This window comes from Juglans regia, chromosome 13 (assembly GCF_001411555.2).
Source record: "Juglans regia cultivar Chandler chromosome 13, Walnut 2.0, whole genome shotgun sequence".
Taxonomy (NCBI): Eukaryota; Viridiplantae; Streptophyta; class Magnoliopsida; order Fagales; family Juglandaceae; genus Juglans; species Juglans regia.
Genome location: NC_049913.1, coordinates 1,424,650 through 1,561,376, shown reverse-complemented (window position 1 = coordinate 1,561,376; position 136,727 = coordinate 1,424,650). Strand labels below are relative to the sequence as shown.

Here is a 136,727-nt window from a genome sequence, read left to right as displayed (position 1 = left end):
TCCATTGTCGACGCACATGCATTCTGGTTGGTTCATCTCTCGTGCCGGCATTAAAGATATTCTGTAATTATCCCTCTCTAGACTCCATCTTTGTGGTGTGGCCATCGCCGTTAACTTTCAGTCCGTTGTCATTGTCACCAACAACGAAAGAGATAAAAATGAACTAATAGAAGACAGAGGTCAAATAGAATTGCAGGCGCGCATACAAGTAAGTTTGAGCTAGATGCAAATGGCTAAAATATCTTCCGCTTTAATGGCAAATAGTATACATATACGTTGTGTGAGAGCAGATGCTCGAGAGAATGTGAAAAGATTTGCGAACTACAGTGTGTTGGGAACTTGGAACATATTTTGTAGTCCAGAGAGTATAACTTCACATCATTCCTATATGAGACTTGTGACAGCAAATACTGTATTGAATCCACAAAATGCAGACAATTACTACCAAATCCATTTTAAATAAAATAAAATAAAAAACCAATATTCAACAACTCTCATGACCTTAGAAAAATCCGGTTTTAAACAAATCGAATGAAATTGAAGATGGCCAGGATTGTTAGCGAGAAGAGAACTCCCTCACCTGAAATGATTTTGGTTACATCAAAGATGAAGATCTTCTATGTCAGTTAAGAGACTTGATTTTTCAATTGACCTCTTATCAGGTTGGTTAACCACCAGCTGGCCACATGCACCACTTATATCCTGACCCATTTGCTTGCGAACTGTTGTCCGGATGCCATAGGTACCCCTAAGAATTTTCTGAAATCTTGACACCCGATGTTCATTACTGGTTCTGAATTGACTCGCACTCCCAATTGGATTGAAAGGTATTAAGTTAACAACCTGCAAAGCAAGAAACACAGCTATATGAAGCTATATAAGTGGATATTTAGCAACACTTATTTGCATAAATGATACCATTTACAACTTAGCATTGACAAGAAGGTCAACTACATATAAAAAAAATTGGCCAAGGCATGCCAAAAATCAGCTTTAAGAAAATTATCGAACATGTTTTTTTAATATCTTCTGTAATCCCAGGTGCTTAGTTGTAATACAAGCATTTATGTTTCTATTTTGACTTTTAAGCCATAACTTATAAGAAGACTATCAACCTGAGTGTCCAAACTAATTATAGAGGTATTGGCTCTGCGATAGCTCTTGGATATGATACGCTAAAAATTGATCTAATAACTAATTGAATAAATGTTTTAACTTTATACTGTTACTCTAATTCTAACACCACTTATGTCAGTAGTCAATGTAAATCAAAGGCTTCTGGGATGAGATTTTCAACTCTATCACAAGCAGGTAAGAATTGAATGGACATTATAACCTTTTAGGGGTTATAGTACAGATGTACGAAGCGCTTTCCCTGGGTCCTTAAGGAAGTTGTTTTGAGTTCAAACCAATCATACACAAATAAAGCATGATAAGAAAAGGCAATCAATTGAACATCTGCAATTGTATTAGAAGCATGACTAAAGCTCAGACATAACTTAAGTGCTCACCGCTTGGAATGTATCTAGCAGCTTGCCAAGCTGGTGGGCATGCTGCTCTTCATCATTCACCCCATCAAGCATAATGTACTCGATCATAATATTTTGCTGACTGAAAAATTAAGATTAAAAAAAGAGAGATTATCAGACCTTGAGATTGATCCGCGATTGTGAAGTCTAAAGAAATAAAAATTCACATCTTTCAGCAGCTGATATTGAAAGAGAAAAAAAAACCTGCATTCACTTGTCCAAAAGTAATCCCACCTGTTCTTTTGATAGTCTTGAAGCGCATCCATAAGCTTTTCCAGAGGAAAAGCCCGAGCTGCAGGCATTATTTGACAACGGATATCTTGAACTGGTGCGTGCAGCGAAACTGCCAAGTTCAAACCCGGCACATCATTGTGAAGCTTGTTGATAGCAGGAATGATGCCAACCTACACAAGATTAAACGCAAAGAAAGAAAATATATCATGAGTACGGAAGTTCTTGCATACATGCCCTCTGATCTTTTTAATGTCTAATGTAAATTGCATTTCCCCATGATTGCCGGCCTTGAATACAAGATTCCACTCCTACAAGGAAAAATCTTCCGGACAACTTCACACTCCTAAAACCTCTATACAAAAATTTTATGAACAAATCAACATGAAACAAACAAATACATACGGTTGAGACGGTAATCCTCTTCGGCGACAACTGAAACGGTGGCCCTGTCATGACACGAACAGCTTCCACTAACGAAGCGTAGTTATTCAATGGTTCCCCCATTCCCTGAACACAACCAAAATGAATTAGTGAAGCTATACCACGAACTAAATTCTTTGAATTTCTGCATTACAGGAAAAAAAAAAAAAAAAACAGAATAAGAAGGTAGTTACCATGAAAACGATATTGCGTATAGACGATATACAAGAGGCGTGAACCAACTGTTCCACAATCTCTCCAGACGAGAGATTGTTCTTGAAACCCATCGTCCCCGTGGCACAGAATTTGCATCCCATTTTGCAACCGACCTGGGAGGAAACGCACAGGGTGGACCTGGGACCTCCGGGGCGGGGCTTGCCGTTGTATTTCCCCAAACGCGTGTCGTACCTCATGACCACGGCCTCAACAAGAGCCCCGTTCTTGTACAGGAATAATAAATCAGTTTACTTTCTTCGATTTACGGGATAAAAATACAGAGAGAGAGAGAGAGAGAGAGAGAGAGAGAGAGAGAGAGAGAGAGAGACCTGGAGCTTTATGAGGAGCTTGGAGGTGACTTGGTCGGAGGAGTGGAGGAGGGAGTGAAGGGACGAAGTGAGGGGCTTGAATTTGGAGTAAAGGATAGGGTAGGCAGCGGAGGGCAAGGATGGGATGTGATTCCATTCGAAGTTGTCGTTGTTGTTGGAGATGATCGCATGCTTCCATATGATGGGGATGAAGCTAGGGTTTATGCCCGCCGCCTTGAATTCCGCTCTGATTTCTTTGGCGTCGAAGATTGATTTCAACGTCATCGTCCCGTCCCTGCCCCTCCGCAAAAGTTCCCCCAACTTCGGTTCCGACTTCCGATGGTGCAGTAATGTTGCAGAGTAAAAAACGACGCCGTCTCTTCTCTTTGCTTGCAACTGAGGGACCTCACATTCGTGTCAGCCAACGACCCGTTATTTACATCAGTGAGCGACGTGTAGTCGTTCCCTCCGGCCTCCGCAATACCGAGGATGCATCATTACAAAAATGTTTTATTTATTATTGAAAAATTTTAGACATAAACCTCACACTCTACGTATCTATTTAAAAATATATTATTTTATATTTTTACTCATGTAATAAAAATGATTCTAGATATATTTATAAGTAAAATAAGATAAAAAAATAAAATGATATGTTTTTAAATGGATGTGCATGATGCGAGGCTTATGGGTAGCACCGCTCTTTATTATTTATTATTTAATTATTAAGAAAATATTTTTAAATCAATTTATGATTTTTTAAAACAAATATTTAAGAGTATAAAATATTTTTGAAAAAAAAATAAAAAAACTAATTAGTTTTATCGATCATCAGTCTCGTAGCACGACTCAAGAAAAAAATCTCACCGTTTTTGGTAGGGGTGGGCAGCGGGGCCCGCACTCCCCGCCTCGCCCCTGCTCGACAATGCAAGACACTGGTGAGGGTGGGGGGCGATATAGCCCTAGCAGGCCCGTCTCTTCCCGTCCCATGCCTCACACCCAAATTTTTTTTATATAAATATATATTAAGTAGAACTTTTACTTAATATTTTGTATAAATTATAGTGTAATAAGGTGATCATTTTATAGATTGTCTTGACAATACAAGTCTTGCACTTAAGTAATGTGGAACTCTTGTATTACATTACAACTTATACAAAATATGCACTAGTAAATTTAAAAACTACATAATTTTTAAATTATAGTCATATTTACAAATTTAAATTTATAATTTGAGTCCAAAAATATGTTTTTGATGACTTATAGACCTAAAAATAATTTTTTGATCTAATAGACTGTAGTCCATTATTGAAGTGGGTTGGCCTGGGGAGGAGGGGCAGGGAGGGTCCTACCCCATAGTGTATGGTGTGGGTAGCACCCCTATTTTTTAGTTTGTATGACTAGCTTCTTGTACTAAACGATTATTAATTATACTTTTCGGTTTGAAAAATGCTGCTCTCATCGATAATTGGGTCTCGATAATTTGTTTTTACCTAATAATTAAATTAGTATTTTTTAATGATGTTATGATTTAAAAAATATATATATTTAAAGGTATAAATAAATAAATAAATAAAAATTGTCTCCGTCTTGTGCTACACCCTCTGTAGGTGTAGTGCACTGCTCTTTTGGATTTTACTCTCGGCCTCCTCTAATTTTATTTGTGCAGTGGAATTTTTAGACCTACGTGAGAAATCATGAGATGAGATTAAAATTGTAAATTGAATAAAATATTATTAAAATATAATTTTTTAATATTATTTATATTTTAAAATTTGAAAATTTTGAATTATTTTACATATTTTATTCGAAAGTTTATGAAAATTATAATAATTAGATGAGAAAAGATGAAATTAGATAGTTTGTGAAAACATATAAAATGTTTATTTTGAGTCGTAGTAATTAATTAGGTCACATTATCACCAATCGATTGGTTTAGTATTGTAATATGAATCAACAAATTAAACAATTATATATGTGTAAGAAACATGAGCTCTTATTAATTTGCTGTTCGATCGATCTCTTCTTTGCAATTCAAATCTTCCAATTCGGTGCTCACAAAAATGACAAAATGGTTTTTATTATTTATATCCAACAATTTGATACAGTCTTGGGCTAGGGAAAAGTACCATCACAAAACTAGAATTTAAAAGCGAAAAATACTGATCAAATTAAGGACCACGTAAATGATGATAATCCCATTCACATTAACATATACAATTAATTTCCATTACAACAAGTCATTCATGAAAAGGAATACTGAAAACACATGCAATGACGCAACGGAATGGTGTGACCCCATCGTTTTGATGAAGCTCCACCGGACCCTTAATTTTCACGCCTGAACACAACATTAAAGAGCAGCTTGAAAGAATGGGACATACAATCGACAAAAGTTAAAAAATTCAATAACAATAGAAAAAATCAAACTTGTTCATCGACGTCGATGAATATTATTAGCTTCACTGTGGACATGGAATGGATAGGAATCGATCTTTGGAGCACCACCCACCGAAGAATTACTTGAGGAGGAGAATTTGTGAACGCTGTGCGAGCGGATAAGGTCGACACCGGAATATCTTTGCTCAGTGAACTCGATGGCTGGTGGCTGGAACTCCGACCGGGTTCGCCGGTGAGACGATCCATTGGCCGAGTCCTGTGCATTTAACAACAAATGGTAGCTACGGGTGGAGCCCTCGGAGAAGGACCTGTAGCTGTTGTAACCCTTCGGCTTCTTGATTGCACGGAGAAGATAAGGAATCAGACCTTCCATGGCTTCTTCTTCTTCTTCCTTCTAAGATGATGGCTAATTGGCTATGTATGAAGCTTTTCTTGGAACGTAGTTTTTGATATGAAAAATCGATGGAAGGAAGGTCTACATATATAGGAGGAAGGTTGGATAGACAATACCAACAAAACGGTCAAAGGGCACGTTAATTTTAATTATTTTAAGGAACCTACCATGAAGAACCATGCATCTCATAGAATTAATAAGCTCATTTTTTATATGCCTCTATGATAAAAAAGATTTACCAAACATGCCATCGGAATTGAGACAAAAATGAGCGATTTTAATTATAATGTCAGAGATATATGGTGTGATAAATAAAGAAGGAATAAAAAAATAGAGGAAAAATATATAAAATTATTTGTTGGGAGTTGCTGGAGTGAACAATTTTGACTTTGATAATAAGTAGCGTGTCGTAGAGCACATAAGTTGGTGCGATCCTGCGCTGTTTGCTGACCATTCCATCTCTATCTTCTGTGGTTGCCTTGGCGGCTCCACGCGTTAAGTCTTTAGTAAGTAAAAGACAACCAAAATATTGTCAAGAACCTAAAAACCTTGCGAGATACATGACGTCATAGATCTCTATCTCGCCGGAGATCACGTACGTGGCAATTGGTCGGACTAGATGTGAACGAGATCAGAGATGGATGGGTTGGTTTTGGGTCAACGGGATTGGTAATTTTTGTCTCCCTGATCAATTGTTATTTGAATTCTTTACTGTGGAATACCATGAGCTAGCTAGCTAGCTCAAAATTGTGGGCTAGCTAGCGCCGGAAAGGCCCAGTACTTGACAAAATCACCTCCAAATTCTAGAATGACATAAAATAAGAGAATATATATAATAGGTGTTTTTCTTTTGTTTCGAGACCTTGCAACAAAAGGGAGGACAGTCACTCCAATACATCGTATTATCGATAGGAAATCTACTTAAAAAACCAAGTAATTAAGGGGAGAATACAAAGTGGCGGCACATACATTTCCAAACCAGAGGATAGTATTCGTTGTCTTCCAATGCCAATGCTCGGACGGAGACTTGAACAGGCACGCAAGGCTTACATTGGTTGCACTTGGAGTGACATTTAGCCGGAAATGACCCACCTCTCATTCTCTTTCCCCCACTCCTCATATGTCCAATTGGCACTCCACTTCCCTACACATACTTCGGAACGTTAACTTTGTAAAAACATAAAGCATATTGTATATATGTAGCAAAAGATAATGAAAACAAGTTGTATGGGAAATTAATGAACTCACAGGTACTGCAGGTGAAGGAGAAATTTGGAGGTAGCGGGAGTGAGCCTTGCAAGGATGAAAGATCGTCAGGACCATCAACAGGAGGGCGAATATCGTTACTAGTGATTTGAGTTGTGATTTTTGTTCCATTTTTTTGCCAGAAACTAGTTGGGTGTGTATAAGCATTAGGTGTGCTAGTTCTTCTGTTTTTGTTTTGGAATGAATTGCATTGAATTGTTCTTTGTACGGGAAGAAGCTGGCAAGTATTGGAGGTTGTGGGGGTGGTTGAATCTGTGCAATAGAAATGGTCAAGATTTAACGGGAAGATGCCCCTCACCTCACGTGCAAGTTGTGAAGTTGAGACACAGAGACAGAGAAATCGTCATCCTCTCTATGGGCTCTTGGCTGCATGGTCTCTGTCTTTTGCTGGGTTTTTTGTTGTCATTTATTTGTTGAAATATGCCCACTCTTACATTTTCTTTTTCATTTTCAAGTTATTTGTTGAACTCCCAGGACAATAAGAGAACAAGAATTAGAAAGGAGACATAGAATCTAGCATTAATTAATATGATTACTTAACATAAAAAGCTAATAGAATTTCATAAATAAAAAACCTGCATCTTCTCTTATGCTACTATTCAAAATAATGCCTCAAAAGGGGCAAAGTACAGACAGGTTCCCCTACTATCACTAGATATTACCAAGTAAGCTTCTTAATAGTAGCTGCCGCCACCGCCACCGCTGCCGCTGCCGCTTTAGTACATAGTTAGAAAGCCTGTATGGCTACATCTCCACTCCCAGCCAGGCGAACATTGAACTGGTGCCTCACCTGGTGGTCACTAGAGGAACCAACAAAAATGGTATGCTGTCCAATGATCAACTTCCTCTTCCCTTCACTGTCTACAAGACTCAGTCCTTTGCACACATCCACACTAACTGTAACAGACTCTGTCTTCCCTCTCTTAACCGTCACCCTCTCAAACCCCACCAATTGTACATTTGGTGATCCCATCACCTCCTCCGAGCTGGCTGGCTTCCAGAACACCAATACCACGTGGGAACCATCACTTGTTCCATTGTTCTTCACTCCAACAACAACATCAAATGTTGAATTCTGGCAGTTTATGGTTGAAATGTCGATTGCCGAGCCATTGGAAATGGTATTTGGGGTGTACTTGGAATAAAGACTAATATGTGGGTTGGAAGGGGGGGTTGCTTGGACAATTACGGTGGAGGGGGCCGATATTATGAATTTGGAAAAGGTTGAGTAGCTTAGGCCATGACCAAATTCATAGATAGGTTTCCCTGTATAAAATCGGTATGTTCTTCCGGAGAAGTTACTTGTCGTGTTGGCTCTCATGTTCATGTCTGTCATCGGCACTTGATCTGCATATGCTTGTGGGTACCATGTAAAAGGGGACCTTCCACCTAACAACAAACACGATTTTGGTACTTCGCATTTAGTTGCGATCACTATACATATCAAAGAACTACACAACTTTTAAAAGATAGTGTTAAACTTGAGTGTCATTAATCTGAATATAAAGGAAAAAGGAAAAGCCTTGTGAGAACAGAGAAAAATAAAGTGTTAGACATGGAAGGACTTGAGAAATGTCCAGAGGGACAGAGAGAGAGCGAGAGAATCTGGAGAGGGATAGAACCTGGATTGTAGTCTCCAAAAATCACTTGCGCTATGGCATCCCCTCCTGCTTGACCTGGATATCCTACCCAAAGAATCCCCCCAATCCTACTCACATTATTGGCAAAAGAAACGTCAACTGGACCAGCCGACATGACAACGAGAATCACTGTTCCAACAGTGGCTTTAGCCACTTCAGTCACAAGCTTTTCTTGGAATCCTGGCAATGTCAAGTTGTCTCTGTCCAGCCCCTCTGCCTCAATAGATTGATCAAGCCCCACCACCACCACAACCACATCAGCGGCGGCTGCAGCCTTAGCTGCCGCCTCAATAAGGCTCTCATCACCACATTTCACATTGCTGCAGCCTGGCTCATAACTCACAGCTGAGACATATTTTTGTAGCCCCTGTAAAGGGCTAGTATAGCTGCAAGGTTCACCGGCATAGTTGCTTATCATAACCCTCGTGGCATTGGCATTGGGTCCTATAGCAGTCAGTTTCTTAATTTTATTTTTGGACAGAGGAAGAGCTCCATTATTGTCTAGCAATACTATCCCCTGTTTTGCAGCATCAAGTGCCAATTGCTGATTGTCGCTTGTACATACATCCGATGGCCCAAGACTGCCAAATGGTAGAGATTTTGGGTTCCCATCGAAGAAGCCAAGTCTCATCAAGACTATGTAGTTGTATATCAAGGCCTGGTCTACAACAGATTCATTCACTTTTTTCAAGTTAACCGCGTTCTCTGTGTACTTTCCTAGATAAGACCCACAATTCATGTTTAAACCTGCGTAATCGCATAGCGGCATTTAGGAGTGGTTTGGATTTAGAGATGAGTTGAGATAATTTGTAAATAGTAGAATAAAAGTTGAATTATTTATTATATTTTGTGTGGAAATTTAGAAAAATTATTTTGAAATTTGAAAAAATTGAATTGTTTATTAGATTTTGTGTGGAAATTTGAGAAAATTGTAATGATGAGATGAGATGAATTGAGGTGGGTTGAGATGGATTACAGATACAAACGAGCCCTTAATGCATGACCAATTAAGTTATATATATATATTTCAAAGAATTGTGAGAAGTATCGGTGCAACTGTGATGACTACCTGCTTTCAAGGCAAGGGCCACTGCATCCTCAGGTGTTGCAGTGTAATGGATGGAATTGTAATAAACCTCGATAGAGTCGCAGTCTGAAACAATGTATCTGCTCATAAGGCCATAAATATTTAAGTCGGGCTCAGAAAACCATAACCACTTGCATTTTTAGTCATATACCCAAGTAGTATTAACACCAAAGAAAAGACCAACGTCTCATAGACATAGGGTTAAAAGATTTAGCTAGATTATGTATTGGTTCTGGGAGAAAAATAAGTAAAAAGCAAGGAAACGATCAAAATGGCATAAATTTTTAACTTTTCTTACTGCTCTCTATCCTTCTCCGAGGGAATCAAATTTAGTTGCATAAGCTTGAAAACTAGTAAGAATGGATCAGTAACTTGGTGCATGTGTTTAATAGTCGAGGAAGATAATGACTAACCCATCTAGACCCCATTGGCCTCTGACAATCCCTCTGAGGAGGTCTGGATCAGCACAGGTAGGAATCCCATTCACCCTGTTATAGGAACACATTACGCTGCTTACATGTCCCTCCTCTACACAGCTCTTGAATGGTGGCTGGTAGGTGTCTTCAAGATCCTGCTTTGTGACCTGCAACAACCCCGGTTTTTTCTTTCCTTGGAACGAGTCTTAATTCATAAAGAAAACAGTAATAAAGTATCTAATATTTGAGCTTTGCTACTCATTATCCTACACGCTATATTTATTTTTATTCTTCTTAAATTAATTAAATATTTTTATTCATCATCTACATACCACACATTTAATAAGAGAAAATAAAATAAAAATAAATGTGATGTGTAGTGTGTAGATATGATAAATAAAATTTTTTCTTGGCATATTTATCTTAGATGGTGTGAGGCCTCCAGAGTCATTCACTTCTTTTATTTTTTTTATAATAATATAAGAAAAAAACCAATAAGAGTAATATAGCACCTTTGCATCAAAGTGAAACCTATCAACGTCTTTCCATTTATCCACATCATAAGCAGTGTAATGCTTGCAACAACTTGAGACCTTGAGCCTATCCCTACCAGAAGTACTTCCTTCCTCACCCACTTCTTGTAAACCTCGTACATAATTCACAGCATATCTTGACACCACCAAAGGGTCCTCACCAGGGGTTTCTTGGCCACGCCCCCATCTTGGGTCACGGAACACATTTACATTAGGACTCCAATATGTCAACCCGGCTAGACCCACGTTGTACATGGCTCGAGCCTCGGTTGACACGGTTTGCCCCATCTTATACCACAATGTTGCATTAAAGCTCGCTGCAGAGAGAATGACTGCTGGAAAGCTGGTGGCACCTGGGACGGTTGCATTAAAACGAGTCCCAGGCCCGACGTTTGAGACACCATGAAGGGCCTCGGACCACCATTCATACGGTGGCACGCCAAGCCGAGGAATGCCAGTGGCACTGTTTACTAATTGCTGCACCTTTTCTCGGATGGTTAAGCGCGACACAAGGTCCTTGGCCCGGTCCTCGTAAGACAGGGAAGTGCTACAAAAGGGAAATTGGCTGGTTTTAGAGTCGCTCTTGTTGCAAGCATATCGTTGACTAGCACTAGGGATTACTAGGACGAGGAGAAGTGAGAGGCAAAGCGGCAAGAAAATGGGGTTCTTCATGGCTTCCATTTATCTATATTGATGTTCTTTGGGTACATGCAAGATTTAAGCTGCAACGAGGTTTGCTTTTTTAGGACGAGGTATGCAGGAGTAAACCTTGGTTTCTCTATATATGCTTTTTATCTTTAAGTATGCTGAAGGGGCCGGGTGGTTGCTTGTGGATTGAGATATAATTCATAGATTGTCTATTTTTCTGCGCCAAGTAGTACAAATTGATGCTAGGATATTGCTTTACACAAAGGCTTCTTTTTGTTTTGCTCTCAATTGCAATGTACACATATCACGCGCGTTCATGGTCCCAAAGAATTATTCATGTTTACTGTTCATATTATGGTCCCAACTCCCAAGCCTACGTGAGTACGTGGGAAGCAGCGATTAGCGTTTTGGGTTACCGATCATTTTGCCTGACGCTTGCATGGGCAGTAACCGTGATCGGGCTGCTGTATAGAACTAGGCCGTACACATCAAACTTCCGAGTTTGCACTCATAATTTTCATTTTACAAGCAAGCTAGCTAAGCATGATATGAGAGACAGTGAGGTACTGCCGCCATGGAAGGGTGCCTTCAAAGAAATAGCGAACATAAAAACTAAAAAGCACGCTTTTGAAGCGCACTAAGGCATGTTCTTATGCCATCAACACGCATCAAGCTAGCTGGACTTTAATTGGTATCTGTCTATTTTTTGTAAGTTTGAGAAATATCAATTTTTATCTTAAATTTTGTTATTTATAATGTTACTTGTTAAATGTGACACATTTTAATTGGATAGATATGTTTCGCGTTAAAATCTATAATAAATAATATAATTGCACTTTCTACTTAATTACGTTTAATTGAAAAATTCGAAAGATAAAGAACACTCATTTTCTTGTTAGTCGTCTTTATTTTTTTTAATTTACCCATGAAACGCCTTTAATACTTCACTCATGAAACTCGTTCTAAGGCCTCATTCGGATGTTAAGATAAATTTGTGAATGATATTGAGATAATATGTAAATAGTAATAAAATTATTTAAATTAAGATTTTTTTTGGATTTTTAAGAAATGAGAAAAAAATATTGAATAAAAAAAATATAAAATTAAAATATTGTTACAATATAATTTTTTAATATTATTTCTATTTTAAGAATTTGAAATTTTTAATTGTTTTTTACATTTTGTTTAGAAGTTTAAAAAATTTATAATGAATATGTAATGATTAGATGAAAATGTTAAAAAATTAAAATAAAAAATTATTTATGTTTAAATTTTGTTTGGATGTTAAAATGAGATTGGTTAAGACCACCTCAACATCTCAACTGGGCCTAAGACCAGCCTGGCCCAATAATCCAACCCAGATTCGGCCCCTTCGAACACAGCCCATTACAATCTCCAATCCCCAAACGGTTTTTAACTACATCGTCCATATCCCGCTTTCCATGGCCATTTTTTAGAATTTGAAGAACCTTGACTTGGAGAAATCTCTTCTTCAACACCACCGCAATCTTCGTTCCAGAGAAAATAGCGGAGTTGTGCAAATTATTTGCATACAAATCCTATTAAGAACCACACAATTTCCTCTTAACCATCCTTCTTTCTAGTCCTCGCTGTTCCACAGGCTTAGACCACCCTCCTCTTTGAATTTCCAGCGCCATTGAGTTCCATTTTCTTTGAATTCCTTTCCCGTGCCATCGAGACCCATTTTCTTTGACCCATTTCACATTTTTCAGTTATCCAATCAGGCCGATGGTTTCTTCCTAATGATCGTCAAAAAATCCATTATTTTCACAACTACAGTACCTAATCGCGTAAAGAAAGTTTTGGGTTCCTTTGTTTCTTTATTTTTCTTCTTTAGGATATTCAAGGAGATGGCAAATTTGATCTCTGGGGTTCTTGTGAAGCTTCTTGAAGAAATGGCAGTTGATGAAAAGGTGCCAGAGGATTGTAAACCTGTTATGTTACAAATTCGAAGCATAATTCCTATATTGGCAGAGGATGATATTTGGCCTAACCAAGGGTTCTACTTGAAGGTTTCTGATGCTTCGCATTCTATGTATGTATCTCTGCCTCACGAGAATGATGACATGGTTCTTTGTAATAAATTGCGACTTGGGCAGTTAATATACGTCGAAAAGTTGGAGGGAGCGTATCCAGTTCCAATGCTTAAAGGCGTGAAGCTTGTCCCAGGCCGGCGTTCCTGCATTGGAAATCCCAAAGATCTTGTTGCCATAGAAAATTTGGCGAATGTTTCTCGGGCTTCTGATTCTTTGTTTTCGATGGAAATGGATAAGAAGCCGCAAGAAAGGTTTCGTTCTCAAAGATTTTCAAGGGTCAGATCAAATGAAGATCCACATAGACAAGCCCGCAGGTCTAGAACTTTCGATATCGTGAGCGAATCATCTGATGTAATGAAGTCGTATCGGAAAATTAGCTCAGGTTCAGTCGACAAAGATAGCGATACAGAAAGTACAATATCTTCGTCCTCATCTGTGACGGCATTCAAGAGAAGAAGCTGGAATGGGGGAGACATTTCAGACTCCCAGATTATCAAGCATGGGAGGAAACCAACTGGTCGTAGTCGAAGTGTACGTGTGAGTGGAAAAATATATATATATGTCATAGAGCTAAACTGAACCAATAATCATGCCGATTTTAGCTGGATTGGAGAAATATATATATGGTGGTTGACTTGCACAAGTTTTATACAAAAATTTTTCTACTTATTCGTGCCCATCCAAATTTTTCTTGAAAGAGTTGTATATATAACTATACTTGGGCCAAGTTGGCTAGAAGTGCGTCATTTGTGGAAGTCAGACTCTGGTGTTAAATTCATTTGGCTGATAGATCTGTGAATCAAAATTGTGAACATTCTTTATATGCATGTTTTTCAATTAGATAAAAAATAAACAACATGCAGCTTCTTCCACTCAGAGTCTTGGCAGATTGTACCAGGTCCAACCTCCAACATCGATTGCTTTCTACAGTTTGCTCACTAATACATATAAAGATAGATTTTGTCTTTGATAAATTCATTTGTACGAGTCCATCTGGATTTTTTTTCTTGGCTTGTTTTTTGCTTGTGTTATTGTATTCTTAAGTTGCATATTTGTTATCTAATTTATGTCCTCACACTTGTGCATTCACAGGTTTCTCCAGTCTTTTGTGCTGGGTATGATAGCTTAGATGACAATTCAAGCCCTAAATCAAGAAGAAAAGATATTGGGATAGATATGAAATCGGTCAAAAGTTCCAACAAGTGTAGAATCCCTATGTCAGCAAAATGTTGCGAGTCTTTGGATCCTGCGGTGGTGTTTAGTTTGGTTGATGATAAAAAATTGACAGAAACAACAATATTATGGAGTTCCCTCCCCTCAACATTAGTGAAGCTTGGCAAGGTACGGTGCTTTACTTTCCCTCTATATGTCACAGAGATTAAAAAGAAACATAAATTAGTAGTCATTGAAAACCCCTTTCGAATGATGCAGGAGGTTTTAAGGCACAGAGATGTGGCTCTGCTTGCTGCTGTGGAGGCATTGCAAGAGGCTGCTGCTGGCGAAAGATTGCTCAAATGCCTAAGGTGTGCAAATGTCTGCTTGTGGACAACTTTGCAGATAAACATTCCAAACCAGTACAAAAATTTTTAGGATTTTACTTGCCATTGTTTGCCTTATGGCGTCATCTAGATTTTAAAAGAAAGGAATGGAAATTAATTCCAATATTCCAATCACATGATGATCCAAAAAACCTAAAGCATGTTGCATCACACTTCTATTGGAAATGTTATGCATTAAAGGATGAAACCGAGCTATTTTGGACCATGTTCATAAACTTGTGCACTTTAGTTCAGTACCAAAAGTTCTCATTCATTGTGCTTAATCAAGTCCATGATGCCCCATATCAAATGTTATGCATATTTGTCTTGTATATATTATGTTATTGGCTCTGGGTCAGAGCTTTCACAGCTTCTTCATAGTATGTTTTCTTGATTGGTGCTGAGTATATGTTAAGGCTTGGAGCTGCCCTGAAATCAGAGGAGTACAAGCTTATAAGGAAATGATGCACACAGAATGCACCTTTTCTCTCCAGTGACAAAATAATGAGTTGGTCACACACACTGGAGTCGCAATTCCTTTCTATCACTCCTCCCATAAGTTGAATTCAAAACTTCCTCCTTTTAAGGGAGAGTTGTTATAATGCCCCCATGGAAGGCCAAGCCACATGACCTATACTCCAAAAAGACTAGTCAATGATACAATTGGAGCCCCCATCGGAACATTATAAAGAGCAAGAACTTTTCATTCCCAAGCAATATGGGATCATGATACCCCATTCTGATAAGTGATAAGGGTAGGTGGTGTATGGGATCCCCATATTGCTTGGGAATGAGAAGTTATTGCTCTTTATAACGTTTTAATGAGATTCCAATTATATCATTGACTAGTCCTTTTGGAGTATAGGTTATCTGGCTTGGGCTTTCCATGGGGGGCATTATAGTTGCCAATTGGCTTAGGGGCCCATGCATACACCCTAGTTGAGTTGAGGAGAAAAAAAGAATGTGAGAAACTTGGAAGACACTACCCACCTGCAGAATGTGAGTTCTTCCCTTGGCATAAAAAGAATGGGAGGTTTTCAGCTCACTAGTAGAGTTGTACTTGTGAAAGAGGATAAGATGGAGAGGGAAAGAGGGTGGGGGGCTTTCCATGTGCAATGAAGCCAAAGGCAGCACCTTTACGAAGTGACCAAGCAATATGGATCACTTCGAAAGTGCTTTTAGGATGAGTGTATTGTCGTCAGCCCACCAAACTGTCAATATGGTACTTTGACCACCTTATAAGTTTAGAGAATATATTTTAAATGATCAAGTTCACCATTTCCTAGTAGCTTAGGCTTTCAGGATAATTGAAGCTTTAAACATATCCACACCTTTATGCTTGATAATAGATACAAAATACAAGTAGGACTGACCTGAGTGCCAACCTACTGTCCCTAACTTTTCTTCGTCTTTCCAGGACATATTCAGAGCTTCAGGCAGCCAAGGGGGCTGATCGGCAGCCATTAGTTGATAACTTTTTTAGTCTTCAAGATGACTTGGGGCACACTCAACAAATTATTGAGCTATATGCAAACAGTAATCTACTGAGAGCAAAGGACAGTAATCCCAAGGGCCCTGGTTCCATCAGAGAATGTCTGAAACTTGCTTTGGACAGAAAGAAAAATGCAACTACATGGATTAGAGCTGCTTTGGTATCCGACCTCACACTATTTTCTGCCACTGGCATCCCCAAGAGGACTACCAACGTGGGGAAAAAAACAAGCATAACTTATGGCAGTAAAACAAAGGGCACGTGTATGGCGAGAAAACATGTTAATAGTGGCGAAATCCAGGTTGGATTGGCAGCTGAGACGAACAGTTCACCGCAATGGTTTAAGGGAAGTGCTCTGCATGCAGCAGTGGACCTGAAAAATTCCCTTCATGATGAATGTAGAAGATGGTTCTTGGCTTTCGTTGAGGATTACTTAGATGAAGTGAAGGAAAAAACCATTTCGATGGAATCAGATAGCCAGGTAGCTGAGATGATGTGTCAGATCAAGAGAGTGAGTGACTGGTTGGATGTGATGGTTAGCGAAAAGGCTAAATCTCTGAAAATGAGATCCAAAGACGGTGCCCCAGTGGAGGATTCTGAGTTAGAAGCTTTTGGAAGGGTGAGGGACAAAATATATATGGTCCTCTTGAAGCATGTTGAGAGAACATGCCATGGATTGGAAAATATGAATGCAATAGCTGAAGGTTGAAAACTTTCCAGTAATGAAATACTGTACTTCCAGGAAGGAGTTCTGACGATTGACGAACATTAACTATCCAAAACTGCATGTTGATCCATCTCAGTCTCCTTATAATTCTTAGTAGACGCAGTTTGTATGGAAAAAATGCCATTCACTTCCAAATATGTAAATAGATTTTTTTCCCCTTTAGAAATTCAGATGTAATTCGTTATGATTCTTTCATCCAATGAAATGCACCGTTTCACTAGTTTTCTTTTGAGCTCTTCTTTATTTTTTTTCCTGTTTGGTTTGGTTCAATAAATTCATTGAGCAGCATTTCAAAGATAAATCATAAATCCCATTTCATGCATTGGTTTTTGTTCAAACAAGTTGATTCAAGTTCATGCGATTAATTGACAACTAAAGTCCATTCAACTTGACCGACTTTCATAGGGTCCCCATGTCTGTCAATTGGAAGTTTGGTACTCCCTGATTTTCCTCTTCTCATCGTTACTTCACCCTCCATGGTAATGGATGACAGCCGTATATTAGACGTAGCAAGCTTTCTTCCACACTTTAATGTCTACCTCGTTTCTGAGATCTAAGTAATATCCAATGATTTCTCATACGTATGTGTAGTAGAAAACAGCCAAACAAAATGAACTTGCAACCAAATCTAAACCTTTTTAGGGTAATTTTGAGTATATGACACGTCGGAAAAGTCTTTCACCGTGCAAACAAAAACTGCATATACATCTTATTCTAGTGCTTGGCTGTAGATAAGTATACAAGGATGCCTAAGAACAGTTTGTATGAGGTATTTTAGTTTAGAAACTGGCTGGAGGAATATTAAATAAACAAAAAACAAAAACAAAAAATACTTATAAAAAAAGACAAAAACAAAAACAAAAAATGGAGCTAGAAACGTGGAAGTATACAAACATACCAAATTTATACATGTTAGAAAGTTCTTGTTCTGGGACCAGATAAGCTGTTTTAGCCACGAGTTTATTGAATGAAAAATAAGAGGAAAAAAAGTGAAGAAACATTAGAATTTTAGAGATATGGCAATAGCATGCAAAGCCATTTCCCATAGATATTTAAAGCGAAGAACGAAAAAACAAAACAACAAAATGAGAGAGAGAGAGAGAGAGAGAGAGAGGCACTGTGTTGAGCAAAAATGTTGACAATCCAGATATTTAGGTTGTGAAGTCAGATATTTTATAAATAATAGTAATAAAATAATAATAAATAATAAATAAATAAATAATAATAACCCTAATATTACTTTATATTTTTAGGTGTAGAAAGTTAGAATTTTAACCCTAATATTCTACCCAGCTATTATTCTCTACCAAAAAGAGAAAAATCTATTTCAAAAAAAAAAAAAAAAAGGAGACAACATCATATGGTTTTCGAGAAGTAATACCGCATCAGAATGATTCCCTAAGCTCTGTATTTTTACTCTCATCCATTATTGCTCTTAATCTTTTACTCCCTTATCCATTTTTTAAGGATGAATATTAAAAAATAATGTTAAGATAGAAAATAATATTGTAGCGCATCAGTCCGAACTACAGACGTCGATGCTTGATTTCTTCCAAGACTCGGACATCTTTTGTGGGTTTCCCAAGTTCTTTCCTACACACGCACACAAATCCAACAAATCAACAACAGCGACGACGACGACAAAAGCCACCACTTTGTTTGTTTTTGGAAAACAAAAGCAAAAACTACCCCAACTTTTCCATTTTCCCGGAACAAAAATTCCACAACCTCCAAATTACATGTTTCAAAGGCACAATCTTTTATTCTCTGTTGTCAACCAACTGATCTAAATACCAAAACCCAATTTCTCGTTATCTTAATTAGACCTGAAAATGGAGCTTCAGAGATCAGCACTGAGACTCCTCCTAGGGTTTCTGGTGGTCTCTTTGATACCCGTATCCCTGGCGAGATTTGTGGTGGAGAAGAATAGCTTGAGGGTGACATCCCCGGAGAGCATCAAAGGCACGCATGACAGTGCCATTGGGAACTTTGGGATACCTCAATATGGTGGCAGCATGGCTGGAGTTGTTATGTACCCGAGGGAGAACCAAAAGGGTTGCAGAGGCTTCGACGAGTTCGGGATTTCGTTCAAGTCTAAGCCCGGTGCTCTCCCGACCTTCGTTTTGGTCGATCGTGGAGGTACCCTTTTTGCGGGTTTGAATAATTTGGTTGTTATTCTGAGGTTTGAGGTTCAACTTTTTTTCTTTTGGCGATTGAGGTGTTACCCATTTGGCCATTTGGCCATTTGGATCAATTTGTACATTTTGAACTCTTTTTGGTAGATTGCGTGGAGACCTTTTGGATGGTTTTGGTTAATTTTCTTGTCCGATAAGGTCAGATTCAATTTGATCAGTTTTTGGTTAATTGAGGAGATACGCGTCGGTAATTTGGATAAAATTTCTCCTTTAGCTCTTTTTGGTTGATTGAAGAGGCAACATTTTGGTAGTTTTGACTAATTTGCTTGTTATTGTGAGGCTTGAGGTTCAATTACTTCGGTGCGATTTAATTTAGGACGTATCCTATTGGTTATTTGGATCAATTTTCTCTTTGGAGCTCCTTTTGGTTGTCTCAATTTGTTGAGACGATGCCCTTTTGTAAATTGGAAATCATTGCTTTTACGTCGTTCAAATTGATCATGGATCCAGCGCTTCCTTTTTATTTTTTGGTCAATGCTTTGAATCTCAGCATGCAGTGTTGCGGCTTGAGGTTTAAATTTGTTGTGAACAAATTTAAAATTTAAAATTTTTCTTGAGATTTGATAAAGATGTCATGAGTTATCACACATGCTGATAGAAAAACTACCATGGTTTGGATTGTAGCTATTGATAAGTTATGATATTGGTAAAAGACCAATGTTTTCCAAATTTTGATTAAAATTTCTTATTTTCATTAGGTTTGAGGGATAGTTAGTTTGTATTGGTTGACCAAGCTTTGATGTTTAGCTAGTTTGTCCAGGTTCATTGACGAGGTAACTTTTTAGAACTTGGATTATTGTGCTTTGTGAGGGGACACTTTTCTAAGTAAGACAATGCTTGATCTTTAAGTTATTGTGTCTTGTCAGTTGAGGAAGTAGCATTTGTATAAATTTGATTCATTTTCTTGTTTGATAGTCGTTTTCATTGATGTCCTAAATCTTGAGTTCTGTTATTTTGCATTCAGTTAATCTCGGATGTTCTCTTCATAAAACCATTCTTAACTTTTTTTTATGTTATTTTTCAGATTGCTTCTTCGCTTTGAAGGTGTGGAACGCCCAAAAAGCTGGGGCTTCTGCAGTTCTTGTTGCAGATGACATTGAAGAAGCATTGATTACCATGGACTCTCCAGAAGAGGATGGTTCCTCGGCTAAATACATCGAGAACATAACAATACCTTCTGCACTCATTGATAAAAGTTTTGGTCAAGCATTAAAGAAAGCATATAGTGGTGGGGACATGATAAATGTGAATCTTGACTGGAGAGAAGCTGTTCCGCATCCAGATGACCGTGTGGAATATGAACTATGGACCAACAGTAATGATGAATGTGGAGTTAAATGTGACATGTTGATGGAATTTGTGAAGGATTTCAAGGGTGCAGCACAGATACTTGAGAAAGGTGGTTACACTCAATTCACACCCCATTATATAACTTGGTACTGCCCCCAGGCATTCACCTTAAGTAAACAGTGCAAGTCCCAGTGCATCAATCATGGAAGATATTGTGCTCCTGATCCTGAACAGGACTTCAGCACAGGTTATGAAGGGAAACACGTGGTTCTTGAGAACCTAAGGCAGCTATGTGTTTTTAGAGTGGCAAATGAGACCAAAAAGCCTTGGGTGTGGTGGGACTATGTAACTGATTTTCAAATTAGATGTCCTATGAAAGAAAAAAGATACAACAAGGATTGTGCCGATGGTGTTATTAAATCTCTTGGTAATGGAATTTTTTCTTATCATCTTACATAACAAATATTGGTAATTGATGATGAATGTTTTCTTAACTGTTCATGTGATTTATGCACAGATCTTGATATAAAAAACATTGAGAAGTGTATGGGGGACCCAAATGCTGATTCTGAAAATCATGTTCTAAAAGAAGAGCAAGACGCTCAAGTATTATTTCCTATCAATTCATTTTGTTTAATATTTTGTATTCTCTATCTATTATCTCCTATCTATTCTCTTGTATAGACCCTGTGTACTTGATTAAAAAAAATTTACTTGTAAGAAATTTTTTTTTAACTTCCCAAGGAAGTTTTTAACTGTGTTTGGGCATTTGCACCGACTTTAGGCAAATTTTGAAATTGGCAATCTTAGTTCAGTTATGTGTATCTGCTTGACGAATATTTTTTGAAAGGTTGGGAAAGGATCGAGAGGTGATGTTACCATATTGCCCACCCTTGTTGTCAATAACCGACAGTATCGAGGTTTGTCTGGGTACATTTGTTTCTTAGTTAGTAACCTGCATGTTCCCTTTCTAAAATATGTTCTTGCAGGGAAATTGGCAAAAAGTGCAGTCCTGAAGGCCATCTGTTCTGGTTTTGAGGAAACTACTGAACCAGCTGTTTGTTTGAGTAGTGGTAAGTATTTCCCATAAGTTTGGTGCTTTATTAAGAGCAAGTGCATCTCTTAGGTGATGTTTATTCTGGATGGACTAAATTGTGCCAGATGTGGAGACAAATGAGTGCTTGGACAATAATGGTGGTTGCTGGCAAGACAAATCAGCCAATCTCACAGCCTGCAAGGTAGGAAACAAAACCTTCAGGCTAGTCGGGTGTCTACTTGTTATTTATGAAAAATATATAAAAATTACTAAATGTTCTATTTCATTTAGGTCCAGTTTTCCTTTTTTTTTTTTATTGCCTATGTTCTGGTTGGAGTTTAAGTTGAGTTGGTTGGAATTTTAAATTCTAAATTTCGCTTATCAGTTGCAGTTTATCTTTCAACTGACAGTAGTGTTTATCTGCCCAGGACACATTTCGTGGGAGGGTATGTGAATGCCCCTTGGTGGATGGTGTGCAGTTCAAAGGGGATGGTTATACCACTTGTGAAGGTAAAATTATATGCTTTAGCTTCTATTTGCATCAAGCTTAACCAAGCTGGTGAAGTGGTAATTGTAATCTAAGGAATGCTATTTGCGAAAATTGCGGGGTATAATCTAGTGACTGATCAAGCATGTGGAGCGTGGATGCTAGTATATGATGCTTTTGCAAGTTTCATGGAACTTATTTTTTAATGAAAACTTGGTTTTTATTGGTGCTAATGTTTTAAAACTTTTGTCTTTATTGTTGTAGACCTATATATTTGTTTGTGTAGATTCTGCAATACATCCTTACAAAAAAAGGCAATACATCCTTACAAAAAAAGTATATTCTTTGATATATCGGTGAAATGAATTATCTGCCTATCATTTTATAAATAATGATCTGCCTATCGGTGGGTCAGGAGTAGACGTTGATGGTGGTGGGTTCGTCGGAGGTGGTGGTGTGTTCGCCGGTGAGGTCTGGGGTGCTGGAGTTGGTGTCGGTAGGGATTAGAGTTGTTGAGCTGATTCTGAGTAGTGTCGTGAGCTGTTTTTTATTGTCGAAATCTGCACAGAATTAGCCGTGCACCCCAGAGGGGTCGATGGGCGTGGGTTTATCGTCGAGTTCTAGGGTCGTTGGGAGTGCGTCGGCAGAGGCTAGAGAAACAAACCCGAGCCTGTGTAGGTTCATTTCGACGCCGGAGTTGGTACAAAAACAGACGGCTTCCCTTGTGTTGGCAACCCAAGCGACGATACCCACATCGACAGAAACCCCCGATGAAGCCATTTGTCTTGCGCAAGCTTTGTTGGAGCACATGAAGCTTATGGGTGGGCCGCCAGGTGGCACAGACTTGGTCCCCGGCAAGCTCTGGCTTATCTCCCGACGCTCTGGCGGTGAAATCACTACTGACATTGTCACAGAGTGGGGTGATGGCGTCGAATGCTGTTTTAGCTGAGCTCTCAGGCTTGGTGGTGACACAGACAGTGCCGCCGACATCTTCTAAGTTGCTTCCTGTCCCCTTGCCGGCGAAGGAATGGGTCTAGGTGTCGGATCATTGGTTGGAGTTGGCAGAAGAGCCCAATGTTTTTGAAAATTCTGGCTCTTTGGTTCTGTTTACGGCTAACAGGAATGGGGAGGTTGAACCTACTCCACTCAACTCCTTTCATCCCAATGTGTCAGATTGGGTTATCCAGAGAACGATGAACATTAAGCATATGGTAGGAATTTCTTACTGGGATTTTGAAGCTGAATTTATGGCCCTACTTATAGTTGTAGAGGTTGTGAATGCTCATTCCAAGTCCGATCAATCCTTGGCTTCGGGCAAAAAAAAGAAAAGAGAATTCAAAAGGCTAATATGGGCAATGAAAGAGGATGGGGGTGAGAAGAGCTCTACTCGGGAGCGTTGTAAGGGGAGGGGTAAAATGGTTGTCCCATGAAGTCAAAAATATTATCTTGGAATGTGAGGGGGTTGCATGATCTTAATAAGCGGCTCCGAGTCAGAAATTTACTTCGTCAATGGAAAAAGGACATCATATGCTTACAAGAGACTAAGTTGGAAGCTATTACAAGACAAATAGTTCGTAGCCTATGGAGAGGACAACATGTCGGATGGTCTTACCTACCATCAAAAGGAGCTTCTGGGGGGAGTTCTAATTGTGTTTGACACAAGGGTGGTGGAAAGGGTGGATGAGTGTATGAGTGATTTCATGGTTGCATGCTCTTTTGTTAATCTAGAAGATGGCTTCAAATGAGCATTCGCTGGTATTTACGGCCCAAATATTGATTCGGAGAGAAGGTTTTTATGGGAAGAACTTACGGGAGTCATTAGTTGGTGGGAGCTACCAAGTTGCATTGGGGTGGGGGAACTTTAACACATCTTGCTTTCCAAGCGAAAGGTTGGGTGCATCTCACATCACTCCAGCTATGAGAGATTTTTCTGATTTCATTTCAGAATAGGAGCGACATTCCACTATCAGGAGGCACGTTTACCTGGTCCAACAACCATGATTGTCCATCTTGGTCGAGGATCGATAGATTTTTGCTAACTCTCGATTGGGAGTCACACTTCCCGAATGTTGCTCAAAGAAGATTACACTGTTTATGCTCTGATCACTTCTCCATCATTTTAGATTATGGAGGCATCCAAGGGGGTAGAATGTATTTTAAATTTGAGCATATGTGGCTTAAAACTGATGGTTTTGTAGACAGGGTCAGACAATGGTGAACTTCCTATAGTTTCCAAGGCTCTCCAAGTTTCATTATGGCAAAAAAGTTGAAAGCGCTGAAACAGGACCTGAACCAATGGAATGAACACGTTTTTGGCAATGTGTTTCAGCAGAAGCGCTCCCTTATGGAGGAACTATAGGGTCTAAAAGGCGAGGAGGAGGCTAGAACCCTTTCAGAACCTGATAAAATTCGCAAGAATCAAGTAGTTGTTAATCTTGAAAGGGTTACTTTGATGGAGGAGATTTCCTGGAGATAGAAATCAAGGGTACTCTGGCTTAAGGAGGGAGACAAATGCACGAAATTCTTCCCTAGGATGGCTAACTCTCATAGGAGAAACAATGCTATTGATATACTGATGGTAGATGGTGCAGCTTCTTCGGATCAGATGGTGATCAAAAATCACATTGAACAATACTATCAACAACTCTTAACTGAAGAGCACAGTTGGAGACCGAGAGTGGATGGTTTGTCTTTTTCCACATTAGACCAGCAAGAGTGCAGGGTGGTTTGAAAGGTCATTTACAGAAGAGGAAGTAAGCAATGTTATCAGAGGTATGACAAGTGATAAGACTCTCGGTCCGGATGGGTTTACTTTGAGTTTCTTTCAAGATTGTTGGGAGGTGGTCAAGGAAGATATTATGCAAGTCTTTCATGAATTTCATTCTAATACTAGATTTGAAAAGAGTCAATACCACATTTTTAGCCCTCATTCCTAAAAAGGTAGGGTCTAGGGATGTGAGAGACTATCGCCCCATTAGTCTTGTGAATGAGATATACAAGATTCTTTCCAAAGTGTTAGCAAACAGATTAAGTTCGATAGTGGAAAAACTAATCTCGAAGCCGCAAAATGCTTTTGTCAAAGGTAGACAAATCCTTGACTTGGTACTTATCGCGAATGAAGTCTTGAATGGTCGATTGAAGTCTAGAGAACCCAAGCTACTTTGCAAGTTAGACATGGAGAAAGCATATGATCATGTCAACTGGAGTTTCCTTCTTTACTTACTTGGTAGATGTGGTTTTGGGGGGAAATGGCAGAAATGGCAACAATGGGTAGAATTTTGCATCTCTTTAGCTCGTTTCCCTATCTTGGTAAATGAATCACCGATGGTTTCTTCAACTCCTCTTGTGGTCTGAGACAGGGATATCCGCTTACTCCTCTACTTTTCGTATTTGTCATGGAAGCTCTTAGCAAGATGATTGAGGGCCTGGTGGACGGTGGGTTACTCCATGGTTTTTTGGTGGGGAATGGCGATCTCATCATTTCTCACTTGTTATTTGCTAATGACACGCTTATCTTTTGTGGTGCACACCTTGGACAAGTCCAAACCTTAAGGGCGCTACTCCTTTGTTTTGCTATTGTGTCAGGTTTGAGCATCAACCTTGCAAAGTCGGAAATAGTGCCAGTGGGGGTTGTTCCCGATGTGGAGATTTTAGCTACTACCTTGGGATGCTAGATATCTTCGCTTCCTATGAAGTATCTTGACTTACCGTTGGGTGCTTCATTTAATATGAAAGGATTTGGAATGATGTAGTCGAAATGGTGGAGCACAGATTGGCAGCTTGGAAGAGGTTTTACTTGTCGAAAGGCGGTAGGTTGACTTTGATTAAAAGCACTCTTTCAAACTTACCCACTTATTTTCTATCTTTGTTCCCGCTTCCCACAAAGGTGGCTAACCGCATTGAGAAGCTACAAAGGGATTTCTTATGGAGTGGATTGGGGGATGAGTTCAAATTTCATCTGGTTAATTGGTCAACAGTTTGTACCCCAATTTCTGGGGGAGGGTTGGGGATTCGTCACTTGATGAAATTCAATCAAGCTATTTTAGGTAAGTGGTTGTGGTGGTACCAAAATAAAAGGGAGGCCTTATGGAAGACTGTTATAGACTCACAGTTTGGGGAAGCTTGGGGAGGATGGTGCTCGAATGAGGTACGAGGCACTCATGGAGTAGGTTTGTGGAAAAACATTAGAAGCCTTTGGGGGACCTTCCAAGGACATGAACATTTTATTATAGGCGATGGTTCGCGTGTCCCTTTTTGATTTGATATATGGTGTGGTAACCTTTGTCTATGAGATACCTTCCCTGCCATCTTTGCGCTTGCTAGAGTAAAGGAGGCATTGATTGGCAAACTTCTGGTCTTTTCAAATGGCACCCCTAAATGGAATATTGACTTCATTAGGGCAGCTCATGATTGAGAGTTGGAGTCTATTACGGAGTTCTTTGCAACATTATATTCCACAAGTATTCCAGGGGGCACCAGAGACAAGATGCTTTGGAATCATTCTAAGGAAGGTATTTGCTATGTCAGTTCTTTTTATCAAAAGCTCACGAACTCCGAATTGTCTATGTTCTCGTGGAAGAGCATATGGAAGACGAAAGCTCCCTCAAAATCAGCTTTCTTTGTCTGGACAGCATCTTTGGACAAGATTCTCACTACAGATAATTTGAGGAAACGATAGGTTATTGTCCTAGATTGGTGTTGTATGTGTAAGAAGCATGGGGAGTCAGTTGATCATTTGTTTTTACACTGCGAGGGGGCCAAGGTTATATGGGATGATTTTTTCTGAAGAGTCGGATTCTCTTGGGTTATGCCTTGTAGATTGGTGGATTTCCTCGCAAGCTGGAGAGGACTATATGATGATTCTCAGGTAGCGGCAATTTGAAGATTGGTACCAATATGCTTGTGTTGGTGTATTTGGAGGGAGAGAAATGCTCGATGTTTCGATGATCAAGAGAGAACAATGGATGAGCTTAAAGTTTTCTTTTTTAAGTCATTGTTCTTAGGGGCAGGGCTATAGTTTGTAACAGACTTAGTGTTCATGACTTTCTTCTTTCTATTGTAACCTCTAGTTAGGCGTTTTTCATCTATATTTTCTGTGAACCTGGGCTTTGCCTATTTCTATGAATACAATATCTTTGATTACCTATAAAAATAAAAAAATAAAAAAAATAAAATTTTATAAATAAGTGGCTGTATATTTGTGTTCTATAAAGCAACGGTCAGTCCATATTAATATATGCACCCACATGCACAAAAGATTATGCATGCAAGGTATTCAGTCGTGAAATACAGAGTATTGGAGCTGTACAAGAATTTTGTTTTGTTTTGTTTTTTTTTTTTTGGGGGGTGGGGATGGGGAGTGCTTAGGGTTGGGGTGGGTACTTGTTATCAAGAAATTAGTTTTTAGTCGAGAGAATGTCTTGAGACTCTTTTCTCAGTTCTCATCATTAAATTATCTTATTTTTGGCTTTCAGCAAGTGGGCCTGGGAGGTGCAAGATAAAGAATGGAGGTTGTTGGCATGAATCTCGAGATGGCCACACATTCTCTGCTTGTTTGGTTAGTAACTGCAAGTCTCTCTCTCTCAGGCTTTGTGGTTCACATTCTAATTATTTACATGAACAGGATAATGGGGAGCTAAAATGCCAATGTCCTCCTGGATTTAAAGGTGATGGCATCAAAAGTTGTGAAGGTAAGAAACAGACACATTGTCATTTGTAGTTTCATCATCTTCTACAAACTAAAGTCATATGAGAAGGAATTCCAATATCTTTTTTTTTTTTTTTATCGGTGCTAAAAGCCATAGTTGTTGATTGCTCAGTAAATTCCATAACTAGAACCATAGTTATCATTCTTTTGTCATGAGGGGCTGTAACATGACTAGATGGATTATTATGTCTAATTATGGTCAATATGGCCACACGAGTTAAAGATAGGCAGGACTTGTATAAAGTGTACTAACACTTTGAAACTGAGAACTTCTAAGTTGCAAACGATTGACCCAAAGTTCTTCTTGTAAGGTTTTTTATTTTTTATAAGTAAACAAATTCTATTGATCAATGAATGGGCATAGCCCGGTTCAATACACAAGAAGAAACCAACTGTATACCCTAACTAAGAAGGTGCAATAGAGACAAGAAAATCATGTAGGTCCATGCCATTGAAGTCAACAGCAATGGCCCAAGTACATAAAGTTCTATAAAATAAAGCTTTAAGCTCCTCCAACAATCTCCCCTTGTCTTCAAACGTCCGCTCATTGCGCTCCTGCCACAAACACCACATGATACATATAGAGGTCATCTTCCTAACTGCTTTAATCCGTTGCAAGCCTCTTATATTTGTCCAGCTGGCCAGCACTGCCACCACTGTCTCGAGCATAACCCAATCTTCTTGTAAGGTTGAAACCATGTGACTAAAACCAGAATGGTTTCTGCAAAGTGTGCAATAATGGTGGAAGGGTTTTATGCTTTTCTTGGTCTATCCGGTTAAATATTTAATACGGAGGTTGAAAGCAGAAAGATTTGAAACATGGAATAAGGAGCATTCTGTTGTAAAGTGTGGTTTGGGGTTTTATTGGGTGATTCCCAGATGAACTGCACTTCTAACAATGTTGAGATTTCTACTCTTGGAATTAACTCTTTGAGATCTTTGTATGAGTGAATGCTGGCTCATGGTGGTGTGCATGTCTCTTCTTTTCTAGATCTTTTAAATCTCCTGAATTTTCTTTGTAATATTAATTGTACCTTTTCTGTTCTTCCTGTACAAAAGAGAGAGATATGTTGATTCAGATAAAGGGCATTTCTAGGTCAAGCATATTGGACAGATTTTTTCGTAATGAATTTGTTTTCTCTAACTTCTTTCTTCTCACAGATATTGATGAATGTAAAGAGAAAAAAGCCTGTCAGTGCCCTGAGTGTGGCTGCAAGAATACCTGGGGGAGCTATGACTGCAGTTGCAGTGGAGATCTTTTATACATCAGGGACCATGATACATGCATTAGTGAGTCCAGCTACCCATCTTTTATGACTCTAGTCTTTACACCCGAAATGTGATGCGTATTATTTGCTCAGATAAATACGTCTCTTTGGTCGTTCTGCAGGTAAGAGTGCTAGGGAAACAAAATCTGCATGGACTGCAGTTTGGATCATATTGATAGGCTTGGCAATGGCCGCTGGTGGGGCATATCTTGTGTACAAATACAGACTGCGGGTAAGCATGTTGCATTATATTCATGTTTCCTGACTTCATGTGTTGGATTTCATAGATGAGTGGGTTCTGTTCTATTGGCCCCTTGATAAACGTTACTTATATTGATACTTCAAAAAAATTAAGTCAATACTTTACTTCAAAATTCTCATCATCAAAATTATACTCCCTGTGCACATTGATGATGCCTACGCTTACAATGCAAGTCACAGGGTGTATATGATAGAAAGCACCCAAACAATAACTAGGACAGCCAAAGTTACTCTGAGCTGACATCTGGGCACAATGTTTTTAGAGCTAAAGAATTAAGCTCATAATCTTCAAGTTCCACATATTTTGTTCCCATCCATAAGCACTAAAGCAGACATGAAGGAACAAGCCTCCAAGCTTCTACACTGCCGTGGCCAACATCCCGACTCCTCCAAACAGCCAAGAACTCTATGACCCTTTGGGACATAACCCAAGCAACATTGAAAATCTTGAACATCAGGGCCCAAATTCTTCTAGATACTTTGCAGTGCAGCAATAAGTGATTGAATGTTTCTCCATTTTTACACATGCAACACCAATCCATTACTAAAGTTCTCCGCAAATTGTCCATAGTAATGATTCTCCCCAATGCAGCTACCCATACAAAGAATGCCTCCTGCAAAGTTGCTTTGTTCCTCCAAACTCCTACAAGGAAAAAGAGTACTTGCTGGCCATATTGAATGAAAAGTGCCGATCTTGAACCTACTTGGGTTCGATGGAATCCACTTTATCTTATTCTTGCCAACACCTCCCCTTCTGGCAAAGTACAATAGATTGAAGAATGTCTAAAGAACTCCAATTCTCAACTTGTTTGCAGCTCAAATAAAGTTGATATTCTATTGGCTAGTATCATTAATGCATTGCCAAGGGTTTGACACTGATGCATCCTTGTCACTAGAAATTCTGAACAGCTCCGGGAACATACCTTCAATGGTCTATCGCCACACCAAACATTATTATGAGCTTATTTAATGAAGTTCGTAATACTTGTGTTTGTTTACTTAGCATTTACTTCAACATGAGCATTGCGAAATAATGAGAAGTTTACTGTTCATAAGGTGGCTTAAAAGGGAATTGGATATTTGGCATGGTTTTGAATTCCATTTTGTTTTTGGTTTATAAAAAACTATTAGAAGGCGTTTAGTGAGCGTGACATTGCTATAATTTGAGATGGTTCTAGGAGATTAGGACATATTTGGATGCTGAAAATTTTCAAAATTCTCAAAACTTCTCATAATTTCATTCTCAAACATCACTCAAATACAAAACACTTTTTAATTTCAAATTTTCAACTTTTTAATCTAATTATTACCTAATCATTATTCAAACACAAAAATCAATACAACTTTTACAAACTTCAAAACAAAAATAATATTAAAAAATTATATGCAAACAGTTTTTTAATTTTATTATATTTTTATTCAACTTTTTCTCTCTCATTTTCTAAAATTCAAACAAAACATATTCACTCAAACAATTTCACTACTATTAACAAAATTCTAAATACTCAAGTGTCCAAACATGCCTTTAAATTTCAGAGTATAAAGCTTTACTTTCTGTCGGGTTAAATATTCAAATTGTTGATGTTTCCATTGTTGTTTCTGCAGTCGTACATGGATTCAGAAATCAGAGCTATCATGGCACAATATATGCCTCTAGATAGTCAAGCTGAAGTACCAAACCATGTCAACGAGGAACATCCTTGAAAGAGGAAAACTCCATCCTTCATTTTTCTTGAGGATTTCTGGCAAACCTGCATAGGTAGATTCGATACACCCATCTTTATATGTCACGAGTTTTGAGAGTGGATTATATATTCTTGTATAATATGCTATACAATAAAAGAATGCAGAGGAGAGAATTTGTCATGTTGTTTGTTAGCAGTGTATCGTGCTGAACAACAAAACAAGGGTAGGAAGCAAATTGCAAAGCCTCAAGGAAGTCCGTTTCCCGACCTGGAAAGTCTCACTCCCTAATTTAAACAGGAATCTGTAATTTATTTATATATTTTTAACATTTAAGACGGGATGACTTCAATGTCCTATACTTGATTGTTTTTAGGATAATGGTAATTTCTGTTGGCACGGTAGGACAAAGATTATCTCAGTTTTGCTTGTAGTTCATATTCATTGAAAGTGACATTTTACATAAGACAAACTGTTCATTGACACTTCAAAAAACAAAAAAGATTCCAAGTAGTTTCTGATTTTGTCTTCTCAGTTTGACCGCTTGTGTGATTAAGAAATTGACTACTAGTGAATGGGTATATTTTGTTTAGATTTTTTATGCTGTAACAAGTCGTGATGAAATGGATTATAAAGATGATTGATGCCATTACTTATTCTCGTATTTGCTTGGATAATTCCACAGCACTAGAGGTAATTGAAGCTACGAAAGTATCCCGTAAGTCCTCCAGATTTTGGCTTAATGCGTTTAGTGGACATCCATCCATCAGGAGCATCTGATAACCCTAGTTACTTGAGGGAGTAAAACGTCAGTTCTTTAAAATTTGAGGGTGCAAATATGAGAGACAGACACTTTGCATGCACCTAGGTTGACGATATATTTAGCTATTCATGTTTCGAAGCGTCATGCATCCTCCATATGAATGCCCCTCAATTTCAATTTTCATGAATTTCAAAGACCTTGACAAACGAAAACAAACAGAAAATTTCTGGCTGGATGAAGAGAATGAACGGAACTTGACACCGTCTTCTCACCCTATGGCTGTGATGGCAAATGTTGGCAAAGTTCAAGAAGCCCTTGCTTTGTCTCGAATTTATGTACAAACGAGCCAAGCCGTCACTTTCATGAAGCTTTAAAAGAACCCACCCTAATTTATGCTTAGGCGGCGAAAATTCTGCTTGTCATGGCCAAGAGAGTCGACAGCACAATCTTCTTGGTTACTTACAATATGTCCCTATTTGTAACTTTTCATATTCGGCTCTTAATGAAAATTGCGTATCAAACATTTGTGTTTGCTCCGAAAAGTATGTTAAAGCAGAATATCCACAACTGAGATAACCAGTTCTTGTCATATTAATCATTTTAATGTACATGGTGTTACATTGGGCCGCCAATCTGAATCAGTGGATCTCAAAACTGTGATCATAAGAAGAAATTCTGCTCAAATTATAATGTCTGTCATACTCAGAAGGAAACTCATTGAAGCGGACTTAGTTTTAGGAAATCTGTGACAGTTTCGCTCATAGACCTTGATAATAGGACTTTGAGAGTTTTCTTGCTGACGCAAATAAGCCCCCACTTGTAGCTGCCATGGCTGTTTCACATATGCGGTGCTGTGCTGAATCCTGATCTATGGACGGCTGTCTTATCCTTTTATCTTCTATGGTTTTCTAAGCGGTGTAATTTTCAGACAAGTCCAATGTTGATTCCGTTGTAAGCGATGGGAGTATACATCCACAGATCATCGGAGCTTAAGAGCTACAGAACCCCAACAAGAAAGAACAAGAAAGGGGATTAGATAATGAGCATGGATAGATAAAGGTAGCACCATTTTGTCAAGCTGATCTTTCAATGTGTACTACACGGATTCCCTTGTCTAATACCTTAATCTGGTGCTGTAAAAATTTTACATAATGGACAGCTTCCTCAAGCATTGTGCTAATATCAACCTGCAGCATCAAAGAACCAATTTTGGGAATTTCAGGTACACCTCAGACTGGGAGAACAATATTTTCAGATGGAGGATACTGCTTACCTTTGTTCCATTAGGAACAAGGTTCTGTAGGATCCTCAGCCTCTCATTTATCCTCTCTCTCCTTTTCTGCAAGATACAAATGAAAAGACCAATTAATCAGATTCATGGACAGGAAAATTTCCACAAAGTTGGGTCAATGTGCAAGCGTTTGTGGGGACTTACCCTTGCATAAAGGCTCTGGGGATCAGTGGCTGACCCCCTCCTGGCTCTTGTTTTGCCTTTCAAGTTTAAAGCTGCAGGCCCTATTGAGTTTGAGTCCAATTTTGAGGTCACTCCTCCATTCAGTTCTTGAGAAGCTTTGGGGTCATCCTCTGAGGAGCAGCTGCTCAAGCTTTGCCCAACAAGACCATTATTCCCATCTTCTTCCTCGTTGCTGGGCCAAGAAAGCTGACGATTCTTCTTTGGTTGTAGATTTCTTATGTTCTTTAGGACGGCCTTCATTATTGAAATTAAGATTTCATCGTGAATAGGAAATAACTTCTTTCACTTGAAAAAATAGTAACGCATTGGTGTGAAGGTAATATTGGCTGCATACTCACATTTGAACTCCGAGATCTTTTCTTGGATTTCCCAGATGAGTTGTTACATTTGTCTTCCACGATTGAATCAGGAGCTGACATCTTGGATCCCCTTATGGGGTGTGAATCCATGTCAAGAGAAACAGCTTCGGTCACATATCCAGCAGACTCTTCTGCATTCTCTTCACTCGTTTCTTTGTCCAAGCAATCATTTCGTTCAATGAGAAAGGAGCTGCTGTTTTTCATGCCAGCCAAACAAAAATCCATGGACATGGAGCTACCATTGGAATTTTGAATTAGATGAGACTCATTCATGTAGTAGCTACTGCCACTAAAATGTGAGGCAGTGTAAAAATTAGAACTAGACATATCAGAAGAATTGCCCGAAACTTCACCTAGCGTTGCCATGTTCACAGCTGAATCATGGCAAGGCCAAAAAGTAGACGGGACTTCAAAGCTTAAGCCCTCATTATGGGTCATAAATATAGCTTCCCCAGATATAGCTCTGATATACTCCATTTCTCGGGAAATCTCTGTTTTTCAAGACGAAACTACTATGGAAGTATTTATATTCGACAGCTATAATTAGAAAAAGGTTGACTTCTTTGGTGATCTCATGATTGCCAATAATTATTAGATGCAAAGCCCAAATTATCAATATCAGATCTTTAAGGACAACTCAGAGCGGGACCAAGTTCAAGCATATTAGAATGATGCAACCTTTCAGTGGCCTGTAGCGCCATGTTACTAAAAACTTAAAAAAAAAATGCAAAAATAAATAAAAGAGTCAATGAATATTTCTGGAAAGGTTAACTGCTATTGGTTAGTATCAAAACTGGAAATTAAAGAGGTGCCCTATAGCATAAAAGGGAAGAATATAAGAGTCGGATTTGGTGAGGAGACTTTATGGAGAGAACGTGGGGCTGATGATAAACCATTAATAATTGTATTTGACATAATGATAATGACATCTCCCCCAATTCGAATGATTTTAAAATTGAATTAAGTTGGTTCATCATTTCAACTCCAAAATTTTCGCTATTGTTTCAATGTTCTACACACACGCACTAAAGAAAGTATGCTTTCAATAATTAGGCTTGCCCAATGAGATATGGTAGTACCAAAGAAGTTTTCATTCAGGAATTCACCAAAACTGGAAAACAGAAAAAAGAAATGAAATGATAGTTACAGTTGTGAACATGTAAGAGCCATGCAATCACTTTAAAAAAAAAGTGAATAAATACGGGACCTACATGTAGCATTACTCAAAAAAAAAAAGATAAGAAAAAGGTGAAGTGACATTAAACAGAATAGGGAAATATTGAATAATATGGAGCTTGTGAATCAGCATTTGATGGTCAAGACTTGAAATGTGAACGTGTAAACTCGTCTAGGCATATTTTTAGTCTGATATTTCGGCTCATAATTAGTGGTGTATTCCAGTACTTTAGCTGCAACTGTACGTAAACCATTTTAACTATGGGCTACCTCTCACATTTGTTAATTTCATCTTTCGTTTTTGTATTTGTTTTTACGTTGATTTTGTTGTATCAGCACTTTTCTATGCAATAAACAGTATAAAAACACATATATATATCGAAGCCCGGTAACGTGTTATCAAAGTCTTGCTTGAATACTCTCAAAGGTACTGTTCATCAGTTCATCTTCCAAACAAACCTGCCTGCCTTCTGCGACTGATTCAAAGTAAACTCCGGCCTACTAATAATCTTTGGAGTAGCACTACATGTGATAGCTTCGTGATTCTAATTCATCTCTTTGAATCTCTCAGACATGAATACATAAAACCCCCTGCTAAGACAGCTGGAGCAGTCTTTTGCGATCTCTATATTAATTTATCCAATCTAATCATTCATTGCAGGATGATTGTCATTGATTCTGTGTGTGTGCTCTCACATGATGAATAGCAACCGCTGCGTTTTTTTTTTTTTCTGGGTCAATCACTGTTGAGTTGAGTAAATGTGCCAACTTAAGTGAATTATTAATCTTACATATTGCATAATGTGCCATCAACTGATCTGATGATGTATATTAATCAAGTTCTTGTAGTTAGACAAATAACTGAAATAAGGGGGCATTTCCCAATTAATTATAGTACTCTGGAACCAAAATAAACAGTTGCTTCATGAGACACCTGCAACAATCTAAAACTAGATACAATGATCACTACGTTTGGTGACAGATTCCTAGACCTAGTTGGTTACTTCCAGTTTGGAGCAGGCTCAGTTCCATGCCTCCGTTTATCCCTCCAAGTTACCATGTAATGTCAAATAAAGAACTCAGCTCAAATCACGTCTGTTACTCTAAAACGGGCACAAGATAGAACAGATCGGACTTTATGAGATGTTCATGATACCATTTATTTCCTCGTGAAACTTGACTAAAAGGATTTGATAATAGCTCATCCAAACAAGCTGATGAAATGACTTCTTCAGGTATCATGTAGAAAGCTGTTCCACCTTTCTTTTATCTTATCTGTTGTTTGGGCAGGTTGATCTTCAGATCAAGTCCAATGTCCACTCCATTATAAGCGAAGGGAGCATACATCCATAGATCATCGGAGCTCAAGAGCTACAAGCAAGAAAATGAAAAAGTAGACCAGTAAGTTTAAATTTAGAAATAGCGATATGTCAAGTACCTAAAGGACGTGGAATAAGATGGATTTTGTTTTGCTATTACCTTAATTTGGAGCTGTAAAAACTTAACATATTCAACACCTTCCTCAAGCATTGTGCTAATATCAACCTGCATTACCATTGAATAAGTTCCGAGAACTCCATTCACCATTGATGCTACATATAGAAAAGTGCCTACCTTTGTTCCATTAGGGACAAGGTTCTGTAGGATTCTTAGCCTCCCATTTATTCTCTCTCTTCTTTTCTGCAAAATGGGAAGGAATAATTTCTTACCTATTAATTATATTGATTGGCAGCAGTTTTTTTTTTTTTAATGATGTTTGGTGAAGTGGTAGCATTTGTAGTGAACTTACCCTTGCGTAGACGCTCTGGGGATCACTGGCCGATCCTCTTGTGGCTCTTGCTTTGCCTTTTTTGTTGAGAGCAGGAAGCTCTTTGCTGCTCAAGCTTGGAGTCACTCCATTTAGCTCCTGAGAAGTGTTGGAATCATCCTCCGAGGAGCAGCTGCTCGAGCTCTGTCCATCAAGGCAAAGACAACCACCTTTTTCTCTGTTGCTTGTCAAAGAAAGCATGTGACTTTTCTTGGACTGCGCAATCCTCTTGTTCCTATTAACCTATATTATATGAGAAAATGCCATACAAGTCATTCCTATCATAGTCCACAGGCAAAACAACAAACTTTCATCACTTGGCAAAATGTAACATAATGGTAATAAGAGGGAAAGCTCATTATTTCCAATTTTACTTACATATCCTGAACTCAGATCTTTTCATAGAATTCTTAGATGGCTTGTCAGTTTTGACTTCCGAGATCAAGTCTGGTTTTGGAACATCTGTTTTCCTTTTTTGCTGTAAATCCTTGTGAAGGAGAACAGTTTCAGGCATGTTTCCAGCAGACTCCTCTGCATCTCCCTTGACCATTTCTTGGTTCGAGCAGTCATCCCCATCAATGAGATAAGGAACTGAATCCATGGACATGAAGTTATAAGTGGATGTCAAAATTGGTTGGGGATCACTCAAGTAGTCGCTTTTTTGGCTCAGACTACCACCACTATAACTACTCTCCAATGGAAGACTGTAAAATCTAGTACTAGGGAATTCCAAAGAAATGCATGAACTTTCAGTGAGCCCTGCCATGTTCATGGTTGAATCATAAAAAGGCCAAAAAGTAAATGGGACTCCTAAGCTTGAACAGGTATTTATCTCATTGGGTATTGAAGGTTTATCAAGCCACTGGACCATAAAATCGGCCTCCTCCGCTGTATGCATTGCACTAAGAGAGACCCATTCTCCCTCAGAAATGACTCCTATCTGCTCCATAGAGAAAATGGTCTTCTGTTTTGTAGTGTGAAATATTAGGAGAAGCTTGAGTTGCTTGGTGCTTGGTGAGGAAGGGGAGTAGCATCTATTTATACCCAACCAGTTTGCAGGGGTTTTGACTTCATTTTATTAAGAAGATATGAACTCATCATTGGCAATATAATTATCAGCCGGAAAAGTCTAAATTCTTACTAAAGAATTTTCATGATGGGGCCAAGTACAACTCATGAGAGATTACAAAATCCTACCTTTCAGTTGCTTAAGCACCTTTTTTTCCATTGGAAATACTAAAAAATGAATATATTAAAATGGAATTAGTAGAAAAGCCAGGATGAAGTCTCTTATGGAGGTGCAAGGGATACTGTAGTACCTGGATTCCAGAGAACATGGGGTTGCGTTGAATATAACAAACATATAAAATTGTCTAACAGAATGAAAATGGCATTCCTTCCAAGAAACCGCTTTTCTTATCAAAACAAAAAAACTCTGCATTTCACTATGATGAGATAGGTATACCAGAAAGAATCACGATTAGCTTTTTTATTATGGACAGGACGAGAGTTTTACCTGATTCTGTTAGCAAAACTATAAATTTTAATGTCTGGTTAGACAATAGGTTGTTGTCTTGCATCTGCTACAACAAAGCTTTCCTGCAAGAGACACTGGAACCATTCTGTTTTCATTCTTCTGCACATTCTTAACGAAAAACCAAGAATCAAATCACCCCGGCGCACACAAAATACAGGGACAAAAAGCAAAGAAAAACACGTAACATTGTTAAAATATAAAATAAATAATAAAATTTATTTTTGTTAACGATGGAATGCGTGGTGACTCTACGTAAATCTCTTGAATTCGAATCTTAATTTTATATTTTATTTTATTTTATTAAAATATTCTAAATGTTGGGCTAAAATATTTTTAATGTTAGACCATCCATTGAGAAAAAATTTAACTTATACGTGAACGAAAATATTAAAATATAAAATAAATAATAAAATTTTATTTTTTTTTTAATTTTTGGTACAAGTGAAGTGATGATAGAAAAGAAAATGCCCGTATTCCGACCCCGTTGAGCTTTCTCCATGTGGGACGAGGTAGCGGGATGCGTGCCCCCATTATTCACTCCTAATAAAATTTTATAAACTAAAAAAAAAAAATTAATTTAGTGTAGTTTAGTTTCTTGCAAAAGTGGTAGAATCATGAGCTTTTAGGCTGTGTTTGGGTGACCAAGTGTCCTCAACACTTTTCAAGTATTCTCGTACTTTTGAAAATACTTCACATACCAAACAACTTAAAATACTCTCAATGGGACCCACAAACTCACTTCAATCTTTACTCATAACTATTTACAAACATTCGATAATACTTATCACTATTATATATAAATAAAAAATAAAATCACTATAATATTTATAACTATTAAATATAAATAAAAAAATCGTTATAATATATAAATAAATAAAATCACTATAATATATAAATAAAAAATAAAATCACTATAATATATAAATAAAAAATATTTATCACTATTATATATAAATAAAAAATAAAATCACTATAATATTTATCACTATTAAATATAAATAAAAAAATCATTATAATATATAAATAATAAAAAATCACTATAATATATAAATAAAAAATATTTATCACTATTATATATAAATAAAAAATAAAATCTCTATAATATATAAATAAAAAATAAAATCACTATAATATATAAATAAAAAATAAAATCACTATAATATATAAATAAAAAATATTTATCACTATAATATATAAATAAAAAATAAAATCACTATAATATATAAATAAAAAATATTTATCACTATTATATATAAATAAAAAATAAAATCACTATAATATTTATCACTTTCAAATATAAATAAAAAAATCATTATAATATATAAATAATAAAAAATACTATAATATATAAATAAAAAATATTTATCACTATTATATATAAATAAAAAATAAAATCACTATATTATATAAATAAAAAATAAAATCACTATAATATCTAAATAAAAATTAAAATCACTATAATATATAAATAAAAAATAAAATCACTATAATATATAAATAAAAAATAAAATCACTATAATATATAAATAAAAAATATTTATAACTATTATATATAAATAAAAAATAAAATCGCTATAATATATAAATAAAAAATAAAATCACTATAATATATAAATAAAAAATAAAATCACTATAATATTTATCACTATTAAATATAAAAAAATCATTATAATATATAAATAAATAAAAATCACTATAATATATAAATAAAAAATATTTATCACTATTATATATAAATAAAAAATAAAATCGCTATAATATATAAATAAAAAATAAAATCACTATAATATATAAATAAAAAATAAAATCACTATAATATTTATCACTCATATATATATAAATAAAAAATAAAATCACTATAATATATAAATAAAAAATAACATTACTATAATATTTATAACTATTATATATATATAAATAAAATCATTATAATATTTATCACAATTATATATAAATTAAAAATAAAATCATTATACTATTTATCATTATTATATATAAAAGTAAAATAAAATTACTACAATATTTATTAATATTAAAAAATCACTATAATAAAATCATTATAATATTTATTACTAAAAATAAAATCACTATAATATTTATGGGACCCACACATTTATCAACTACTTACTCAAAAGTCAACAACTCAACATACTTCACACATCCAAACAACTCAAAATACTCTCAATGGGACCCACAAACTCACTCCAATCTCTATTCATAACTATTCACAAACATTCTCAACACTTCTCAACACTTTTTAACACCCAAACGTACCCTTAGTGTGCGATTGGAGTGTAGCTAGGTTTTGATACAAAATATATTTCATCTCATTTTATTTAATTATTATAATTTTTTAAAATTTTTAAACAGTATAATAGCAATTCAACTTTTTTAAATATCAAAATAATAATAATATTTAATTTAATTTTTATCTCAATTCACTATTTAAACCTCCATTTGAAAGCTGGACTATATCTAAAGATGAAAATTGATTTTTTCCCCTAATATAGGTAACGCCCTCGATCGTTTTCATATAATGTTATATCAGTTTATGATAACTTCGGTAAACGACCCAAATCCACTTACAAGATAAGGCAAAAACTGGGTAAGTCCCACGTGGCAGCGCAAGTATTACTTCTGATTACACGAGTTCATGTACAGCGATCGATATATTGTAAAATGCGAACCAAACGGGCCATTATGTGCATCAAGAAACCAAAACAGATCTAAAATCTTTCTTGTTGGATTGAGAAAACAATATCAGAATTATTTTACATCTTAACTCGATCGAAATGTCTGACTGAGACTTGTAAGTTTGTAACTGGTTTTACACTCTAACAGGTAAAAACAACATTGATCAACTTCTTAATTTGTACTTATACGAGGTGGCCAGACCAGGATTTCCTTTTAAGTGGCGATAAATATGTACAAAATAATAATGTAGTATCGGATTGCTTCAAATCTTGTTAGTAAAACTTGACATGGTTTTCATTAAATCACTAGCAAATATAGTCATGTGTTTATATAGTTTTTTGTAAGCTAGGGTCTTCCCATAAATGCACAACACCACCTCGTTTGATTACAGAGAGATGAGATGAAAATTAAAAGTATAATAAAATATTATTAAAATATAATTTTTATTTTAATATTTGAAAATTTTGAATTGTTTAAGAATTTAAAGTATTGTGTAAGAATTTAAAAAAAACTGTAATGATTAGATGATATAGTTTGCGTAAGGCAGAAGATCACTTGTAAATAACAGAAATCTAAAAGAATTTTTGCACATATCCTGTCCAATAAAGTTACAAACTACACGGCAGAAATGAGCAAATCTGATTGAATCTTTGAAGAAAATCAGTCCTCAAAATGGACTGTTGTATAGTTCCATATACAAGTAATCCCATTAATTACGAGGTATAGAATTGATTATATATGAGGTATAGGATAATCCCAGTAATCCCATTATCCCAGTAATCAAAACAAGGTATAGGACCCTTGTTTTGATTCGTGACTATTTTCCGGGTGGGCTGATCTTCAAATCAAGTCCGATGTCCATTCCATTGTAAGCGATGGGGGCGTACATCCATAGATCATCAGAGCTCAAAAGCTACAAAGTCCAGACAGAAAACAAAAGATCAGGTTAATGAAGAGATTCACGTAGAAAAGCTAGCTAGGAGTGCTGCTCTTGCAAGCTATTGATTGCTCATTAATCCTGTAAAAAGAAGGAATCTGTGTTTCATTACCTTAATCTGGAGCTGTAAGAATTTCACATATTGGACGGCTTCCTCGAGCATTGTGCTAATATCAACCTTCAATACATGATAAGAAATATTTTTGAGAATTCTGCGTACTAATTGGACTAAGAAATAGAATAATATTTGGCTATTTTCATGTCAGGTTATGGAGAACTCTCATGCCTACCTTTGTTCCATTAGGGACAAGGTTCTGTAGGATTCTCAGCCTCTCATTTATTCTCTCTCTTCTTTTCTGCAAGACACAAAGGAAATATCTCAATTATATAAGTCTTCATATTCCCGGGCAGCAAACTTACAAAAAGTTTTGAAGTTGTCGATCGATGTGCTTGCATTTATATAGGGACTTACCCTTGCATATAGGCTCTGGGGATCAGTGGCTGATCCCCTACTCGCTCTTGTTCTTCCATTCAATATTGAAGAAGCGGGATCTTTCTTGCTCAAATGTGAACTCAAGCCTCCATTCAGCTCATGAGAAACATTGCAGTCATCCTCTGAGGACCAGCTGCTCGAGCTCTGCCCGATAAGGTCATGAGTATTATTATCTTGATCTCCATTGTCGCTTGTCTTGATCTTATTCTTCTTTGATTGTGAAGTCCTCTTTTTCTTCTCAGACTACATTAATATTTGATCAAGGTGAGTAAAATTCATGAATCAGATTCCTAGGCAAAAATGTAACACAATAGGAAGATCATCAGGGTGAAAAGTTTGCGATTATATATACTCACATCTCCAGTTGTCCGAGATCGTTTCTTGGAATTAATATCGGGTGCGTTGTTATACTTGCCTTCCGGGATTGATTCTGGTAGTGGCATTTCTTGAGGTTCCTTTCTGTGCAGTGAACCATTCTGAGGAAGAACAGCTGCAGGCTTATAATTGCCTGCATATTCTTCTGCATTGCCATCACTGTTTTCTTGGTTCAAGCAGTCATCACCTTCAATGAGAAAGGAACCGGTGTTTTTCACTCCCATCATGCCAAAATCCATGGACATGGAGCTGTCATTGGATGCCAGAACTGGATGAGAATCACTCAAGTAGTAGCTTTGTTGCCTTAAACTACCAGTACCGTTGTAACTACTCCCATTTGAAAAACTGCACAAATTAGAATTAGCCATATACAAAGTACAGTAAGGACTTTCACTGAGCCCTTCAACATTCATACTTGATTCATGGCCAGGCCAAAAAGTAGAAGGGACTCCCAAGCTTGAATCCCCAATTAGCTCATTGGGTAACAAAGCATTATTATTAAGAAGCTGAGCCATGAAGTCAGCCTCCTCAGCAGTATACATGCCACTAAGAGAGCCCCATTCTCCCTCACTAGAGATAGCTCCCATAGGCTCCATATTTCTTATTTTTGCAAGTTTTAGACGTTAATTAGGAGAAGCTCAATTTGCTCGATGCTCGGTGCGAGAGGAGATGAAGACATATTTATACCACACGCGCGTACTACTAATTAATTCCTGGAGGTTGACCTCTTCCCTATAGGATCTAACTCATCAATCATTACCAACCTCCAAGAATGGGGCCCAGACAACTCAGAGAGGAGAGAAATATTCCTAAAAACAATAATTAAAGAATCAAAAACCATAGTGTAATTTCCTTTACGCTAAAACACCTTGAACCACAACTCAAAAACGAGACATAGAAAGATTGATTTGTGAGTCGAAGAATATTATTGGAAAGGACTAACTGTGCTTAACAAGTATATATACAAGCTTGTCATTAATTAAAAAGGACCGAATCTGAGTAAGGTTTGGTGAAGTAATGGATAGAATATAGTACTTATATATCAAAGTCGGCAAGCGTACTGAGAACGTGGGAAGTCATCTAGCTAGCTAGCTGCTAGCTTGAATATCATGATCATCATCAATATTATAAATCACTTCGTTAAAACACAGTGATAGTGGCCGGTGTTAGAAATGGATATCTATCTGACATTTTCAATACTACGTGGAACCAAGACAATATTAAAATCTCTATACTGGATATGTGCACCTTCCAATTGAAACCAGCCAACTGTTCGATCGATCCTTGAGTACTACTTTTAAGGAAGTCATTGATGAGAACCTATCATTATATATATAAATATATATATATAACAGTTAGATGCATCGATCTGCTATATATGGGCATGAAGCTAGCCTGAGTCCTGCACTAAATTCATCCATTCGCTGCTCTTTGGTTAAAATAGTATATACTTATTTATTTGTATATAATTACTGTGAATCGAATTCATGTCTCTCCAATCTCACCATATCAACAATCTTAAATATTGTCAGGAAAAGGCATAGCATCAAACCGTTAATTAATCGACTATATATCCAAGTATACGTTTGACATTGCCATATATAATATGAAACTTAACACTATATCATGTAACAGAAGAAAACCTTGGAATTTGGAGATTTTTGCTACCACAAACCAAGTGGAATGGGTCAATTTATAGCTCCTATATACGATATTAATATACCACGTGCTAATATTCTCAATCTCATGAGTTTTGGGTGGGGGGGAGATTAAACCCATTAATTTGTAAGTAGAACCACCTGAAGTAAACACATGAAATTAAGAACGAACACCAAGTGGTTCGATCCTGATCCATGCATGACTATTTAATTCCTAGTAAGTCCTATAAAGTCGGCTTTTTTCGCGCGTAAAACTGAGCTAGCTATCTGCCTAGCTAGGATGGTTCATTCCAAAGAAAAATCAACAGGAGTTTTGTTTTTACGTTTCCATTAATGCATTATGGACATGCATTTAGATCATCATGTACATTAATATACTATATAATTCGCATTATTGTAATTGACTCCGGCTGTTGCACGATCGATCTATGGTTTGTATGAGTGGCATTTAGCTAGCTAGGACTAAAATTATGGACGATGAGAGGAACTGGAAGGAATAAAAGGGTAGTGATACGCTTACCACCCGATTACTACTTATCTACTACTCAAGTATATTTCAAGTTTTTTTTATTTTTTATCATTTTCTTTTAAATATTTTTTTAACATCCTTAATCATTAAGAAAAAATTAAAAAAATATATAACTTTATTAATACTCACTTCCTTAATCATTAAGTAAAATAAAAAATTTAAAAAAATAATTAAATATAAAAATAATAATAAATGAGTGATAATAAGGTAGTAACACTATCATTATTCTTTCTAATTTTATAATGGCGGCCATGCCCACATTTCTTAATCCTTAATTATAGAAGTCAAGAGGGGCGCGCGGGCATCCTACCGATCGATCGAGCTCTTAAACCGACGACCTCGATTTCAGCGTGATCTAGATTGGTCTTCGATCTTCCTTCGACATTGTGAATGGCTGGAAATTGAGAAATGGAGGTGCGAGTCGACGGAGTCGTGTCCGTGAGATGAGAGAGGGAGATGGTTTGTATAAAACGACGACTTAAAATATATATAAACATATATATATATATATATTATATCGGTCGGTTTGGTTGTTTGAAATTGAGACCAAACTGACCGGGCATTGGTTTTTTTAAATTCCTACCGATTGCTGACTGGTTTTTCACCGATTCCGATTGATTCCTGACTCTAGCTGTCGGTGTCGGCCGGTTCCATCAATTCTACACCCCTAACTACAGTATTGCGCTTTTTTCCTTGCTTCTTTTTTAAACGTAGTTTTTTCCTTTGAAAATCCTAATGTACGTAGTACATCGATCCACCTCCATATCTGTGTGTCAGTCTAGTTTGTACGTTAAAAGAAAGAGAGACGTTACTAGTACAAGGCAAGTTTTTTTAGTTATAAAATGATTATATAAAAGTAAATTATAAATTATATGATTTATAATTATATGATATATTAAATTATAAAATTATTTTTATTAAAAAATAAATCATCTCATAAAATTATATTAATTTATAAATTTACTTTATATAATTTTTTTATACTTTATAATTATCTTTACACAATCATTCTCTTTATATTTCAAAATTTATAGTATTTTTATTTTTAATTTGGAAGTGTTTTGCCAATCATGAGTTAATGCATGCATCGTGCACGCTTACTAGTGGATCGAAGACATGACATTATATGATTATAGTACTTATGTTGTCATTACGGACACATGCATCAAGGCCTCCCAGCTTAAGGCCAGGAGGGCAAGACCAATACCCACTCGATTGGATAAAACAAGACATGGGTTGACATCCACGACTCACGAGGCAATTCAAGTAAATAAGAGGGTTGGCCACTCGTCGAAAGAAGACCGACCATCCATAGAAATTGGGAATTAAGGAAAAATGACATTTGGCCATTAAAGTCTGATGAGATTATAATACCTTTAATTTGCACCAAATTGTTTTGTATGTGGCATATTATTAATTTGTAGGATTTCCAAAGTTTAAGAATTACACCAATTATAATCGTACAGCCCAAATTAAATTCAACTAATTAAATCCCAATTTGTGACCAATTAAAATATTAATAATTAATTAATTGCTCTGCTGTTTAATTCTTTATTTTTCAAGACCCTTTACAGCCATATTGGAATATCTTGATATCTCGCCTGCAAGCGCTAATATCGGAGCATCATATATTAAAACTCCATTATTTTCTAGAGGACCTATAATTTTAAATAAAATAAATAAAATTCTTAGCAATGATTATGATTTGGGGTTATTTGGATTGAGAGAATCTCTCAACTCATTTCATTTCATCTCATCTCATCTAATCATTATAATTTTTTCAAGCACATAAAATACAATAAATAATTCTACTTTTTCAAATTCTAAAACAAAAATAATATTTTATTCAACTTTTAAATATGAAGAAATAACTATTCTATTGATTAAACAAGAAATATTCTAGAAGAACGTCATTTTCTTTTTTGTGGTAATTATGACAAAGAAATTAATTATTCGTATGGATTGAAAGAATATTTGCCTTTTTTATATAAAAGAATAATGATAAGTTTATTACTTCCTACCACTCATTTATTTTTTTATAGTATATTTAAAACTTTATTTTTTTATTATTGTTTTAAGTATTTTTTTAACATCCTTAATCATTAAGAAAAAATTAGAAAAATATACAAATATTTCACTAATAGTCACTTTCTTAATTAACCATTAAGTAAAAAATAATAAAATTAAAGAAATTAGTAAATAGGTGGTAGGAGATAGTAAGCCTATCATTATCCTTATAAATTAATAGCAACAACTTCATGACCCTAGATATATTGATCAATCCGTTTAAATAATAAGGTATAGATATCAGGATATATAACTCATTATAATCAATAATTCAAGTTATTAAAATAATACTTTGAATTGGTATTATTGTTGTGGAATTTATTAATGTTGTTTTTGTTCCTCAATATACAAGGCCAAAGAGAACCTATATATACTACAAGAAAATAATTATTTATGACGAATTATTTGAAATAAGCATGACTATTTGGAATGAGAACGAGCTCATTTGAATAAGAAATTATCATTTTTCATAATAAATAACTAGTCACAAATAAGCATATTCTCGTGCCGCTTCATTTTTAGAGATAATAATGAAATCATTTTGATACAACTATTTCAATCTTAAGGATCATTTATCAAATCAGCATCCAATAATATTAAAAAATTAAAGGGCTCTCTCGTTGATCTCCCCGGCCCCTTCCTTTTTTCAGCTGTATTATATAAATATATATATATATATATATATTAATTTTCAAGCTGCATTATTAATATATTCAGCATCTCATGTTTCATATATATAGTACTCTTAATGTACATGATGAATTATAGCTGATGATCAAGTAGTACTAGTTCTGCATCATGATGCATTGATGAATTAAGTAATATATATATAGTAGTACTGCTACGTACAATTAATATGGCTTAATTAAAATTAAAGAAGTACTTCGAAATATGGAACTAAAATTAAAGAAGAACTGCCAAACCTCTTCATCAACATTTAATTAAAATCAATTTCAGACTCATGATTAAATGCAACCCTAACTAGCTAGTTTGGAGTACTATTGTTTACGGCCTTTAAGGTCTAAATCAGCTTGCATTTATATTTATTAATTATTGGAAGAATATTATATATATCCTTTTAATTATTAAGTGAGAGTATTAATAGATACATGATGAAGTCATCCTAACAACGCACTTATTATTGTTTTATTTGTATAATTTCATGTATTAATATATCTAATGCTCATCAATAATTAATATTGTATATTAATCTACTTTACTAATCGTTATTTTTTAATTTATCATGTATGTTATTTCCAGCTTGTAGTAATATTGCCTTTTCTTTCTTTTTTTTTCTTTTTACGTATTTGGGTTTGACTTTTTTTTTTTTAATGTATTCGGGCTTGACTTTCGAATGTACACAGTAATGATTAGAATATTAGTTTCAACTTTTTTTTTTAATGATTTCAATTCGAATTCCTTTAATTAAATTGCAAATCATGGATGGTTCATATGCCTTCTGGGACCACGTGTCATTATTGAATTTAATAAGGATTAAGGTAATACTCGACAGGACAAGAATTATATATATGGATTATCGTTTTTGTAGTAGCTAGGTGTTTTAATTTAAGTAGGTTCTTTTGACCCCGTTTCATTGACTTTGAAATGTTATAAACTATATTCAAAGTTTGAAAAGTAAAACTAAAATAATATATATTATAATTGTTTATTTTATAGGCCATCTTAGTCAATATAGGAGCATTATAAAAAGGAAAAAGTTAGTTGCCCACTTTATTTGATTGCTTAATTTGATCGTTTAAAAAAATTTTAATTTTTTTTATTTAATAATTAAAAAAATAATATTTAAATGTATTGATATATTTTTTTATTTTTAAAAATTTTTAAAATTATAAAAATATTCTTCATAAAATAATATTTTTTTTCATTTAATAAATGACCTGCACATACAATTTAAGTGAAGATTGTAAATAGAATTTATCTTTTATTTATTATTCATTATGTTTTGACCATTTTTCGTGTGACACGTGTGAGCTCGGTGAGGTTGGTTTTGAAAAGCTAGTTGTAACAAGTTTTATTTGTTTTTAGTCTGACTTTTGGATGTCAACTCATTATAACTTCAATTATGTTGACCATATATTAGATATTATTCTTTCGGTTTTACTTTTACACCCTGTAGTGCTATTTTTATTTTTTATTTCCCCCGAATGGGGTCTCCTTTTGAATTCTCAATATTTCTCTCCAATTTACTCTAATTTAGTCTTTTACATGTAATAACTGGTTTCGGTTTGTTCTAGAAAATTATTAATTAATTTTGAGTGTGAATAATGTGGTATTCTCACTTTATGAGAGGATATTATGCCATTAAAATCAGTTATGTAAATACTATATTTTAACAATATGTCCTCTAATCATAAGATGAAACTATCACATGTCAATATCTTGATATTATCTAATAATTTTCTTCAACCGAGAAATCTAGAGAAGAAGGTAAATAAATTTAAGGTCTCATTTGTTTTTACAACTCTTCTTAATTTATCTTATCTAATTATTATAAATTTTTTAAATTTTTATATAAAATAAAATAAATAATTTAATTTTTTCAAATTCTAAAACAAACTCAACCAAATCTGGAGGAGAGCTGATCCCAGACGAAATGTATACAACTTGAGTTTTGATAGATTGGGCCGGCCTATTTTTCCTTTTTCCCCAGCAAACTCCAGGAAAAGCACCATTTTTCCTTGACCCATTTCCATTGCAGCTCTTTAGTTCCTCTGGGAAGGGGGAAAATAATAATACAATGATATGATTTCGTTTCGTTTGTTTTCGTAATTCATCTTAACTCATATTTTTTTATCTTATTTAATTATTATAATTTTTTAAAATTTTTATATAAAATAAAATAAATAATATTAAAAAATATTTTAATAATATTTTTATTTAACTTTTAATCTCATCTGTAAAAACAAACGGCCTGGTGATCAACATATTGGATTCGAATCTGCGTACTTTCTTGGACCAGCCATTTTTTACTTAAGCTTGTAGTTTACACAATTTTTATCGTCAAATGGTCGCTGGAATCCAATCCGTTCAATCATATTATTTATAACATGCTGTCGAAGAACAGTGCAACATCAGAAACAAAGGACATTTTTTTTTCTTTTCAAAAAATTAAAAACGAAAGATGAAAGGCATTGATTTTAAATACCTAGAAGGAAATCAATACGAGATTGTACCGGTCTCGGGCCCAGCTCGGCATGCTGTATATACTATACTCCCCAGGCTTGTTAAAGTTTTTTATGCTAAGGGATGTAGTTCGATTCGATTTTGTGCATTTTTTAAAAACTGAATTAGTATATACTGATTTTAAAATTTTAAAAATCAATACTGTATCAATTCACTATAAAAATTGGAACTTTCAATTTTTCTGGTTTCGCTGTGGTCTGGTTTTAATGATTTTTTATGTTATTAATAATATAATATTTACATATACTAAATTATTGGTCTATTTATATTATAGTACAAATACATTACTTTATACTAAGAGAAATTCTATTTGCAATCCTCACTTGGAGACTATATGTGTAAATTTTTTATTAAATGAGAAAAAACATCATTTTAAGAGGGATAATTTTATAATTTTAAAAAATTTTAAAAATAAAATTATCTAGAATTATATTGTAGTCTCCAAATAGAGATTGTACCTAGCATTGCTCTTATACTAATTAACACATTAATATAGTTTTGAATTTAACTATAGTCTATATAAATTTTAGACTTTTTACGAGTATATATGATCAAATGTGTACAAATGTGTTTACAAAAATAATATATATTATAATTTATTATGTCAAAAATGTATTAATCATTAATATATATATATATATATATTAAAAGTGAGTTTATATTAAACTTAATAATAACATTTATATTTAAAATTAAAATTTTATGTTATATTAATTTTATATTATAAAATTTAAATTTATATGTTATATTAAAAATTATAAGATTAATTTTATGTTATATCACATGTTATATTAATTTTATATTATAAGATTAATAGATTTAAATAATAAAATTACTATTTCATCTTATATTAATTAACAATTTAGTATATAATATACTATAAAAATTATATAATATAAAAAATTATAAATATATATCGGTCCGATTCGATTTTCAAAATATAAAAACCAGTACTGTACTAAACCGCTTACAAACCGGTTCAACCTTCGTATTACATGTTTATTAACCAATTAGATAATTACAAAACAACACAGTTTGAAGAAAATATTTCCTTTTAACTTCCAACTGAATTCCAAAACAGGCCTAGAAAAAGGGGGCGAAGGTGAAAAAAGAAGAGAAAAAGACAGCAAAGACATGGAACTTATAATCATAATCACCCAAACAATATTGCCTACACTCCACTTGAATTTTTTGCCACATGTTCCGAGAGAGGACCAGAACAGAAACTCAAAGCAACAGAAGTCACCAGTAACCAGCTGATCTCCCTACAAGCAGATTCACCTCAAATGCATCACAACCTTACTGGTATTCACTGCTGCTCATTGTCAGGCAGCTCCGTATCAAGACCCCGTTGCACTAGTCTGTAATACAAAATACCCATTGTTGCCATGCATGCCCTGCACGAGATTAAAAAAAAAATGGATGAGAGTGAAAATAGTGATTGTTTTACATGTTATATTCCATCCCTGGAATTGAGATCTATTCCAGGAGAATTCTTGTATTGATTTATAAGAACTAGCAATTTATTTTGAACTACCAAACATTGCCAAATCATGCTGGTCAGCAACGCGCCCGCCCCCACCCCAATCTTCATCCCCCTTTCCGCCATGTTATCTTTATTCTTCAAAATTTTTGAGGGAAAAAAAAAAAAAAAAAGCCCCTTACATGATTGCAATAATGAGCAGGACTTTTCTTGGATCCATCCTTGATGATCTTTGATGCCGCACACGACCTTCAGAGATATCATTGGCATTCGATGTATCTTTTCGTGCAGGTGCCGTCACTGGTAAAGTTGGCAATGTACTTGACCAGAAAGGAAGCAAAGCTCTAAGAAACTTGTGTCGAAATGGACCTACAAATGAGAACCCCAAAGGAAGATAATGAAGCAACTATGATCAGACCTAGAGTTGGATGGCTTTGTTTGCGGCATTTTTATGAACAATGTCATGATGAAAACTTGAATTATAAAGAAAACTATCTACTTACCCCTTCTATTGTACTTCTTTTGATTGCCATCTTCATCATCTGCATAATATGACATTTCAGAGTTTTGTCGATCAACAAGTAAGGCACCCTTTCGTGTTGTAGCACCGGGCTGGAATGCATTTAAAACAAAATTATATAAGTTTTTTCTCTTCAGGCAAGTATGCATGAAATAAAATATTATACACAAACATCAGCACATGTATACACCTGCATATCCAGCATCCACACTAAATTTCAAATTGAGACAGAGAACAAACTCACAAGGGCTGCCTTTGGTTGGCACCTGTAAAGTATTTCTCAGCTTCTCATTTTAGCTAAACATCAGTTGCATTAGACAGTCTTGAACATTTACATATGATCTTTGAGACAATTAGATGCAATTTGGATAGTGAAATGAGATGATATTTTAGATGAAAGTTGAATAAAATATTGTTAGAATATTATTTTTTTAATCTTATTATTGTTTTGGGATTTGAAAAAGTTGAATTGTTTATTATATTTTGTGTGGGAATTTGAGAAAGTTGTAATGATAAAATGAGATGAGATGAAACGGTTTCACTATCCAAACAGGGCCTTACTCGTGATATTTTCTAGAGTTATCAAATATGCTTTTGCTTCTACAACTAAAAATCTAAAAAAGTTGCATTTTGAAATTCTAAAAGCAAAAACAACTTGAACCAAGCAGAGCCCAGAATCACTACTCAAGATGGAAAAGTTGATGGTGAAATCCTCGTACACCTACAGGGCTTGAGTTCTTGACAAAATCCCCAGCTGTACCAGGAACATTTATCTCCAAAACATCTTTCACTGGAAGTTTGGAAGATCCTGCTCCAGTTGCAGCCAAGTATCCTTCAGCAACACTTATTCCATCTTGTGCTACCAAGGGCAATGAACTTGCATTGTTCTCCCTGCCTCCAGTAGAAGATACTGCAATTAGAGGATCTGAGGCAAATGCAGGAGGAGGACCACGGGATTCTGTCGCTGCCAATGAAACTGGATGATTTCCAAACAAATTCTTCTCCAGACCAGTCTGCATAACAGCGGACAAAACTGAGAGCTTTATTTTCCAAATGAATGAGAAAGCAATACTGTACCATGTCGGTGCCTATGTCAAAATCGACTACATAATAGTTCACAAGTATATGCATCTTTAAAGCAATTGCAAAGACAGAAGAAATAATAACAAACTGATTTTGTGAGTTGTACAACTACTTTTTCTTCAGATTCAATGTTCACCCTGTCTGCAGAAAACTCCTCAAACATTCACTAATAAGCGAAAGAGTTACACCCCAATAAATTGAACACTCAATTGTTTCCTGAAGCTAATATCAACTCTTATTGTAAAATGATGTTGGATAATGCCTCACTCTGCATATATGCTAGGTCTAATTTAGCAGGAGTAATGCTAGATATAATCATATGTTGTGCAAGCGTCACACACTCCTTTTGAAAAAGAGTGGAGTTCACCATTAAAAAATTAATTTTTTAATTGTGGACCCTATATTTACTCATTTTTTCAAAATGAGTGTGCGGCGTTTGCGCACTCTATGATTGCAAATATTATTTCTCATTTAGCAGCCCTAGATCAAAATACCAAGCCTGGGACCAACAAGAAAAGGATGATGAAATGAAGAATGAAAGAGAAAAAACACTCCTCTGGCTCTGGTACATTGCCAAGTTACATAAATCGTTTGAATCAGAGAGTAAGTAGAGAAAAAGACTACAGTATTCATTCTTCATTGTCTATAAAATTACCAAAATCAAAATGAAGAGAAGGTGTAGAATAGAAAAATCATCACTCAGTTATCACAACCCACATCAAGGATAATGATCCCTATCAATTCAGGGTGAAAAGAAATATGGACAACCCACATCAAGGATAATGATCCCTATCAATTCAGGGTGAAAAGAAAAATGGAATGAGACCGCAACTGCAGAAGATAAGACCAACGGCTACCATTAACTCTAGGGATGAGCATACAAGGATTATACTTTCCAAGGAAATTTTGCACTTAACGTAATAAAAATTAACTAAGCAAAGCACTGTTAAACAGTTTGTAAGACCATCACTTGATTACTTCTCTTTGCAAACATGCAAGAACCAAGCATTGACCTAACCTGCATAATAGCTTCCTTCAGCAATGAATGAAGACGAGATCCTGAATCTTTCACACTCTTGGGAGGCCATATCTGCAAGAAAAAATCATTGAATAATGAACCATGCCAAGCAATAGACAATGCCTTAACAAAGCTCAAACCAAAGCCACAATCACAGAAAGGCATTATGAACTAAATAGCTCATATAAATGCTAGAACTAGATCACAAAGTTTATGCTACCAAGTATATAGCAGTTGTAGCCATGATCACAGAAAGGTGTTATGAACTAAATAGATAATGTAAAAACCAGAACTAGATGGTAAAGTTTACTTTACCAAGTACAGAGCATTTCTAGCCATGATTTTTTATTCATTTTTTTGGCAGTAATTGAAAGACAAACTCCAGCCATTTTAAGTTTTCATAAACATATGCTTTAAGACGTTAAAAGCAGGAAATAAATAAATTGAACATTCTAAGAGAAATCTACAGATAACTTCTAGAAGTATCTTACTGAAGTGGAACATGCAGGACACACATATCCAGCCGGTGCCGTATGTGAAGGAAAACTCTTTACATGTGAAACCAAGCAATTTGTGTGTAGAACATCTGAAGCGAAAAAATTGTAAATTATATTTTACAGTAAGATTTCCAGCAGATGTTCTAATAACAGAGATAAGTTGCATGTCAGAGGCAGTAACTATATCAGCAAAATCACATACGCAAGCAACCCAATCGAGTAGTTCGAGAACCAGTCCCCTCTTCAAGCTCAGCTTGACACTGGGAGCATTTAGGAGGCCAATTATATTCTCCATCTATTACCCATTCTGAGTACGTCCGGACCTAGCAAAGACAGCAAGATTAATACAGCATAGGCATCGGACAACCTTATGATGCTTTCAATCAGAAATTTTCATGAAAAAAACAATATACAAATTCACAGATGCATTCTTAATGCATGATATGCATACATCTTGCACGCTGATCTCTAAAAGTGAATAGGAACAAATGTAGATTATGATGGAATCGAATTATCATCTCTTCTATAAAGTTTTAGCATGCACATAGCACAAACTAGATCCAAAGTGAAAAAGAAGTAACATCACGAAAACTAAACTCAGTGGTCAAAGTAACTAATGTTAATTCAGAATCACTGCAATTGGACAATAATGTTTTGGAAATGTAGAATGTTTTGTCTGGCAAAAGCTCATTCAGAGGAATAAAATGATTCTCTTCTGGAGAAGTATGCAAACAACATAAAGGCCACTATGAAGTCTTTCAAAAAGTGCGTGGGAGTGCTACAAAGTCAGTTCTGTACTGCGAATGACATATAACATCATATAGAAATGGCACATTGATAATATTAGATCCGTGAAAAGAAAATGTAATCGAGAATTAGTAATCTCTTGGTCAATTAATGTCGAAGTATGTAGTTCCATCACATGCATGCAATCCAATCGCATGGCCCACTTCCACTTTCAAACCCTTTAGAAGCTCTTTTTCTATTATCCCAGCCAAGCTTTTATCCAATTATAAATGAAATCCAATCGCATGATACCACCACAAATATAGGACTTTTATTACTGATAGGATAAAGAAACCAACTAAAGAGAGTCCGACATGACTGTGAGCAACACATCCAGCTGAAAGTGGGATTATAACGAGACAAGTGTCAATTAAATAAAGTTCGAAATAACAAAAACTTCTACAATAATAGCAATAAATTTACCACGCAAATTTGGTGCTCCGGAAAACAGATGCATTCTCCACAAACAGGGACTTTGTGCACGAAACAATACAATTTAGTAGCCTGAAACACCAAAAAACCCCCCACCAAATACATTAGACAACATATATTATCTTACAATTTCAATCAATATATAAGAACCGACTAAAGACAAGCTCCAGGTCCGCTCCCACTGTCCCACCAATGAGAATTGGAAACAACGATCCGTATAGCTGAGCAAGGATCACCTTGAATTTCGAATAACGAAACCGGTTCGATCCAAACCCCAACTAATGAACCAGCACAAAAACCATCAGAAACAAAGAAAGATGAAATGAGGAATTGTAGCAGTCACCTTTCGGCATTTGCAGACCACCATTGCATTGACCGGTGCAGAGTCTCGAAGCCAAGCGGATCAATCAGGTATAAATTTAGCGTGGATTGGTTGGAGACTATTAGGGTTTAAGACGGAGCAAACGATAGAAGGAAAGAATCTAAGGAAAAGTTGAGCGAGAGAAAGGGCGACCAGAGAGAGAGAGCGAGCCTGCACTGAAAATGAAATCGTTGTTGGTGTTGTCTAGATTTGCAGTGCTCCCCGTGGAGATCCGTTCAATCAATTAATTGAATTTTTTTCCCTGAAAAAATGAGTGTAAATAAATAAATATTATTTTGGCACAGAGCAAAGAGAGGTCTATAAATTTGGTGGTGGAAGGACCGGGCTGAGACTTGAGTCTTGGGCTAACCTAATCTCCGGGCCGATTCGGCGTTCTACTATTTGAACCGAAAATACAGTTGAAGATACCTACCCAGTACCCACTTCATTAAGCAATAAGCACAATGATGGGGTGAGTTTGGATGTACAAAATATTTTATTTCATCTTTTTTCATCTTATTTTATTATTATAATTTTTTTAAATTTTTATATAAAAATATAATAAACAATTCAATTTTTTTAAATTTTAAAATAAAAATTATACTAAAAAATTATATTCTAACAATATTTTACTCAACTTTTAACAAAATATTTCATTTCATTTCATTTGAACGGTTTATCCAAATCCACAATTCTTATGGTGTTTCATTCTATTTCATCTTAACTTAGTAAAAATTTAACTCACGAGAGAACTGACTTGATAATTAATAGCAAGAAATAGGAGGTTTAATAATCAAACGAACAAGTTTTGAATACTGGAAGGTAAAAAAAATTTATTGATCTCAAAATCGATATGTGTATAACTTGGTACAATGGATAGCATCCAAACTCAAATTTGGAAGCATTCATCTCATTTCAATCCCACAGTGTCTCCTGAACTTTTATAGTGAAAATGACTACTCTTTATTTATATAATTATTTATCTAATTAGTATCATAACTCTGTAACATAACAGCTTCTTTTTCATCAATGAAACTTGCCTACCCAAAACAAAAAAAACGAACAAAGAGAATTGAACGTGGTAATGTAAATTGACAAATTACAAACCTAATCGGCAAACATTCTACATCGCTTAAAAGCAAGCATCTAATTGAATCCTCTTTAATTTTACCTACATCATGTCAAAATGGGTAGCTCCAAACCTCATGTATTTCCATTTCATTTATGGGAAATAATACACGTATAATTCATTTATGTTTGATATAATAATATGATTATTTTAATTCAAACCCATTAAGTTGCGTTTATTTAACTTGACTGTAGAATAATAGTACTATTGGGTAGGGTACTCTTTATTGATTGTTATAAGATAAATGATACTTGCAGTCGTGAGTGTGCAAATACCGTGTAGTCACTTTAAAAAAAGTAAATAAATATGAGACCCACATGAAAAAAAATTAATTTTTTAATAGTGGACCTTACTATTTTTCAAAACGACTGCATGACGTTTGCACATTTCACGACTGTATGTAACATTACTCTTCTTTCAGAGCATCTTCATTAATTTTGTCAAATGAAGAGATTGGCTAAAATTTACATAATTGATGTCAAAAACATCTCACATTGAATTACACAAATCTAAAATAATTTAAACTTTTGTTATAGTGGTTGACCAAATATGGAGAATCATAATTGATTCACCAAATATTAAAATACTAATTTATCACTCCAAACAAATATTAAAATATTAGTTTCTCACTCCAAACAAAAATACTATTTGGTTTGTAATTAAAAAATTTAGATAGAATTTTAAATGAATTTAATCAAATTTTTTTGTTATTAGCATTAAATGACTTTTAAAAATATGATTTTTTTAATATTAATTTAATTAGAATATAATTATTAACATTTAATTGGTAGAGATACAAAATGTGATAAAAATAAATTAAATAAAAAATTATTAAATTAATAATATTTTATTATTATATAAAGAGTGAATAGATAATCCAATATGAGAGTTAAATTTAAATGAGATAAACAAATATAAAAAAGTGTGATATTAACTAAATTTAAAAGATGAATTTGGTCAAATTAGTGAGAATGCTCTTACTCTTTAAATCCGGATTAATAATTTTAAAACATGATCTCGATAGGCAAAATTATGCAAGAAGATTATATTCAGAATTTTTTAACTTATATTCAAATAACATCAAGGAAAAAAAAATTGAATAGTAAAACAACAATAAAATAAAATAAATTCTATTTGTAATTCTAAGTGGGGACTACCTGCAGCCTCATTGATAAATAAAGATAAAAAAAAAGTAAAATATTATTTTAAAAATAATATTATTATAATTTAAGATTTTTTTAAGAAATAATTGTATGGACTTGCATAATCAATCTTCATCTCGTATAGTTAAATTAAAACAATGAGAAATACTTTGGTTTCCAAATTTGTGTCTCGAATGGTTTTTTTTTTTTTAACTTAGTGATGAAGGAATTATTTTTTAATGATGTAATAAATTTTTTATTTTTTTAAAAATATTTATGATGATTTAAAAAATTATGAAAAAAATAAAATAAAAAAAGGGGATACTTCTTCGGGTCTCGTGGATTACAACTACGCCCAAGGCCCAAAAGTCAGAACGTCACCGCCACTCTCTATTATGTCTCATGAATCATGTCCCTGCTTTAAATTTAAATTCCCCACCATACCATCCGCCCACACACTCTTTCACAAGCAATTTCTAATTTCTATCTGAAATCAAACCCCCCAAAATCTATCTTTTTTTACTTTTCAAACTCTAATTTCCCTCTCTCTCAGGTCTCTCCAAGAACCCTACGCTCACCCTCACTACCTCTTTGTACTCTTGGAGCAGGCGAGCCAATCACGGGATGACATCTGTCGCACCGCCGGCACCTGGCCGCGAGCTCTCGAACCCGCCCTCCGACGGCATATCCAACCTCCGCTTCTCCAACCATAGCGATCACCTGCTCGTGTCTTCATGGGACAAGGTACGCCCTCACCTCCCCCCCACCGCCACCCGGCCGCCTTGCTCTTCTTTTTCTTCCTCCATCTCTTCTCTCTAATCCTCTTCCTAGCTCACAATATTCTAAAGTTAGCTACAATCTCTATTCTAATTGGCCAGAGCGTCCGATTGTACGATGCGAGCGCCAATGCTCTGCGAGGCGAGTTCTTGCACGGCGGTCCCGTCCTCGACTGTTGCTTCCACGATGATTCCTCAGGATTCAGCGCCAGCGCCGACCATACTGTGAGGCGGTCAGTACTTTTTCTTCGCCCTGTTTTTCCTGTTCGGTTGCTGAGAAAGTGCGGGAACGGAAAATGAAGACCGAAGTTGTTGAGCACGAGTTCATATGTTGTACGGAACTCGAAACATGAAAACATTCACTCAACTGAGCTAAATACAAGTAATCGGGTCGCAATTGCTGTTTTCTGCCCTAATTTTATGTCTGTCCGAATAAATGAGGGAACGGAAAAGAAAATGAAATCTGCGAAGCTGTAGGTGTCATGTCATAGGAAAGCATTTAGAGTTTGATTGGCTGAGCTTGGTTCAATAAACTCGTCTTTGTGGGTTAGAGTTTCAATCTGTATCAAATTTATAAGATTAATCTATGACTTGCTTATCCTCCTCAATTTAGCTGAGTCATTGCATCGAAGAATCGAGATCTAAATATTTTTTAGATCATTGCTTCTATCAAAATTTTGTGGCCCAGTTTCCAATCTTGATTATTATTTTGGAGATTTTATATTTTTCGCTGTGGCATCAATGTTTCAGGCTTCTCTTTAGCTCTAACAAGGAGGATATTTTGGGAAGGCATGATGCACCCGTGCGCTGTGTTGAGTACTCTTATGCAGCAGGTTTGTTTGTGCGGTACTTGCATTCTCCTTTGCTTATTGAAATTTCTTCTTGTTGGTTTTTCTGTGATGATTTGTTTGCATGCAAACCAAAGTGTATTAAGAACGGTACAGATGCAGAGCCAAAAGGGATGACGCAGCGGAGCAATATGGGTGCAGGGTAGAAGACCACGTAACAGAATGTTGTTATTGGAAAGAAATTATTATTGTCCAATTCTTACACATACTCACGTACGAGTACCTACTGCTATTTATAGATACAAAGGAATGAGTAAAACAATAAAACAATTGTATTTACAGCTCGCTCTAACGGATTTATATTCCCCTGTTTGTGCATGGCACTTTCATCTGGTGGATACTGCTTCCTGCAACTATTTTCTTCCTGTAATATCAACAAGGTGCAGTGGTTCAGATAATAGCAGAACATGTAAAAAAGTTGACAAATCTAAAATCACACGATATAAAAGCTTGAAAGGTGCTAAGTAATAATAACAATAGCAATAACAAAGCCCATTTATCCAGTTTTTTAAGTATGATCCCATGTCATTACAACCAAAGGGTCTTGACGCCCCTTTCATCCTTAGAATGGTGATGCTATAGTCACTATCACTCAAGTAATATTTTATGGCATTTCACATAGAACCGTTTTTTGTGTCATTTATTTGCCAATTCATGTTTATTCGACAATCCATGTAATATTTTCTCTCATCTGTTGAATATCTCAGGGCAATTAATCACGGGTAGTTGGGACAAAACCCTCAAGTGTTGGGATCCTAGAGGTGCAAGCGGGCAGGATCGCACTCTTGTTGGGACATACCCACAACCTGAGCGTGTTTACTCACTTTCTCTTGTTGGAAATCGATTGGTTGTAGCAACTGCAGGAAGACATGTGAATGTCTATGACTTAAGAAACATGTCACAACCTGAACAGCGAAGGGAATCTTCATTGAAATACCAAACTAGATGTGTGCGCTGTTATCCGAATGGAACAGGTAATTTTCTGACCTTATTAAGCAACGATTTTTTCCTTCTTGCTGTCAGTGTCCTAAAATTGTCAAAACCACTAGTTAAATTGCATTCTTCATGGTTAAACACCCCACTCCTTCCTTTCTTCCTCCCTCTCCATTTTAAGGCAGTTTCAGGTTCACGAATTTGCAGCTACATTGGCAGTTGCTATTTTGCGTGCTGTAGTGTATGAATTCATTTAATTGATTTCAACAAGTATATTTGCCGAGCAAGTTTTGGTATATCTATCTGGAAGGTTGTAATAAATCTCCTCTGTCTGTTATAGATAGAATAACCTAGTGGGAAAATAGAGAGGCAAAGAGGACAATTCACTAGCTAGAAGCCTGTCTTTGGCCCCTTATTTTGTTCATATGATATACGTTTCCTCTCTATTCGCTAAGATTTAATTGTGACTTGACTATTTTATGAAGGATATGCTCTGAGTTCTGTTGAAGGAAGAGTTGCGATGGAATTTTTCGATCTCTCAGAGGCTAGTCAAGCCAAAAAGTATGTACTGATCTTTGGATGGACCATTAAGAAGCATAAATTAATTGAATGATGTTCCCTGTTTTTGTAACTTTCTGCAGTTTTTCCTGCTTCCTTTGTGTTTCTGTAAAATTTGCTGCCTATTTCTGCTTTGGGCACTTCCTACTGATGCATTATCAATTATGATGTTGCTTTTTGTGTACTCTTGATTTCACAACTGAATGTACCTACATATACTCAAGTGATACAAAAAAATGAAGGAAGCCTTCCTAATTGGTCTGCCTCTGGTCTTCTCTATTTGCAAGTAACAGTGTGTTACATCTTTGTGAAGTGTGCTTCTGTTAGTTTTAAACAATTGCTGGGATGTATAGTAGATTGCATGTCATACATTCTGGTTTAATGAATTAGCATGGTCATGTTGTGTGCCATCGTCTGTCTTAACAACTGGGTAGGAAATGGCTGGCCTTTTTAATGTTACTGTTGTATGAGAATACAATCATGCCATTATGTTTTATTCTGCTGCACTTCGTTTTGCTTACTGAAGATGGTAAGCTTTATCCAGGTATGCATTTAAGTGTCATAGAAAATCGGAGGCTGGAAGGGACATTGTCTACCCAGTAAATGCCATCGCATTCCACCCTGTGTAAGTTTTTTATATTCTTTGTGTATTGAATTACCGAATCTTTTAGTTGATGGAACGCATAATTCACGTAGTTACTAGTCCATTCTTCCACAAATCAAAAGCAAATCTGCAAAGGGAGTTGGATAATTCTCTTTGAACTGAGGTTGACTGACTGTGAAGTCCATGGCCTGAGATTAACGATAGTAGCTTCTTTTCATACAATTCAAGTAGTTACTAGTCTATTCTTCCACATTCAATCTGCAGCTATGGTACGTTTGCAACTGGGGGCTGTGATGGCTACGTGAATGTGTGGGATGGGAACAACAAGAAGAGGCTGTATCAGGTATAAGTTTGATTATGTGATGCTGGCATATTGTTTAAAATTGTTGGAAGCTTGAATTCATTTGAACTGCTGTTTGATCTTTTCCAGTATTCAAAATATCCGACAAGCATTGCAGCACTTTCGTTTAGTAGAGATGGCCGCCTTTTGGCAGTGGCATCAAGTTATACATATGAAGAGGGAGATAAACCGTAAGATCAGTTCTCTCTCTCTCACACACTCAGACACCCTGGCTCTAATGTGTTGTCTTTTCATTTTGCAGGCACGAACCAGATGCTATCTATGTTCGCAGCGTAAATGAAATAGAGGTGAAGCCGAAGCCAAAAGTCTACCCCAATCCTCCTGCATAACTGAAAATGTATAATCTCGTTGTTCCCATAATAATTGGGACATCTTTTTTTATTCTTTTATGTTGGGATGTGATGCTTCAGCTCTTCCTATAGCTAAGCAAAGGTTGATGAATTTTTCTTTTATCTTCGTATCCTTGACGATTTCTAAGAAACGAAAAGGATTAGGCCGCCCTTATTTAATCCTACCTTTGTAACATTGACAATAGACAGCTAATGGTTCACGAGTTTGATGTGTTAAAATGCTATGAAATTCCACGCCAATTATGTTGGATGTTTTGAGTTCTATTAAACTTATAAATCTACGTGATGCATAGGAATAACTAATTTTATTTGATAAAAATATTTAATATAATTTAGCATATTCTGAGACATTATCAAATAAATAGAACATTTAAAATAGAGAAATGATATTTGTAGTCGTAAGAGCATTAGCATTGGATTGATTATCTTATTCTTCAAATTTTGACTAATACGTAGCTTTTTCACTTTTAACTAATCATTCAAAACTTGAAGTCTACATTGGATTAGTCATCACACTCTCAATAATAATAACATATTATTATTTTTATTTTTTAATTAATTTTTATTTTATTTTCATAATTTTTAATAACCTCCAACAAATCATATTCATTTTTATTTTCACAATCTAACAATCTATAATATAATAATCTCATATGTATATAGATGATAAAATCTCATATGAATAAAAATCTCATATTTATAATATAAAAATCTCAAAAAGTACTTTTAGACTTGCTATAGTTCTTTTCATATTTGAAAAGAAGAATGGATTTACTGTTACTTATAGTTTGGATGAAAACAATTTAGCTAATTCAATGTGGAGCAAATATGAATGATATTTACTAAATTTGAAGATGAAAATATATTTGGCTAATCCAATGTCAATGCTCTAAAGTGTGCAAGCGTTATGCATTCATTTTGAAAAAATGAATAAATATGAGACTTACATAAAAAAATTAATTTTTTAATAATAGATTTTACTTTTTTCAAAATGAGTGCATAGTACTTAAACAATCCATGATTATATTTAACATTACATTTTAAAATAATTAAATGTTAGCATTTCGATCTGTAAAATTTGATAAATACTACTTATTATTCTCACACTACACCAAGATGTGATTTATTATTTTTGTCATTCTATTTATATATCAATGTGTGTTTAAATAAAATGATGAAAATAATAAATTCTATATTAGTGTCAATGGTGTGTTAGAATGAAATTTTGATACAAGTATTGGATAATTTGTTCCCTCATTCTTCATTGGGTTGCAAAATTCGGGCAATAAAAGCCCAATCATCGAGAAGGCCCAAATCGAAGCGTTGTGACTTTAGTTGTGCAAGAGTAAAAGGCCTAATGCCAAACGAAGGGAAGAGAGAGCCTACATTAGGGTCCAAAATGAGGGGACAAGGACCGACTCGACCCACAAACCGCTGTTGTTTGTTCTTATAGTAATGATCGTCTGCCAAATGTGTTCTGTTCTATTTTGTTTTGCACTGAGGAATAAGAACTCGGACAGAGAGCGAGAGAGAGCGCTTAAGCCGCGTGCAAGGCTTGTGAATAAAACTTAAAAAGTACAAAAGTAACCAAATATAAGTTCACCTATATACAAAAGAAAAACTCTATATGCAGTCGGGCTGTGTAAGCGCGGGGGAGCAGCTGCTTATGTGGAAAATGAAGTGCACCGTTTTGCATCTTCTGCAAAACGGTACGCTTCGTATCAAGACCAATACCCACGAAGACCCACGAACCATTCCTCTTCGTCTCCACCTTTCCTCCCCCTCCCTCCTACGAAGTCCTCCATTCGTCTCCACAAACTCTCCCCCTCCCTTGGATTTCTCCTCTGCAAAGGGCATCCGAGGTCTTCCCTCCCACGAAGCTGCTCTGCCTCTCCATTTGTTGTTCTGCATCTCCATTTGATACTCTGCCTCACCACGAAGCCCTCCTTCTTTTATTTTTCGAGACCTTCCCTCCCACGAAGTTGCTCTGGGAAACCCACGGAGAAGACCCATGAAAATGGAGACCCGCGGAAAAGACCCACGGAGACAGAGAAGACCCGGGGAGAAGACCCACGAAAATAGAGAAGACTCACGAAAATGGAGACCTGCAGAGAAGGAGAAGACCCACGAAAATGGAGACCCACAGTGAAACACGAAGACTCAGAAGCAATGTGGGTAGCAACTCCCAAATCATATGAGAAGAAAGACGACGACTGGGCAACCATTACACATGAAATTGATGACTGAAAAAATTGAAAGAAACAAACCCCGTACAAGCGGGAACAAGAAGACCCAGACAGACCCAAGCTTTGTTTTTTCTTCAAATCTTCTTTCGACCATTACACATGTAGCCGACGAACCATCATACGCAAGACCCAAATGCAGCACGAGCGGGAAGACGAATGTAACCTAGCTCTGTTTCTTCAATCAGCTTTCGGTTTCTGGTAGGCTTCTTCTCCATTTCTTTTTTTTAGTCTGACGTGGCATCCCGATTGCGCACCGACTGCATAACCCGACTGCATGTAGAAGAATTGTATACAAAATAAGAAGCCAAAATTTATTCTTGGCTGGTTTGGTTGCACAAAATCAAACAATCTCATCTCATCTTATATAATTATTACAACTTTTTCAAACTCCTACACAAAATATAATAAATAATTTAACTTTATCGAATCTTAAAATAAAAATAATATTAAAAATTTATATTATAACAATATTTTATTCAACTTTCAAAAAAACATCTCATCTTATTTATATGAATTGCGTAATCAAACAAGGCTTAATGCCTTAATGTCTTTTGGTTGGGTAAGTGATTAAACATCACACATTCTGTGTCAAAAGGTACCACGTATGCAACATTTCAAAAAATAAAAATAAAGAAAGTAACGAAGAATTGCCCAGACTCCTGAGGTCACAAAAAGGTCCGTTTTACCATTCTTGCATCATGGCTAGAGGCTCAACTGAAGGCAGCTCCTCCCAAGGCTTTTGATGATTACCAGCATCAACCTTTCCTTTCTACCTTTATGCTATGTTTTGCTACTGCTCTTTATTTTACCTAAATCCAGAGGGAGCAGCTTGCGGACCAACTCCTGCTGATCTTCTCGTAGCTCTTGATTGAGAAAGCATCTCATCATAATTCTGATCGGAAAAATTATATAATTAGAACCAGCATGGAGGCATTAGTGTTTTCATAAGCAAGCAGAAACAAAGAACAATGGAAACATTACCCTCTTCTCAAATGCAATATCCCTTGAGTCGATTATCTTGTCTGCAATGCCATAATCAATGGCTTCCTGTGCTCGAAAATATTTTGGTCGCTGGATGTCTCTAGCAATTTCTTCCTTGGGTTTCCCAATTCCTTTTGCTAATAGCTCAATGTAGTACTCAGTGTTTGCATCCAGCTCTTTGGCCTGACAGAAACTTGTCAAAGAAGCTCTCTCTCACACACACACACGAACAGAGAGAGAGTGCAAGTACCTTAATCCACATATCTATGGCAGCCCCGCTTGATCTGTTTACTTTTGGCAGATATAACTTCGCTGCAATTAGGGAAAAAAAAAGCCATGGCACAATCAAACGACATATATTGAACTCAAAGGTATATGTTGAAGGCACATATACCAAATATAAGGTCTAACTGTTTCAAGTACATGAGTGAATCAGCAGGCTGCAAGGTAAAGTGAAATAAACTGTAGTTAAAAAAAATGGAAAAATAGTAGACATCCCTCTAGTGGGAAAGAAGATGGGGAAAGCCTCAAACACTACGGATGTGAGTCTGGATAAAAGTGGAAAAATGATAATTGGATATGTTTTAGAGAATGAATGTGGAAGAACTAAATAAGTGACTCCTTCTGTAGGGATGTTAAATCTGAAGTCTGATTTCCTTATTCTGTGTCTATTGACCATTAATGCAGTAAAGGGACACGTATACAGCATCCTACTTTTGAACTTTAGAGATATGTAAATCATACTGGAGGAATTTGGCTGTACAGCACGAAAACCCTTTGCTCCTAGCGAGAGAAGCATTGCTGCTTGACCATATGCCATGCCACAATTTACAGTATAGACGTCTGATTTGACGTACTTCAAGCAGATAGTGAAAGACATGCATGCACAGGTTGAAAAAAATAGGTTAAACAACTAAACATAAAATGAAATATAAAGAAAATTGCCCCATGTCAATGGGTCTGTTTTGTGAATCAGTGTCATTTATTTTACAATCATTATAGATGCAAAAAATACCAGATAGGGTTGATATTATACTTACAGCCATCATGTCAGCTATTGCATATGCCTCGGTTTCTGATCCAACAGTCTCCATCTTCTCATTCTAAATAGCATAACAGAAACAAAATGAAAGATGTACGCGTTTCAATCAGAAAAGTAATTCAGAGTTTTGGACACTGTAAATATTATTTCACCAATCAGAATTTGGATATGGAGGAATATATAATTGAAAATAACACATTCCAATGCTAACCTGTGTCCCAGATGAATTTATGTATAAATATATAGGCTTTGAAGGGTTATCATAATCCAACCACATAAATTGAGCAACAAGGAGCTCAGTTACTGCTGGCACAATCTGCATAATGCAGACAAGAAAATATCAAGACGATTTAGATAAAATGAGAAGCACATGTCATTGTCATGAGATAGAATATGGTGGCTTACAGGCATGCCCAGATAGCATATTCGAGCATCTAAAAGCAAAGAAGGCAAATCAGGAGGAGCAGTTCTAGGTCTTCCATATCCTCTGGCTCCTCCACGATACATGCTTACGCTCATACTGTATTTTGAAGGACCCTGTTCACCCATGCCTGATAGACTCCACATCCCTCCATGGTCCAAATAGTTCTTGGCAGAAGAGATGCTTTCCTGCCAATAGTTGTCAACAAGATAAGGACCCAATTGAATTTGTTTTCATAACATTTTGGTTCTATAGAGAAGTGACTTCCAACAAGCATAATATATAATGAATTCTTTTTAGCATAACTTAATCAGCCTATCAGATGATACCAAGGAGTGCAAGAAGGGAGAAGAACCTCTGTAACTCTTTCCGACTGTCGTCGGACGGGATTATCTTCCGTCATGAACATGTCCATTTGTGAAGCAGTAAGGCCGTAGAGATATTGGGGTGCATTCTTGTAATTGTCCATCACTATCAATTAAAAAATGGACATGAGGATAAGTAGCAACTCAATTTTGCTATGATTTTGGATGAGAAGTGGCTACGTTTGGGTAGCCAACATATCTCAACACTTTCCAAATATTCTCGTACCGATGGAAATACTCCACATGCCAAACGCAATGAACCATCTTCATCCCAAAGTCTCTCCAAAAATCACTATAATATTTGTCACTATTATATATAAATAAAAAATAAAATCACTATAATATTTATCACTATTATATATAAATAAGAAATAAAATCACTATAATATTTATCATTATTATATATAAATAAAATCATCATTAAAAAAGAATCAATCATTGATGGGACCCACACATTTTTCAATTATCTATCTAAAAGTCAACAACTCAACATACTTCATATATCCAAACAACTCAAAATACTCTCAATGAGACCCACAAACCCACTTCAATTTCTACTCATAACTATTCACAAACATTCTCAACACTTCTCAAGTATCTCACTACCCAAACGTAGCATTAAACATAAAGCAGCTTTTCAGTAAGTGTATCCTCTTTGCTTCAATAACCAATCCCTTGCAATCTAGTTGCAAGAGTAGCAACAATGAATACACGGATTCAACATGATACAAACAAGCCAGAACATGCAAGAAATGGGGAAAAAAAAAAAAGTTTTACCAATATGATCATATACATAACTAGGTCTTTGTTAGCATACTTTTGAGAGCTCTGTTCTACCACTCTATGCCTCACCTAGAGTCCTAGTTTAATTTAAACATATCAGTAACTATCCCTACTCCTACAGCTAGTGATTCCAAGCTGTTGAATGAATCTCAAGAGCCATTTAGAGCACTCTTTGGTGAGGTATTCATAGTTGCTTACATTCATTGATGCATATAAAGCATCTCATAGATTCATGTACTTCGGCCCAGAAATTATCATAGGGTCATAGGGAAAAAAATTCTTGCTCCAACAAGCACCCTATAAGTCAAAAGCTAGCCTCGGAAGTAAAAGCAAGGTAGAAATCAATCCCTTTGAATAAATCTTGTATACACCGGTTCATGCCCGAAGCTGGTGCTGATACCTCTGACAAATTAGAGGACCTATCACCACTTAGAGTTAACTTCCCTAGGGTCCGGGTTACTTTGACTCCCTGAATGGTCCGTTGTGATAATGTAACTTCTCTTAAAGCCACCCGACATTTCAGACAGAAATACGAAATAAATAAACTGGGGAGCTCCTTTCAAACTCATACTGACAACAGCACTCTATAAACATCAATATGCTGAAATTTTCACCAGAGGGCTTCCTACGTACCAAATTATAAGTTCGAAGTCAAAACCGTAGTCATCACCATCGATCAATGGTTAGTGGGAGAGCGACACATATTAAGCAACATAAAATCACCGTGATTTTAGATAAGGGCCACGCACAAATTTCCTCGAATTGTGTGGTTTGTAACTAATACCTAAACGTAAATAAAAATATCTCACACCCCACTATTCATAAAACAATGCACTCCAATTATCAGCTCTCCAAACTCCAGCTTCAACTTATTTAATGATAAAAAATGAAATTTTTAGGTTATGCGACTACTATTCTATCTACATATAACGGAGCATATTTTCTTCCCATACTAGAAATCATCAGAAAGAAAAATAAAATTACATCTCAAGAAATAAGTAATATAAGTAAACACAAAATTTACTCGACTGAGCAGAATGTAATTAATCCCAAAAAAATGAATTGAAATTGGCAGGGGCAACACCTTTAGAAAAAATGGTGTCTTCGAAAATTTTAAAAAGAGGGAAAGGGAAAGACTCACATCCATCTTTGAGATTTTCTTCCCTGAAGTGCTTGGGGATGTGTTCCAAGGACTTGGCAAGTGGGGAGCTAAAGCATCTTCGAGCCGAGCTTCTCCTAGTTGGGTGAACGATTAAAGCAGAGAAGCGCTTGGTGCCGTGAAGGAAAGTGGACTTTTGAATCCCAAGAGAAGTACCCACTTTCCCAAATGCTCGAGGGTCCTCGGCGATGGACGACGAGGTTGGAGCTGAGAGCGGGCATAGCAGCGAGGTGGCCATAGAGAAAGAGAGAGAGAATCACCGCTTCACTCTGCAGGAGGCGTGTGGATTGGATGGGTGTTTCTGTACCGCTTTGTGACGCATAGTCGAAGCCCACAACGAATGGATTTATGGGCCCTAATGGAGCCTCCTAATACAGTCAAATTAACGAAGCCTTCAGTTGTCTGGCCCAGCCCAAAAGTTGCAAAAAACCCATCTTAAGCTGAGGCCCATATTTGAAATGACGGATTTATTATTGCACATAATAAGCTGAGCCAGCGAGTTTGCTGAAATATTGGGTCGACAGTCAATACGTACATTAAAACCTTGACCAGAACGAGAAAACGAGACTTTAGATTATCCCAAGAGGAAAAAGTCAATGGAAGTTGCTGAGTACAACTTTGATTTGTGTTAGTTAGAGATTAGCAATAGTGTCAAAGATGGATGTATGTAAAAGACAGAAGGTTTGACTGTTCCTCCATCATGAGTTGGGTCTTGTTGTTTGGGTGAACAGTCGGAAAGTCTTCTCATTTTGGCCTTTAGGTGAAAAAGCAAAATGGGCATTACTTTATTCTTATAAACTTAATGGAAACTGATTATTATGTGATCATGAGTCATGATTTCATCACCCCTTACGTTGAGCTTTCCTTGAGAGTCTTTGCAGGCCTGAGTACTCTCTCTCTCTCTCTCTCTCTCTCTCTCAGAAGACGACTCTGAAATCTGAATTAAATTTTCTTGAAGTTTCCGTTTCATTTCCTGGGAAAGAAAATCATGGACTGAAAGGAATTAATGATCAGGAACTTGACTGCCATTTCAATGCTAAATACATATAACCACGTTAGTAAAAAAATGACTCTGCATTTCTTTTTAAACAACAAAAAAATACTGATCGATCAGCAGCCTCACCTGTACCATTTATGCACTAAATTTTACGGGAGGGAATAAAATTAAGGATAAAACTCCACACTACTTTGGAAGGTAATGTTTGTTGCGTTGTCTGCCAAACTTTGACGCCACACTAAAATAACAGAGCCACGTACGCCTTCGTTTATTTATTGTTTGTACTGATCCTATTGTTGTAAAATCGATTGCCTAGCTACTGGATGAGAGCATCGATAGCAGCCAGCAAGAGTCACGTGCACGAACTATTCTGATTTTCCATTTTCTTTTTTGCCGAAAGCCAATTTTTATTATATACCGTACTATCATTTTATTATATAACTTATAATATATTTATAATAATAAATATGTCAAATTTTATATAATAAAATAAAAGTCAGAATATCGTTTATAAAATTTTCTATATATATATCTAAAAAAAAATTCTATACACTATACTATTATTCTATTTTCATCCTGAATATTTGTTAGATATTTGTTGTCTTTTAATAAAATGATAATAAATTTGTTATGTCTTACATAATAAGATAAAAATAAAATAATAATGTGATATATAACATTATTACCGGACCCATATATGTAAATTACATAGCTCGAGTAGTTCCTCCAGAAAGAGAGGAGGATGAATGCCTTGTCGTACATAAAATTAGAACAATTATGAATTTGTCCAATGCCAAAACTATATATTCATACAGGACGCCGATCATCCATATCCATTCAACTCATTCATTTATCTCAAATACTAATCCTGATATGAAATTTTATTATTTTCAGTAATATTTTCATATGTTCATTCAAACAAACAGTCATTTAAAATATACTTCGAAAATTTTCAAAATGGTTGAAAATTCGGATCATAGGAATTAAACAGTATGAAGAATTTCCTAAGCATATTCAAGGCATCTGAATGCTTTTTTGTCCGGAAAGCTAAACCAAACTTCGTAGACTTCTGAATTTTGAATTATCTGAACTCAAAATCAGGTGTGAATCCGAGTAGTAGTAATAACGTGGCAAAGTGAAGCATCGGCTGTAACCACTTGGAAGCATTAGATGAACTCCCAACAAAAAACGGACGGCCTGATGTGGATCGTTTTTAAAATTGCTTCTCGATCATGGCAAACACGTAGGTCGTGACAGTAGCCAAAAAGAGACGTCAAGTGCCACGTGTCTGTTGCTTGCGGTAATGTCCGACGCTTGGTGAAGAAGCCACTTTGGTTGTATATCAGTACACTCTTTCCAGCGGCACACAGACAACTTGGCTCTTTTTTTTTATTCTATAAGAAACCCAGAACTCGAGAATCGAGATACAGTTTTTTTGGTAATGCAGACAAGAACGAGGATAATACAAGTAATAACACGTGGCTAATAGAGGATGTTTCTTTTCCTACAAAGTTGCGCTGTCTTGCCACAGAGCACACCAAGTAGGAACTACCATAATAGAATTAAGCTCGAATTCAAGATCCAGATGGAAGCAAAAGATGAAAATATATAATATAATAAAGGACTAGACAACAACGGTAGTAGTTATTTCTGTTTCCAAACCGCTAAAATGGCGCGTGAGAAAGCTGGTGGTGAGATTAAAAAAAAACATAATTTGGATGGTAAAAATAAAAGAGAGATAAGTTTTGTGAAAGATTTTATATAAAAAATAAAAAATTATTTTTTATTAATAAAATCGTATTTTTATAAAGAATTTACACAAAATTTATCTATTTAAAATTTATACCTCAAATTTGCTCCAAATATAAAATGCTATTGCTCTAAATTAACAAATTGAGACGTTGCTGCAAATAAATATGTAGTGACAGGTATAAAGGGTGTGAACGCTTATAACTATGTGTTCATGAATGATACCTGTATATGTGCTTTCTATATTAATATATGATTTTCATGTGGCTGCAAATAAACAAAGACTTGCATTTTATGGAGATGATTATTTTACTTCATCACTTGGGCTCAACCTAGTCAACTATAGTTTTAGCAGGAATATTAACATTTTAATGTAATTTTAATCGAGAGAAATTAATTAAAAAGATAGTTAGAGCTCTTTAATTGCAAGTAGATCCTCTAGATCGTAGTAAATCTTTTACATTATGGAAAGAAGCGTGTCCAAATCACGTAATTAACGAATTAATTAATATGCCTTAGATATTGTGATATCAACCCCTCTACCTCATATAGTTTTGAATTCATATCTCATTATATCACAGCTCACAAAATAATAATACTGATTATAATAAATCAATAAAAATTTCTCACTATCTGTTCAATTCTATTTCTAGGCACCAATTAATTGTGACCTAAATGTTTGTTATTCTAATTTTTATTTATTTATCTAAAATCTAATTATTTGTAATTATATATTAAATGAATATCCAATTAATATATATATATATATATATAATAAAATCGAATTTACTTATCTCGTGCTCAATTGTAGACATGGCCAACAACTGTAAGCGTGATGAACACGCCCCCCAGAGTCAAGACCCAAAGTCGGTCTACCCATACCTTAATTTGTTTATAAATACAAATATCAGAGTAAATAGAAGATCAGCAGGCGTACCATAGTTTTGACTTGGAACAAGTCCTCTCTCGGAGCTCAGTCACACCACCCCACCATCACTCCTACTCCCTTCCTCTTCTTGTAGTTATAGTTGACCGACTTCACTTCCAGCTACACCAACTCACCTTCCCCACCTTCTCTAGCATCCATTCCCATTCCTACTTTATATATACCACAGCCATCTCTCCCACACACTCTCACACCACATATCTCTTGCTTGCTTACTCTTTCCAACACAAACAACCACTTTTTATTCTCTCTTTGCTTGCTTTCTTTCCTTCTTTCTCTGCTCCCTTGCTTCCTTTCTAAGTAAACCTACCCATCTCTCAACAACAAAGAAAGATGGCCTTAGAAGCTCTGAATTCTCCCACCACAGCCACTCCTTTCAACTATGAAGACGACGTTGAGCGTCAATATGTGGAACCATGGACCAAGAGGAAGCGCTCCAAACGACCCGCTCGCATCGAGAACCCGCCAACCGAGGAAGAGTACCTCGCTCTCTGCCTCATCATGCTTGCCCGTGGCGGCACCAACCCCACCAACAGTGAGATTACACAACAAAAGCGCTCGCGGCCCGAGCCGCCGACCTTGAATCTATCTTACAAGTGCACCGTATGCAACAAAGCCTTCCCTTCCTACCAAGCCCTCGGCGGCCACAAGGCCAGCCACCGCAAGTCAGCCTCCGAAGCCGCCAACGTCGACACCAACAACAACCACCCATCAACTTCCTCATCCTCCGCCGCCGGCACGAGCGTTAAGACCCACGAGTGCTCCATCTGCCACAAGACCTTCCCCACCGGCCAGGCCTTGGGTGGCCACAAGCGCTGCCACTATGACGGCGGCAACAGCCACAGCAACACCAATACCAATACCAATACCAACGCCAACAGCGGCGTGACCTTCTCGGAAGGTGGCGGCTCCAGCCTCAGCCAGAGCCACCGTGGCTTCGACTTGAACCTACCAGCCTTTCCAGATTTCTGGTCCGAGAGGAAGAGGAGCCAGCTTTCGGCGGAGCAAGAAGTGGAGTCTCCTCTGCCTACAAAGAAGCCCCGCTTGTTCTTGATGAGTCCGGAAGACATGGTTTCCGCCCAAGATTGATTTCAAAATTACTTGAATCACAGAATTACTTCAAATTTTTTGTCTAGTGATCAATTCTCTTTGAAACAGTGTTGATTGTTTAGGCTCTGTCTAGACGAATTGTTTCTGTACATTTGAATTTGTTCTTGTTTCTGAAACTAGCAATCTGCAATTATTGATGTTTTATTTTTTTAAATCATATTATTCATTCATTCATTCGTTTCCATATAATAGTCGCGTTACAAATATTTTGGGTGGATGAATTTTCCTCCCCATTATTTTTTATTTTAATTTTATTTATTAGCTTGAAATGGTTGAGTATTTGACAAGATTAGCTTCCACAAATTAAAAAAAAAAAAAAAAAAGAAGAAATATTTACAAAATTGATAATTTATTCCAAGTCCATTTTGTAGAAATTTTCCCGTAAGGTATGCGGTATGCATCATGGAGAGCTGGCCGACAGACCGATTGACTATAGTTAAGATTAAGTCAAGTTTTTTTTTTTAAATAAAATAAAAATAATATTGGTCGAGGGGTGTTAAATTGATTATTCCTGGGACATGAAAAATCAACTGAATCTGGAGTCGTAGCCGCGTGAGCAGCGTAATTACAGCAGGCAGTGCTATTGTGGTGGGGGATCTTTTTCAGTCTTAAGAATTAAGCAGGAAGCAGCCCATGTTAATTTAGATAGGCTCAAGCCTCCCATCCCATGTGATTCCTGCCTGCCTTCCTTTAATGCACATGTTGACAATGATTATACATCTCCAAATATTTCCCGTGGCTTTAGGGGGATCTCATTACTTTATAAGCTGCTAATTAAGCAGGAAGCTGCTAGTTTTGAAAAGAATACATACTATTTTCACTCAAAACTCAAAAGACTGCTTGCTCATTGGTGTCCGGACACAGACACACACTTCCAGCTTGTTTTATTTACAGTAAGGTTTATACTTTGTCTCTTTTAATTTACAGTTTCGGGATTAGAAAGGAACGGAATATGTCTAAAGACATTTCATTTCCCAAATAGTACTCTCCATTCACGATGTCAAAAAGTTAAAAGGCGACAACTTCAAAGACATGCAAGGTAAGTTATCAAATCGGTCCACTTTCCCACGGAAATGGCCGAACACTACTACACTTATACACGCTGTCGTTGAAGCAAAATATAGATGTACCGTGTTGTTTTAAAAGCAGCCTACTCCTCCAAAACGCGGACTTGACAACGTACCCACATTTTTTATATCGTTCTTCCCTTCACTAGTGAGACAACGAGTGTGGGAATTGAACGTCCTTTCTCAACTAATCTGTCAACCACACTTTAATTGCAGTGTACAGCGTGATCTATAAACGATATTGTATAACATATTTTTTTTCCCTTCCAATGTAATTCATTGTAAAAGTATAATTAATAAGAGAAAATATATTTTGCAGCCTATTGTTTGTAGCAGCCGCAGCACACTCCACTGATTGAGTGAAAAAAAAAAAAAACCACAGCACGGTGTGCTGCGGCTATGGGCTGCTGTCCAGAATCACTCAATTAATAATTGGAAAACGATAGTACTCATATATTTTTATTTTTATTTTTATTTTTTTAATAATTAAAGAAATAACTATTAATAAATTTATATATATATTTTTTATGGTTAACGATATTTAAAAAATAATTAAATAAATAAATAAACTCATTTGTATTGGTGTGCACATTTGGTGGGCTCATTTAATAGTCACGACTTACTCTAATATTGTCCTTAATCATCAGAGACGGTAAAAGCTAGTTAGCTGGTCTCGTTTGGATTGTAAGATGATCTCATTTCATCTTATCTTAATTATCTCATTTCATTCAATCTTATCAGTACATTTAAATACCACAAATATAAATATTTTTTTAATTTTAAATCTTCAAATTTTGTATCTAATCATAACAATTTTTTCAAACTTTTCAATAAAACATAAAAAATAATTTAACTTTTTCAAATCCTAAAATAAAAATAATATTTAACAATAATTTAACTTTAATATTTGTATTTAACATTTTCTCTCTCTTTTCTTAAAATTTTTATAAAATATCTTAATTCAAACTATTTTATTATTATTTAAAAATTGTTAATTTGATCTGAACATACAAACGAGGGCTAATTCTTATATGTGATCTTGATCTTACCTACCTAGTTAGCTTATTTCACTTATAATGTCCTGGAAAACTCTTTTGATGTGCCTATATTTTTATTTTATCATGCATTCTGATCCAATTCTTATATATATGTGCCGTCCAGTTAGTACGTAGTTAATTTTCTTTCTATTTTTCTTTAGAAAAATTATATTTATAGTGTAAAATTTGCAAGTAGAAGAACTATTCATGTGGATATTAACCCACAAACATTGGAGCAGCTCAGAATTAATCGGTGTTAACAATGCTGAATTCCTGTACGTATGAATACATGAATATATGACATGATGATCGATCTGTTTCGCAAAGTGATATGAATCGTTTTCTTTAATGCGAGGATATTCCTCCAAATGACAAAAGCGTGATAAGATTTTATTGCTTGGACCGTTTTAATTAACACGGTTTGAGAGATCATATATGCTGATCAGAAACAAGGATGAATAAAAAGAAGAGCGGTGCTACTCGTTTGTTTTGACCGCTACTTCAAAATTCAGTTTTGATTCTTTTTTAAATTTTTTTATTATTTTAAAATATTTTTAAAAAATATAAAAAAATATTAATACACTAATAACTTTCTTAATTATTAAGTAAAAAAATTAAAATATATAAATTGTCAAAATGAGTGGACAAATAAAATGGATAAAATAACATTTTTCTAAAAAGAAATAAGAAGTAGCCGTGTATATATTAATCTTAGCCATGTTCTTTGCGTGTGGGAGGGAAACTGCGTGGATGCGTAAATTCGTAATAGAATGGAGCTGATTATTAAAAACAAAACAAGGTTCTGAATGTGAGGGGATAATGCGCGCATCTACTGTTTAAAAGAACACAGAAAAAGAAAAAAGGAAGCTTTAATTTATTGGTTCACGTTGATGCAAAGCTAGCTTCTTTGAAAGACGCGAATTAGAGAATATCCCAGTGAACCTTTTTTTTTTTTTTGGGTGGGAGTTATTAAGAAATGATTACATTTTATTTGTAGATAAGATCTTAGATATATTTATAATAAATTAGTAATTATATATTATAAAATTGATTTTATGAGATAAATTAGGCTAATAAATTTCTTCATAATATCAAAACATGTCACATGACGATTAATGGGAGCCGCCCACACTACTTACTTTGTGATAAGGAATAAAAAAATATTGACATGCACGTGACATATGATGTTAAGGAATAATTCTCGTGTTAAGGTCTTAGGTATGTTTATAAAAAATAAATAATCTTATTTTATAGAACTATTTTTATGAGATGAATTAATTCAATAAATTTCTTTAATAGTGGAGAGATTATTCAATTGTATGTAGGAAATAATATGAGAAAATATTTGAAGATAAAGTTATCATTTTGAAAATAAACGCAGGAAGTAAATCCAAGAAGGAAATGAGAAACGTCAAAGAAAACACACGTACACTTGAATTGTTCATGACATGTGTGCATACATCACTAATCACTAATCACTAAGTGATTAGTGCAGCATCACTAATCACTAAATATGTCTTTTAATTTTGATTAATCCAATAAGAATGCTCTTAATATATATTTGAAGCTTTTGTCTTTTTACCATATCGTAGTTTGGCATGTATAGTCACCATAAGTTTTATTTCTTCTGATTGGGCGACTTTCATGCCTGGTGGCCTCCTAATTTGCATGAATTAAAGACAAAAAGAAGTATATGCAAATTAATCAGTCATCAGCACCCAAAGAAAAAAAAAAAAAAAAGAAAAAAAAGTAGGTCAATATAAGTGCAACGTGTTCAATAACATGAGTGAATTATATAGTTGACTTTTTTTAACAGGGCTGGATCCCGACTAGTTGGGCAGCTAACAAGGCATTGTTAAAGAGGACGGCTGATTTTTTCAACAGCCTAGCCTAGACTAGCCATATGTCCGTTCAACTCGAACGTAGGTACGTCGCTTCTCGGCTATTTCCCATTATAATTAATAACTAATATATAGCCTCAGTAATGTGATACTGTACGCGGTACCATGAGCCAGGGCGTTCTTGTTTGGCAGGCGGTGAGAGATAGCCAATTTTGTGGAAATGACTAAGATCAGGGACTTTTGTGGATGGATTTGAAGTGCAACTTGTCCTTACTTTATATATTGTTAGTGGCAAAACCATTAGGTCAGCTTAAACGATAATTAAGCACGTTCTTTTATACGCGAGAGAGATCTGAAGAAAACAGTTCTAAATTTAATTATTTCATAATTTAGGACGTATTTTGAATTATTGTTCAAATGGGATAAGTTTTTCTTTTTTCTTTTTAATTGACATGAGTTCTAATGTCTAACTAAACAATGAGTATGAAGACAATCGTACCTTCATGAGTAGTTGAACTTCTGACTAATATATATAGTTGAACTCAATGAATTGGACCGACCTCTTAATATTATACAACACCGCCAAAGATTTTTATATGTACTAAAGTTTAAAAAAAAAAAAAACGTAACAAATCATGCAATCATGCATGGTTTTTCTTTCTTTCACTAATTAATCCCCCTTTTTTAAAGATAAGAAGCTGATTCAATCTCTAATATAGTTTAAGGAGAAATGAGGATCGTAAAAGATATACTTGGATCCGGGGGATTAATGAAGAGAACTTGAAATTATTGTCCATTGTTTTGTAATGAAAACGTGCATTTTATATATATATATATATATATATATATAAAATCAAAATGTCACGTCCTCTCATCATCGTACTTTTGTTGCCAAATGCTTGTCCAGTAGCATCACTACAATGACATGTGTCTCGTTGTCTGTGTCTCAGTGTATGTTATTGATCATCAGAAATAGAGAAAGAAACGGAGTATTTAATGTTCGATTAAGAAAGGCTAATTATATATGAAATTCCTCCTCTGGTCATGTATAAGGCTATATATATAGATAGCACTCGATGAGAATGGCAAAAGGAAATACCAAACCTAGAACATTCACTTCACTTGGGCCACAAACTTGGTGGCACTTGAGTATCAAACCTAACCATAATGGGCTGCACTGACCGTTTAGGCTGTTGCATGGTAGTGGTAGAAGCCCTAATCATCCTTCCCAATTATAAGTACATGCATTCTGACAAAAGCATAAAGGGAAAAGCCAATCTTCACAAGCCTCCTGGGCCACACACTATTTAGGCGTGACACTGTGAATTTCTCTATTATTGGGTTGCACTACAATTTTTTATTTTTTATTTTTTTTAAAAAGCTACTCAAAGTATGAGAATTCTGTGCAAAGTTCAGTACTTCTTTTTTAGCACTTGCTGGAGGATTCTGTGGATAGAAAAAATTATTTTTATCAGTTATTATTTGTTATTTCACACTTTATATTCTATAAAAAAATATCTTTACACATTATGAAAAAAAAATTATAAATATAATGTACAAAAGTAAATAATAATTAATACATAGAATTCTTCTTTCTCAAATATGTATCTATATATAATTATAATGAGCTGGGATGTATAGCTTTCCCATATTTTGGGGGTGTTATCTCTTCTGAATCTCCATTTAATTTGGACCTCAAATTCTATTCTCCTCCCTTTTTGCATACTGTCCGGTCCCACTTCCTCATGAAGCTCATCATAGCCATAAACTGACTATCACAATCATATCCGAAGAAACTTTCGGCCGAAAAAGAGCCCCCAAGTTAATCTCCATGTCTAATTTCTATCGACATTTTTTGGTGCGATTTTACTTGCCATGCATGCAAGCTCTCACATATATATATATGGTTGCCAATAAACCTATATATAAATATAAGAGGTGAGTAGATAGATACAGTAGTCTTATTTCCCATCACTAAAAGAAATTCAATCAATGTCTCCCTCCCTAGCTACCACCCACCCCAATTAAGCCCCCTTTTCTTCCAAAACCCCCCCAATGAAATAAAGTAGTGATTACTCATTATGGGCTGCATGCACTTGTATTCGTAAGATCTTAAATTAATAGCCGAAGTTCTAGCTGCTACGATAGCTTTCATAATTTCCATTCAACGCACAAAGTCCTATATATTATTATTTCCTATTGGTCTGTTTTATGAAAATAGACTACTACCTTTTCCAAGGACCAGAGTTTGAAAGTGCAGTGGTACGCGGCCCTCATGGATTAATAATTTATACGTACGTACTGATCTTGTGACGTTTTTGTATTCGATCTGCTAGCTTTTCTTATTGGCCGTAGAGCTAGAGCTAGAGCTAGCAACTAATCCGGAATGAGTTACCATCATGCGAAAGATGCTTAAGCCAATGCCGGTGGTCCGGATCATGATCATGTTGCACTTATTTCCGCTTCGAAAAAGGTGGCCATTTGTATCAATGATTCATCAGCAATCTTCTACTTTGACGCAATCTTGAAATTTTGATCTAGTATTCATTAATGTTGCATGCATATACATATAATAATTACTGTAAATTATGTGGATCGAGGGTGTGCCAACACCGTCGATGATCAAGATTCAAGAACAATCCAATGGTTGTCATAATTAAGCAATAAATTTCCATTTTCAATTAATAATTAGTTTGAGTGATTTCTTTTTTTGTAGTATCGTAGAAATATGACAGTGGTGGCCATGTGCTTTGTGTTGGCTAATCAAGCAATAATACTATCCATCATGTAGTCATGTGTTCTTTCTCCCCCTCCTTTCCCCTGGCTAGTACATATTTTATTATATACAGTTTCATACACTGTAGTCTTGAAAATAAATGGTCAAAGTCGAGGCAGGCGGGGGTTGGGTATTTAATTTTTTAGAAATGATATTTATGAGATTTATTAATAATAAATTTTATATTTTTTTAAAATAATACACTAGATTTACACATTTTAAAATTATATATAATATTATTTTATTCTTAATTTTTTTTTTTCACAGCTAGCAAATAATCGGAAGCTAGTGTGAGATATTTTTTTGAAAATAATTATACTCATCATTCTTACATCATATATTATATATGATTTTATAGTAAATATGTAGTATATAAATAATGAATAAAAAAATTTAATTAATTTAAAAGAAATAAAAAAAAAATTTAATGTGTGATATATATTTATATATGTAGGAATGATATATGTCTAATATTAGGCATCACGTGGGAAACAGCTTGACAGCTACTTGTCTCTCGTTGACTAGTTCTTATCGTAAAAGCCCCACCACACATACTCGATCGACTACGTACATATTCGATCCAAACTGGTCTTAAAGTTCAAGCAGCAGATTTCTTACCAGACAAACAAACATAAAAAAATAAAATAAAAAAAGAAATTTAAACTGGCTCAAAGTAGAAGGAATCGAGTGTTCCTTAAGAAATGGGTCTAGATTCATTGCTCTTGATTGGTAGAGGATCAAACACTCATAAAGTAGCCTATTACAATTACATTACATACAGTACTTTTCGATCTCTCTTCAATCAAATATAAAATCAAATGATCAAAGAGCACACATTTTTTCATTCGTTTATCCTAATTAATACAGACGACTACGTTAATAATAATTGCCGCATCAAGATTTAAGTACTCTTCTTTTTTATTTGATTTTCAGTAACATTATATAATATCTTTCCTTTACTAATTCTGCAGCTAGGAAAGAAAAAAGAAGTTGTCTAAGTTGATCGGTTGGTATAGCTTTAGATAAGATGCTGTGATTAGAGAATAGTGGTCACTTTGTCTCTCACTCAAGGAACTAGCTGCTGGCAACGGAGAAGCTTATTCGTGAACCATGTTGGAGAAGAAGGTCAACCTCGATGATCAGCACCTAAATCATGATCAAGTGAAACTTGAATTGGCTTATATATACGTCCTACCCAATAATTTGCAAGCACTGGCACCCGGCCAGACTATTTATTTATAGAGACATCTATTTCTTTTTATAAAATGTCTAATAGAAAAAAAAAGATAATTTTTTATAAAGATCAACATGAATTTATTTCTAATTCGTGTGAAACTTCTCAATATTATTTAGCGTGAAAAGAGAGATTTTTCTTTTGCTTTTAACGAGAAAGTGCAAAATAGACAAAAAAAAATTTAAAGAAAACTCTATGTGCCTAATCTCTCTTTTTCTTTTTTCACGAGGGGTTTTATATAACATAATATATCCCATTTACGTGCCAGCTCGCATGCAAATATTACACTCATGAAACCATTATATATATTCAGAAAAACTTACGTGGAAATTAACTGGTTATATTAATTAATAACTAAAAAAACACTGATCAATATATATATATATATATATATATATATATATATATATAGGCTTTGGAGGTATCATCATTCGAATACAGTGAAAGAATAGGGAATATCCAACTTTGATAAGATCCTAAAAAAGAGCATGTATATATATACATGATCTGTCTCAATTAGTAGCAGACATTGATAATTATGTTTAACTAACCTAAAAACCAGCAAAATAATTCACATGCACATCATATTATACTGTGTGAGGATGCTCATCAAGTTGCTCAACGATAGCTTTTTCGAACGATGGCATGGGTATTGTCTAATAATTACTAATGAGTTCCAGAATGTTTCGTCAAAATTAAAAATTACGCAGAAAATGTATATCTTTTTTGACATTTCGGAGTGCTAGCCAATTGAACTTCGACATGTTTTAACTTTTTAAGCTCACATAATTTTTTCGTACAGTTCGATCAATCACTCTTTTTAAATTTCCTGATGCCACTGCCACCACCTTGTCGATGAAGAAAGATAGCAGTACGAGAGAGAGAGAGAGAGAGAGAGAGAGGTAGATGTGGGTAATGGGTTAATTAGGGAACAAGCGAAGGGTCATTTAATGAAGGAATCCGCGTTATAGGGATTAGGGGTAACAACTAGAAAGCTGGAGTGTCAGTGTGGCGTGCATGACTGAGCAAGTGTAATGGTGAGTGTTAATGCCTTCAGAAATTGAATGAACATCTTCCAACTTTCTCAGGGAAATCATAGAGAAAAGAAAATTGATGAGCACAGGGGAAATACGGTGCTTGGAGAAAGTGGTTATCTTGGCACTAACGAGACTGATCATGAAACATTTCGTATCAGCTTGGCTTTTACTGTAATCTGTGGGCAGTGTGGAGGGGCCTTTATGCTTCGTACTTGGAGTTTTGGATGCAGATACTGTGAGAACCAGCTCATTATCTGATGGGTACTTTCAGGTTATTTCTTTAGCTTTTGGTTTTGGTTTTTGTTGTGGTAAGTTTGATCCCTCTAAAGTTCTCATTGGCAGTGTTACTGTTCCACTGATTTGCTGTTCTTGACGCAAAAAGATTGGAATGCGTCATTATCTCATTGGCGTAAGATTTTGTTAAGAGTTTTATAAGCAATCTCTCCCACTCTATCTCCCTCGTTTGTCCCGTGGGGTTCCCATCTTCCTTAAGACGGTTTTAGAATCTAGATTTCTTGGTTTGGTTTTTGCTGATACCACCTAAAACTCGGAATGGGTTTCGCTTAATTTGGCACTACTACACGTAACTTGTTATTACTCTGTAATGAACTTTGTAGATTTGATATATGAGTCTTGGGTTTTGTTGGGGTTTACACGGAGAGTGGCTTTTGGGGCTCTGTCTTTATGTTTCCAACTTGATATTGGGCATATTTCTGCATGTGCGATTTTAGGATCTTAACATTATACATGATCTTCAGCTTCAATAATTTACTAGATTTCTGTGTTATATTCTGATAGATTCCTTAGATTTCTGTTATAATTTTGTAGTGATTTTGTCGTTGGTAGTTGATGTTTGGTTGTTAATTACTATAATTAACTTCTGCTTTTGTGCCCTCTCTCCTATTTATTTCCGTACTTAGCAAAATAAAGAGAGATGCTCATTGTCTACCGTTCTGGGGGTTTCTTCAACTGATATCGAGATGCTGTTTTCTGTTTCAGGTTTTTTCAAATTTCAACGGTTAAAGAAATCAAACACAAATCTGATTTGTTTGATTTGTATGGGTTTTGGAACTTGAAGCTATAAAGACCATAAGAGGGCCCTGTGGTATGAATGCTTAAAAAAATCGATAACAAAGGAACAAAGTGATCAGAAAGGAAAAGAAAAAAAAGGAAATAGTGGGGGGGAGTGAGGTGGAGTCGGATTTGTGCTTACGGGTGATACTGGTGTGAGAATTATTTTGTCTTAGGAGTCTGTTGGCGATGTCTCCTGGGCTGACTAGGTGCGCCCGGGCTCCGTGGGCTTTGCCGCCGACCAAGGAAACAACCTCTTCTTTGGCTCTCTTGGCATTCAAGAGAACCTTTTCTTAAAAAATTGCACAACTCCCATCTTGTGTTTCCCTTTAATCTCCTTCTCTCTCTTACTCATACTCTCTGCCTCGGTTGCTGTCAAAGATTCGCTCTCTTACCACCACAGCATATATCCTTCCCCTCTTTGAGATCCTTCTTTTCTCTCTTGGAGACTAGGAACTTGCTTGCATTGAGAAATCTGGTCCCCACATCTGGGATACTGCTTTCTATTTCTGGGAATTTTCCTTCAATTGAGGGTTTTTATGTATGCTCACTGAGAATGTGTCGTCGCGACCAGCACTAATCAGCTGAGTGTTGGAGAGGACCGGTTTAAAGGTGCAGAGGGTGAAGCGGATCTCTTGCTCTCGAGATGAAGTTTATGAAACTTGGATCAAAGCCGGATTCCTTTCAGACTGATGGAAACAATGTCAGGTGAGATCTTTTGGAATTAAAGAAACAAAAAAAGAACTGGGTCCTATCATTTTTCTTTTGAAATTTGTTTAGGAATTACTGGTGCTGTTGTTATGTTTGATGCATTTCCTACTTACTAAAAAAAAAAAACAAATGTTTGATGCATTTCCGTTTGTGTTGCATAACTCTGTTACCGATGACTTTAGCTCTTTCAACTGTTTCTCTGTTCATTGAAGTTCTGTTTGCCGCCTCTTTCGAGTTAGATTTGCCACTTAGATTAATGCTTACTGTGGCACTTTTGTTAACAAAGAGTTGTTTGAGGTTTAACTTCGAGCTCCCTCTGATGACTGTGAACAACTTCATTGCTCGATTAAAATAGGGCCCATTTAAAAATTATTTTTGGGGGTTTGAAAGTTCTGTTTGTGTATGGCCTTCCTTCTCATTCCTTTCAAGCTTGCCCATATTGTACTCTTCTTCAATGTTGGCTGGTTTTTCTCTCCGTTGGCATTTGGGATTTGAGAGGAAGTACTTCATTAGTTTTCTTAGTTCTAACCAAGTCAGAAAATAAGAAGAGTTCTTTCAGCTTTATAAACTTGTAGTCAGGTTTGTTAAATTTCTTTCGGATGCTCATGATGTTAAGCATTTCTGATAGGTGTCTGTAGTATAGTAGAACCTTTATTAGTATTATTTAGCAATTGAATGCGTTGGGATGTAAAAAAAATGATGGTTTGATTAATTGAGTGAATAAGAAGTCATTATGTAATTATTTCATCAAACTTTATTAATCATATTTGTTCCGAAACTTTGGATGCATCTATTAACCAAAAAGCTGAGGAGTACATATCTGATCCCAGGTTTAACGATACTACAACTCATGGAACATTATGTGGTTCTCACTCATGGAAAAATGAATTCTTTCTCTTTTAGTAATGTTGTAGGGGATAAAGCGATGCTTACGATTGTAATTCCTTATATTGTATTAATCCAGACCACTAATGGCAACTACAAGGCTAAACTAGCGGCACTTGTATAATTATAATAGAGATAACTTGAGGTTTGGTGGATTTGAAACTACTCTAGTCTAGCAATATCAGTCTTTTGCAAGTATCTGATGATTCAATTTGAATTCCAATCACCTTATGGTTATTGTTTTGCAATATCATGGTATTGGGTCTGTTTTAGAATGAAACCTCTGGTGAAGTAGATTCCAGGTCTAGTAGTTTAATGGTTCGTGGCTATTAGTTTAAGAGGAACCCATGCAGGGTAATGTCTTCAATTGAAAAAACTGAAGCAAGTCATCTGGCTTTCTAGCAGTACAAGATGGTGAATCAATGACATTATACTAGTAGCTTATCCATTAGTTGATGGCTACCATGATTTACTTATTCGATTTTCAGCAATGACATGCTTGGCTAGAAAAGGAAGCTGAGAGTAATTCTACATGGAAATGCAAAGAATTTTGAATCAAATTATGTTATTTTGCTTATTATTGAGTTTTCCAAGTAGAGAGCATGTAAAAGGTAGTCTTAAAAAGGATTATCTATGAACTCAGATATTCTTTATCCTTTATAACAGTACCATCTAATTTAATGTTTTCTCAGTAACTTTAGAAGGGAATATCAATCTGCAGGTATGTCACAAGTGAGCTGGCAACAGACATCGCTCTTATTGTAGGGGATGTAAAATTTTATCTTCATAAGGTACAATAATCTTTAACGGAGTACTTTTAGTATATAATGAAGACAATTCGTTTTAACCCTTTTTGGCTTTTTTATTCTGGAGCATTAACTGTATTACTGCCCTCTGTAGAATTTCGTGATGCATAGAAGACAGCCTAACTACTAAACTAGAATGTATAATCTCTGTAATCTCTAAATGGGCTGATAGAACAATTTGTCATGGCTGCCTATATCATCATCATTGTCACCATCATTTTTTATTTATTTATTTATTTTACCTTTCCTTCTCGAGACAATGAACATGCTTCGTTGCTTATATGTCAAAGGCATGAAACTAATTCCAGATGCATGACAATGATTTACATGAGCTCACTTGCAGGCGTTTAGTGCCATGTACTCTGCTTATGAAAATGGTACTATAACCCATTCAACCAATTATTACTAAAGAGATTTATTGATTATATAATAGAAAGGAACTAAAAAAGAATTGATAGATGCGGTTATGACGACATAGGTTGAGAAAGTTTCTCAGTGGCATTGGTTGGCACTAGCTTTAACTCTAAACAATACAAGTCAATTCATATTTTCTGATACCAAATCGGAATCATCTGTTGAACAGTTTCCACTACTGTCAAGAAGTGGCCGTTTGCAGAAGTTGGTCACAACCACTAAGGAAGAGAAGACAGATGAAGTTAACATTTCTGACATTCCCGGTGGTCCTGCTGCCTTTGAGATATGTGCCAAGTTTTGTTATGGCATGACTGTCACTCTCAATGCTTACAATGTTGTTGCTGCTCGATGTGCAGCTGAGTACCTAGAAATGCATGAGACCATGGAGAGAGGGAACCTCATCTACAAGATTGATGTCTTTCTTACCTCTAGCATTTTCCGCAGCTGGAAAGATTCAATCATTGTTCTGCAGACTACAAAGTTTCTACTACCATTATCTGAGGAGTTGAAGGTTGTCAGCGATTGCATTGACTGTATAGCTACCAAGGCCTGTATTGATGTTTCCAAGGTTGACTGGTCCTATACCTATAATCGGAAGAAGCTCCCAGAGGAAAATGGGAATGACCCAAACTGGAATGGTGTCAGAAACCGTCCAGTGCCAAAGGACTGGTGGGTTGAGGATTTGTGCGAGCTTGAAATTGGTCTGTACAAGCGTGTTCTGGTGAATATTAAAAACATAGGGATTGTTTCAAATGATGTAATTGGGGAAGCCTTGAAAGCGTATGCTTATAGAAGGTTGCCAGGTTTCAGCAAGGGTATGATTCAGTCTGGAGACATGGCGAAGTACCGGTCAGTAGTAGATACAATAGTGTGGCTGTTGCCTGCAGACAAAGGCTGTGTCTCTTGTAGTTTCTTGCTCAAATTGTTAAAAGCTTCCATTTTAGTGAACTCAGGAGAGATGGATAAGTTCGAGCTGGTAAGGAGAATAGGACAGCAACTGGAGGAGGCTTCTGTAAATGATCTTTTGATACGAGCACCAGAAGAGGAAACTACAATGTTTGATGTTAGTACAGTACAGAAAATAGTACAAGAGTTCCTAATGCAAGATAAGAGTGCTGAGATTGAATCGCTTGAAGAAAGCCATGAGCTTCAGGAGACAAGGTCAGGGATTTTATCGGAGGCTTCCAAGCTGATGGTAGCAAAATTGATAGATGGATATCTTGCCGAAATTTCGAAGGATCCCAACCTAACCTTGTCGATGTTTGTTGATCTTGCTGAAATGGTGTGCAATATCTCTCGGCCTGCTCATGACGGTCTCTACCGCGCCATTGACATGTATCTAAAGGTATGAATTTCTGAAATGGGCTTTCAGGGGGGAAGTAAATTATGTTTCAAATTTGATGGTGTAAAACATGCTTTGCCTTTTGGTGTATTAGGGATTCACGTTAGAAGTTTGTTATATACTGAAGCTCTGCTCAATTCTCATGCTTTTAAATCAAGTTTAGTCCGACTGTTTTTGTTAGAAAACCTCTAAAGAGAGCTGCATTCTTCACTGTGCCTTATGCAGGAGCATCCAGGGATTAGCAAGAGCGAGAAGAAAAGGATATGCAAGCTGATGGACTGCAAGAAGCTATCAGTTGATGCGTGCATGCATGCTGTTCAAAATGAGAGACTTCCATTGCGTGTAGTAGTGCAGGTACTCTATTTTGAGCAGGTTAGGGCTGCAGCATCATCAGGCAGCAGCACTCCTGACATACCCAAAGGCATCAAGGATTTAAATAGTGGCTCTCATGGGAGCTCGAGGTCAGCAACAACTAATACAGAAGAAGACTGGGATGGGGTGGCAACAGCTGAGGATCTCAAGGCACTAAAGGGGGAGCTAGCTGCTTTAAGGTTAGCCAATGGAGTGGGAGGTAGTGAAAGGAATGGTGATGGTAAAAGTAATGTGGACAAAGCTGCCATTAACAAAATGAAAGGGCTGCTTAAGTCGAAGATCCTTACCAAGCTGTGGTCTGGCAAGGGGGGACAAGGTGACAATAGTGGCTCGGATTCATCAGATAGTCTTGGTTCTGCCAACCCAGAAGAAGGTAAATCAACACCTTCCAGAAATAGGAGGCATTCAGTGTCTTAGATACAATTGACAGAAACATGTTGGTCGGTTCTTTTGGCGCTTTTCTTAACGAATATTAGTAAAACTTCAAAAGTAGCGCTTTATCTTTTAATTTAGCAAAAATGAAGTGCATATAGTGTTTGGATGAAGAGAAACTTTATCAAACAAATGGTAATTTTAGAAACCACAGATGTCCACAAGAGAAATAGGACTTCAGTGTTAGCAGGTTTTGTAACGTGACTTGGCAACAAGGGCAGTCATCTCTTCTGAGCACACAAGAGGACTTGGTGGCATTTCTATAAATAATGCCATTCATAATCTCATTCCCAATTTGCTGTGAAAATACTAAAAATGGGTGTTTTCAAGAAGACGGCTTGCAACCACAAGAACTTTGAGAAATCGGCACAATTCAGAAGGCTTGGACCATGAAAAACAAATAGCCATTGCCCAATGCCCATAAACTAAAAAAAAGAAGAGAAAAAGGGCCGATAATTTCAGCCCAGCCCAGACTGACTACACACTCCTCGGCCACATCTTATAGTTATGGGAAACTCTTTCTTGGGCTTGGGGATTCAAGATTCGTATCGTCAAGATAACAATCCCACATTTTTCATTCATATTTATATAATCTCCAGTCCAGTCTCCACATAACTCAACATTTTCCCATTTTTACGAATATCTCTCTGCCACCTTTTAGGATTCTCTGGGATACTTTTAATTTTTAAGAGAAAATACACAAATCTATCTGAATTGATTATGTTCAATTGATTTCCTATGAAGCCAGGATAAATACTTCTCCGGTTACAAATAAACCAGCAATAAATTTTGAGGTATGCAACCGAAAAAAAAAAAAATTAGGAGTGCTACCCACATGATGCAAGGTTGGAGATTCTTTCCCGCACCCCGCCCCTGCTGGTCCTTGGCCCTTCTCCCCACTGGGTGGACGGGGGCGGGGTACAGAGCCCCGCTGCCCACCCCTAAGAAAAACTGTCGGTCATACTGTTTTATTTATTTAATTTCCCCACACATGAAGCTAAAACAGTAAACAGTAAAGTCATAACAAGGTAGGAATTAGACATTGAGAAGAGAGTTATAAATCCGGCATCCATCAAAACAAACAAAATCTCAACATCTGAAATACACAAACAAACTTCAAAATGATCGTCACAATACTATTTATATTTTCTTTTGATCTCTGGCATCACTACCCTTTCTCCGCATACCCTTTTTAAATAAAATAAAAAAAAAAGGAAAGATTTCCATCACAATAAGCCGCATATAAATGTGCCGCGGCAACCAGTTAATTAACTTGATCTATTAATTAGGTTTAAATTAATTATTAGATCGATCGATTTGGTTAATATTTTCTGCACATTGTTCGTGTCAAAAATTAAGTGATTAATTACTCAGCTGATCTTGTTTAATTAACATGTATCCGAATACAGCTGGAGATCAGTATCAATTAAAGACAACCCATTGGAAAGATGCAATTATCTGTAGCTAGAGTCGTTTATTACAAAGGCCAATCAGCCGAGAAATTAAAAATTACATTTAAAGATTGACGGAGAATGTCCATCATATCAACGCACTAAAAGACTAATTCTATATATTATTTTTAATCTTTATTTTAACAGTTAGATTCAAAATTGCTGATCGAGACCAATGGTGTCTGCTTATAACACTAGCTAGCAAGTGCCCTTTCCAAACTTCATTAAGGCCGTATGTCTTTCTAGTTCATGGAAGAGACACTTTGAAATAGACTACTTTGTGCTGAAAATAAATAAATAAATAAAGATATATTAATTAAACGCCAAAAATGTCCCTCTCAAAGCCTATTGCGCACGGCCAATCCAACTTATTATATACGTCTCATATCCATATATATAATTACGTATATCTTTAATTTAACAAAAAATTTATATCCAGTCATTTTTGCGTCTTCTTTAAACTGTTTGATCAATCACATCAGTAAAATGTATAAAGAATATATAAAAGTAATTATATGTAATAAAACTCGAATAAAACAAAATAAAAAAGCCAAAAGTGAGCTGTGTGAAAGTTAAAACCATGTTCATGAATCCGAATCCCATTCTCCACAAACTTAAAACTTTTTTCGGTGGTGGGGACATATACTATAGTAACAGGCATTTAAATTAGTTAATTTTTTCTTTTTTTTTAGCATTTAAATTAGTTAATTGGTTGATGCAAATGGTGGTCCTTATCGCATCAATATTACGCCACGTACCCGAGTCGCCACTATATTTCCAAGGACTCCGCCTCATCACCATCGTCATGATCCTTGTCTTCATTCTAGTATATATGCTGTACATATTATATATATAGTGACAACTCTTTCATTTTCTTTTATTTTTTATTTTTCTAGTTTTTGCACATTGTAACTGCAGCCACTCACCTGCTAGTCTTAAAATTGAAATTCTCATGTGCCCATCAGTACTTATCAAGGCTGAGATACAGCCAGCCAGCCAGATCGACCCACATTTAAAGAATATTGTGTATAGTATAGAATTTAGCATTTGTTTAGGTTTATGAATTGCCATGATTATGGATCAGTTCCCCCCTATTGGTTCTACATTTGGGTTGCCGATTCTTGCATTATTGAAACCGAGAAAATAAGATTAGACTTTAATAAAGAAATTATATAAAAAGCTATGCTTACCCAAAAGAAAGCATGCTCATTAGTAGTCATTTACATGATGTACAGGTGGCCAGTAGTACTGCTACGTCCACCGCTACAGCTGCATATAATTGGTTTTTTTTTTTTTGTTATTTTTTTTACATGTATTTTTTTATATTTTTAAATAATTTTTTAAAAAATAAAAAAATCACAATATTATTTAAAAAATATTTTCTTAATAACTAAGTGAAAAGAAGAATTAAAAAATAAAATAAAATATTTCAACAATAATATTGAACTGTAAGAATGAGTTGGGAGAGTATACTTTATTCTCGTTAGTTATTTTCATATTTTTTTTTTTACTTTTTTTTTTGTATGTATTTTTAAATATATATATTTTAAAAATTATAATATTATTAAAAAAATACTTTCTTAATTCTAAAGTAAAAATAAAAATAAACAAAACAAAATAAAAAATAAATAAAAACAATGCATAGAGCGGGACGCTTAGCATTTTCGTTTATATATCCGTGCTCCAATAATGAACGTTGGAAACCCAGATTGACTTGATGGAATACCGCTTGAAGTACGTTGTTGAAGATGATCAGTGTTGTTACGTTGTACGTACGGCGCCTCTCGATAATCGAAGACATTTGCTGATCATGTTATTTAATTAGAAGCAGGAAAAAAATATGCTGGGAGACAGTATTCATGCATGAGAATCAACGGTGGAGCAGTCGACTCACCATTCGCGGAGACGCGGAGCCGCCTCTCACCCACTTCTTTGGAAGATCAATGGAACCCCAGTAGCCACCTCCCCTTGTCTCCACCTTCTAGACAACAGTGGCACGTGCCACCGGGGCATTTAAAAAAAAAAAACATTTTTAAGGTCATAATTTATATCTAAATATTAAAAACTTTGGACTGTCAACTTTGATTTTATAATTAATTAAGACTATATATATATATGGGGATATATCTAATTAATTTGAAGTAAAATTAAAACCATAGTGCTTCAATTCATGCTATATCATTAAGGGTTCACAATTTAATCAGGTTTTAGATATATATATATATATATATAGATATATATGTATATGTATGTATGTATATGTGGTTTATCTAGAAAAGTCGTCTGATCTTATAACACGATAATCTAAGTGAAGCACTCCTAACGATGATTTTTATACGAGGCTTGTTAGGTACAAGCAGTTTGACGTATCAAATCGCATATTAAGATTCATATAGTTTTTTTATTTAAAAAATAAATAAAAGAAAAAAAATCTTGAGAGAAGAAAAAGATTAATTATGTCTTACAAAAATTATTTTTATCTTCAATTTGTACTGTTTCATTAAACAATTATCTTATATTTAATATTAGTATACAATTTGATGCACAAAATCACTTACAATAAGATTTTTTTATACATATATATATATATGGCAACATTAATGTTTATATTCACACAAAATAAATAAATAATCTCGACTGATCCACCACCTAAAGACTATAATTTTGTCAAGATCATTGAAGATCAATTGACAACATTTTAATTTCTCATCAAGAGAACCAATGATCCAATCTCCTTCCCAAGTAGTAAAAGAAAAAAAACAAACTATAACTAACCATGGTTAAGTACGTCTAATCACTCCAATAATGACCGGCCACTTGCTCCAATGCACACTCACATTATATATCCTCCTCGAGACCACAGCTTTCGCCTGTCTTCAACTCCTCCTCTCTTCTCTCTCTCTCTCTCTCTCTCTCTCTCTATAGCTGCATCAAGAAAAGTTTTTCATCTCCTTTCTCCTTGAATCTCGGGTTTCAAATTAATGTGCAGAAGATCATGAGTTGCAATGGCTGTAGGGTTCTTCGAAAGGGTTGCAGCGACAATTGCATGCTTCGACAATGCCTGCAATGGATAGAAAAACCTCAAGCCCAAGCGCACGCCACCGTCTTCGTCGCCAAGTTCTTTGGCCGTGCCTGTCTCATGTCCTTCATTTCCGGCGTCCCCGAACGCCAAAGACCCGGTATGTATGTATGCATAAATATATATATATATATATATATTTATGTGTACACACGCGCAAATATGTTTTCATAGTATACAATCAGATGCTCTAGGATTCTAATTTCACAGTGAAGCTAGGTTAAATAGTCAGGCTTGTTTAGAAACTGACGTTAAGTATTGGTTTTTCTTTTGTTTTCTTGGTTAGCTTTGTTTCAGTCGTTGTTATTTGAAGCGGTGGGACGGACCGTAAATCCGGTTAACGGAGTGGTGGGACTACTTTTGACAGGGAACTGGAAGGTGTGCCAATCGGCGGTGGAGACGGTTCTCCGAGGCGGCGCTTTACGGGTCCTACCGGAGTTTCTTGGCGACCAAGCTTCGATGCCTGAGCCGGATGTTGATGCTTCGGGAGCCCACGGCAACAAGCAGCGGTGTGCGGGTCCACTGGATCTGGATCTTTGCTTGACAGCCGGTAATGATAATTTGCATAAGAGAATGAAAGGAAGGAAGAGAAGGAGCCCGTCTGAGGAGTCCGAAACGACGACGGTTGGAAGTGATTATAGTGGTGGTAATTGTATTACAGAGGGATCGGGTAGTGAAAGAAAGATTCTGAGATTATTTGTTTGAGAGGGACTTGAAACGTAAAATTACTTGAATTAATGTATTTCCTTCTCTATTTTGGGGTTTAGCTAATTAATATTATATATATATATATATATGTGAGTCTATATATAACTTGATGATCTTCGTTATCGGGCTTTAATTTCATGTTTCCAAGTCTGGCGAGTTGGGCAATTGTAGGCACTGAATTTCTGACTTTTTTTTTTTTTTGGGGGGGGGGGGTGTGGTGTGGACATCTAAAGATCAGAGGAATATGAGATGTTAACATAAGATCAGTTTAAAAGAGAAAATATGATCAGCTTCTTTAAGCATATGTAGTTTTCTGGGATATGGTTAGAATCATCCAACTCATATGTACTTAGCTGATCAGGTTCAATATTATTTGGAAAATATTTAGCCACAAAAAGATTATATAAGCAAATCCACAAACTGATGTAGGATGTCAGATTGTAAAATTACTTTTATTATAAAATAGATCTAACAGATTCTATGAAATTATATTAATTTGTGAATTTATTTTATATAATTTATTTATGTCTATAGCAGTTTTCATATTATTTACACTTCTTTGCAAAATATATTATATGTTGTTTATCGATTTGGGTCGTGGGATTAATTAAATTGATCAATCAGTTGATCCCCAACTTCAAAGATGGTATATATACTCATGACATGACCTAATCGATCAATAATAACAATAGAGAAATAACAATAATAATGTAAGAAATGAGAAGCAACTTAATTAGTTGGTTTTAATAATTCAATATATATGTTGAAATTGGCTTGGAATATTGGTGCTGTTCGAAGTAATAGGCTAATAAAATATAGAAGATAGATCATGTTCCCTAGGATAAGACACGTCACACCTAGATGTCCATCACAATTACAAATAGTATACATGTTATTGTACTGAAGGAATTGATCATGTCTAATGGGAAGGAAAACTTTAGGAAGAGATGTTTATTATTAGTGGGAAGTCATCATAATAAAGGTATTGTTTCCGGTCTGTCTCCACCAGCAACAGGCAGCTTCCCGGTCCCTTTTCTTCTAATTGGAGAGTGGGGCCTGCATAAAGTCTTTTTTTTTTTAATGCAAATTGCTAGTTTGATAGTAACATTGATGCATCACCGCATCTCCATGGTTGATGATGCATGATCCCCATATGCAACAATTCGGGCCGAGTGCTAAAAGTATTGGGTCAACCTCTTGTTGATTGCTCCTAGATGCATAATAACTAGAATATAAATGATTTGGGTTTTGATTACTCTCTCATTCAAATTTTCTTATAAAATTCCTGGAAGATGAGATTTGGGCGTTTCATGCTGGAAGTTGCATGGATTTTGAAGCTCATTTAACAATTAATGATTGCATTTATTTACTCAAACTCCCTGTGAAAGCAAAGTCGTGCTATACAAAATTCCAAGAGGCTTAAAAATATGAAATCTCCACTCTTTTAACTCAAAACTTAAAAACTCTTGGCTCTCTTCTCATATCGACAAGGTTTCGGTTCACATCACCAAGGATGTGTGGCCTCAAAAGTGTTTAAAAAAAAATATATATATATATATATATACAGCCGACAGGTTTATTTCGGGCTAATACAGAAAAAAAGGACAGGAAGGTTCGGTGTCCCCGGCGGCGCATGTTAGTTGTGGGTTCTTCTGGTCGTTACTTCCGTATGCGCCGGAAGTCTAACGTGAGCTGTCGCTGACCAAACCAGTCAAATTCCTCAAATTCATGCGTCTCTCAAATCTCTCATCGGCAGCCTAGCCGGTCTTTTTACTTTTAACAAGACGTCTCGACCCTAACAGGAATAACCCTATCCCAAATGCTTTATCGACACAGGCATCAAAATAATCACATGTACAACCAAACCAGTAGAGCACAGCAGGATGAAGAATATGATGATGAACTATTTAACAGATATCCGAACAGTATTACATATATACACATACATTCCCTTTGCCCGATGATGGATGAGTACTTGTGTACGGCTAATTAGTGAGAAGAGTAGTGTTTTTTTTCTGTAATTTTCACATACCCCATATAGATGGCAGAGAATCAGAAAAACAAAACAGGTTTCAAAAACGCCAAACGAGAAGCCAATGCTGCCTCCATCAACTGAAGAAAGGTAAGGCTGCTTCTTTCGTGTAATGTTAGCATTTGGAGTTGAATAGTATAAAAAGATCAGTTCACACGTGTAGTCAGGCTGCTGGTAGTTGGTACACGGTTAAGTTGTATTGTATGTGCTCTCAAGCTGCAATCCTTGACCTGTGAGAAGATTTAAGAAAGTAATCCATAAGATTACAAAAATTAAATAAAAATTTATGAGCGTAGGAAAAAAAGGTTGGCTAAATTTACCTGCATGGCTGCCAACGTGGACAAAAAATCTTTGCATTGTTCAAGCAAAACCTGTTCTTTTGCAGTCACCTTCACGAGTTCACTCACCAAGGTGTTTGCATCCTCTACCTGTGAATTACATGGCTTCAGATATATGACGTGAAGCCAAGTATAGAAGAATGGCTTTCAATCAACCTGCTTATAATTATTTCTATGCATCCATTTTTTTGGTACTTGGCCATGGCTACGATAAGATTTGAATCACTCTACTTTCTACTATTAAAGTGGAGCACTGAAGCAAAGAACTAAAAGCAAAGTCCCCCGACAGCCAAGGAAACAGATGCCGCATAAACAAGAAAACATTTTGCAGTCAGTGCTTTTAGGTTCAGGTTTGCAGGACTCTTCACATCCAAAGGAGTACCATCCTCATTCACCAACTCAAAAAAAAAAAAATCCTTTAAAGCTTGGCTCAAACATTTATGCACAACTAAGGTGAAATGTAAATAAGTGGTAATGGATCGAGGCATGAAGCAACTTCTGGAGACTTCTATATTTGGTCTTCTGACGGGATCCATCTCATTATGAGACAAGAAAAGTTGCAGCACACCCCTATTTAAGTGAGATCAAAATGAAAATATATGATTCAAGAGTCTAGAGGCAAATTCTCGCCCTCACAAGTTCAACTGAGGAGCAATACTGTCTTTCTATGTTATTGATCCTCCTACTCTAATTATGAGATTTGTTTCAATTTATGTATAATGCTAAGATTAAAAAAAAAAAATTAAACAACAAAAGAATATAACTCGTTCTCCTGCTATGGTCATGGTTTCAATCAATATATTCATATTGAAATCAAAGAAAAGCCAAATTCAGAAATTTTCTTTTGGACTGACTGGTTTTCGTTTCACAGGCCACATCAAAAGCTATTTACAATCAAGTTACAACCACCACTATACTGGGCATGAGCTATGAAGAGCTGAAACTTTATAGACAGCACACTTCAATAAATTCTGCAACTACATATTACACTATTAATATCAATAGACAGAAAAGGCTGACAATTAAGGGTTTAGGTTACATCTCCGACTTTATAAAAATCAATCTTGGCTGAAAATCTTTGATTTCTTTCTGACTAATTCCATTCATAACATACCAAATATGCTGAGTTACATTGGACACTGTATGACTATCTTCTTTGAGAGGGTCTTTATGGAAAAAAGTGATTGGGTTAAGCATTGGATACTAATAACTATAAAGCACAAGGTTAGCTGAGGTAAAATCTAAAAAGCTTAGGTCACAGTTGTAATATTTATAAAACTAAGCAAAGAAAACAAAGTAATATATATGGATTCCGTTAAGTGAATTGAAAAAACAATTCTCTTTGAAGTATTGCAGACTTGCAGTTTCACCCAAATGCAAAGGACTTGTATTAATACAGCTTCTATATACACGTTCAGATATGGTGAATCCATCTTGCACTGTTGCACTCATATATTGTACTCATACATTACTGCAGAGGTTTATGCTGGCTCTTACCTATGCCAAAGCCCCTTCTTTCTCTGGCCTAAGGATCGGCTGTGTAAAAGAATTAGAACACTGACAAAGGTAGTCTGTTTTTGTTTTTGTTTTTTTTTATATGTAATCAAGAACAAAGATGAAGTTTACAGTGGCATGTTCATTTAAGAGTGTAGATGATAATTTTGTATGGGCTTTCAGTGGCCTTTAAGGGCCGAATCTGAACAGCAGTAAGAAGATTATTGTGGGAAGAACTTGCCGAAGTCCATAGCTGGTGGAATTTACCATGGTGCATAGGTGGTGATTTTAACGTTATACGGCTCCCAAGCGAACATTCAGGAGACAGCAGGTTGTGACTAGCAATGACAGAATTCTCAGAGTGTATTTTTTACTTGGGTTTGGTGGATATCTCTCATGGGAGGTGCTTATACATGCTCCAATAATCATACGTGGTCTAGATAGAATAGATTCTTAGTCTCATCGGAGTAGGAAACCCACCATCCGGACCTTTGCCAAAAGAGGTTGCCTCACCTTTGTTCGGATCATTTTCCACTATTACTAGATTGTGGGGGTATTCAAGGAGGGCGTTGGTATTTTAAATTTGAGAATATGTGGCTGAAAACTAAAGGTTTTGTGGAAAGGGTCTGGCAATGGTGGTCTTCATATCAGATCAATGGTACTCCAAGTTTCATTTTTGCAAGTAAATTGAGAGCTCTAAAGAATGATTTAAAGTCATGGAACACTCAATTTTTTGGTGATGTAGGTGACCGTAAAAAGTAGATGTTGGAGGAGCTTCAGGAGGTAGAGAGGACACAGGCGGGTCAGGCTATTTCCCTGGAGGAAGTTTCTCAAAAGGCTGAATTATTGGCAAAGCTAGATAGGGTTACGTTATTGGAGGAGATCTCTTAGCGTTAAAAATCAAGAGCATTGTGGTTGAAAGAAGGAGACCGAAGGACAAAGTTCTTCCAATGAGTGACCAACTCTCACAAGAGAACAAACAACATTGAGATGTTAAAAATAGATAGCATGGACTGTGTGGAGGCTCCTGTGATTAGGGAGCATGTTACTATGTCTTTTTTGAACAATTGCTTTGTGAACAGGTGGGATGGCAGCCAAAGCTCGATGGACCAGCTTTTGAGTACATTGATACATAGCAAGCCTCGTGGTTGGAGAGGCCCTTTGAGGAGACGAAGGTTCATAGCATGGTAAGGAGAATGGTCAAAGATAAAGCACCAGGCCCAAATGGTTTTTCCATAGGATTTTTTCAAACATGTTGGGATGTAGTGAGGGACGATTTAATGAGAGTGTTCCATGAATTCTTTTCGGTTGGAAAGTTTTAAGGAAAGCCTTAATGCCACATTTATCGCACTTATTCCCAAGAAGATTGGGGCATCGGAGGTGAAAGATTACTGGCTCATATCGAAGGTGCTCGCAAATCACCTAGGGGGAGGCCCTGGGGAGGATCATTACAAAACCCCAAAATGCATTTGTGAAGGGTAGACAAATTTTGGACTCAGTTCTCATTGTCAATGAATGTCTAAACAATAGACTAAAATCTGGACAGTCGGGGATCCTATGCAAATTAGATATGGAGAAGGCATGTGATCATGTTAATTGGGAGTTCCTACTCTATTTGTTTGGGAGGTGTGGGTTTGGGGAGAAATGGTGCTCGTGGATTAGATGGTGTATCTCAATGGTGAAGTTTTTAGTCTTGGTGAATGGCAGCCTAAATGGTTTCTTTAACAACTCCCGAGGTCTAAGACATGGAGATCCTTTGTCCCCCACACCTATTTGTCATTGTTATGAAGACGCTTAGCAGAATGATTTTCGCCTTGGTGAACAGGGGATTTATTGATGGCTTCTTGGTTGGCAATCCTACTAGGGGCTCCATTAATATATCTCACTTATTGTTTGTAGATGATGCACTGATCTTTTGTGAGGCAAAACAAAACCAAATTTAAGCATTGAAGACATTCTTACTTTGTTTTGAAGCGGCATCAGGGTTGAAAGTGAATTTTGATAAATCCGAGTTGGTGTCAGTGGGTAATGTTCGCAATATCCGGTAGTTGGCTAATACTCTTGAATGTAAGGTTTCCTCTCTTCCCGTGAATTACCTTGGTCTTCCCTTAGGGGCAGCCGCAAGGTCTATATCAATTTGGGATACAGTGATTGAGAAGATTGAACACAAATTGGCAGGTTGGAAAAGATTGTATCTTTCGAAAGGTGGCAAGATCACTCTAATAAAAAATACTCTTTCGAATTTACCGACGTATTTTTTATTTGTATTCTCAATCCCAACAAGTGTGGCAAACCGCATTGAGAAACTTTATCATAATTTTTTGTGAAGTTTGTTAGGAGAGAAATTCAAGTTTCATCTAGTCAAGTGGGATAATGTATGCTTTCCAATCTCCTCCGGTGGGTTGGGTATTAGAAAATTAAAGATTTTCAATCGAACCTTACTTGGGAAGTGGATGTGGAGATAGAACATGGAACCAGAAGCCTTATGGAAGCCGGTGATGGAACTTAAATATGGAGGTATTTTTTTATTTTTTTTGGGGGGTGGGGGGGGGGTGCACTAGAGAAGTTCACGGGGCTTATGGAGTAGGAATTTGGAAGCTTTCCAAATTAGGGAGGGTGGGCGATTTTTGGTAGGCACACTTGGCTAGTGTTGAGTAATGGGTCTAGAATAAAATTTTGGACTGACCGGTGGTATGGAGATCACACTCTAAAGAATTCTTTCCCTTCAGTTTTTAGAATGTGAGAAAGATGCATCAGTGGCTAATTGTATGGAGTTCTCTGGGACCTAGTCTGATAGAACGTGAATTTCACCAGGGCGGCCCAAGATTGGGAAGTTGGCAGCATTGAGGATATTTTTGGTCTTCTATACACCATGATACCGAGAACACAAGGCGCTGATACGATGTGATGGATACCCACTGGTAAAAGTATATTCTCGGTCCGTTCTTTTTATAAGACTCTCGCAACTACAGAACATAGAGTTCCCATGGAGAGGGATTTGGCGAAATAAGGCGCCTCCCAAAGCGGCATTTTTTGTATGGGCAACAACAAGGTAAGATCTTGACATTGGACAACTTACGGAAACGAAGGGTGATCATAGTAGAGTGGTGTTGCATGTGCAGGAAAAGTGGTGAAACTGTAGATCACTTGTTGCATTGTGAGGTCGCTAGAACGTTATGGAATGAAGTGTTCAACAGGTTAGATCTTGCATGGGTGATGCCTGCCACAGTGATTGAGCTCATGGCCAGTTGGACCAATCTACGAGGTCTCCCACAAATCTCAGCAGTGTGGAAAATGGTTTCGATATGTATTATGTGTTGCCTGTGGAAGGAGCGAAATGACCGGACGTTTGAAGACGATGAGCATTTATTAGAAGAACTTAGATTATTTATTGTCAGCACTCTTTTCCTATGGGCCACAGCTGTAGATTTTCGTGGCCTTAATTTTCATGAATTTCTAGTTTCTATTTCCTCTTCCTATATAGGTGTTACCTTTTGTATACCATCTTGTGTACTTGGGCAATGCCTATTAAAAAAAAAACAAAAAACAAAAAACAAAAAAACAAAAAGATGAAGTTTTTTAGGACACAAGTTAAATGCATTTCTTCTAATAAAAGCACTTTATTTCATAATGCTTATGACTATAATGTCATTAGCTGAGTGCAAAGCCTTAAAAATGGAAAAAAAAAATTCAATGGAGAAGGAATGGGATAACCTTTGACAAAAGAGAGTACATTGAGGATGCCATTGCCTGCATCACATCAACTGCTGAACCCAAGGCATCCTTTAAGTTATGAATATCAGCCTGATAAGATAGAGCAAGATTCATTCACAACCTCAAAAACACCAATTTCTGAGCTTTTGATGAGCCAATTTGCCCCCCCTAAGATTAGATTTGTGTCTACAAAAATTAAGACAAACAGTTAAGATACATACCACTGCTTTTCCAATAACCGGAAGACGGAGAGTACTGGCCCTCAAAGCTTCAGTTGCTCCTTGCAAAGAACTAGAGTGGTCTCTATCTAAAAGGGACCACTCTTCCAAGTCGTTCAACTATATTCACCAAGCATAACAAACTTCATTCAGGATGTAGAAATAATATAATAAACAAATAGCAGCATTCAAACCAATGTTACTTTTGGCCGTGTGCAACATTCAAGAAAGTACGTCCTAAAAGCAGCATACCCAAGATAAAATAATACGATCAAAGAAAGTTTCCAAGCAATATTAAAGCATACTAATTTAAACCCTCTGGAAGGTTGATGTGTTTTGATAAAAGTATAAGATATTTTTTGGTGGGGAGAGAGAGAGAGAGAGAGAGAGAGAGAGAGGAGAGCAGGAATCCATGTCCATAAAATTACAAAAAAGTAAAGGAACCAAACCTGAAAAAAATGCAGGCTAGTTGGAGTCAGTAGCTCACCAAGGGAACCCTCATCTGGGATCCATAGGGGGTACTTTTTTACCAACGAAGTCAATTTTGTAATCTTAACAGAGATAATTGCCAAGCCAATAAACAAATAAGGCCATATCATGCTCTACACAAGCATGTATTTGGGACCTCGAGATTTTCTAAACAGCCCATTAATGACATTGAGGATTTCCTTTTAAAAATTATCTAAGCTCGGCCTTCTGATTCTGTTTTTTTTCTTAATTATGTAAAACCAAGATATGCATCACCCAAGTACATCGAGATGTACATATTACCATGTTCTAGAACTCAGCCAAGGTTGAGGAGAACAAGCATTAGAGTTGAGCATGATGAAATTCATGATAATCGTAACTAAAAGAAAATGCAGATTGCAGAAAATTCAAAAGATAACTCAAAACCAAGCAGCAAGGTTCTAATAGTCAGTTTTCCTTTTATTGCTCCAATATAAGAAGAAAGAGGAACTTCCATGGGGGAACACTGTTAAAAGAGATTTTTTTTTTTTTTATAAGTACTGTTGAAAGAGAAATGCATCACTGCAAAATGAAGACATCCTGAGAGAGAGAGAACTAAGGCTCTTAAAATGGAAAATTAACACAACCAAAGCAAAGCAGATAGCCAATTTCTCTTTCCATACTGAAACGCATTTCCTGTAGATAATATTTTAGCTGCAGCTCGTAAGAGCTAAATAAAAAGAAAAAACCACAAATTCTTCTACTGCCATGATAGTGTCCAAAACATTTGATACAAGTGTTCATGACTAAGGAAAATATAGTGCACCGAAATGTTTCTACATTACATGAATGTGGATGATCGATTAATTTTCTTAACATTTATATAAGTGGACAGATGGATGGTTTTTCAAGTCTGTCCCATATTTTTTTGAACACTGGATACTTACAAGCTAAGTATATTTAAAACATAGAACTAATTGCAACATAATAAATCTCTGAATCTTACTTGTCCCCTGAGGATGGAAGCTAGCTTCAGTTTTTGCTTCATCAATAGTAACTTGATTCTTTTAAGTGTGACAGTATGCCGTAGTTCTGAAATTGTCACCCATGCATTCCACAGATTTTTCTGATGCAAAGAAAAACATTCAGATAAGACCAGTGGACTAAATCTTGCCACGATAAACCTGAAAGGTGTAGCAACTAACTGATTTCATTACATCTTATGCGGCCAGAGATGCCACCGTGAATAAGGTTAGGCATTAGCTTTTCTGGGCTTATCTAGAAAACATTTCTAAACTCACGTTCCATGGGTTCAGGCACAGAGAAGCTGACCAAGCTCATGATTTTCATAGAAGCTAAATTAAACGGCCTTAATTGATTGATGCAATGAGTAAGTGAGAAATCTGCAATTTGTGAGGAAAGATTGCGACTTAACTGAGAGATAATCAAGATAAACAACTAAAGTAGGAAAAATGAAAACAGAAAACACATAAAAACCATTGCAATAAAGAACACTTTACAAATTGCAAAAATACGTCTTCATAATATATGGGATACTTTTAACATCTCTGATTAATGTAATTTATGTTTTGGAAATAATACAATTTACAGCTAAATAACCATACCTCAGCATTCAGTTTCTGCACCATGAAAGTAGCATCAGCCCTCGCATTCACAAACCGCCATTGCAAGTAACGGTTATATAGAAGCCTCAACAAATGTGCATCAACAATACGATCTTCCCCCATCTTCCCTCTCCGAATATCAACAGAGAAACTAAGAATCGAAGGTGAACTACTTGAATTACTACTCAATGACCCCGTAAGAGAATTCCTGACCCGAGAAGGACTAGGAACCCCCCTTGATGGGGACGAAGCTGAAGATGTCCAAAGCTTACTCGGTGATGCAGGCCGTGTAGCTCCTCTAATAGGTGAAGCCATTGTTCGTGGAGACAACAATGGACCATCGCTAACGAACTTTTTCGAAGGAACAAACTTTGCTGGGACAGACATTCTTGACCCAGGGCTCGTCGACAACGGCGACCCTGGATCCTGCAGGCGCCTCAACCTACTATTTGTCTCCTGCCAAAACCTTGCTGAAACAGCAATCCCTCGAGGCCCCCCACCTCTTCCCTTGGCAACAATCCCACCACAATCTTGCACTCCTGAAGTGCTACCAGAGGAAACACTATCAGTATCAGATGCAGTGAGATCAGAAGGCACAGAAGATTCATTTGCTGAATTGGCATCCGGGTTTTTCCGAACATCTTTCAATAACTCAGCTGAATTGCCCAAATCCAAGCTCAACCTCCCATCAAACGAAGCCCTCCGACTCCAATCAGTCACCATTGAATTCTGCAATGCCCGAACAACCTTCCCAGATCCCATTCCAACTATCTTCTTATCTATAAAACCACCATTTCCACAATCCAAACTCCTCGACAAAAAGGGATTATTCAAACCCGAGATAGTCGTATTCGCTTGTCGGGTCCTACCGGGCCACCGATGCTGGTCCATTGGCTTCGAATTCTCTACTTGATCTCCTCCTCTAACGGGGGTCCCCTTTCGCCGCTCCGGTGTACCCTTCCTCGCATTGCTCAAGCTCGGAGTTTGCGCCTTCGTCTTGCTAATTGGAAGTGAAAACGCCTCACCCTGAAACGACACCGATAAACTCCGAGTAGATGTGACCAAAAGCTTAGTAGCCGCAGATACTTCAGCGCCATTGGCGTGTTTCGAGTCGGGGATCGGCTTCATGGACCGAGACGTAATGGGTCGCCTCCGGTCCACCGATTGGGACCGTTTTGTAGCAGTGGAAGAGGACAATGAGGTCGATAAAGGGGTGGAATTGGACGAACGAGAGAGCAAAGGAGACGGGAATCGTCTAGAAGTTGAAGATGACGAAGAAGTGGCCGTGGTTGTTGTTGTTGTGGAAGTGGAAGTGGAAGTAGATGTAGAAGGAGAAGGAGACATGTACCTGGAAGAGACTTGTCTGCCTCTGGGTCTTCTAGCATGATTTCCAAGGCCATTTTTGGGGCCATTGTCTTTCTCCGACGGTAGCAGAGGGGGTCTTTGCAGATGGGTGTGCTGGTCTTCTTCTTGTTGGGAAATGGTTTTGGGGTTAGTGGAAGCAGCTGCTTCAGAAATGGCTGCCACCATTATAGGGCTATTTTGTAAAGTTTTTTTCCTCTCACTCTCACCCCAAATCTCTCACATTGCCTCTGTAAGAAAGGGTTTCGATTTCAATCCACCCAACCCCACTGTTTCTCATGGCCAAGACCGAACCCACAAACAGAGATCAGGGATTTTTGGAATAAACTAAAAAACTAAAACGGAGAAATAAGTTTTTCTAAAACGGAGACCAAAGGATGACGAAGAAGAAGAAGCACCGGGAGTCCGTAATATTTTCTTCTTTCTGGATTGAGAGTGGGAGAGAGTAGCTGAGGTTTGAGATTTGGGAGGGGTCGCAGGCGTGCTTTTGGGTTTGCACTTGGGTTTTAGTGAATCTTTAGAGGGGCGTTACGATAATCTAATTGAAGTTGGTTTTTGCTTTAAACTAATAAGTGCAGTATTTATGGTTCCTCGGCCAATTTCCTCTCGAGAAATTTGTATGGAAAGCAGACTTCGTTTGTTTTATTTTTATGAATTTTTTATTTTTATTTTCAGACTATAACATTTCTTATATTTCTCAATCTGACCCGTAAGGGCTCCTTGTATCGATGCGAAACATTGATTTTGTACTTTAAGAATAATTATGTTGATTTTCCTTTTCGTGTGCGTTATTATTAAAGTTGGAGTGTGGGATCCAAATTCTCAGTAATTCATTGTCTGATTTATAGAAAATTTCAAACTCTCAAAATATTCCTCAAGTTCATGCCTAGCCTCAAGTGGGAGAGACTCATGACCAAGAGATCTACAATATTTTTTACTATGACTCGTGCTGTACTTACCGAGGTGTAGCTTGATGATGGGTTCCGATAAGGTTATTTTGTCTTTTTTATTTTTTTCATTCATTATTTAAATGTCCTTACACATTTAAAACAAAAATTCACAATATCATTTAAAGATACTTCTTTAATCACTAAATAATAAAAACAAGGACTATTATACTCCCATTTATACTCTTACACATTTAAAAAAAAAAATTACAATATCATTCTTTATATACTCTCACACATTTTAAAAAAATTACAATATCATTTAAAGACAATTCTTTAATCACTAAATAAATAAAAAATTATCCAAACATGTCGAGACCCATTTGTTGGGACAAGTAGTATTATTTTTATTATTAATCATATAACTTTTTTTACCAACAATAAATTTTGTAGAGCCTATTTTATGTGATTATATCTCTCATATTTGAGGTTCTCAAGTTTGATAAATTTTTTGAATATCTTAATATGATAAGGAGGATATATACACTCGATTATTATAATTTTTTTTAATTTTCATATAAAATATAATAAATAATTTAATTTTTTCAAATCATTACTTAATAATCGGCCACTAAATAGAATGTTAGAGAGAGGGGTGGGTTGGGGAGGGAGAGATTACCCCATTAGGAAAGAGATGAATGAGCTAACCTCCTTGAAAAGGGCTCTCAAGCAAAACATTGGTTGATGGGGCGACAACCCTAACCAAATTTGATTAAATTAAAACGACAACACTTGTTTTAATTATAAACTAAATAATTAGATTCATAAAAGATGCCCCATCTCTTTCAGTCTCCGTCTATCTATCTATGTATCCCTTTGCTTTCAACGCAGTTTTACTTGGTGAAAACACTGCTTCAACTTTTCCCCCCTGTCTCGACCTGCTCAAGTCACACCAGCATTGCTTTCTCAGTCTCATCATCTCTATCTTGTACACTTGGAATTTAGTTCACAGACTTCTTGCAATTAAATAAATTCCACGAATTAATTTTCTGCAATTTTCTTGTCACATCCATAATTACCTAAATAAATAAAGAAATAACCCATGCATATTGTGCATTTACTGATCACATTCGAAAGTTTATATATATATATATATATATATATATAAATCATCGACTCCATGTCCAATTAATATGGCTGATCACTAGTTTTGGGTTTTGCTGCATGACACTCATATATTGATCTCTATATATGTCGTAGTAGTACGTGATCTTGACGAAACCAACGATGGAAGCAACGTACGAATAATTACGATCGAAAACTAATTTGGACATCCCCATGCATGCATGCATGTAATGTGAACAAATCTAGCTACTTGTTTTGTAATATTGTATAGTTTAGTATCTCCTTGTAATAATAAAAGTTCTTTGAGAGCACCTAGTAATGACAAATTAGAAATAGCCAATTAGAACGAACCAGCTAGCTAGCTAGGTCTTGTCAAAAAGTACTATCATGTCGATTAAACTATATGATCGATCAACCTAATTAATAATACAGCTAGCTAGCTTTTTAGTAACTAAATAAATTAATATATTTGGAGTTATCGATTCACACCCTAAATGCTGCACTTTTAATTAATAATTTCACAAGGATATAGTAGAATACATGAATTGATGATCATGATCATCAACATCATGATGTGTGAGATCAGAGATTGGTGTAACCAAATACATGTAGCCAATAAAAAACAAATGATTATATTACTAACCGACAATATTCATGAACCAGTTAGAAATCCCATTCAATTAGTAGAGCCTCAGCCACCGATTATATTTTTTCCAACACGAGCGGGGCAAAAAATAAAATAAGAATATTAATTAATGTTTGGTTTATATATAAGCTAGCTATATAGGGCTATTATATATACATTGTGAAATATTGGTGTTCTAGCTTTGGGATTTTCGAGGCCATGTGACTTAAGGTACGTACACTCTATAAAATAATTGGATTAAAAGTAACACGTACGTACACCCACTAATTATATTAGCTAGGTTATATATATATATATATATATATATATGCACATGCAGTTCAAATATATAGTTTTGGATTGATCATGCAAGTTTGCTGTATCGAGCACTAATTAATAAATCTTCGATGTATACTCAATATAGGTAATAACATTATAATACATTATACTTTTGTTATTAACAAAAATCGCATTTTCGCGGATATATGTAATTTCCTATAAAAGAAAAAATGACGTGACAATAATAAAGGAATATTCTAAAATGCTTAAAAAATAAGCAGAAATTTAGAGCCGATCGAGGAGGTTGGTGAAATAGATTGTTTCGGGTACTTGTATGGCTGGCTGGCTTGTGCTTTCGCTGTTTGAAGATGATTTTACCCGTAAGTGAAGATATATATGAATCAAGCTTATAATTTTCTAGGCTTACATCAGTAGTTTGATTTGTTAGGCTGCATCATATCATCTGAAACTGATAATGTTGGCAAGCTCTACACTTCAGTGATCTTTCAATTTCATGCACGTATATGATAATGATCGTACCTTTTTTTTTTTTTTTTAAAGAATGATCATACCCTTACAACTGTGTAAACGCAACTAAGACCAATAAAATTATTTTACAAAATTATAAAATATATTTTACATCACTTTTTTATTAGGAGGCATTAAAAAAAAAAAAAAAAAAAGGGTAGGCGGCTGGATGTAGACTTGAAGATAAAATTATTAGGAGGACAATCCCACGATTAAACCAACGCAAGACATGAGTTTTAAGTCGGTGCAGAAAATAGAAGGACAGTTTAATGGTAAGAGAAATGTTGAACGTCTCGAATTCGGAATCTAAAAAATATTCCAAATGATTTTTTTTTTCTTTGTGATTAAATAAGTGTTTTTTAATAATATTATGAATTTTTTTATTTTTTAAAAAATATTCATGATGATTAAAAAAATATATGAGAAAAAAAAACTGAAATGTGCTATTTGGGAAGTGTATTCGGGAGCTTTTTTTCGAAAAGTGTAGTGCTGCTCTAATGGGAATGTCCACTTCAAGGATTTTGTAAAGTTAACTGGATATGGTTGTTGATAAAAAAAACATTATAAAATAGGAATAGTTGTAGCAGTAAGAGATGAAGTTGGTAATTTTTTGGCAACCTTGAGAAAAAAACAAGACTTAATGTCTGATCCTAATATAGCAGAGGCCATAGCAGCTGAGACAACAGCAAAGTTTGGAACATAATTGGGCATGAGGAAGGTCATCTTCTGACATAATCAAAATCTTAACGAGGGAAAATGAGGAATATGCTAAAGAATCAAAATGGACGCTACTTTGGGATGATCATAAGTGACACTGAAGCTACAATGGCAAAGTTGAAAACATGTATAGTCAGTCATATATGTAAACAGGGAGAGCAATTTGATTGCCCATAATCTAGCTAAAGCTGCTTTACATGTTTCAGATTACATAAGAGGCATGGAGGAAACTCCAATGTATTATCAGATCATGATACAACATGTTATCAATGAAGGAAGTTGTTTCACAAAAAAAACTAACGCAAGCCACCGAATTAAATGGTCTAGTAAATGGTTTTCGAAAAGAAGTAACAGAATAAGATCCATTTCCAATATTCTCACATTGAAAGCCTGCAAAAATGAAAAAGTAAAGCAGCGTCAACATATTGCAAGCAGAGATATAAGGCTGAGGACTACCTGTGGTTTGCACAGATGAATTTGTTTGCAAGTCTGCTGCTGCAAGCAAAGAGTGGCCACCTAATTTTAATTAGGTTTCAAACAGCAGCTAATTGCGATGTGAGATTATGAGCTCCCCCAGTGACAGTGGCTCCTAGTAAATAAGCAAGCATTCAGTAGTCAAATGTCTTTAGGAGTACATATTGGCATATTGCATCGTTTATTCCTAAAGTTGCAACAATATTACTTCTCTCAGTAGTAGAAGAAGCTCATGCAGTCGTATAGTAAATATCTGGTTGTGAATAAAACAGCGGAATTGAAATGGGCCGTACATTTCAATTGTTTCTAACCACCATCCCTCTTTCCCGAGCACTTACATCCCTTCTTTTCCTAAACTCATATTATACGAAAGGAAACATTGAAACGCTAACAATTATTAGACCACCTTAACCCTTTCTTCTTTTATCGCTTTGCAGATTGTCCAACTTATACTTACGCTACACTACACTTGCGTCTTGCATGGAAGAATATTTTAGAGTTAAATGATGTATAAATAGAGTTGATGAACTAAAGAGTAACTCATGTAAGCGCACACATATCGAGTTGATGATGAATGGTTTTTTGTTAACCAGCGTATTATGCCCACTTAATTTACTAAATATATTTACCGTATATACACACACGTGTGGATACGAGTACGATAGGACCCCCACCCCCCACAACGAAATATGCCTCTCGCCCCCTGAATTGAAACTTTCTCGAGCTCTGTTTGAACTACTTGTAGGTAACAGACTAAAAACAATTATTGTAGCAATCGATACTTGGACTGCTGGCGTGAATCATTTATACACCAGAGAAGTAAATTCTGCGTATGAAAAATTAGAGACCAATACATCATTAAATGGAGTAATTGGAAGAATTATACAGCTACGCGTGATTTCTCCACACATGGCATCACAACTCTTGGGCCACCAACAACCAAAGACACCAATCTCTCAGCAGCAGAAAAAACAGAAAATGAGAGAACAAAAAAAAAAAAGCGCAAGACATGCATCCGCGCTCAAGGCAGCGACCGTAGGCAGTGGCACCCCAGGGATCAGACTAGCACAATCTCTATCGGTGTTGGGTCTAGACTCACGACCAATGTTTATGAACTATGAAAAATGGTCAATTCCTAATCAGCTTTAGCCAATCAAGGAAGACATATCCCGGCAGTACCATTCATATAAGGAAGAACTAACAGTCATGTTGCACATAAACGACAATGAAAAACTCCAAAACCATTTTTTTAAAACAAGTAGAGGAGGTAGCCAGGTCTGATACTCAATTAGAAGTATTCCATTACTCATGAGAAAAATCTAAATGACGAGTACGACAAACAATGGCAGCAAACACAAAATGATAATTTGTAAATGATCTTCAAACATTTGAAGCAAAAAAATTCATACTCCCGACATTGAACTCAGGTTTAAACATTACATAGAACTAAAACTGAAAATCTAGAGGTTCTTCAAACTTAAAAACCACATATCATATCATGCTTAAGCCAAAGCCCTTGCTCTTGTGGAACAGAAGGACGAAACCCTTCAGCGGTACTGCAAGAAAAAAACCGAATCCACCCAAAATCAGATCAGATTAGGAAACAATCAGAACCCAACATTCTGAGTAGGATATAATAAACTCGTAAGAAAGATAATACCTTAATGAAGCCAATTTCCTTGGCGTTGCTACGGAAGCATTGCCTACAACACATGAGGCCGTACTTCCTGATCAACCCATGGGGATTCCCGCAAACCCGACTATCAAGCAAAGAAAAAGGCAACACAAAACTAAAGTCAGTACCTTCAAACTTTTTAAGCTAATCCGAGACCACGTACAAAATCACAACTACAAGGCATGAGCCCTAAAATTCCAATCCACGGAAACTAATTTCTTTTCAATTAACATTTTTCTTCGTAGCAAACGTCTTTTAGCATCATATTAGTTTGAAGAAAGTTATCTTTCTGATCATACAGAATACATATATATTCTGCCAGAGAAAAGAATCATCCTTTTTCAAGCCATCTTAGTGAGTTCTATGATTATTTCCGCAAGTATCAGAATAACAACCAACGGCACAAAACAAAACCGAACAGAAAGAAACTACGAGAGAATAAAAACCCTTAATAACTCTCTGTAAATGAATCAAGAGCCTGACAAGGATCGGAACAAGTTAGATTTATTCTTTCAATCAATGATAATTTCTCGGGGACCAAACAAGTTGGAAGATGATAATTTCTCGGGGACCAAACAAGTTGGAAGAGAAGAAGCGATATTCCGTACCAGGCGCGGGAGCCAGGGCCGTAGTTCTTGGGGTGAGAATTCCACACGTTGGAGTGCCCCATGATCTTGTTCTGTGTCTCAGAGAAAGGGGAAATTGGAGAGAGCTGCGGAAGCAAGAGGCTTTGAGAAAACCCTTGAGAACGCAGCAACACCACAAAGACGAGAGGCATGAAGGATATGTCGAATTTATAGATAGTGGAGTCAAAACCCTAGTCGGGTCGAACCTACTTCGGGGAATGAAAACGTACAAGCCCAACTCAAGCCAGCCCACTTAATTGGGCTCTAGCCCAAAAAACCTTTTATTGAATTTAATTTATTAAATGGTTGAACGGCGTTGTAATTTTCCTCACGAAACAAGTTTGACGGTGACACTAACGCCGAGAAATTCTACCACACTTTGTACGATAGCATAATTTTTTTTAATTTTTAAAGTATTTTTATGTATTTTTTAAAAAATAAAAAAAATACAAAATACAATACTAAAATATAAACAAACATAAATCTTAAAAAAAAAAAAAGTCTTATCGGTACAAATGCATTTTATGGGTGCATCTGTCATTTTCCTTCAACTATTTTATAGTTGAATCTTGCTACATTGCCCCAAGAAAAAAAACCATATAAAACACAACAAAAAGCACTAAGCTGTCAATTCTCGGCAACACCTCTTCTCTCAGGTAACAACACTATTGTTTGGGTGCTGGTGCTCAGTTTCATGAATTTGTCTCTTTAAAATTACAATTAATATAATTGCACCTTTTTTTATTTAAAATAATAATAAATTCATTAATAGTTATTTTTTTAACTATTAAAAAATAAAATACACGAAAAATAAAAATGAGGAGACAAAATCATGGACTAAATAATATTTATCCTTATTCTTTATAGTTTGCTACTTTTAGAGGCAACTTGTTTACCTCAAACAAAGCTGCCCACCCATCGAACTATGTGTTGCAAACTTGTAATTAACTGTGGAGACGTTGACGTCAATGTATAGGTTTCAACACCCGAGTGAAAACTGGTTATGTTTATGCTGTAAGCAAGTGCTCTGCAGCCGTTTTGTGAACAAGCACATGCTCCAGTATTACCAGCAGACGAATCATTGTCTGCCTCTCGGTTACTAACATATTATTGCCAATTTTGTATTGCAACGTATTGCAAAGTTGTCTTGTTGATGCTCTGTTTACTTTTGGGAAACAGTGATCTGTCGGTCTAGTGCTTTTCCTGTGATGCATATCTGGATGCTCAGGTGATTTTGCAACTGCAGCCTGTTCATTACTCTTATGAGACGGCCTACATACTGAAATTGGCAAGGCAGTTGAAGGTTCATCATCAGGCAGTTGAAGTTTTTTCAGACGGTTTAATGTTGAAAGTCGTGATAATCTAGCTGAGGGTGAAGGTTCATCATCAGGCAGTTGAAGTTTTTTCAGGCTTTGAGGTTTGCCTACTGGTGCAGAGGACCGGGTGTAGCATAAACTTTGAATACTCTAGAGATCAGGAGATGTTTGGATTCGAAGATGACTTGAGATGAGTTGAGATAGATTGTGAATAGTAATGAGATGAGTTGTGAATAGTAGTGAGTTAAAGTTGCTGAATAGTAATGAATAGTAGTGAGATGAGTTGAGATGAATTGAGATGAGCTGAGATGACTTGCGAATCCAAACAAGCCAGTTTACCAGTCTTATCTTGAACCCAGCGCCGAATTGCGAACATATATTATAGGGCTTAAAATATTTGTTTCTTTATGAACCATTCTTGGGGCCTCTAGAATTACAACTCCTATTGCCTGCCATAAAAAATGGCATTCAATGCAAGTCACCAGGCCGAGGTAGGACAGTTACATGCCATCCGAGCTGGCTGCATAACCATGTACCAGAGATGAATGCTCCTTCGAGAACACTAAACACAAAAGGTGTCGTTAGAGAGAGCGATCAATGGAAAAGTGCAGACAATACAAATAATGCAACTCCAATGAAAAGCCGAAAACTAGAGTCTCTGAAACCTTGGGTTGGTACTCGGGGAAGCTGAGAATTCTCTCGGACTCTCACTTGACGTTTGGTTTTCCCGAATGGGAAAGTGAAGCACAAACACCATGAGGTTTGGATTCTCCGATAATTTAAATCGTGCACTAGTTGTACAGTTGCACTTGTACCCCCTCGTCTAGTTAGTCATCTTGGAAGATTGAGAGGGGTATATAGTCGTGATTTGAGTGTTACTGAGACACGTTACCCGCACCTGCCAGCCATTGTGTTCTTGACCAATTTAATACCAAGTTATATAACACATTTTGCAAATTGCAACTCAACTTGATCCACCATAGGTCCAAAAATGAAATCAACTCTGTTCCTACCAACAACATTGCGATAAAAATTAAAAGGCCCATTTTGTTTGGACGAAGCATTGAAGCAACAAATTCATGGTCTTGCAACAACCCACTATAACTTGTATTTTCTCTGCAGCAGTTTGCTGCTGCTAGTCTCACCTACATCAGCGTATCCTGTCCCGGAAGCATCACTCGTAGTTGGAAAATTCAAACCAGGTTTGAAGAAATCGATTAGGCTAGAGGGAAAACTCCAAGCCAAAAAAGACAAATCAATTGGCTATAGAATCCAATTCAACCATCCAGAATTTAACAAATAAACAAACAAGCAAGCCAAATATACCAAACCAAAACTGCAATTACGCAAAATTGAAAGTTGAGTTTCCAAATGCGTTTAAGGAGTTCATGACATCCTCCTAGATTTCAAGAGAACACCAAGCCCAAATCCATTACAAACGAGGTATTTCTACCAATGTGAAAAAGCATCCAATAAAACAACAAAACCCATTCTTTTCTACCAATAACCATATGACGCGCTTGGTTCAGTCAAGGTCCCCATTTCACACGTCTTGCACACTCAAACCTGCAAGCAAAAAGAAAGCAAAAAAAGTGGAAGCATCAGATCATCTTCAAAGCATTAAAGAACCAACTGACCACGTACCCAAAGGATTGAAGAAAATAAAAACCAGATTTAAGACAATAAATCGACAAAATCAAATGGTATAATGATTTGTGGATCCCGGCAAAAAGTAATGCTTTTTTTCATACTGACCGGGAGGGAGAGACTGCTTCAACTTGTTAGCCTTCTCGGAGTCGAACACGCAAAGCGTGTACAGGTACTTGGAGCAACGAACTTTGAACTTGAAAACATCTTTGCTTTTCTTGATTTTCACAGAGCGTGCATCTTTCCTTCTTGCGGTGAGAAGGAAGTCTTTGATCTCGTGGATTTGCTTAGGCTGGGAATCGCAACGGAATAACAAAAAAAACCTTAGCAAGAGCAAAGAAAAATAATAGAAAAGTTGAAAACTAAAGAACAATGGAAAACAAATGTCATTGAGAATGAATAGAGAAGCAGAGATCCATACCATATTGCGACCGAGAGAGAGAGAGGGGACACTCAAAAGCTCAAAACCTAGTGAAGACGATGAGATATATAAACAGAAACGACCCGGGTGCTTTATTGGGTTGGGCTAACAGCTGACCTCAGTTGTGATGGACTGTGTCGGGCTCAGGCCCGGTTAAATTTGGTCTCGTGTTCTGGTCCGTTTGAATCTTTGATGACACCTACGCCAAAAATAAATTTACGATAAATGATTTGTACAATATTTTAAAAAAAAAACTATTCTTTAATAGTGAAACATTATTTTTTACAAAAAAACTTGTATAAAACTGCTCTATTTAAAATTTGTACTTGACATTACTCAATATCCAAACAAAAAAATCAGTGATTTTTATGAAATAAATGGATCTATTTTGAGACTCATTGTGCCCGATCTTGCTTCGATCATACATAGTCATTACTCATTCATCATTGATTTATTTGAACTTTACAAATATAAATTTATCAAATAGTTAATAGGTATTACCAGATCTATAGATCTATTATTAGAGGGATTGAAATAAGAAAAAAGTATTTCTGCTCGAAAGATCTACACAACGCACGATACAGATCAGCCAACATGGTTTTATTTTATTTTTATGTGTTAAGACCTCTGTGACTCTCAAACGCGAAACGAAAATTTCATCCTAAACCAAAATCTTCTTCACCCAAAACGCAGGTTTCTCTCCAAAAGATTTGAAGAAAATTTGTATTGGAAACTCTACATAGAACCTTTAATCTCTCTGTGATTGTGAGGGAGTCAGAATCATACAAACTCAAACACACATACTTGTGGAGAGAAAAAATATCATAATTCATAGTTGGACCCAGCCCACCGTGCCATCAATAGAGACAAGAGAGGAAACAAGAAAAATATAATGAGAGACATGAGAGCATGCAAGTGTCAAAGAGTAAGAGGGAAAGTAGGAAGAGAAATGAAGTTGACACACACAAATGGATCTGGTCCCATCACTGCAGACTGGCACACGCAACAATGAGATATATAAAAAGCTTTCAGCCATATGACAAAAAGACTCTCGATAAAATATTCTTCTTCTTCTTCAGCAACCTCTCGAGGAAGACAGTGGCTCCAATAGAAAGAGTTCCTACTTTCTTTGTACAGTGAGAAATGAGAGGCCATAAGAGACTGTAAACAAGTATATTATAGTGAATTTTTCCTTCCCAAACACTTGTGGACATAGGCAACATACCGAACCATGTAAATATGTGTATCCCTTACTCTTACTTTTTCTGCACTTATTTTCTATCCACTGCCATGGACGTAAGTATCGCTACTGTACAGCCGCACCGGAACATTACTAAAGGCTCCAAAGAATACCGATCAAGGCCCAGTCGACTTAGTGGACCGGGAATGACTATTTCTCTCTCTCCGGCCTGTTGTGAGATATTTTCAGTATCAACAATGGAAACATTTGTGGGATTCATTTCGCTTTGTCCTTTATTCAGTGTACTGAAAAATTAACATTCTCTCACATCTTTCTTACAAAGTGAAACGAATCCCACAGAGGGTGCTACTATTGATGCTGAAAAATCGTACAATAGGCCGGAGGGAGAGAAATAGTCATTTCCGGACCACTAAGTCGATTGGGCCTTGATCAGTATTGTTTGGAGCCCCCAGCAGTGTTTCAGTGCGACTGTACGATGGCAACGCGTACGTCCATGGAAGTGGATAAAAAATAAGTGCAGATAAAGTAAAAGTAAAGGACACACATATTTACGTGGTTCGGCATGTTGCCTACGTCCACAAGTGTTTGGGGAGGAAAAGTCCACTATAATATACTCGTTTACAGTCTCTCATGGCCTCTCTTTTTCAGCTGTACTAAGAAAGAAGAAGCTCTTCCTGTTGGAGTTGTTGTCTTCCTCAAGAGGTTGATGAAGAAAAATAAGATTTTATTGAGAGAGTCCTTTTGTCATCTGGTTGAAGGGTTTTTATATATCTCATTGTTGCGTGTGCCAGTCTACAGTGATGGAACCTGACCCTTTTGCGTGTGTCAACTTCCATTCTATTCCTACTTTCCCTCAAACCGCTCTAACACTTGCATGTCGTCATGTCCATCTTTGTCTCTTCTTGTTTCCCCTATTGTCCCTAGTGGTGGCCTGGTGGCCTAACCCAATTATGGACTATGGTATTTTATCTCTCCACAGAAGCTCGCAATTCTTTGGGTAACTTGTTCTAACAAAAGTCCTTGAGAATCTTCAAGATAAAATACGCCACAAAAGTTGTCAACAAGAAAATAAAATAATTCGCTTGTGTTAAGTAATAAATGCCTCCAAGGGCAAATTTAGGCGGGGGTGTATTCGACCACGTATGATGCGAGCTCGGAGCTTGGATGTGGTAGGAGATTGGCTCGACTGAGTATGGTGCAAGCTCGAAGCTCGGATGGGGCGGAAGACTGGCTCGACCGCATATGGTGCGAGCAAGGAGCTCGAATGCATCAAGAGGCTGGCTCGATCGCGTAAGGTGCGAGCGCATAGCTAGAATGCAACGGGAAGCTGGCTCAACCGCGTAAGATGCTAGCTCAGACGCGACAGGAGGTTGGCTCTTCCACGTAAGGTGCGAGCGCGAAGCTCGGAGTCGGTAGGAGGTTGGCTCAATCGCGTAAGGTGCGAGCTCAGACGCAGCGGGAGGCTGGCTCGACCATGTAAGGTGCAAGCGCAGAGCTCGAATGCGGCGGGAGGTTGGCTCGACCTCGTATGGTGCGAGTGTGGAGCTCGAATGTGGCGGGAAGCTGGCTCGAAAGCATAAGGTGTGAGCATTGAGGTTCGGATGTTTGTTGTTATTTGTTGAGTGTATGCTTGTTTAATGCATTTGTTTTCGATTTGTTATTAGTGTTGGAATTTGTGTAAAGTAACCCACGTAAAGCAATTAGAGGGCCCATCGACTCGGCCCATTGGGTCCATTTTAGGTGTTTACAAGCCCGTCGGCTTGTTCCCGAAGGTAACCCGCGCTAGGAGGTTGTGGAGCTCAAAGGCCTGTTAACTCCAAAGGCTTGTTCATGGAGGTAATATGCTGGCAGTGATTATGCATTGTGGCCAGCCAAGGGACTAGACTTGTATCCCGTGAAGGTCGGCAAGTTTAGAGATTTGTGTTCCGACTGGCTGTTGTTTGGGCAGAGCTTGGGGACTCTAGCCTTGAGCCAATACATCGCGAGTAGCAACCTAGCACAAAGGTCGGCAAGTCAAGGGACTTATGTTTCGACTGGTTGTTGTTCGAACATAGCTCGAGGCTTTGGCCTTTAGCTAATGCATCGTGGTCAGTCAAGAGACTGGGCTTGTACCCCGCAAAGGTCGACAAGTCTAAAGACTTATGTTCCGACTTGCTATTATTTGGGCAAAGCTCGGGGACTCTGGCCCTGAGCCAGTGAACAATGGAATCATGGAGCTCTTCAACCAACTGGATCGTCATCAGTAGCTCTCTCGTGAAGTCCCTCACTTTCCAATCCTTTCTTTCCCTGATTGACAATGAAGACGACCCAAAAACCAACGGCAATCCAATTGTCTTCAAATCCCCTCTTGTTATGCACCATTCTTTGCTAGATTTCGGTCGTTGTGAGATCACAAATCAATTCTACATATTTCAAATTTATTCCCTGCTTGCAAAAATGTTCGATTTTATCCCTTTGTTAGAGGAAAATTCATTTTTGTAAGGATAATAAAATTATTGGGTTTTTTTTTCCTTATTTTGGGAAATTTATAGTGCGTTTTAGGAAAAAGAAAATCTTCGCAACTTCTAAACACTCCACATTCCATTTTTTTTTAACTTTTATTATTTTTTTCTTTTATTAAATATTTATTATATAAATAATGAATAGAAAATTTAAAATAATTTAAAAAGAATAAACTCAAAAAAAAAATTAAAAAAATATAGAGTATAAAATATGGTGGAGGTTATATAGTAAAATTATTTAGAAAAAGCATGAAAATGTCACTGAGCTTGGTAGGGGATGTCGGGGGGTGGGGCCCCCCGTGGGGGGGATTGACGGGAGAGAACCAATGCCCTAGTTGTTGATGATTCATGACGTGTTGGTAGACCGGGTTCGCCACGTGTGCGGTGTATAATTTTCAGACCATACTTCGAATAGAATTTCTCATAAGAATATACTATCACTCATATTTACTCACCATACTTTTGTAGAATTAAGATTGCTTTTATCCGAATTTAGCACTAGATAAATGAAGTTATTTTGTTGAAGTTATATTTTAAACATTTATTTATTTAAATAATATATATATATATATATAATATCTAAATCAATAGGCGGGACTAAATATTATAAAATCTTTGATAAAGATAAACAATATTTTTTTAAAATTAAAAGCTATGCTATACCACAATCTGCTTAGCCATTAGTCATCTCTTATGTTTAAAAATTAAAATTTTAAAATTTGAAGAGTCAAATTTGTTGATACCGAATTCTCAATATGTATAAAATTAAATTTATTTTTAATTAATTTATAAGATTACATTGGTTGGTTGATTTTTTTTAATAAAATTATATAAAAATGTCAGTGAGGTTCTTAATACAAAATCAAAAAATAAAAAATAATCATGAGTAAATTGTAATAAAACAATAATCGTAAAAGTATCATTACTTACTGCTCATAACAAATCAATGTAATAAAATATCAGTAAAATAATATAATAGCATCAAGAAGTTGCACGCAATTGTTGGCAAATGCTAGCGACTATGTGCCTGACCTTCCACCTATCCCCACGTGCATTTGATAACGCGTGTAATAACATATAAGAAGTCAAAGGTTGATTTTTCTCTCAATTTGATAACAATGGATCTCTCTCATTTGCTTGCAGAATCAATTCCCTTGACTGAGTATTCCTTATTCTCCGCATTATTGGAGCAGGGCAACCAACCTTCGAAGTTTAGGAACGCTATCGATTCCGAGGAGGAGGATGAGAGAGAGAGCAACAACGCGAGTCCTTGAGTTGAAGATAAGAAACCTCTCTCTATGAAGTCGAAGCTATGCCATATTCTTGTGTAATCCTTCAAGACAGGTAGTTTCTGAATACTAAATCCAATCTCCTGCTTCATATTTGATCAGTTTAGAATTATGGGGATAAAGGGATTAGCTTCATCTCCCCAGCAAGATCCGATATTTAAGCATAACTCGATTGACTGAATAAACTTTGGTGGTTCAAAGTTTGGATTTTTCTCTCTATCGCTCTCTTCCCCGTCTGTGGATGGGTGAAGAGGGAATGGTAAGTGATGCCATGAACACTGCAGTGAAACCAAATCCAAAACTAACGGTGCTGCCTCTTATAGCTCTAATCTTCTATGAGGTTTCCGGGGGTCCTTTTGGAGTAGAGGATTCAGTCAGGGCTGGAGGAGGCCCTCTTCTTTCTTTGCTTGGTTTCTTGATATTCCCTTTGGTCTGGAGCATTCCTGAAGCTTTAGTGACGGCTGAGCTTGCCACGAGCTTCCCTGAAAATGGTGGCTACGTTATTTGGATATCTTCAGCTTTTGGGCCTTTCTGGGGATTCCAGGAAGGATTCTGGAAATGGTTCAGTGGCGTTATGGACAATGCCCTTTACCCGGTTTTGTTCCTCGATTACTTGAAGCATTCTTTTCCAATCTTCAGCCGGTTGGTTGCACGAATTCCAGCTCTATTAGGAATTACCGTTTCATTGACTTATTTGAATTATCGAGGCCTGCACATTGTTGGGTTTTCAGCAGTTACCCTTGCAGCTTTCTCACTTTTCCCATTTCTAGTGATGGTTATCCTTTCAATTCCCCGAATAAGGCCTAAGCAGTGGCTTGTTGTGGATTTTAAGAAGGTGGATTGGAGGGGATATTTCAATAGTATGTTTTGGAATTTGAATTATTGGGATAAGGCAAGTACTCTTGCTGGTGAGGTTGAAAATCCGAGCAAGACATTTCCAAAGGCACTTTTTGGGGCTGTGGTTTTGGTGGTTTTATCATATTTGATTCCACTACTTGCAGGAACAGGTGCCACAAAGTCTGCACCTAGTGAGTGGAGTGATGGTTATTTTGCGGAAGTGGGGATGTTGATAGGTGGCTATTGGCTCAAGTGGTGGATCCAAGCAGCTGCTGCAATGTCCAACATGGGGTTGTTTGAAGCAGAAATGAGTGGCGATGCCTTTCAACTCCTTGGGATGAGCGAGATGGGCATGCTTCCAGCTATATTTGCTTCAAGGTTAGTCCTTCTGCCTGTACGTTCCTTACCCGTTGCTTTCTTTGATACAGCTTCATTCTTTTTACTTAAGTTTAACATTTTAAAGTAACTTCAAGGAAATGACCTCCCATTACTGATTTAATTAGCTTCTAGGGAATAAACTAAAACTATGGTGCTTATCTCCCGGTCTTTCCAAGAGATTCATTCTATTTCAGTATATATAATGGACCTTATTCTTCGCTAGATGTACTGATAATCATATGATGCATGCCTCCTTTTAGCATAATCTAAACCCTGGCATTAAATTGATGAGAAGCTACCAAAGTATTTATAGTAGTTATAGTAGTATCCTTCACATGATCTTCAGTTGGGAGTTTTTTGCTTCCAACGTCCAAAAGTAGTTGACTGTTCCATAAATTTCCCTGATGTTTGGATGTCGCAAACACTGTAATTAGCTATTATCTAACAAGTGGCTTTAAAATTCCTTGTAGGTCGAAGTATGGGACACCCACAATTAGCATTTTGTGCTCTGCTACTGGAGTTATCTTCCTGTCGTGGATGAGTTTTCAGGAAATCTTGGAATTTCTTAATTTCTTGTATGCTATAGGAATGCTTCTTGAGTTTGCTGCTTTTATAAAATTGAGAATTAAGAAGCCAGATCTTCACAGACCTTATAAAGTTCCTTTGCAAACATTCGGGGTGACAATGCTTTGCTTGCCTCCAGCATTAATGCTTGTTCTTGTTATGTGCTTGGCTTCTGCGAAAACATTCTTGGTCAGTGGTGTGGTGATGATCACAGGGTTTTTACTGTATCCTGCTTTAGTACATGCAAAGGATAGGAAGTGGACTCGATTTGATGCAGAACAACCTCCATTGCCTCCCGATAACTCTGTCGAGAACCATTCTGGTGTGTCCCAACTGCATGAACAAGTACAGGATGAGGCTTCGATTGGTCTTCTTTCGAACTTGTCATCTACTAAGAAAAAAGAAGAATCCTCTGAAATCTTGCTGGGAGAAGACTTAAAATCGGATTAGAAGGAGAGGTCCCTGGTGTTACTTTGTGCTGAAGAGATAGGTAACTTGCATATTACAGAAGCATGTATTATTGCTATTGTTCCTCGCATTCAACAATTGTAGCAGTACGCAAAATGTACTTGAAGTTTTTTGAAAGTGTTCAAACAGCAGCACAAGTAGTTATGTACTTTTTAGAAGAATCGGAATGAATTAGAAAATTATAAGTGTCCCCTCCATTGAGCAGGATGGGTCGTTCTAAAGGCAATTTTAGGAAGTATTGATTCAGAATGACTTTGTTGGCAATGTGGAACAGATGACTAATAATCGTAATTGATGATCAAATGATGTATCTTAAGACAAATTACGAGTGGAGTTTCTTGGTTCTTTTTCCCCAATCATTTTTGGTTTCTCCTTCTATCAAAACCAAGCTTTTGACACTGAACGTTTGCCTTTGTAATTTTTAAAATCTACACTCGATCAAAAACTCTTAAAACAAACAATATTATATTCAAAAAATGATACACATACAACCCTTTTCATAATCTTTTATACAATAATGTTCTAAATTATGAGTACCTTTATAAAATAACTTATAAAAATAACGTCGTTTTACATAAATACACTCAATTAAAAACATCATCATATAAAAGTTTGTAAAATAACTATCATTACCTATTATATAAGCTTTGTTGCCATCTGAATGGTTTGATTATAATTTTTCGTTGACTGTTTTAACAGAAATCATTCCCAACAAGCTCACTTCTAGTTTTGCTTGAACTTGGACTTGGAATAAAGTTGATCAAATCAAGCTCCCAGAGTCAACTTCAGCTTGGCTTGCCCCCTTAGCAACCCTATTCCAATATTTTCAACACTATTTTATGTTAAATTTTATATTTTCATTTACATATATATAATTTTTATCATTTGTTTCTCTTTTACTTGTTTAAAAAAAAAATTAGATAGTTATCATCTTGAATTTGATTTTTTAGAGTTATTTTCCAAGTTCTAAAGTCTAGAGCAAAATAGATAAAATGACTCTTAAGATATTTATCAAATATATAATGCTATTTAAGAAATTATTTTAATGAGATGGATCTCTTTTAAATCCTAACTCTCTAAGGGTACATTTGGTAAATGAGGTAAGATGAGAAACTCTCAAAACCTTTCACAGCTTTATTCCCAAGTAGAGTAATGTTAGATGCAATCACGAGTTGTGCAAGTGCCGCACAATATTTTTGAAAAACAGTGGAGTTTGTCATTAAAAATTTAATTTTTTTCATGTGAATCTTATATTTATTCAGTTTTTTTAAAATTAGTGCATAATGCTTATGCACTTATATTTATTCATGTAAATATGAGAAATGATATTTACAGTTATAGAGTGCACAAAGTATCGCACACTCCTTTTAAAAAAAGTGAAATAAATATAAGATTCAAATGAAAAAAATTAAATTTTTAATAGCAGATTCCACTCTTTTTTTTTTTAAAAAAAAATTCTAAACATAAGCCTTACACTTCTGCATTCTACTTAAAAACAGAAATGCTGCTTGCAACTGCCCCTGCGTCCCCGCCGCGGCATCGGCTTCCACGTGGCAAATAAAAACGACGCCATTTCATTTATTGTCCATTCCCCTTCGTTTCACGATGCCGTTTCGTTTCATTTTTGTCATTGTCCCTTCGTTCCCCCTTTCCCCATCGATCTCCAGCTAGTTGACCCTATTTACTGCCACCAGTTGAAAAATTACTGCCACCGGTTGAAAAATTAATCTTATGAGTTATGAGGATGAACAAGAAATGGGTTTGTTTCTGTGTTCGTTGTTATTGTGAATACAAACACTTCTAGATTTGGGGTCTTCGAGGATGGGGACGAGATTGGTGTTGGTGTTTCTTTATTATTTTTGCTTGTGATTTTTAGTGTTTCTTTAATCATTGTCAAATCTTGGAATGGTTGCGTGTAGATGTATGTGGGGGAGAGAATTGTGTACGTGTGCTTGCTGTGGCTAATAATCATTTATTTTACTAAATTTTTAATTTTTTTTGTGAGGTACTGTTAAGGTTTTGATTTAGATTTGCGTCTTGCTCCAAGATTTTGATTTTGGGTTAATGGGGCCAAAGATTTGTATGAATGCTTCATGAGGTGCTGCGATCCGGTAGATTCGCCAATCTCTATCACAATTGTGGATAGTTTTCATTTTCTCCGTCTGCTGCTGCTCTTGTAATTCAATGTAATTTCTTATGGAGATGATTTGATTGCAAGTTTTGGGTTTATTGAGACGTTGAATTGGTGTGTTATTGGGTTTTTTTTATAGACGGTGGATGTAGAAGACGAAGAAATGAAGACAGAGTGAAGAATAGCATTCGTGGGGATGAAGACGAAATGAGAATGAAGATAGAGTGCAAACGACGTCGTTGTTTTGCTACGTTGGACTGCGATGACGCGGGGGTGCTGCAGCTCGGTTGCAAGCTGCATTTCTAAATGAAAAAAAAAAAATAGTTCAAGAAAGCACACGTGTGTTGACTTGAAGAGTATGTGGAATCTCGAAATGGCAAATAAGCCCCTTACATCTTAGTTCTGTTCGTTCTTCCGCTGCTTACATTACAAGCATCGTAAATATCAGACAAAAAATCGATCGCCCAAAAGAAAACTAATGCCCATTGGAGAAAATAAAAAACAAATTCGATGGGACCATAGCCAATCCAACTGCGACCTCGACCCAATTCAGGTGCGTATCTCACTCTTCTTTCCTTTTCATAGTTTTTGATCGAAGTATCTCACTCTATCTTATTTCATTTCTCAATTCGCTTTTTGGGTTTTCAATTCTCATCGTAATCTCCAATGTGTTTCTTTTACTTATGAAAAGAACCGCTATATATATAACAATTTGTTCGATTCCCGCCTAGGTTTCTTTGTTTCTCTGACACTTAATTACGTAATAATTAGGTTGTGGGGTAATTTTTTCAATCAAAGTTTAGTTTGTGGATTTTAAGCTTGTTTCAACCCACAAAATGTTGCGAATTGGCCTCTACTTTTTTTCCTTCGTTCTTCATAATTTTTTTAATAATTATGCGTTGCAATCGTTTACTGACGCGGTATTGTTCAATATGCAGATGGAAACATGGTTGGGGAATTAGGGTTGTGGGTTTGAATTAAAGATAATGTGGTTTTTCGTCTGAAGATTTGTGTTTTGGAACTGAGGAATTTGGATGTGAAGGATGTTGCCCGATCAGGACAATTCTCGAATTGATACTTTAGAGCTTAAAGCTCTGATTTTTAGAAAGATTGGGCGTGAAAGGGCTGAGAAATACTTTGATCAGCTTAGAAGATTATTCACTTCCAAGATTAGCAAAAGTCAGTTTGATAAGTTCTGCTTTCGGACTATTGGGAGGGAAAATGTCCCTCTTCACAACAGTCTTATAAAAGCCATTATCAAGAATGCTTGCGTAGCTGAAGTTCCACCTTCAAAAGGTATTAGGAAAATAGGAAGTAACCTTAGTGTTAAAATCCCAAATGGATATCAGAGAAATTGTCTTCAATCAATCTATGGGGATGCCTTTCCCCCTTCTCCTCGCAAGGGTAGGTCTCCAATTAATAGGGATCGCAAGTTTCGGGATCGCCCAAGTCCTCTTGGCCCACATGTGAAACCCCAAAGTGTTGCACTTGATGAATTGGTTTGTAAGGCACAAGAGCAGCAAAGTGCAACAGAATTGGTTTCTCTCGATAGCAGACCTCCAGTTGAAGTTGCATCTGTTGAAGATGGGGAGGAGGTTGAACAAGTGGCAGGAAGCCCAGGTGTTCAGAGTAGAAGCCCTGTAACAGCTCCATTTGGTATATCATTGAATTTTGCTGGAGCTCGTAAATCTCTGTCTAATATATCTGTATCCAATGATTATCACCCGGAGACCTGTCAGAACAGTAGTGAGCTACCCAATACGAGATCATTAAGAAGCCGTTTGCAACGGAAGTTGGACATGGAGGGAATGAGTGTCTCAGTGGATTGTGTTAACCTATTGAATAATGCATTGGATGCATATATAAAGAGATTGCTTGAGCCATGCATGAGTTTAGCTGGGTCAAGGTGTGGAAGTGATAGCTCTAGACAACTAAACAACCAATTCCTACCTGGTTATAGTGGGATGATACCTGGTAGACTCGTGCGAAGAGCTGCAAGAACTTGTTGCATTTCCATGTCTGATTTTCAGGTTTCTATGGAATTGAATCCCCAAATACTTGGAGAAGATTGGGCAATACAGCTTGAGAAGATTTGCTTGCGTGCTTCTGAAGAATGAAGAAAGCCTTATTGGCACATGGATTAGAAATTCAGCTGTGGGTGAGATAATAGACATGAGATCATGTCCACACTTCTTTTAAAAATTCAGTATTTTGAATTGATTATTGTCTGATATGATTTTGGTCTCACCTGTTACGGAATTATACTGCACTGCCAAAGGAAATAAGTGGATTTTATGGAAAGTTTTGGATCAAGTTGATTAGGTGACATTTAGATATAGGCATTGAGGATGGTTGGGAAGAGGGAGTTGTTTATACAGTAACATGTAGACTTTTAGATACATTTAAGGGCCTCAGCGTTTGATGAGTGTAAACCCCACTTTTTCCAATTGATAGCTTTTTTGGTTCCTCTTCTTCGATGTATCCAAGTTAGGAATTTAATAAAGCATTATTTTGTTCGGAATGATCATTGTCATTTCCATTGCCTGTTAGCATTTCTGCTGTACTTGATCGTGAATCGGCTCTTTATTTGCATGTCTACAGTCTGTATTTACCTATTTGGAAATGCAGAATAACATAAATTCCCATTAACAGTTCCTGCAGGAAGGTTGGCCACTTACCTAATATATTTAATGAAAATGTTAAAAGCGGAAGCTTACCAACCATAGCATGAACTTTTCCATGGACACTGTTAAGATTTCAGATTTATCTATTTTATTTAGAAACAAAAAGAAAACTAAACAAATACTAATTTAGAGTTTATGCATAATGCATGTGCCTGCCTCTCTCCGAGACTATGCAGCATCATTCAATGCAACTACACAGATGTAATGGATCATGTCACACAACATTTTGTACGAATTCTAAACAGGAAATCTCGTTGTCTGGCCAATAATTTGGCTACCATCTCATGAGTATCTGCGCATTCACATGACAGCTTAATGTTTGTGTAGGTAATGATACTTCCTGCTTACACATTCGTGTGCACATTCACCACATGCGGGTTAGATAAATCTCTCTTTTGCCCTTTCATAGTTTTGGAAAATGCAAAAAATTTAGGTTGATGAGCCCATGTGATAAATCTGTAAAATGTCCCCCGGGAAGGAAAACAGCCAATGCACTTTTCAATGTTCATGACATGTGAGATTCGAGTCGGCCGTGTAATATGATCTATATTTTATCAGTGTTTGATCGTTGTCTCTTAGACAAATGGAACCTTGACAGCTTATATATCAATTTAAATTACATCAAAAAGAAATATCCTTTTTATTTATAGGGGTTTCCGGTTTCCCTCTAACTGATGCTTTTCGTACTTGCTTCCCAGGCAGTAAGGAATAAAAAGTTGGAAAATTAATCCTAGAAATAAATTCATTTCCAAGTAAGATTGATAATAGATCATTCAAGACTAAGAAATAAACTTTCAAGAAAACATTTTGTGGAAACATTCGATATATTTGATATTTGGATATATGTATATCTCACTCATATACAAGTATATATTGCTAGTCTCTAGGTCGTTCTCATGAATTAAAGAGAGAACAGAATAAACAGACAATATTGGATGCCCATCATCATGATCTCATTGCTAGTGATTGAAGATGTTGGGAAGGGAAACTCGGGTTTTGATTAGGAGCCTAAACAGGCACTCAAGTCTTTCTTCAAGATCTTCAATACTTGACTCTAACCTCCCTACAAAGTTTTGCACATTCTCAAAATGCGTGCTGTATTCAGATTTGCTTGTCTTTTGTTTGTTCAGGGAGTGCAAGGCGGTTTCAAGCATCTCAAGCTCATTTGTCTCTCTTACTTCAACCGCAGATGCTACTCTCTTTGGGTGCACCAACTTGGAAACCACAGACCAACTGCTAGACTTTGATTGCGACTTTGCCCCAGCTAGATAGGACAGTATGGATTCAAAAACAGCAAGAGTGGCTGCTTCTACCTCTCTCAATATGCTAACCAAGGCCAGACTCTCATGCTTTTTGTCAGCGCACATACTTTCCATGCCCTTCAAGGCCTTCTGGATTACCTTTCTGATTACCTTCCTAGAGCTCAAGTATTTCCGGACCTCATTTTTAAGAGCCATCTCGTCTCCCCGCTTTCTGCGCATAATTGATTGAAGATCATGCGTACATTCTTTGGTTTGTGACAAGGCATCTTTGGCAATGCCACACAAGTCCAAGAGAATGAGAGATCCATCGGATAACTCCTCGGCCCATTTCTGATGGTGCTCTTGGACGAATGCTCGCTGGGTGAGTGGCAATTGAAGTAACTTATCAACGGAATCATGTACATCCTGCAAACCACTTAGCTTGTGGCATATTGATGAAGAAGAAGAGCCAGATTCAGAAGCCCTCAATCTACACAAATGCTCATCGAGTTGAGTAATGGCAGGGTGTGGCCTTGACGGCAAGCTGTTCGAACGAGCATGGTAAGTTTTTAGGTTCAAAGGAGAGGAAGCCATTTTGTTCTTTCTCAAGTCTCAGCAAGGAGAATGGCCCTTCAGTTGATTGCTAGCAATTTGCCTTCCATCTCTTAACATCTGCTCTATATAAATCATGGGAGCGAGGAGACACAAGGAATCTCATACTTGAAAAAATACTTACGAGTTGTAACATGATTGCGATTTGGATCTGAATTATATCCTGGCACTGTTTATGCCATGTCCCCCAAACCACCAATCTGGCTCTTTGCTTAATTGTTTTAAATTGCATTCTGACTGAAGCATCTAGACAGAAGGGTCCTATATAATAATTTCCAGCACAGCAGCAGTATTGGAAGCATCTCTTCCGATGCAAACAAATTGTTATGAACATTTCTCATATGAAGATCTCAGGTTATGATAAATGACTTCAAATCCTGTTTCTCCCTGCAGTCTATCCGGGAGACAAAAGGGCAAGGTGGCTTTTGTGCACAGAGTGGACTTTAAACGTAGGCTAAACAATACTTACAATCATGTTATTAAAAAAAAAATATATTGATTATGGTGAGGCAGTCCTGCTTATATTAATTCCGTAGCTATTTGATCATGTATGGGTACATTATTTTTCAATTTACATAAGCTTGATGCAGCATCCAGAGGCTCTTAAAAACTGTTTCCGCTTCCGCATGCGTCCTAACTTTCATCACCTGTACATATACAACACCATTAATACTAGAGAGATGGTCGATTGATTTTATTAAGGGGTTCCTTGGGTGTTGTCACTTGTCCAAGAGGCAAGCATAATTCGCACATACGATTTCTCTATGTCCTTCATCATTACAGGAATACACTTTTTGAGGCAGGATTAATATATCAGATTGTCCCCAAGAAAGAGAGACAGCCAAAGTCACACCTGTAGGCATAATGCGACTATTTAATGGTCTTAAAGATCCATCTCAAAGTCACACGTGTAGGCATATAGGATTCCTAAGATAAAGAACAAGAACGTATAACTCTATAGGCAAGACTTAGGTGTAATATGAAAAATATTCTGTCTGAACTGTAGCATTGGTAGCAAATCTCCAAAGCAATAGTTATCCGAAGCAAAATAAAGACGGTAATTTCAGTTGTAAGGGCAGAAGACTCGGAACTAAGAGACATATTCTCTGCAAATATAATTTGTCTAACAACATCAATACACTGCTTTAAATAAGCCTTAGTAGGCAATCAAAGAATAAAAATTACGTGATTCGACTAGAAAAAGTTCAATAATTCCCACAAAAAGTGTGAAAAAAGCTGGTTGCCCTCGTATATTATAAGCGGAGTTGGCTCTCATGTTCTGCTTCAACCATGCTTCCGCTGTGTATATAACATTTGAATTTCTGCAAAGGCGCCTTAGATAGTTTGGTTTGTATGATTCCACAGGCATCTTCCACCCAGAGGCTGTGCGGTCAAAATAAATATCTGTGTATCTTCTTCTGATGGCCAAAACAGAATTGACACTATCGAGTCAATCTGCTAGGAGTTAGTGCTCACTTTATCTAGGCTTGCCTTGTATGTCATATAAACGGTCCACAAATATGAAAACGAATTGGTCACCAATGGCTGTCAAAATTAAAACACCAAGGACCACACAAGTCAATAACCAGGTTTTCACAGTATGTAATGTGTGCTCTGACATCCCCCAATTTTCTGTAGACATTCAGGCCTGCACACTGAAAGGGGAAGGAAAATGAAAAAGAAGAGGGAGGGCGTACTTGTAAATGGACAGGTGCGAATCTGAATGTGACAAAATCACAGACAGGCCAATACATGACACCGTTGATCATTGTAGGGAGCAAGTCTCGTTTTAATCGCGCAACAATCTCTGCAATGTTTTCACCTGTTTGGACATCATGGAGACTGCTTTAGACAATCTTAAATTACAATGAAGTATTTAGTTGAGACATGATTATGTGAGCACAATATTGCTAGCAAAAAACAAATTATGTGAGCACAATATATCTGTTAGTACAAAAAACGTTAGCTCTCTTAATAAAAAAGAAAAATGTTAGCTCTCTCTCTCTATCAGTAGCCAACAATTGCCTCAAATGATACAAATTTATAAGCACAAGTCTCATGAGAAACAGGAGACATTCAACTCCCAAAATCTCCTGACATCTAAGGTAGTAGTTTTTTCACAAACGCAACTTCCCCTAATCACGTATTGCTTATATAAAAACTACATCAAAATTAGGTTAACCATGATTTGATTGGGGATAGATTAGTCAAATAACCCAAAATTAAAAAGTTCAAATATTTAGAATTCCTTTAAAAGAATGTCACTAATTCGTTAGTACCTTTCATGATCTCGAAGAAACTATATAGACTGTAATAATTATGCCATGCCCGATCACTTTTTCATATCATCGCTTAAATGAAAATAATTTCTATTCAATTCCTTGGCCAGTCTAGTTGCCTGCACCAATATTATAGTTTCAGAAAATTGTCGTAATTTGTATTAGTTCCATTATCAAGTATACTACACGCCCAACAATTATTTGTTCCAGCTAATCAGATAGTTAAAAGTCCGGAAAATGAAGTATATCAACGTTGAGCTAACTGCCATAGAAATCAAGAGAATAGTGCATATACATATATGAAAAGCAATACTCATCATAAAAACAGTGTTGTACAGAGTCATGCAAACCTTGTAAACATGCATTCACAGAGAAGAAAACAGCAGTCATTGTAGGTCCATATAGTGCCTGCCCCATGACCATTTTCTTCAATGTAGAGAATAGATCCCGCTTTGGAAAGAGCTTTGACATGAAGTTGAACCAAAAATGCAGCGATGGTCCTAATATTAGCATGCCATATCCAGCCATGCGCAATATCCTCACAAAATCAAAAGTTTCTGTAGATGGCAGTGAAAGTATCTGAAGAAAAAGTTGATGGGAGAACTCCATATAAGCATAGCAGAGTAAACTATAGGTACTCACAAACTCGGATTAAAAGAAGGTTATACTTTATCAAGCATAGAACTATTCAACTTAAACGCAGAAAAAGATTCACCCAAAAAGAATGGAAAAATAAATTGAGTGCATCGCCATATCTTGTATGCTCAACTCATTCACCCAAAAAAGAATCGGTCCAGACAGTATATCTTATCATTTCAACCTGCAATATCAAACGCCAAAACCAGTATTTGTTCTAATAACAAAATAAGAAAAGTTGATGATTTTAAGAGACCTTTTTCGCAGAATCGCAAGTCATCTACCTGAGGTCGAGCTTGATCTTCAATTTCCAAGCATTGACCTTTTCGGTGAATAATCCTTGACACATTCGATACAACACGGGGAAAAGGCATTTTGACATCTTTTTGGTATTATCAAGCACTATAAGAAACGTGTTTTCCGCGTCAATTTCCTTAGTTTTCGATTTTTTTGAAAAAGAACATTTTCCAGTCGCACAAACAAACCAAACTCAAAAGTATTTTATTTCGTTTTCCTTCCCTGTTCACGACATCTAAACGGAAACCACACAGAACGAAGGTTTCAGAAACAAGCCAGACAAAAGAAGTACCCGAGATTTTCCATAAACTACCTGAGAAGACAGGTCAGCGGCTGTGTAAATAAGCGCGGAGGTGACGCTCTTCGTTAAGACCGGCCGGGACTTCACCATCCCCAAGTACCACCCCACAAAACCAACTTTCGATACCGACGAAGAAGAAGAGAAAGGCGAAGAGAAGAAAGATGGGGAGAGCTCGTTTTCTCGAGTTCGCCTGAGGAAAATGGGGAACCGGAAATAAGCTCTAGACCGCGTCGTTTGGGTCCTCAAAACGGGAGCTCGGGTTGGGCCGTTAAGGTGGGTTATCGGATGGCTCTGGAACAGGCGGTGAATGCCAGCATTTTTCCGGAGAGCGGCGCTCATTTTGGGGTGTGTATCGTTGAATGGGGGTTTCGAGCGAGAGCTTGAGTTTTTAGGCGGAAAACAACTTACAACTTGGGCTTGTAGGCATTGTGCTGACTGGCCGGGGATTACCGACGATTATACATACACGCGTATATTCACCGGTTGGTGGGAAATTTGGTAGTTTTTACTCGAGTATCAATTGAACTTGGTACTCGCCTATAAAAATAAAATAAAATCGTAGTTACAATCTTCAATGCAGCTTCCCACTCTCTTAAAAAATAAAAATAAAAAAAATCTAAAATTTATATAAAAAAATTATATCTTATTTTTTAAAATAAATTTATAAAATTTGAATAATGTTACACACCATAATGTCATCTCACTTTCATCCTATTATATAAAATGTTGATGTCGTGTTTCGCAGCCTAGACAACTCCACATTATTGAGGCTCGGTCTCTTTCCTAAAAGGTGAAAGACGGGGGAGCTTAGGGGTCGTGGTATCTCCGAGGTTCAAGTTACTTCAAAATAGGAGATGGAGAGAGAAAATGAGAGGTAGAGACAATGAATGTAGAAGTATTCAAGAATGTAAGTCGGTAATCCTTTTCCAGTAGAGAAGGATATTTATATCTGGTCGGGGTGAGCCCCGAGGCAATGGTGGCAAGTGTGCACCTTGTCACCCAGGAGGCATGCCGCAGCGTGCCAACTCCCAAGATGCATTGAATGCGGCGTGGCCCTTGGCATGACATACCCGCTCCTACTCCATTAAATGTGGCGTGGTCCTGGACGGGCTCGTTTGTCCTCCTGTGCCGTCTAGATATCTATGTCAAAGATAGTAATGTCTCTAACGGTTGCACTGTTTTAAATACCGTACCGTACCAGTCAGTATATGTCGTACCGGCCACTGATCCGGTACATGTATTATATATATTTCGTATTGGCTCAAATATCGGCAGTATCGGCCTATATTTCTACTTGTACCAGCTGATATTTCGGCCTTTAATTTTTTTTTTCATTTTTTCAAATTACAAGCTTATTTTTTGACAAACAATTTAGACTTTGTTATTTATAATTTATATATAATTTATTCATATATCAAATATTATTTTGAAATATAATTTTTTATATATATTTATATATAATTTATTTATATATTGACTATCTTGAAATGAAATACGAAATGGTATCGATACTGGAACCGAAATATTTCGTTCCAGTGCCATGACCAGTACATCATCTAGTACGGTATTCAAAATTTTGAACGGTTGGCTAGCTATGGTGTCAGGCTGCCCTACTGTGTCAGGGTCGTCCTCTTGTCCAGACACTTTGCCTTATGTCCTTTCTTTTGAGCTTTCGGGCAGCCGTAACCCACCCCAGATATTATATGTGAGCCTGAGCCCAAATCTTATCTTGGAACTAGTTCTTGGGGATTTCTCCTCTCAAATAAGATATTACATATTACTCACATTTATATGATAAAAATTTTTTTATTAAAAGATTATTTAATGGTAATAAATATATTATATATTATATAATAAGATGAAAGTAAAATAATAGTTAGGTACATAAAACCTTTCATTTCAAAATTTATTTTAAAACGCATGGAAACAGCAGCGAGTATACTTATTTTGGCAAGGCAGCGAGTACGAGTAAACACGTACACGTATTGAGTCTCACAGATGATACGTGCCGCAATCCTCTTTAAGAAGGTCCCTTGCCTTCGTTTACAATTAAACCGAACATAAATTTCCCAAATCTTCGGAGTCACCATCGCATTCTTGACACGTGTTTTCACTTACCATCACCTTCACTCCACGTGTATCTATACTCGTTGAAACACCTAAGAAACCTAACTCAAATTGGTGTTTGCACGCTGCTGCCATCTTCACGTGTTCTGTTCATTTATTTTGGGAGTGCTGCTACACCATCCACCGACACGCTCCGCCAGAGAGTGCACACCGAGAAAGGCTTTTTTTTTTTTTTTTTTTTTTTTTTAACATTTTTTTAAAATTTTTTTAAACATTTTAAAAAAACATAAAAATCACAAATTCATTAAAACATTTATTAAAAAATAATTATTTAACTATTAATTAAAATAATAATAATAATAATAATAAAAGATATCGGTGAGAATCATCTATCAGTCCAGCATTATTCTTATTATAGACGTATATAGATTTTTTCTGTTTGCTGAAAGCCTCCAAAGATATGAATGTATTTTTTTTTTATTGCACCGCGTACTTTTTTTTTTAAAAAAGAAAATTATTATTAAAAGATTACTTTTTTATATGAATAATGCTGGAGCTTCAGTTGGGTTTTAACATGTGTTTTATTTTAATTCTTTTTTTATATAGATTTTTTAATAATTTTAAATATTTTGAAAAAAAAATTCATAATATTATTAAAAAAAATTTCCTTAATTACGAAATAAACTTCGTGATTAAAGAAATATTTTTTAATAATTTTTTTTACTTTCTAATTAAATAAATATTTTTAATGATGTTTTAAATTTATTTTATTTTTTAAAAATATTTAAAAGTGTTAAAAAAATTTATATAAAAAATAATTTAAAAAAAAAAAATATATAAAAA

At 36.3% G+C, this 136,727-nt stretch overlaps 20 protein-coding genes across 37 annotated transcripts in view; 8 read left to right on the top strand and 12 right to left on the bottom strand.

Annotated features, from left to right (window-relative positions):
- Positions 1 to 3,170, bottom strand: part of LOC108979738 (dual-specificity RNA methyltransferase RlmN) — a 3,912-nt gene extending 742 nt beyond the window's left edge. The window contains exons 1-7 of one of the 5 annotated variants that reach the window (XM_018950475.2): positions 2,729 to 3,170; positions 2,378 to 2,623; positions 2,166 to 2,270; positions 1,764 to 1,933; positions 1,512 to 1,611; positions 581 to 843; positions 1 to 163 (exon numbers count right to left, since the gene is read on the bottom strand). The exon at positions 1 to 163 is cut by the window's left edge and continues 742 nt beyond it. In XM_018950475.2, the coding sequence (XP_018806020.1) occupies positions 601 to 843; positions 1,512 to 1,611; positions 1,764 to 1,933; positions 2,166 to 2,270; positions 2,378 to 2,623; positions 2,729 to 2,992 (1,128 nt within the window). In that variant the 5' untranslated portion in view covers positions 2,993 to 3,170 and the 3' untranslated portion in view covers positions 1 to 163; positions 581 to 600. The other 4 variants (XM_035684173.1, XM_018950476.2, XM_018950474.2 and 1 more) reach the window with 4 other exon arrangements.
- A 1,858-nt stretch (positions 3,171 to 5,028) lies between these two features.
- Positions 5,029 to 11,182, bottom strand: LOC108979737 (probable beta-D-xylosidase 5). The gene is made up of 6 exons (XM_018950473.2): positions 10,423 to 11,182; positions 9,908 to 10,077; positions 9,477 to 9,574; positions 8,390 to 9,154; positions 7,516 to 8,156; positions 5,029 to 5,501 (listed from the first exon to the last, which is right to left on the bottom strand). Exons 1-6 carry the CDS (start codon positions 11,122 to 11,124, stop codon positions 5,142 to 5,144), a joined length of 2,736 nt encoding a protein of 911 aa, XP_018806018.1. The 5' UTR covers positions 11,125 to 11,182; the 3' UTR covers positions 5,029 to 5,141.
- Positions 11,183 to 12,745: 1,563 nt separating this feature from the next.
- LOC108979734 lies at positions 12,746 to 17,137 on the top strand. Of its 2 annotated transcripts, none has more exons than XM_018950469.2 (4): positions 12,746 to 13,685; positions 14,241 to 14,489; positions 14,580 to 14,671; positions 16,104 to 17,137. In XM_018950469.2, the coding sequence occupies exons 1-4, from the start codon at positions 12,855 to 12,857 to the stop codon at positions 16,885 to 16,887; spliced, it is 1,956 nt and encodes a 651-aa protein (XP_018806014.1). In that variant the 5' UTR covers positions 12,746 to 12,854; the 3' UTR covers positions 16,888 to 17,137. The 2 variants fall into 2 exon arrangements, with proteins under 2 accessions (XP_018806014.1, XP_018806015.1); XM_018950470.2 differs by having other exon boundaries at positions 12,746 to 13,679; positions 16,104 to 17,125.
- A 1,291-nt stretch (positions 17,138 to 18,428) lies between these two features.
- Positions 18,429 to 31,238, top strand: LOC108979735 (vacuolar-sorting receptor 3-like). Of its 2 annotated transcripts, XR_001994261.2 has the most exons (13): positions 18,429 to 19,044; positions 20,125 to 20,817; positions 20,908 to 20,996; positions 21,241 to 21,310; positions 21,380 to 21,463; positions 21,552 to 21,628; positions 21,855 to 21,936; positions 27,388 to 27,470; positions 27,537 to 27,603; positions 28,782 to 28,910; positions 29,011 to 29,120; positions 30,755 to 30,908; positions 31,032 to 31,238. XR_001994261.2 is itself a non-coding variant. In XM_018950471.2 (12 exons), exons 1-12 carry the CDS (start codon positions 18,738 to 18,740, stop codon positions 30,851 to 30,853), a joined length of 1,890 nt encoding a protein of 629 aa, XP_018806016.1. In that variant the 5' UTR covers positions 18,429 to 18,737; the 3' UTR covers positions 30,854 to 31,238. The 2 variants fall into 2 exon arrangements, 1 of the variants encoding a protein (XP_018806016.1); XM_018950471.2 differs by having other exon boundaries at positions 30,755 to 31,238.
- Positions 31,239 to 32,198: 960 nt separating this feature from the next.
- Positions 32,199 to 33,662, bottom strand: LOC108979736 (transcription factor RSL2-like). The gene is made up of 5 exons (XM_018950472.2): positions 33,408 to 33,662; positions 33,031 to 33,303; positions 32,869 to 32,934; positions 32,717 to 32,782; positions 32,199 to 32,591 (listed from the first exon to the last, which is right to left on the bottom strand). The coding sequence occupies exons 1-5, from the start codon at positions 33,657 to 33,659 to the stop codon at positions 32,520 to 32,522; spliced, it is 729 nt and encodes a 242-aa protein (XP_018806017.2). The 5' UTR covers positions 33,660 to 33,662; the 3' UTR covers positions 32,199 to 32,519.
- Positions 33,663 to 35,870: 2,208 nt separating this feature from the next.
- LOC108979728 (transcription factor RSL2-like) lies at positions 35,871 to 37,360 on the bottom strand. The gene is made up of 5 exons (XM_035684081.1): positions 36,845 to 37,360; positions 36,394 to 36,654; positions 36,219 to 36,284; positions 36,084 to 36,149; positions 35,871 to 35,975 (listed from the first exon to the last, which is right to left on the bottom strand). Exons 1-5 carry the CDS (start codon positions 37,358 to 37,360, stop codon positions 35,871 to 35,873), a joined length of 1,014 nt encoding a protein of 337 aa, XP_035539974.1.
- Positions 37,361 to 41,459: 4,099 nt separating this feature from the next.
- Positions 41,460 to 43,043, bottom strand: LOC108979729 (transcription factor bHLH84-like). The gene is made up of 5 exons (XM_018950455.2): positions 42,429 to 43,043; positions 42,052 to 42,315; positions 41,870 to 41,935; positions 41,692 to 41,757; positions 41,460 to 41,555 (listed from the first exon to the last, which is right to left on the bottom strand). The coding sequence occupies exons 1-5, from the start codon at positions 43,041 to 43,043 to the stop codon at positions 41,460 to 41,462; spliced, it is 1,107 nt and encodes a 368-aa protein (XP_018806000.1).
- A 7,834-nt stretch (positions 43,044 to 50,877) lies between these two features.
- Positions 50,878 to 56,378, bottom strand: LOC108979742 (zinc finger protein-like 1 homolog). 3 transcript variants are annotated; one of them, XM_018950483.2, is made up of 9 exons: positions 56,068 to 56,378; positions 55,716 to 55,796; positions 54,709 to 54,829; positions 54,501 to 54,595; positions 54,010 to 54,081; positions 52,628 to 52,921; positions 51,892 to 52,000; positions 51,571 to 51,757; positions 50,878 to 51,302 (listed from the first exon to the last, which is right to left on the bottom strand). In XM_018950483.2, the coding sequence occupies exons 1-9, from the start codon at positions 56,089 to 56,091 to the stop codon at positions 51,215 to 51,217; spliced, it is 1,071 nt and encodes a 356-aa protein (XP_018806028.1). In that variant the 5' UTR covers positions 56,092 to 56,378; the 3' UTR covers positions 50,878 to 51,214. The 3 variants fall into 3 exon arrangements, with proteins under 3 accessions (XP_018806028.1, XP_018806029.1, XP_035540726.1); XM_018950484.2 differs by having other exon boundaries at positions 52,634 to 52,921; positions 56,068 to 56,364; XM_035684833.1 differs by lacking the exon at positions 50,878 to 51,302 and having other exon boundaries at positions 51,674 to 51,757; positions 52,593 to 52,921; positions 56,068 to 56,364.
- Positions 56,379 to 58,791: 2,413 nt separating this feature from the next.
- LOC108979744 (mitotic checkpoint protein BUB3.2) lies at positions 58,792 to 63,036 on the top strand. The gene is made up of 9 exons (XM_018950486.2): positions 58,792 to 59,100; positions 59,235 to 59,365; positions 59,883 to 59,965; positions 60,688 to 60,954; positions 61,399 to 61,474; positions 62,016 to 62,096; positions 62,340 to 62,418; positions 62,506 to 62,606; positions 62,678 to 63,036. The coding sequence occupies exons 1-9, from the start codon at positions 58,981 to 58,983 to the stop codon at positions 62,763 to 62,765; spliced, it is 1,026 nt and encodes a 341-aa protein (XP_018806031.1). The 5' UTR covers positions 58,792 to 58,980; the 3' UTR covers positions 62,766 to 63,036.
- A 2,477-nt stretch (positions 63,037 to 65,513) lies between these two features.
- LOC109008849 (ATP-dependent Clp protease proteolytic subunit-related protein 1, chloroplastic-like) lies at positions 65,514 to 70,074 on the bottom strand. The gene is made up of 9 exons (XM_018989085.2): positions 69,766 to 70,074; positions 67,832 to 67,947; positions 67,461 to 67,664; positions 67,267 to 67,371; positions 67,054 to 67,116; positions 66,758 to 66,869; positions 66,264 to 66,325; positions 66,014 to 66,196; positions 65,514 to 65,924 (listed from the first exon to the last, which is right to left on the bottom strand). Exons 1-9 carry the CDS (start codon positions 70,019 to 70,021, stop codon positions 65,838 to 65,840), a joined length of 1,188 nt encoding a protein of 395 aa, XP_018844630.1. The 5' UTR covers positions 70,022 to 70,074; the 3' UTR covers positions 65,514 to 65,837.
- A 3,387-nt stretch (positions 70,075 to 73,461) lies between these two features.
- LOC109008851 (zinc finger protein ZAT10-like) lies at positions 73,462 to 74,828 on the top strand. Its single transcript, XM_018989086.2, has one exon. It carries the CDS (start codon positions 73,809 to 73,811, stop codon positions 74,562 to 74,564), a length of 756 nt encoding a protein of 251 aa, XP_018844631.1. The 5' UTR covers positions 73,462 to 73,808; the 3' UTR covers positions 74,565 to 74,828.
- Positions 74,829 to 83,415: 8,587 nt separating this feature from the next.
- Positions 83,416 to 89,881, top strand: LOC108996331 (BTB/POZ domain-containing protein NPY2-like). 5 transcript variants are annotated; one of them, XM_035684809.1, is made up of 6 exons: positions 83,416 to 83,812; positions 83,920 to 83,986; positions 84,577 to 85,356; positions 86,966 to 87,035; positions 87,634 to 88,809; positions 89,032 to 89,881. In XM_035684809.1, exons 3-6 carry the CDS (start codon positions 85,295 to 85,297, stop codon positions 89,593 to 89,595), a joined length of 1,872 nt encoding a protein of 623 aa, XP_035540702.1. In that variant the 5' UTR covers positions 83,416 to 83,812; positions 83,920 to 83,986; positions 84,577 to 85,294; the 3' UTR covers positions 89,596 to 89,881. The 5 variants fall into 5 exon arrangements, with proteins under 5 accessions (XP_035540702.1, XP_035540703.1, XP_035540701.1 ...); XM_035684810.1 differs by lacking the exon at positions 83,920 to 83,986; XM_035684808.1 differs by lacking the exon at positions 83,920 to 83,986 and having other exon boundaries at positions 83,416 to 83,838.
- A 4,042-nt stretch (positions 89,882 to 93,923) lies between these two features.
- LOC108996076 (LOB domain-containing protein 38-like) lies at positions 93,924 to 94,958 on the top strand. 2 transcript variants are annotated; one of them, XM_018971838.2, is made up of 2 exons: positions 93,924 to 94,240; positions 94,508 to 94,958. In XM_018971838.2, the coding sequence occupies exons 1-2, from the start codon at positions 94,057 to 94,059 to the stop codon at positions 94,843 to 94,845; spliced, it is 522 nt and encodes a 173-aa protein (XP_018827383.1). In that variant the 5' UTR covers positions 93,924 to 94,056; the 3' UTR covers positions 94,846 to 94,958. The 2 variants fall into 2 exon arrangements, with proteins under 2 accessions (XP_018827383.1, XP_018827382.1); XM_018971837.2 differs by having other exon boundaries at positions 93,925 to 94,240; positions 94,427 to 94,958.
- Positions 94,959 to 96,732: 1,774 nt separating this feature from the next.
- LOC108996290 (QWRF motif-containing protein 2-like) lies at positions 96,733 to 106,645 on the bottom strand. Its single transcript, XM_018972098.2, has 6 exons — positions 104,717 to 106,645; positions 104,098 to 104,217; positions 102,648 to 102,764; positions 102,427 to 102,516; positions 97,201 to 97,308; positions 96,733 to 97,110 (listed from the first exon to the last, which is right to left on the bottom strand). Exons 1-6 carry the CDS (start codon positions 106,244 to 106,246, stop codon positions 97,027 to 97,029), a joined length of 2,049 nt encoding a protein of 682 aa, XP_018827643.1. The 5' UTR covers positions 106,247 to 106,645; the 3' UTR covers positions 96,733 to 97,026.
- A 5,312-nt stretch (positions 106,646 to 111,957) lies between these two features.
- On the bottom strand, positions 111,958 to 113,184 carry LOC108996289 (40S ribosomal protein S29-like). The gene is made up of 3 exons (XM_018972097.2): positions 112,997 to 113,184; positions 112,374 to 112,473; positions 111,958 to 112,269 (listed from the first exon to the last, which is right to left on the bottom strand). Exons 1-3 carry the CDS (start codon positions 113,164 to 113,166, stop codon positions 112,261 to 112,263), a joined length of 279 nt encoding a protein of 92 aa, XP_018827642.1. The 5' UTR covers positions 113,167 to 113,184; the 3' UTR covers positions 111,958 to 112,260.
- A 2,467-nt stretch (positions 113,185 to 115,651) lies between these two features.
- LOC108996070 (60S ribosomal protein L38-like) lies at positions 115,652 to 116,461 on the bottom strand. Its single transcript, XM_018971830.2, has 3 exons — positions 116,399 to 116,461; positions 116,086 to 116,269; positions 115,652 to 115,896 (listed from the first exon to the last, which is right to left on the bottom strand). The coding sequence occupies exons 1-3, from the start codon at positions 116,399 to 116,401 to the stop codon at positions 115,874 to 115,876; spliced, it is 210 nt and encodes a 69-aa protein (XP_018827375.1). The 5' UTR covers positions 116,402 to 116,461; the 3' UTR covers positions 115,652 to 115,873.
- A 4,745-nt stretch (positions 116,462 to 121,206) lies between these two features.
- Positions 121,207 to 123,939, top strand: LOC108996351 (probable polyamine transporter At3g19553). Its single transcript, XM_018972206.2, has 2 exons — positions 121,207 to 122,604; positions 123,075 to 123,939. The coding sequence occupies exons 1-2, from the start codon at positions 121,631 to 121,633 to the stop codon at positions 123,616 to 123,618; spliced, it is 1,518 nt and encodes a 505-aa protein (XP_018827751.1). The 5' UTR covers positions 121,207 to 121,630; the 3' UTR covers positions 123,619 to 123,939.
- A 1,335-nt stretch (positions 123,940 to 125,274) lies between these two features.
- On the top strand, positions 125,275 to 130,485 carry LOC108996422. 5 transcript variants are annotated; one of them, XM_035684912.1, is made up of 4 exons: positions 125,275 to 125,822; positions 125,907 to 126,320; positions 126,706 to 127,925; positions 129,582 to 130,485. In XM_035684912.1, the coding sequence occupies exon 3, from the start codon at positions 126,811 to 126,813 to the stop codon at positions 127,882 to 127,884; it is 1,074 nt and encodes a 357-aa protein (XP_035540805.1). In that variant the 5' UTR covers positions 125,275 to 125,822; positions 125,907 to 126,320; positions 126,706 to 126,810; the 3' UTR covers positions 127,885 to 127,925; positions 129,582 to 130,485. The 5 variants fall into 5 exon arrangements, with proteins under 5 accessions (XP_035540805.1, XP_035540806.1, XP_035540804.1 ...); XM_035684913.1 differs by having other exon boundaries at positions 129,641 to 129,701; XM_035684911.1 differs by lacking the exon at positions 129,582 to 130,485 and having other exon boundaries at positions 125,276 to 125,812; positions 126,706 to 128,288.
- LOC108996398 lies at positions 129,246 to 130,307 on the bottom strand. The gene has a single exon (XM_035684914.1). The coding sequence runs from the start codon at positions 130,284 to 130,286 to the stop codon at positions 129,411 to 129,413; it is 876 nt and encodes a 291-aa protein (XP_035540807.1). The 5' UTR covers positions 130,287 to 130,307; the 3' UTR covers positions 129,246 to 129,410.
- Positions 130,486 to 131,397: 912 nt separating the features above from the next.
- On the bottom strand, positions 131,398 to 134,256 carry LOC108996399 (PXMP2/4 family protein 4). The gene is made up of 4 exons (XM_018972283.2): positions 133,830 to 134,256; positions 132,934 to 133,162; positions 132,002 to 132,126; positions 131,398 to 131,849 (listed from the first exon to the last, which is right to left on the bottom strand). Exons 1-4 carry the CDS (start codon positions 134,154 to 134,156, stop codon positions 131,763 to 131,765), a joined length of 768 nt encoding a protein of 255 aa, XP_018827828.1. The 5' UTR covers positions 134,157 to 134,256; the 3' UTR covers positions 131,398 to 131,762.
- Positions 134,257 to 136,727: the final 2,471 nt, after the last annotated feature.

What these genes read in the sequence shown, in the direction of transcription:
- LOC108979729 (XM_018950455.2), bottom strand. Translation starts at nt 43,043, where the DNA reads ATGGAGCCTATGGGAGCTATCTCTAGTGAGGGAGAATGGGGCTCTCTT. An exon ending in CCCAGAGCCTATATGCAAGG is followed by an intron (nt 41,936 to 42,051) that starts GTAAGTCCCTAT and finishes TGTGTCTTGCAG; the next exon opens with AAAAGAAGAGAGAGAATAAA. An exon ending in TTGTCCCTAATGGAACAAAG is followed by an intron (nt 41,758 to 41,869) that starts GTAGGCATGAGA and finishes CATGTATTGAAG; the next exon opens with GTTGATATTAGCACAATGCT.
- LOC108996290 (XM_018972098.2), bottom strand. Translation starts at nt 106,246, where the DNA reads ATGGTGGCAGCCATTTCTGAAGCAGCTGCTTCCACTAACCCCAAAACC. An exon ending in CGGTTATTGGAAAAGCAGTG is followed by an intron (nt 102,517 to 102,647) that starts GTATGTATCTTA and finishes CTATCTTATCAG; the next exon opens with GCTGATATTCATAACTTAAA. An exon ending in TGTACTCTCTTTTGTCAAAG is followed by an intron (nt 97,309 to 102,426) that starts GTTATCCCATTC and finishes TGTAATTCACAG; the next exon opens with GTAGAGGATGCAAACACCTT.
- LOC108996351 (XM_018972206.2), top strand. Translation starts at nt 121,631, where the DNA reads ATGGGTGAAGAGGGAATGGTAAGTGATGCCATGAACACTGCAGTGAAA. An exon ending in CCAGCTATATTTGCTTCAAG is followed by an intron (nt 122,605 to 123,074) that starts GTTAGTCCTTCT and finishes AATTCCTTGTAG; the next exon opens with GTCGAAGTATGGGACACCCA.
- LOC108996422 (XM_035684912.1), top strand. Translation starts at nt 126,811, where the DNA reads ATGTTGCCCGATCAGGACAATTCTCGAATTGATACTTTAGAGCTTAAA.
- LOC108979736 (XM_018950472.2), bottom strand. Translation starts at nt 33,659, where the DNA reads ATGTCCATGGATTTTTGTTTGGCTGGCATGAAAAACAGCAGCTCCTTT. An exon ending in CCCAGAGCCTTTATGCAAGG is followed by an intron (nt 32,935 to 33,030) that starts GTAAGTCCCCAC and finishes TGTATCTTGCAG; the next exon opens with AAAAGGAGAGAGAGGATAAA. An exon ending in TTTTACAGCACCAGATTAAG is followed by an intron (nt 32,592 to 32,716) that starts GTATTAGACAAG and finishes GGGGTTCTGTAG; the next exon opens with CTCTTAAGCTCCGATGATCT.
- LOC108996070 (XM_018971830.2), bottom strand. An exon ending in GAAGCAGTCTCTCCCTCCCG is followed by an intron (nt 115,897 to 116,085) that starts GTCAGTATGAAA and finishes TTTTGCTTGCAG; the next exon opens with GTTTGAGTGTGCAAGACGTG.
- LOC108996076 (XM_018971837.2), top strand. Translation starts at nt 94,057, where the DNA reads ATGAGTTGCAATGGCTGTAGGGTTCTTCGAAAGGGTTGCAGCGACAAT. An exon ending in CCCCGAACGCCAAAGACCCG is followed by an intron (nt 94,241 to 94,426) that starts GTATGTATGTAT and finishes TTTCTTGGTTAG; the next exon opens with CTTTGTTTCAGTCGTTGTTA.
- LOC108979734 (XM_018950469.2), top strand. Translation starts at nt 12,855, where the DNA reads ATGATCGTCAAAAAATCCATTATTTTCACAACTACAGTACCTAATCGC. An exon ending in GTCGTAGTCGAAGTGTACGT is followed by an intron (nt 13,686 to 14,240) that starts GTGAGTGGAAAA and finishes GTGCATTCACAG; the next exon opens with GTTTCTCCAGTCTTTTGTGC. An exon ending in AGATTGCTCAAATGCCTAAG is followed by an intron (nt 14,672 to 16,103) that starts GTGTGCAAATGT and finishes TCGTCTTTCCAG; the next exon opens with GACATATTCAGAGCTTCAGG.
- LOC108996289 (XM_018972097.2), bottom strand. Translation starts at nt 113,166, where the DNA reads ATGCCTCTCGTCTTTGTGGTGTTGCTGCGTTCTCAAGGGTTTTCTCAA. An exon ending in GGCCCTGGCTCCCGCGCCTG is followed by an intron (nt 112,474 to 112,996) that starts GTACGGAATATC and finishes TTTGCTTGATAG; the next exon opens with TCGGGTTTGCGGGAATCCCC.
- LOC108979735 (XM_018950471.2), top strand. Translation starts at nt 18,738, where the DNA reads ATGGAGCTTCAGAGATCAGCACTGAGACTCCTCCTAGGGTTTCTGGTG. An exon ending in AAGAAGAGCAAGACGCTCAA is followed by an intron (nt 20,997 to 21,240) that starts GTATTATTTCCT and finishes ATTTTTTGAAAG; the next exon opens with GTTGGGAAAGGATCGAGAGG. An exon ending in AGCTGTTTGTTTGAGTAGTG is followed by an intron (nt 21,464 to 21,551) that starts GTAAGTATTTCC and finishes AAATTGTGCCAG; the next exon opens with ATGTGGAGACAAATGAGTGC.
- LOC108996331 (XM_035684810.1), top strand. Translation starts at nt 85,295, where the DNA reads ATGAAGTTTATGAAACTTGGATCAAAGCCGGATTCCTTTCAGACTGAT. An exon ending in ACTGATGGAAACAATGTCAG is followed by an intron (nt 85,357 to 86,965) that starts GTGAGATCTTTT and finishes ATCAATCTGCAG; the next exon opens with GTATGTCACAAGTGAGCTGG. An exon ending in CCATTGACATGTATCTAAAG is followed by an intron (nt 88,810 to 89,031) that starts GTATGAATTTCT and finishes TGCCTTATGCAG; the next exon opens with GAGCATCCAGGGATTAGCAA.
- LOC108979742 (XM_018950483.2), bottom strand. Translation starts at nt 56,091, where the DNA reads ATGGTGGTCTGCAAATGCCGAAAG. An exon ending in TGAAGGAAGCTATTATGCAG is followed by an intron (nt 52,922 to 54,009) that starts GTTAGGTCAATG and finishes GCTGTTATGCAG; the next exon opens with ACTGGTCTGGAGAAGAATTT. An exon ending in AAAGAAGTACAATAGAAGGG is followed by an intron (nt 51,758 to 51,891) that starts GTAAGTAGATAG and finishes TCTCATTTGTAG; the next exon opens with GTCCATTTCGACACAAGTTT.
- LOC108996399 (XM_018972283.2), bottom strand. Translation starts at nt 134,156, where the DNA reads ATGAGCGCCGCTCTCCGGAAAAATGCTGGCATTCACCGCCTGTTCCAG. An exon ending in CCGCTGACCTGTCTTCTCAG is followed by an intron (nt 133,163 to 133,829) that starts GTAGTTTATGGA and finishes CTTTTTCTTCAG; the next exon opens with ATACTTTCACTGCCATCTAC. An exon ending in TCGCACCTGTCCATTTACAA is followed by an intron (nt 131,850 to 132,001) that starts GTACGCCCTCCC and finishes TAATTTTGACAG; the next exon opens with CCATTGGTGACCAATTCGTT.
- LOC108979737 (XM_018950473.2), bottom strand. Translation starts at nt 11,124, where the DNA reads ATGGAAGCCATGAAGAACCCCATTTTCTTGCCGCTTTGCCTCTCACTT. An exon ending in GGCCAATGGGGTCTAGATGG is followed by an intron (nt 9,575 to 9,907) that starts GTTAGTCATTAT and finishes CCTTATGAGCAG; the next exon opens with ATACATTGTTTCAGACTGCG. An exon ending in GGCCCTTGCCTTGAAAGCAG is followed by an intron (nt 9,155 to 9,476) that starts GTAGTCATCACA and finishes GCGATTACGCAG; the next exon opens with GTTTAAACATGAATTGTGGG.
- LOC109008849 (XM_018989085.2), bottom strand. Translation starts at nt 70,021, where the DNA reads ATGGCCACCTCGCTGCTATGCCCGCTCTCAGCTCCAACCTCGTCGTCC. An exon ending in AGAAAATCTCAAAGATGGAT is followed by an intron (nt 67,948 to 69,765) that starts GTGAGTCTTTCC and finishes TTTAATTGATAG; the next exon opens with TGATGGACAATTACAAGAAT. An exon ending in ATATTGCATTTGAGAAGAGG is followed by an intron (nt 65,925 to 66,013) that starts GTAATGTTTCCA and finishes TTTTCCGATCAG; the next exon opens with AATTATGATGAGATGCTTTC.
- LOC109008851 (XM_018989086.2), top strand. Translation starts at nt 73,809, where the DNA reads ATGGCCTTAGAAGCTCTGAATTCTCCCACCACAGCCACTCCTTTCAAC.
- LOC108979744 (XM_018950486.2), top strand. Translation starts at nt 58,981, where the DNA reads ATGACATCTGTCGCACCGCCGGCACCTGGCCGCGAGCTCTCGAACCCG. An exon ending in TCGTGTCTTCATGGGACAAG is followed by an intron (nt 59,101 to 59,234) that starts GTACGCCCTCAC and finishes CTAATTGGCCAG; the next exon opens with AGCGTCCGATTGTACGATGC. An exon ending in ACAAGAAGAGGCTGTATCAG is followed by an intron (nt 62,419 to 62,505) that starts GTATAAGTTTGA and finishes GATCTTTTCCAG; the next exon opens with TATTCAAAATATCCGACAAG.
- LOC108979728 (XM_035684081.1), bottom strand. Translation starts at nt 37,360, where the DNA reads ATGGAGCAGATAGGAGTCATTTCTGAGGGAGAATGGGTCTCTCTTAGT. An exon ending in AACCAGACTTGATCTCGGAA is followed by an intron (nt 36,655 to 36,844) that starts GTCAAAACTGAC and finishes CATATAATATAG; the next exon opens with GTTAATAGGAACAAGAGGAT. An exon ending in TTGTCCCTAATGGAACAAAG is followed by an intron (nt 36,150 to 36,218) that starts GTAGGCACTTTT and finishes ATGGTAATGCAG; the next exon opens with GTTGATATTAGCACAATGCT.
- LOC108996398 (XM_035684914.1), bottom strand. Translation starts at nt 130,286, where the DNA reads ATGGCTTCCTCTCCTTTGAACCTAAAAACTTACCATGCTCGTTCGAAC.